We start from the raw sequence: 121,896 nt of genomic DNA, 5'->3' as shown, positions 1-121,896 counted from the left end.
TGGATCCCAGGCTTGAGGCCCTTCAGGCCTCTGGTTCACTTGCCAACAGCTGCTGTTGAACGGGTGCAGGACCTTTTCGTTCCTGGCACGCGTGTTTGGGATGAGCAGCTCGTGCGTCGATCGTTTGTGGAACCGGAGGCAGCGGAAATTTTGAAGATCAAGCCCGGTATGTCTTTGGTGTCTGATGTCAAGGCTTGGACGTTTGAGAAGCATGGGCAATTAATATTCGGTCCGCTCGGCTTACAGATTGCTCAAGGTCGAGCAAGCGGCAATGGCCATGGCCGCGACGGGTGAGACCGGAGCCTCCGGGGAACGCCAACACTGGCAAACGGTCTGGAAGCTGGACGTACCACCGAAGGTCCGTGTTTTCTGGTGGCGGGTGCTGCACAATTCGCTGCCTTCAAAGTTTTGAGCTGAAAAGAAGGCACATCGCCAAGGAGAGCTTCTGTGAGTATTGTGGTGATCCAGAAGAAACCTTGTATCATGTAGCAATTCAGTGTCCGTTGGCTAGAAGATTCTGGGCAGAAGTAAAAAAGGTTGAGGGGGTGACGATTCCAAATTATCATCCAAGTACATGGGCAACGGATGTGCTGCAGCCGGAGTTCTGTAACTCTAAGACAGCTGCGCTGGTGGTATGTGGTGCCTAGACGCTGTGGACAGGCCGAAATGCAAGAAGGCATGGGCGCGAAACTTGGGAACCTGGAGCAACGGTGCGGTTCGTCTCAACACTGCTGCAGCAGGAGCTTGCAGCGTTGAAGGTGCCAAATGAACCGAGGCTGCCCAGGAGGCCGGAGAAGTGGAGAAGCCCGGAGGAGGGGTGGATCAAGGTGAACACTGATGCAGGCTTTGACACAACGGCTTGTTCGGGAAGCTGCGGTGTGGTGATACGTGATCAGACCGGCCTGGTGAAGGCTGCAGCGGCACGATGGCTTGATGATGTGCCGGATGCACTGACGGCAGAGGCTATGGCAGCCAAGGAAGGGCTTGAGCTTGCAGCGAAAAATGGCTATGACAAAGTTATCCTTGAGGTTTATTGCAGTGGCCTCAAGACGCTGCTAGATGGTGATGATGGTATGAGATCGGTTATCGGGGGCATTTGTCTCGATATTACAGAGCTAGGTAGGAGTTTTGTCGACTTTCGTGTTGTGTGGGTGCGTAGGGAAGCCAACTCGGTGGCCCATTGCTGTGCATGTATGGTGTCAGCCACCGAGCGCTCGTTTTTCTGGCACGACTATATATCCAAGATTGGTTGTTGGGATTAGCAGCTGTTGATTGTACTCCTGTTATTGATTAATGGAAGCTCTGTAATGCTAAAAAAAAGCATGCCGATATGTAACTTTGATTTCTAGATCAAGTAGGTGGAAGATCGATCCAGTAACATGCAGCTTCTTCATGCACTTTGACACTAGTCAAAATCAATTGGACTTAGGCTATTTTAATAAAATCTTCATTATAAAAAAATGACTTTTTCTTGCTCAAGGATATAAACTATTACTCCAAAATCACTTTCCCATAACGCCACGACTACGGCAATGCATGTGTTTGCTCGGATTAAGGATGAATCGTCCTTGTGGGCTAGTGCTAGAGGGAGGGTCCTCACCCCCCCTATTTGTAGGATCCAATTTTGGGAGTAATTAGCTATTATATCCTAACCCTCCTGTAGCGGTCTGCTGCAGGAGGTGGCGCGCTTTTAGTTGTAAACTCTCTTCTTTCTTATCAATATATTGCCAGGCAACCGGAACTTTCAAAAAAAAAAAATCAAAATCACTTTCCCTGTCTCCCTTTTGAACTTGTATATATTGATGTAGTTTCTGCTGTTGGCTATAAGATTCTTACTCTACTCAATAGTTTTATCCTAAAAGTATGGCAATTAGGGCATGTTTGCTTCGCGCCCTGCCAGGCGCCAGTCATCTGATCCTAGCCTAGGCTTCCAAAATCAGATGCCTGGCAGACAGCTCCATCGAGGAGCAAAACCAAACATGCCCTCAATCTCCTAGAAGTTTAGATATCTGCCAATTTTTGCTGTAAAAAATCAAGATCATAACGAGAAGTTCTAAGGTTTCTTGATGCTACCCTTAACTATTCACAAGCATCATTCTATATATCAAGAAATGTGATACGCATATGTATTACTTTTTTTCAAATGGATAAATATAATGTTACCATTCATTTGGGAAGGAAAGCATATACAACGACAAAGGGTCAAGCCACAGAAGGACATACAAATCCCAATACATATTGTGCATGGAAACCTATAAACACTTAGCTACTTAACACTCTTCCTAACTTCATAGCTAGGTATTCCATCAGTACAAATGAGAGAACAAAAGGCAATCAATGCCAAGGCTGATAACCTGCCATTATATTCAAACCTCATGTTCTTGTTCAATCTCTCTGGAGGTCCGAGAACAAGAATATAGCAGGGCTTGGAATGAGGGAACCTTCTAGAGTTCTAGAGGACTTGATACACTTGACCCACTAACCTCTGGTCCTTTTATAGAGTTATTATACATGCCGAGCTCCCTACTTGGGAGATAGTATGACGTCTCCTCCCACCACTGAATTAGTGTGGGTTTCATTTGTAGTTGGAAGGTCATTGTTCTCTTTTATCGGAGGTAAAGGCGGCAACGGTCCCTCTAGAGGCGGCGAAATCTCATATGTGCCAATGCCGATCATTCTAGAGTCATCACCTGGATCATTGACAATCTCTGTCTTCCAGTTGAGCCCGGCGAGAACTATGTCATTGTACGGGACGTAGTTCTACATTCACACCATGGTGCAGTTAGGAGTTGTTAGTTTTGCACAAAAGGCATCTGAATGTGTTTTATCCTATTGTAAGTACCTCAAGTTTCTCAATGAGCTCTTGTGCGTTGGGAGCATGGACAACAATTTGGCGGGCGCTGTGGCTGACGAAGCCTTCCTCCATGGTCTGGTCGATGAATGCCAGCAGGGTGTTGTAATAGCCATCGACGTTCAACAAGCCAATCTTGAAGAGTTCTCATCAGTTCAACAAGCCAATCTTGAAGAGTTCTCATCAGTTGGATTTACTGAATTAGTGAATTTCTTCGGTGAATTGAAATATCTCTTTTACGAAGTATATATCAAGAGACACTGTTGCTTGCCTCAATGTACATATATATAGGAGCTTGTTGATTATTTACCGGCTTATGATGGATGCCTAACTGTGCCCATGTGATCACTTGAAACAGCTCTTCCAGTGTTCCATATCCACCTGAATCATAACAATTTAGTTGATACAATTAATTGCCAGTTTGTTGCAAAGACACGCACGTTTTACTTATACAGTGAGAACACATTAATATTGGAAAGAGCTACTTATATGACTGGTGATGATTCAATTGCCCTAGCCTAGCATGTGGCAAGTGCACGCATGGAAACACATGAATCTCAACATTGAAAGGGACTCGACAAATAGCACAAGTAGCCCGTGCCACTACTCACCTGGCAACTCTATGAAGGCATCAGATTGCCTCGCCATCTCCGCTTTCCGTTGGTGCATACCCTCGACCGGCATCACCTTTCCCACTGTCTCTCCAATTATCTGGCAACAACGCGTCGTTAAAAATTTTCGGAAGAATAATGGGGTTCTAGCGTTTTCAGTATCATACACTCATGCCCTTGTCAAGGTGACATAATGGTTTATTACACTACTACAGAAAGGATTAGTAGGGGCGGCTGGTGAGGCTTTATAGAGACGGCTCGGCCAGCCACCCCTATCATATCACCTCTACAAATCATGCATTTGTAGGTATGGTTTCCAGACCGCCCAGGGACGGCTGGTAACACCCCAGCCGCCTCTACAAAATCGATTTGCAGGGGCGGCCGTAGTACCAGCCGCCCCTATAATACCTGTTTGTAGGGGCGATTCAGTATTCAAATCTGACCAGAACATATATAATTCAAATCTAACCACAAGCACAAAAGCATTATATAAACTACCATTACAAGTCCAATTCACAAGAATATATACAATCCATCATTAAATAGATATAATTCACAAGTCTAATTTGTTCCACAAGTTCAAACCGTCCCACAAGGTAAGACCAATGTCAAATTCCATACACATTGTTATCAACGGCCTAGAGCTTGAAGGTGTTGGTACTGAGGATTTCTACCTAAGTCAGAATCTCGGTCATGGTAGGTATCTTTGACATGTACAATCCGGTTTAATATGAAGTTGCAAACGTCGACGACGAGCTCTAAGAGTTGGTCATCCTTGTATGGGTCTCTTTTCATTTCTTTCTCTTCTTTTCACTACAAGAGAACAAGTTTCGGTTTAATATTTCATATCATGTGCGAAGTTTTTATACTACGGGTGAAGAGATTCAAACTTACCCTTAAGGGGTGTCTCCTGTAGGCACCGGTGTTACTCATCATTGAACATACATAGTATCCACAATGTACACTCCTAGGTTTCTGCTTGGGACACTGTGTGTTTTGCATATGAAAAATGTTAAGTAATGCTTTTGATAGCCATGTAATAGAGTACTAAAGTAAGTTACACTTACCGCACATAGTGTTTTTATAGCTAGCCTTTCCTTTCTTACTGGATCATGTCTTCCGTGATGTTGATTGACATAGAACCTAAATGCCATGTTCGAATTATTTTAGCAAATACAACTTGTTATTATCCAAAAGTGAATGTTACAAGTATCTATACAAACATATAAGCTAATGGGGATTATCGATATGTATACGTCTTGAGAATCGATATGGAGTCTTTGTATATCACTGGGTCCCTATCTATTGAATCAAAGACCCATGCCATGCTCCTTCCGACATCGACGCCTATACAAATCCAGTGGTTGTTGCATGGATTTCATCATAGAACTAGATAAGCTCTTTTGCATCGAATAAAATATATCGAACAAAGCTTTAAGTATAGAGTTGAACTTACTCGAAGTTGTATGGTAGTCATATAGTAGACTGTTATTGGAGATTTTTAAAAGCAAGGGCAATGTATGACGAAACCTTAAGGGTCTCTTGCCTTAGTTTCTTCGCACGGATATCCTCTTTCTCCCGAAGGGTCTTTCCAGCAGCTAGCTCTTTGTCATCTAGTTTCCACTGTCCAAGGTAATTAAAATTTATTTGTGCTATAGCTTGAGGGTCTATATACCCGGCTTTTACACTTGGCATTTGTTTTACAATGTGCACTTGCATTCTACAAATCATGGCGTGGGTTAGTTACAATAAAATCAAAAGATTATATTCATATCATATCGGGAGGACAAGGACTTACAGGCACCACATGCGAATTAGATTCATTTCTATTGCTCCGAGGTGAAAGCATGTCTGCATGTCATTGAAGTCAAATATAATTTTCCCGGCTAGGCTTCCAAATATGCCGGTGGAGAAGCATGCGTGTACGAGGTCTATGCTCGTTAGGAGAACACGCAAGTATCAATCATGGAACCTTCTCATTCCAAGTGGTAGGCGTTGGATGTCCCGGTTTGGTAGAAAGGGCTTGCCTCTTTTATATGTTTTCGGGCAATCCTTTGACTATTTGATGAACACGCAAGTATCAATCATGGAACCTTCTCATTCCAAGTGGTAGGCGTTGGATGTCTCGGTTTGGTAGAAAGGGCTTGCCTCTTTTATATGTTTTCGGGCAATCCTTTGACTATTTGATGGCATCAACATTTGGATACTACTTTGCTATTTGGTGGAGTTTGCTAGTGATGGCCTCCTCAGAAGCCCGTGATGGGACTTTTTAAACTTGGTTCTCAGGCTTGAACTGGTCATGGGCATACCACTTATGCACCGATGAGATGTCTTTCTTCGGAACATAAATTGGCCTTATGGTGATTGGATGCTTCTTTCGAAGTTCTCATTCAGGCACGTCCTCATCTTCTTGTGCATCACCTCTTCAGGAGTCACTCGTTGTTCATGTATCGGCTGCGCTTATTGAGAAGACTGTGGCATCTCATCATGCATTTGCTCGGTATGAGCTGAAGAAGGTTGTGGCTTATCAGGCACATGCTCGCTAGGAGGCAGGGAAGAATGTGGCATCTCAGGAATGTGGTGGTCACAAGACGGTGAAAATATCTCCCCGTCCTCAACAACTCACTCTAAATTTGAGAGAGGGGGAGGTAGCGAAGAATCAGTCAATATAATATCCCATTTGTGCTAGAGGATAAACTGCCCCATTACGTCTCCGAGTAACACCAGCCCCATAGGAGTTGCGTAGTCTATCCTCCATTGCATGAACTCGGGCTTCACGATATGCACCTCGACCCTAGTGTAGTCCGGTAGTATCGTATTATTGTGGTGTAAGCCACTGGGAGGATGTGCCACACCTGTTGTCACCTCTATCACAATGTTCTGCTGGCCGCTGAGAAACACCAAGGTGCAACTAGTTGGTTTCTGTAAGCGATCAACGGGGGCTATGGCTGTAGTGGAACCTTGGCTGCTAGGAACTTTTGGAGGGCTGCCAACTAATGCCAGTTCTCCCAGCGGCATCATTAATGTTCGTGGCTCCATTGACAGTCCTTGCCCCTCCAGCGCCTTCGCAACTAGAGCCTTCACTTGGAGCTCAAGATTAGCCTCCCGGTCTCTACCATGTTTCTTGTACATGTGCATGTCCTCTTCGAATCCGTGCTTCTAGGTCATTCTTTTCCTTAGCCCCCCGGTGCGGCCTATGTGCTCATTGTTTCCCAAGCCACCTACCACAATTCTAGTTTATGTGGTTTCTATCCAGACAATAACTATGTCACTACACTAAGTTAGTGTGCTCTCAAAAGCTAACTAAAGAGCCACACTAACCAAACTAACAAGCTCTCAAAACTAGCTACACTAAAGAGCTTGACAACTAGTTTGTGGTAATATAGAGAGAGTGAGTAAGATGGTTATACCGTCGTGTCGAGGAGTGAACCAATCAATCACAAGGATGAATACCAATGAAGACCAATAACCTCGGAATCAAATGATGACATAATTATTTTTTACCGAGGTTCACTTGCTTGCCGGCAAGCTAGTCCTCGTTGTAGCGATTCACTCACATGGAGGTTCACGCGCTAATTGGTATCATACACCAAACCGTCAATAGGATGCTGCACCACCAACACAAGATGAGGACCACACAAGCCACGAGCAATTCACTAGAGTACCTTTTGACTCTCCGCTGGGAAAAGGTCAAGAACATCTCACAATCACCACGATCGGAGCCGGAGACAATCACCAACCTCCGCTCGACGATCCTTGTTGCTCCAAGCCATCTAGGTGGCGGCAACCACCAAGAATAACAAGCAAATTCCGTAGCGAAACACGAACACCAAGTGCCTCTAGATACAAACACTCAAGCAATGCACTTGGATTCTCTCCCAATCTCATAAAGATGTTGAATCTATGATGGAGATGAGTGGGGGGGCTTTGGCTAAGCTCACAAGGTTGCTATGTCAATGCAAAATGGTCAAGAGAGTGAGCTTGACCTGGCCATGGGGCTTAAATAGAAAGTCCCCACAAATAGAGCCACTGGGCTCCTTATTGCACTGAACACGGGGCAACCAGACGTGCCGGTCGATGTGACCAGACGCAAGACTCCAGCATCCAGTCGTCCGATGCTTGCCATGTGTCATCGGTTTCAAACGCTGATCGCCTGATCTCAACAGTCATCAGTACATTTAAGTAGTGACCGGACGCGTTGCTCAAAGTGACCAGACGCACCAACACCAGTGTCCAGTCGTTTCTAGTAAGGTACTAGAAGCGAAAAATCACGACCGGACACATCCGGTCATGCCCGACTGGACACACCCAACGTCCGGTCACTCAATGTCATCATACGTCATACTCACCGGACTCAGGCCCTAAGTGTCCAGTCATTTTTCTGCGCCAGCGTCTGGTCATGAGACCAAAACTGCATGCTCACTACTGCCACTGACTGGACGCACCGGTCCTACCGAAACCAGCGTCCGAGCACTTACAATGACCACGTTCTCCTTGGTTTAGCCACCGAACATGTCCGTTACACTCTGTGAGACCCTGTCTTTTCTATATAGGGTGCTGGTGGCACCGTCAGACTGTCCGCACTCTTTGGGAGGACACTCCGCCGGTGAAGTTTCTAACCCTTGCTCAAATGTGCCAACCACCAAGTGTACCACCTTGTGCACATGTGTTAGCATATTTTCATAAATGTTTTCAAGGGTGTTAGCACTCCACTACATCCTAAATGCATATGCAATGAGTTAGAGCATCTAGTGATACTTTGATAACTGCATTTCGATACGAGCTACACCCCTCTTAATAGTATGGCTATCGAACCTAAATGTGATCACACTCACTAAGTGTCTTGATCACTGAAACAAAATGGCTCCTACCATTTATACCTTTGCCTTGGGTCTTTTGTTTTTCTCTTTCTTCTTTTCAAGTCCAAGCGCTTGATCATCACCATGGCATCACCATCATCATGTTATGATCATCATTTGCTTCACCACTTGGAATGTGCTACTTATCTCATGATCACTTGATAAACTAGGTTAGCACTTAGGGTTTTATCAATTCACCAAAACCAAACTAGAGCTTTCAATCTCCCCATTTTTGGTAATTGATGACAACCCTTTCACAAAGATATGAATTAAAATTTAATTGAATCCATGTTGCTTGCCCAAGCATATTTACCATGCGTAAAAGGATATGAACAAGTTTCATGAACCCTAAATGGTAGCAATTGCTCCCCCTACATATGTGCTAAGAGTTTGGATTGTAGCTTGCACATATGCTTAGATAGGAAATATAGGAGACAATGTCTACCAAATAATGCTAAGGTATAAAAGATGGACCTTTGAAGCGTGATACCAATTAGAGTGCACTAATATACCATTCTTAGCACCATGGTTAGCTCGATACCACTTGGAAATAAAATCACTAGATAACATATGCATGCTAGTTTTTCATTTCATCATTCAAACCTACAACTAGCATACACCACACAAGTATGGATATTGAAATTTAAAACATGTGTCATCCAAGCAAACATATGAAATGCACATTCAAATGCACCATACAAGTTCATGAGCTTGCTCCCCCTACTTGTGTGCTCAAAATTTTAATTGATCCCTTTCCTTTGTCATATCTCTCCCCCTATGTCAAATTCTCCCCCTATCACTTATATCTTTATTTCTTTACCCCTTTGTTGTCTTTTCATTATCTTAGTACACTAATATCTTTTCTTTTCTCCCCATGTACTAATATCACTAATATCTTTGTTTTTCTCTCCCTTTGTCATCAATGACCACAAAGGTTCAAAATGTAGATGGGTTGAGATTATCAATGTCAATCAATAAGGTGAGGATCATTTTCCCAAATTTGGTTCAATCTAGAATACTTGCCAAAGACATTTAACTCGGTTTGATCAAAGGACAAGCTTCTTCACACCTCCAAATAAGGGTTATCTTGCACCATGTAGAGTTAAACACTTAGAGCTCATTTTCTAGATTAAACACTAGGTTTGCAAGCCCACAAACATATCATATTCTACCACTAGATCAAAATAAGCATAGAAGCAATAGTGGTACACACAATCATAAAAATCATTTGATTTTCATGAATGAGCCTATTTAATGTGAGAGATGACTAGATGCACTAAACATGTCCTTAGCAAGGATGTATGCCATGCCAATCAACTTTTACCTTGGATTGCTCGAAGGAGAGGCATGTCATATAAGTGAGGGGTGCATCAACACATATTTGAGAAATCCAATATGTTCAACTCATTCCTTAGCTTGCAAAACCTTTTCTCATCCAATGGTTTGGTGAATATATCGGCAAATTGATCTTCGGTGCCTACACTTTCAATGCAAATGTCCCCCTTTTGTTGGTGATCTCTTATGAAATGGTGGCGGACATCAATGTGCTGTGTTCTTGCATGTTGAACCGGATTGTTGGTCAACTTGATTGCACTCTCATTGTCACATAGCAATGGCACTTTCTTGAACTTGATTCTAAAGTCACTCAAAGTGGCCTTCATCCAAAGTATTTGTGCACAACAACTATCGGCGGATATGTATTCGGCTTCGGTGGTTGATAATACAATACTATTTTGCTTCTTTGATGACCATTAAACAAGTGATCTTCTCAACAATTGACATGTGCCTGAGGTGCTCTTTCTTTCAACCTTTCATCCCACATAATCCGAGTTGGAGTAACCAACTAGCTCAAACTTTGCTCCTTTGGGATACCACAAACCAATATTTTACGTATTCTTCAAGTACCTCAATATTCTCTTTGTAGCCTTCAAATGACTTTCTCTTGGTGAGGCTTGAAATGTTGCACACATGCATACACTAAACATGACATTCAGCCTTGATGCGGTCACATGGAGTAGGCTTTCAATCATAGACCGATATAATTTTTGATCTACCATATTGCCACTTGCATCACTATCCAAGTTGCCATTTGTTCACATTGGTGTGCTAATGGCTTTACAATCACTCATGCCAAACTTCTTGATCATGTCCTTGATATATTTGCCTTGACTCATAAAAGTACCATTCTTCAATTGCTTGATTTGAAGACCAAGGAAGTAACTTAATTCTCTAATCATGGATATCTCAAACTCATTAGCCATCATCTTTCTAAACTCTTCACAAAAGTCTTGATTAGTTGATCCAAATATGATGTCATCTACATAGATTTATAACACAAATAAATCTTTTCCAATCTTCTTGATGAAAAGAGTGGTGTCAACCTTGTCCATCGTGAACCCTTTAGAGAGTAGGAAATCCCTCAATCTCTCATACCATGCTCTAGGTGCTTGCTTCAAGCCATACAATGCCTTCTTCAACTTGTACACATGGTTGGGCTTCTCATCATCTTCAAAACCGGGAGGTTGCTCAACATATACTTCTTCATTGATATAACCATTGAGAAATGCACTCTTAACTTACATTTGATAGAGTTTGATGTTGTGGGCACAAGCATAGGCTAGCAAGATTCTAATTGTTTCTAATCTAGCAACGGGGGCATATGTTTCTCTAAAGTCAAGACCTTCAACTTGTGTATATCCTTGTGCTACCAATCTTGCTTTGTTCCTTACTACTATCCCATCTTGATCTTGCTTGTTTCTAAAGACCCATTTGGTTCCAATCACATTATGTCCCTTTGGTCTCTCTACTAATTTCCATACTTGATTTCTTGTGAAGTTATTCAATTCTTCATGCATAGCATTCACCCAATCAACATCCTTCAATGCTTCATCTATTTTCTTTGGTTCAATAGATGACACAAATGAGAAGTGCTCATAAAATGAAGGCAATCTTGATCTTGTTTGTACACCTCTAGAAATATCTCTAATTATAGTGTCCAATAAATAATCTCTTGCAATATTTGTTGGTTGGGGTATTGGAACTTGATTGCTTGCACTTGCTTGATCATTGAGTTGAGATGATGTACTAGCCACTTGATCTTGTTCATTTTCATGAAAGCCACTTGTACTAGCTTGATTTGTGTCATCTTGCAAACTTGAGTTAGAGAGCACTTGTACTTGATCATCTTCATCATCATTCACTTACCTAGGCCTTAATTCACCAACATCCATGTTCTTCATGGCATTTGAAAGTTGAATGCCTCTTACATCTTTCAAGTTATCATTCTCTTCTTGTGAACCCTTGGTTTCATCAAATTCAACATCATAAACTTCCTCAAGAGTACCACTATCCAAATTCCAAACTCTATATGTTTTGCTAGTAGTTGAGTATCCAAGTAGGAATCATTCATCATATTTCTTATCAAACTTACCCAATCTAGCGCCTTTTTCAAGATATAGCATTTGCAACCAAAGACCCAAAAATATGTAATGTTGGGCTTTCTACCATTCAAGAGCTCATATGGTGTCTTCTCTTTCAAGAGGTGACAATAGAGGCGGTTGCTACAATAGCAAGACATGTTGATAGCTTCGGCCCAAAAAGATTGACTCACATTATATTCACTAAGCATAGACCTTGCTATATCAATAAGTGTTCTATTTTTTCTCTCAACAAGGTCATTTAATTGTGGAGTGTACTTGGCCGAGAATTGATGTCTAATTCCAAATTCATCACATAACTCATCAATTCTAGTGTTCATGAACTCACTATCATTGTCACTTCTAACTCTCTTGATGGTTGTTTCAAACTCATTGTGAATGCTCTTGACAAATGATTTGAACGTTGCAAACACATCACTCTTGTCCACTAGAAAGAATACCCATGTGTATCTAGTATAATCATCCGCTATCACAAAACCATATTTGTTACCACCAATGCTAGTGTATTGAGTTGGCCCAAACAAATCTATGTGTAATAACTCAAATGCTTTACTAGTGCTCATCATGCTTTTCTTCGGATGGGTGTTTCCAACTTGTTTTCTGGCTTAACAAGAGCTACAAAACTTATCCTTTTCAAACACAACATCTTTCAAGACTCTAACCAAATCATACTTAACCAATCTATTCAATTGTTTCATTCCAATATGACCAAGCCTTCTATGTCATAACCATCCCATGCTAGACTTAGTGGACAAACATGTAGATAATCTAGCTTCACTAGCATTGAAATCAACCAAGTATAGATTCTCATATATAAGCCTTTGAAGATCAAATTAGAGCCATCTACACTTATGATCTCTACATCATCTACCATAAATATGCATTTGAATCCAAGATCACACAATTGAGCCATGGATAGCAAATTGAGGTTCAAGCTCTCTACTAGCAATACATTGGATATGCTCATGTCATTAGATATTACAATCTTACCAAGCCCTTTGACCTTGCCTTTGCCATTATCACCAAATGTGACACTATCATAACCATCATTATCATTGGTGTTGATTGAGTTGAACATTCTTGCATCACCGGTCATGTGTTGAGTGCACCCACTATCAAGAACCCAATGCCTTCCTCCGGCTTTATAATTGACCTACAAAAGAAGATCAATTTTTTTAGGTACCCAAACTTGCTTGGGTCCTTGAAAGTTAGTCACTAAGCTCTTTGGTACCCAAATGGCTTTCTTCTTTGAGCCCATCCATGGTTTACCAACAAACTTAGCCTTGACACCATTTGCACATTTGGTAAGCACATAGAAAGAATCAAGCTTAATGGAGGATACATTAGCTTGTGACTTCTTGTTCATGCACTTTTGCTCTATATGACCAACTTGCTTGCAATTAGTGCAAAACCAACCATTGTTCTTCACAAAACTAGTCTTGTAAGGAGCAAAGGCCGCCTTGCCTTTCTTGGGGGTATAGCCCAATCCCTCTTTATAGAGAGAAGCTTTTTGGCTACCCAAGCACATAAGCAAGCGGTCCTCACCACCATAGGCCTTAGCCAAGGTGGGAGTGAGCTTATTGACCACCTTCTTAAGGTTCTCATTCTCAACCATTAGTGAGGCATCACAAGTGAAACCATCACTACTAGATGAGGTGGAAGTGGAAGTACTACAAGAAGAGTTAGAGGGAGCAACAATGGTAGGCATAGATGATGATTCATTAATTATATCACAAGTTAAGCCTATATCTCAAGTCTCAACATGCTTCTTTTTATTTTGTTCATTAAGCAAAGAGGAATGAGCCTTTTCAAGCTTCTTGTGAGCCTTTCCAAGCTTCTCATGGGCTTCCTCTAGCCTCTCATGAGTTGCATTGAGCTCATCAAAGGCTTTCTTAAGGGCTTTTAGTTCCTTACACAAGCTTTTGCATTCCCTTCTCTTAATGCCAACGTGTTCTTTAGCATCTTCTAGCATGTTAAATAATTCATCTTTAGTGAGTTCATCATCATCACTATCACTATCATTTTCATTATCATGTTCTTCATCACTTCTATCATCACAAATTTGTACCTTAGTGGCCTTAGCCATGAAGCATGATGGAATGTCGAAGAGAGAAGGCTTTTCATTGATAGCAATGCTTGCAAGTGCCTTCTTCTTGGTGGTCTTGTCATCATCACTATCATCATCATCACTTGAGGAAGCATCACTATCCCAAGTGACCACATATGACCCACCCTTCTTCTTCTTGAAGGTTATCTTGTCCTTCTTCTCTTTCTTTTCTGTCTTGTCCTTCTTCTTGTTCTTGTTGCCATCATCTTTGTCACTATTGTATGAACATTGAGCAACAAGATGATCTTTGCTTCCACAATTGAAGCACCTTCTTGATTCTTCCTTGTTCTTGGATGAAGATTTCTTCCTTCTAGCACGGTAGCCATTCTTCATCATGAACTTCCCAAATCTCTTGACAAAGAGAGCCATCTTCTCATCATCCCATGAGCCATCATCTTCACCTAATGTATCTTGCTTTGCCTTGTCCTTGGATGATGTGGCCTTGAATGCCATGCTCTTCTTCTTCTCATCGTTCTTCTCCTTCTTTTCTTCCTTCTCATTATCATCTCTATATGTATCATCGTTCATTATATCTCCCAACACTTAGTTTGGTGTCATGGTGTCTAAACCACTCCTCACTAGAATAGTGACCAATGTGCCAAATCTTGAAGGCAAGCATCTCAAGAACTTGTGGGAGAAGTCCTTGTCACCTCTTCTCCAAGTGCTTTGAGATCATTGACAAGCACTTGAAGCCTATGAAACATCTTCGGCACACTCTCATCCTCCTTCATCTTGAAGCTTGCAAACTTCTCTTTGAGAATGTATGCCTTTGCACCCTTCATAGCTTGAGTGCCCTCAAATGATTCCTCTAATTTCTTCCATGCCTCATGAGCTCTCTCAATATTTTTAATTTGCTCAAATGTTCTCTTATCCAAAGTATCATGGATGGCACTAAGAGCAATGTCATTGTTTTAGAGTAGCATTTCTTCGGCGGCGGTGGGAGCCTCTTCATCATCAATCTCAATCTTTGTCTCTACCACCTTCCAAACCTTCCTATTGATTGACTTGATATAAGTTGTCATCTTAGCCTTTCAATAGGGATAATTTGAGCCATCAAATTGGGGTGGCTTCTTGGTGTTGTTGATTTGAGCCATTTTTGCACTGAAGGTTGTTAAGCCTCAAATCATGGTGACCTCGGCTCTGATACCACTTGAAAGGTCCTAATGGCTAGAGGGGGGTGAATAGCCTATTAAAAATTTCTACAACAACACTTAACAAACCGGTTAGATAATTATGAGACGAAGCTAGTGTTGCGCTAGCCTACTAAAAATATAAGCCACCTACCACAATTCTAGTTTATGTAGTTTCTATCCACATAATAACTATATCACTACACTAAGTTAGTGTGCTCTCAAAAGCTAACTAAAGAGCCACACTCACCAAACTAACAAGCTCTCAAAACTAGCTACACTAAAGAGCTTGACAACTAGTTTGCGGTAATGTAGAGAGAGTGAGCAAGATGGTTATACTGTCGTGTCGAGGAGAGAACCAATCAATCACAAGGATGAATACCAATGAAGACCAATCACATCGAAATCAAATGATGAGACAATGATTTTTTACTGAGGTTCACTTGCTTGCCGGCAAGTTAGTCCTCGTTGTGGCGATTCACTCACTTAGAGGTTCACGCGCTAATTGGCATCACACACCAAACCCTCAATAGGGTGCTGCACCACCAACACAAGATGAGAATCACACAAGCCACGAGCAATTCACTAGAGTACCTTTTGGCTCTCCACCAGGGAAAGGTCAAGAACCCCTCACAATCATCACGATCGGAGCCGGAGACAATCACCAACCTCCGCTCGATGATCCTTGCTGCTCCAAGCCATCTAGGTGGTGGCAACCACCAAGAGTAACAAGTGAATCCCGCAGCAAAACATGAACACCAAGTGCCTCTAGATACAAACACTCAAGCAATGCACTTGGATTCTCTCTCAATCTAACAAAGATGTTGATCTATAATGGAAATGAGTAGGAGGGCTTTGGCTAAGCTCACAAGGTTGCTATGTCAATGCAAAATGGCCAAGAGAGTGAGCTTGAGCTGGCCATGGGGCATAAATAGAAAGCCCCGACAAATAGAGTTGTTGGGCTCCTCACTGCACTAAACACAGGGCGACCAGACGTAGGACCCCAGCGTCTGGTTGCCCGATGCTTGCCACGTGTCATCGGTTTCAAATGCTAATCGTCCGATCTCAACGGTTATCAGTACATTTAAGTAGTGACCGGACGTGCTGCTCAAAGTGACCGGACACACCAACACCAGCGTCAGGTCATTTTCAGTAAGGTACCAGAAGCAAAAAATCACGACTAGATGCGCCCGGTCATGCCTGACCGGACACACCCAGCGTCCGGTCACTCAATGTCATCATACGTCATACTAACCAGACTCAGGCCCTTAGCGTCCAGTCATTTTTCCATGTCAGCGTCCGGTCATGAGACCAAAACTGCGTGCTCACTGCTGCCACTGACCGGACGCGCCGGTCCTATCGAGGCCAGCGTCCGGTCACTTACTGTGACCACGTTCACCTGGGTTTAGCCCCTGGACATATCCGTTACACTCTGTGAAACCCTGTCTTTTCTATACAGGGCGCTGGTGGCACTGTCGGACTGTCCGCACTCTACGGGCGGACACTCCCCCGATGAAGTTTCTAACCCTTGCTCAAATGTGCCAACCACCAAGTGTATCACCTTGTGCACATGTGTTAGCATATTTTCACAAATGTTTTCAAGGGTGTTAGCACTCCACTAGATCCTAAATGCATATGCAATGAGTTAGAGCATCTAGTGGTGAATTGAGGCCTCTCCCACGAAGAACAAGGATGTTGGTGAATTGAGGTCTCAATTTACCAACATCCATGTTCTTAATAGTATGGCTATTGAACCTAAATATGATCACACTCACTAAGTGTCTTGATCACCGAAACAAAATGGCTCCTACCATTTATACCTTTGCCTTGAGCCTTTTATTTTTCTCTTTCTTCTTTTCAAGTCCAAGCACTTGATCATCACCATGGCATCACCGTCATCATGTTATGATCATCATTTGCTTCACCACTTGGAATGTGCTACCTATCTCATGATCACTTATAAACTAGGTTAGCACTTAGGGTTTCATCAATTCACCAAAACCCAACTAGAGCTTTCAATACTCTCACCTGACCTGGAAAGCATTTTTTACCAGTTCGTGCTTACCCTTCGAAAATATAAAATTGAGCTTCAGCTGCTTATCCTATAGTTCATCCTTTTTCTTCTTTGGTTCCTCTTTCTAGTTAGGGATTGTTGGATTCAATTTATCTCTTACTAGGGCCCCGATCGCATTACGGAATCATCCTCTGAATTCCTTCGGCTCAAGGATCTTCCCTGCTGGTTTGACCTCCGTTATCACATAGCATGCCTTATCTGGATATTGGTTTGCTTTTCTATCCCCTCGTTTCCTCTTGGGCTTGGTAGTTGTGTTCGTGGTTGTGTCTTGAGGTTGTGGAGGAGAGGCCTCAATGTCCATCTCTGTGGTTGTTGCCTCTGCTCTCCTTTCCTCTACTCCGTCTTGTCCGGCGAGATGTCACGGACGTCGACGACATCTTTTCCAAGTTTTAGGAGGGACCTGTATATACGATAGATCAAAGTGTTAGCAGAGGTAACACAGCCAAAGCTTTAGCAAAATTTACAAGCTAAGGCTTTATCCCTACCTCCTCGTTCGGGTCAAAATCCTTGTCCAAATCTTATTCCATTGGCCTCCTTCTGGCTTCACGTAGGAAAGGATCCTCGGGACTTACATATCCCTCTTCTGAGTTCTCATCATCATCATCCTCTCCTTCTTCGTCTTCAGCAGCCTCTCTTGCTCTTCATTCTGCTCCCTCTTCTCCCTCGTTACACTGCTCCTGAGTAAGCATCACTTCTAAATCCTTTTCTAACTTGTTATCGAACTGCTCCTAAGTAAGCTAGTCCTCTAGTGCTTGCTCCTCATAGGTTGGCTGCTCATCATGCTCGGGGTATCGGGCTGCACTGTCTGGTGTCCGCGATATTATTTCGCGCTTTGTTCTAATAGATGCAAGGAAATGTGCTTTAGGTACGCGAGAAGGTATAAGAAATCAAAAAGGTCTATAAACCAAAGTAGTCCTATAAAACAACAATATATCAAAAAATAAGTAGTAGCAGTAGTAGATGCCTCAGAAACATGTCAATCATCATTTAATCATGAACTTAGAGCATCAATGCATCATAACAGAGAAGATAGGAGAAAGTAATGTAGGGGCGGCTGTTAATGATGCCAAGTTCCTCAAAAGTTCTTGATCATCAGCTCATATTCCATATAATATATGGACTTGGATAATTTCATCATCGGCAAAACAAAGGAGAGGAGAGGGGAGATTTGACAAAAAAGCAACAGCTACTTAGCAAACATAGAGCAGCTGATGGCAAAATTAGCCAAAAAACAACAGTGGCCCATTGGTCCTATGCCCCCAAGCTGCAGCAATGCTAAGATTATAAAAAAAAGACTATTAGATTGGATGAGATCTAATAGGAAAAAAATATCAGACAAATTCAGATCAAAGAACTACTGTTCTGAATTATCAAACCATGTTAGATTGTTAGCAAGGGTATGCCATCCGTTCTCTAAAATTTTCAGGGTATGTTATTTTTGTATTTTTTATATAAGGGAAGTGTATACTAAGTTCATATGGACGGTAGCAGTTTCAGCTGTGCTGCTAGAACTTCAGAAGGCAGCTGATGATTGCATTATCATCAAGTCAATGATTTTCATTTAAACTTACATTTTTGTGGTTTTAGGAGTTGCATTCACGAAACATTTGATCCATCTACATGCCTATCAACCACCAAATGAGACACGACACGTCCTAGAGGTACTGCATCAAACTCCTATAGATAATTAAAAATGCCATATAACATAAATTGTGTTACTATATTTTTTTTTTCATGTCAGATTGAGGCTCATTCTGGAGGTGTGAATGATATAGCATTCTCCTGACCAAATAAGCAACTTTGTGTGGTTACATGTGGAGATGATAAACTGATAAAGGTATGAGATGTGACTTGTCTGGAAAATTCATAAACTTTTTTTCATGGCTTGTCTCCTTGAACTTCATTTTCGCTCTTTAGGTATGGGATATGCATGGACAGAAATTATTCACATTTGAAGGGCACGAGACGCCTGTGTATTCTATATGTCCACATCACAAAGAGAGTATTCAGGTGCGTTGTCTGAGTAATATGTACACATCAACATTTCATTCTGGATGCGATACCAATCTTTGTTGTTGATGCCTTTTCTATACCTAGTTTTACTTTGTTGTTTGCTCTAGTTTAAATTTAGGGATTATGGCTATGGAGTTTCTACTACGATTATGGCATACAATATAGTTATATGCCTATTCAAATGGAAAAGAGAGAGGTCTGCATGTGGATGACTTTTAAGTGAACAGATGTTGATTTTAGCAGTATTTATGGTACCTCTGTTTTGTTCGCTATAGCATTTGTCCAAGAGCTGTCCGCACTGTTTATCATCAATTTTATAAAATTTCTAATTGATATTCCATTCTAATCTATTTAATTAATAGAAGAATGATCTTATATAAATTTAAAATCCTTTGGATTATTCACTTATTCAGACAACTCTATGTTTTTATGTTACAATTTCCAGTACTCAGCAGCATTGTCAAAATCAAGTTTAATACATGACTTTCTTATGTTTGATGCAGTTCATCTTCTCAACTTCCCTTGACGAAAAAATTAAGGCCTGGCTTTATGACAATATGGGATCTAGGGTGGACTATGATGCTCCTGGCAAGTGGTGTACTACTATGCTATATAGTACTGATGGGACTAGGTAAGAATAGATAGGTTGGCTCTTATTTTTACCACCAAAAGTAGTTCTAGTTTCAATTTTTACTATTGAAACAATTTGCTTCTCTTTCATGTGAAGGTTGTTCTCATGTGGAACGAGCAAAGAGGGAGACTCATATTTGGTTGAGTGGAATGAAAGTGAAGGATCTATCAAGAGGACTTATTCTGGATTCCGTAAAAAGTCAGCTGGTGTTGCTGGTGTAGTGCAGTTTGATACAGCTCAGAATCACATTTTGGCTGCTGGTGAAGATAACCAGATTAAATTTTGGGATGTTGATAATAATAATATGCTGATCTGCACAGATGTTGAAGGAGGCCTCCCAGTTAGTCTCTGCTCTCTTTCATGTTTGTCCTTATTTTTGGAGGGGTCAATCTAACCATTTTACGTTATGCCAGGCTCTTCCTCGCTTGAGGTTCAATAAAGAAGGCAATCTTCTTGCTGTTACTACTGTGGACAATGGTTTTAAGATACTTGCAAATGCTGATGGTTCTAAGCACCAGCTAATTGCAACACTACAAATGGTAAGACAATGGACTGCTATCAACCTGCACATCAATAAGACTCACATAACTCACAGTATAATGGACTGCTGCATAAGAATTTAGATTCTTATAACCAATAAAATCTGCTGGGAAAAAAATTAGGCATGCCTTTCTCAATAATGTAGGCACAGTCAGACCAAAACTTCATGCAAGCATGCCAGCAGTAACAAAACTTCATGCAAGCATGCCAGCAGAAACATCTGGGAAAAAAAGAAGCAAAGCATGGGCGACCCCTTCCAGTATTTTTGAGACCGGCTTTCGTATATCCCTAACCAAGGTAACCATAAGTAAAGAGAAAATTGTGCAGATTTTGCAACCACACCAAGGAATAATATAAAAGCACACAAAATAGCAAAGATTTAATCCATAGTTCACAGCAGTTTTCCACATCTCACAGCTAAACCAAACAGAGGAAAACAGATGACTATATTGTCCACGAGGTGCTGTAATTCCTAATATTATAACCCCAAATATATAATTGTTAGTTCAGGAGCATTTTGTAATTGTATGCACAACCCCTCAGTTTTCGCATAAATATGGGGTACTGTAACTGAAGTAGAGAGTGATGAACCACATTTGAACAGAATGGTCCTCAAGGCCTGAAACTCTCCAACTCGGAAGGCTCTCTACTCAGGCCCAGAGTGACCAACAGCTGTGCTCAGGTAACAGCCGGCATCACGCTAAAATCATACTAGATAAGGGTCCTACATTATTGCTATTACACACGGAAACATTACACGGTAGATTATGAGAAAACATGGTCCGAATAGAATGAGCAGGACACAAATGTAACGAACAGGATGAATAGTGCTTATGTAGAGCAGATATCAAAATATCCAAGGCAGTAAACTTTGAATCACCAGTTCTCATTCACAAACAGAAAGAATGGACATTACAGGTTGAAAAGGATATTCTAAGCCAATGTAATTAGGGATCCACTTTTGTAAATATCAAATAAGCTAATCATTCAATAACCTACCTGGTATCTTGTATAAAGGTTCAATTATTCACCCTAGAACCAAGTACAACAAATCCAGTGGTCTATACATCAGATGAGATTGTTTCCATGATAGCAGTTACCGTTATATGTTTCAGAACCATAAATGAATTAATTAGTAGAGGCCAAATAAGTTCACGAACTATTTACTGTTTTCCCAAATAAATTTTTGCTCTCATGAAGCAACAAACAAAGCATTAGTTCATAAGAAATTGTGTGTCTAATTTAGTGAATATTCTATAAAATCTACAATTCCTTACAATACATTTGTCCAGATCAAATTCTCAGGCTACAAGAATCTTTCGAACTATGCCTTTTGCTCATCAAACTAAATCTTTCTTATCATGGCCACTCCTATCCCAAAATCACTAAAAATCCATACATAGTAGATAATAGTTAGTGCAACCATTTGAAATAGGATTTATTAGAAGAACAATAATATAGAGCTTATTTTTATTCTAACCGGTCTATTCAACCTGTAATGACATACGGGGTCCAAAAAACAGCGACAAAATACCCAAGGCAGTAAATTTTGAATCACCAGTTCTCATTCACAAATATTATTCATCTCATGAGCAGATAGGAGAAAGAAAGAAAGATAGAGATGAGCGAGAGGGAGGGAGGAAGGGTTGGGGCATACCAAGGGGTATGATGGCAGTCAAAGCTCGAGGTCAGAGAGGGAGCACCGGAGGAGGTCAAGGTCACCGAGGGAGCACCGGGAGAGGTCAGAGCACATGGGCCGACGATGTCGTTGGAGATAGAGGTTAGTGAGGGAGCTCCGGTGGTGCAGCCAGAGCGCATGGCCAGGCCGGGGAGCACAAACCGTAGCCCCGCGAGGTCGTCAGAGCGTGTGTGCGGGGCGGTGAGGTCGGAGCTCTAGGTCGGAGAGGGATCCGCGGTGGTGGCGGGGATGGCAGCCAGAGCGCATGGCCGGGCCAAAGGAGCACAAACCCTTGCCATCGGTGAGGTCATCAGAGCGCGTGCACGGGCCGACGAGGTCAGAGGTCAAGGTCTGAGACCGAGCGACGACAGTCCGGCCGGCCGTGCGAGCTCTCGCAAACCCTAGCCATCATGGCGGCCTAGGGAAAGGCGACGTTTGGGGCACGGAGGAGGCCTGGGGGACGGAGGCGGTTATGGGAGGAAGGCGGCGATAGGCCACGGAGATGGTGGCGGCGGCGCGGGTGGCGGGGAGAATTTGTGATAGCCTGACGGCGTCTGCGAGGAAGAAGACGCCCAAGACTTGATGAGATTTTGGCCAGACGCGGGCTCTGGAATATATACCCAGAGTCATTTGTAGGGGCGGCTCTAAAGACCAGCTACCCCTACAAATGCATTTGTAGGAGCGGTTTCTTATTCAACAGCCCCTACAAATATTTTTAAATATTACTTCTACATATTTTTTATAAATGTGTAAATATATATATAAATGTATAAATGTAATAAAATAATTTGCTATATTTTCTCGTACACATAAAAAATTACTTGCTTATATATAGATAAAATGATACATTTTATTTTGTAAAATAAAAAATATAATTAAAAAAATTAAAATTTGAATTTGTGAACTTTGAATTGAATTTTAAGACAAAAATGATCTAAAATAAAAATGTTGTAAACATCAAAGTTGTAGAATTCATCAAGATGTACAACTTATATTTTGGTCATCTTTTCATTTGACACAATTTGAAAAGTTAAAATTTTGAATTTCAATAAATGGTAATTTCAAACAAGATTTTGAAACCTTAAATGATCTCAAATAAGAAAGTCATGAACATAAAAGTTGTTGAACACATCACTATCTACAACTTTTATTTTGGTCATCTTTTTATTTGACTAAATTTGAACAGTTCAAATTTTGAATTTTAATAAATAGCAATTTTAAACAAGATTTTGAAACCTTAAATGATTTCAACTAGAAAAGTCATGAATATAAAAATTGTTGAACTCATCACTATCTATAACTTTTATTTTGATCATTTCTTCATTTAACATAGTATTAGTAAACATTATTCATAAATCCACATATCACTCATTGCTTCATAAAGTGTACGAGAGACATGTTGATTTGTGAACAATGTTTACTATCACTTTATCAGATGAAGAAATGATCAAAATAAAAGTTATAGATCTTGATGATTTATATAATTTTGGTGTTTATCAGTTTTTCAGCTGAAATCATTTGGTGTTTCAAAATCTTGTTAGAACTTATCATTTTTTAAATTTCAAAATTTGAATTGCTCAAACTTTATTAAACGAAATGAATGACTAAATCAACACAGTAACTTGATAGGGCATGATTTTATAAAATTTTAGGAAAAAATCATCATATTTGGAGTTAGTATGAGGGAGAAAGACTAGTTATAAATTTTACCTAGAGATTAAAAAGAAAAATAATAACTATTCATGATGATCAATGATGAACAAGTGTAATTTCTCTTTTTAATTTATGGCTGAAACTTATAACTAGTTTTTCTCCCTCATACTAACTCCAAATATGATGGTTTTTTGTAAAATTTTCTAAAATCATGCTCTATCATTTTAGTCTGATCATCTATCTTTGTCACTAATTTTAGACAATTCAAATTTTGAATTTCAGAAAATAACAACTTCAAACCTGATTTTCAACCACTAAATGATTTTAACTGTAAAAGTGATAAATATAAAAGTTGTATAACTCGTCAAGATCTCCAACTTTTATTTTGGTCATCTTTTCATTTGACCAAATTAAACAGTTCAAATTTTGAATTTCAATAAATATCAACTTCAAATAAAATTTTGAAATTTTAAATGATTTCAACTATAAAAGTCATAAACATAAAAGTTGTTGAACTCGTCACTATCTACAACTTTTATTTTGGTCACTTCTTCATTTGACAAAGTATTAGTGAGCATTGCTCATAAATCCTCATATCACTCATAGTTTCATGAACTATATGAGAGACATGTTGATTTGTGAATAATGTTTACTATCACTTTGTTAGATGAAGAAATAACCAAAATAAAAGTTGTATATCTTGATGAGTTATACATCTTTGGTATTCATCACTTTTTCAGCTAAAATCATTTGGTGTTTCAAAATCTTGTTAGAACTTGTTATTTTTTAAATTTGAAAATTTGAATTGCTCAAACTTTGCCAAACGAAAAGAATGACCAAATCAACACAGTAACTTGATAGGGCATGATTTTAGAAAATTTTAGGAAAAAAATAATCACATTTAGAGTTAATATGAGGGAGAAAGACTAGTTACAAATTTTACATAGAGATTAAAAAGAAAAATCATAATTGTTCGTGATGATCAATGATGAATAAGTGTGATTAATCTTTTTAATCTGTGGCTAAAATTTGCAACTAGTTTTTCTCCCTCATACTAACTCCAAATGTGATGATTTTTTCCTAAAATTTTCTAAAATCATGCTCTATCATTTTAGTCTAGTCATCTATCTTTGTCACTAATTTTTGACAATTCAAATTTTGAATTTAAGAAAATAACAACTCCAAACCTAATTTTCAACCACTAAATGATTTCAGTTGCAAAAGTGATGAATATAAAAGTTGTATAACTCGTCAAGATCTCCAACTTTGTGGGGGGTACGACCCTGGATACCCATGACAGACCGCATGGGTTGCGCCCCCAGGGGCGGCCCAGCCCACAGACGAAGCCTTACGAGGCCCGACTCTGCTCGGCGCCTCCTGCAAGACACCGGGAAGATATCCTAAAGATACTACAAGATCTGTTAGGATACATATGATTCCAAGATTCCTATAATCTGTTATTACTTTCCGGTTATTTCTCAGATCTAACAGACTTGTAACCCTGCCCCCGGACTATATAAGGCGGGCAGGGACCCTCTCCAAACTCACGCAATATCATACGATGCTAATACATACCAACAGACCATAGGAGTAGGGTATTACGTCATACTGATGGCCTAAACATGTCTAACTCATGTGTCTCTGTTGCCTTCTTATTCTTAATCACACGCTTCTCTGTCGATCAGTCTAACTTCGTGGCATACCCCTCAGAGGACTGCCGACGATATTCTGTCGACAATTGGCGTGCCAGGTAGGGGTGTGCGTGTTGTTTCCTTGTCAAACAAGATGGCTTTTTTCCTCAGGCTCTTCGTCCCTCCTGTAGCCCAGCTAGATCTTCACGGTTGGGTCAATCTCGTGGATCATCAATGCTGATGGAGTCAAAGAGCTCCTCAAGCCGGTGTAGATCAATTCTGCGCCGATCACCCCCGCACCTGTGACTATAGATCCGATCTCAGAACCTCTTCCGAGGTCGCTTTCATCGACAACTCACCACCTGCTTCCTCGCTACCAGAGGAGGTAGATCAACAAAGATGATCTAATCGGTTCAATCGATCAGGTTGGTCAGAAGCTCGTCAATTGTCTCTCCATCGCTGAATCGGCTATGGACACTCTCGTTCAACGCCGACCACCCTCCGATCCAGATCTATTGGAGGCTGCTTGGAAAACTCCAGGGGTTGTAGCCCTACCCTTCGGGTTCACCAACGTCGCCGCCACCTACCAAGCTGCCCTAAGGGGCAAATTCACCAACCCGTTTGGAGATGTCCATCCTCTCGCCGACCAGTCTCCTCTGGCCATCAACATGCTGCACGTCAGCCAACGCATTGAAGCATCTCTCCAAACCATCTTAGAGGAGAATCCAAACTCTGAGTCACTGGGCTCTATGGAGACCCTCGGCGAAACCACCACCGAGCAACTTCCTCTCCTGCCCTTCCGTGGAGGCGTGATCTTCAACATCAGTGTCGATAGCCCCCCTCGGAACGGCGAAACCAAGGAGGAACACACCGCTCATGAGAACCAGAACGTCAACCGCGCTCAGCGCCGAGCAAACGAGATTGCCCTTGTGAGGGCCGAGCAGCAGCTTGACTCACAAGGAAGGCCACTCCAGCATAACCTCGATGATGAGTTTGTCCATATTGACGGCCACGACGCCTACAAGACTCCAAGCGCCAATCTGGCAGTGGCCGCCAACGAGCTCGCCTAGCTCCCGCAGACCCTAGAGGTCGCTAGGGTCACCGCAATGCTTAAAGCAACACACTGCCAGGTCAATGAGATCTGCTAGGATCAGAGACCTTCTTACTCCATAACCTCGATTCACTTATCAGTCACCACAAGATCCGATCACCGCCCAACTCGTTTCACCGACCAGCGCCACGATGATAGGCAACCCCTCTAGGGTGGAGTTAGGGGCAACCGCAACGAACATCACCGCTAACACGACTAAGAGGTCTATCAGGACATCCAAGTGCACCTCAACAATCTTCGAGATGCACGATGACGTATCAACGAACGCCACTTTGGTTGACATGAAGAAGTACGCCACCACCAGGAGTACGAGCAAGAGTACGGAAACCTAAACTCAGCTCTCGAGCCGATCAACACCGGCAACATTGTAGACGATGGCGTCGATAACCCCAAAGGGCCCCCAGCATTCATGAGGGTGCCCTAAACACTTCAGTGGCCCCATGGTTTTAAAATCACTAGGTTTGAGCCCTACGAAGGAAGGATGAACCCGACATAGTGGCTACAGGCTTACGCCACTGCTGTTCACACCACCGAAGGAGACACTAGTGTCATGGCGAACTATCTTCCTATCATGCTCACGCCAACCGTCATGAACTGGTTCACAAGTCTTGCCCCAGACTCCATCGGATCCTAAGAAGAGCTTAAAAAGTCTTCATCGACAATTACATGGCTACGTGCACTCGGTCGGGCACCAAACACGATTTGAACCGCATCAACCAGAAGCCATCCGAGCTCCTCCGTAGCTACATCCGATGCTTTTCCAAGATGAGGAATTCTATTCCCAACATCACAGAAACTAAGGTCATCACTGACTTCATCCGAGGACTCCATCACCACGAGCTTCGCTCCAAGTTCAACCACAAGCCACCTATAGGGATTGGCGAGATGATCACGATTGCCAACTAGTACGCCAATGCCGAGGAAGCTGATGTGTGCTTCAACGAGGATGCAGGCACTCATCGCCCAACATGCCGCTACGACGACTGCCTCGACGATCGATGCCACAACGACCGCTGCTACGATGACTATAGTTACCATCATGACAGTGGCCATGATCGTCCAGAAGGACCCAAGTCTGGTCAAAATCGCCACCGTCGGCCAGACCACATCGTCGCTACCGTCAATGAACCTTGCATCAAGCGTAACTACGATGAGCAGTACAAGAAGATCCTTGATGGCCCGTGTCCTCTCCACAAGAACACCAGGCACATGATGAAGGACTGCCTCAGATTGGCTAAGGAGTTTTAAGACAAAAAGCTAGACGACGACACCAACGATGGAGCCGGAGAGCGCCGACCACCTAGGGGCAATAACAACGCCTTCCAAGACCATGACAAGGTGGTCGCCACCATCTTTGGGGGCCTCGCCTCCACTAAGAGTAGAAGAGAACGGAAGCTCGCTGCCTGGCGAGAGCTCGCCGTCACCATGGAAGACGCCGCCACCAACCCCAGCTATTGCCCATGGTCCGAGGTCCCCATCACCTTCAGCAAGGCCGACCAGTGGGTGGACATCCCCCACATAGGGCATTTCCCCCTTGTCGTCGACGCAACCATCAAGAAGGTGCTTTTCAAAAAAGTGCTCGTCGACGGTAAGAGCGCTCTGAATCTCCTTTTTGCTGGAGCCCTAAAGGAGTTGGGCCTCAGGATAATAGATCTCACACCCTCAGACTCCTTCTAGGGTGTGGTACCTGGTAGGGCATCCAAACCACTTGGAGAGATCACCCTACCAGTACAGTTCAGCACGGCAAGCAACTACCGCGTTGAGCACATCAACTTCTACATCGCTGACTTCAACACCACCTACCACGCCATACTTTGTCGGCCAGCTCTGGCCAAGTTCATGGTTGTACCGCCCTATGCTTATCTGGTGCTAAAGATGCCTTCGCCCGCTGGAGTCCTGGCCCTACAGGCCAACCTCTCCATCGCCTACGCCTGCGAGACTAAGAGTCTTGCCCTCACCAAAGCCACCGACCTCTCCATCCAGATGGCTAGTGTGGTCACCGACGCCAAGATGGTGCCCGTCGATGACCTAGAGATCCCATCGCTGGAGCCTCCTCGCTCCTCCGCCCAAGTCCAAGGAAACCAAGGAGGTCGACCTCAGCCTCGATGACCCCCCCAAGACCGTGAAGATTGGGGCTCACCTCGACCCCAAATAGGAAAGCACGCTTGTCTCCTTCCTATGTGCCAATGCCGATGTGTTTGCTTGGAAACCTATAGATATGCCGGGATACCACGGGAGAAGATCGAGCACTCCTTGAATGTCTCACTGACAACCACATCGATCAAGCAAAAACTCTGTTGATTCGTGCCAGACAAGGAGGCTATTAGGGTAGAAATAAAATGACTCCTAGCTGCCGGACTCATAAAAGAAGTATATCATCCTGAGTGGTTAGCAAACCCTATTCTTGTTCAAAAAAAGAAAAAAGAATGGAGAATGTGTGTTGATTACACTGATCTTAACAAACACTGCCCTAAAGACCCCTTCGGTTTGCATCGGATAGATAAGGTTGTAGACTCCACCTCTAGGTGTGAACTACTCTCCTTCCTCGACTATTACTTTGGCTATCACTAGATCTCCCTCAAGGAAGAAGACCAGATCAAGACGTTGTTCATCACGCCCTTTGGTACATACCGCTACACCACCATGTCCTTCAGACTCAAGAACGTTGGGGCGACTTATCAAAGAGCCATCCAGATGTGCCTCGATCAACAGATCGGCCGCAACGTCAAAGCTTACATCAACGATGTGGTCATCAAGTCCAAGACCGCCAATGATCTTATCGCTAACCTCAAAGAAACCTTCGCCAACTTGAAAAGGTACCGATGGAAGCTGAACCCTTCAAAGTGCATCTTTGGAGTTCCATCTAGTATACTGCTGGGCTACATCGTCAGTGCACATGGCATCGAGCCCAACCCTGACAAGGTCTCCACAATCACTAACATGAAACGGCCAACATGCGTCAAGGATATACAAAAGCTTACAGGCTACATGGCTACTTTAAGCCGCTTTATATCACACCTCGGTGAAAAGAGCCTACCTTTCTTCAAACTCCTCAAGGCCTTCGAGCACTTTTCCTGGTCGGAGGAGGCAGACACAGCTTTTGAGTAGCTCAAGTTGTTCCTAACAAAGCCTCCGATCATGACGGCGCCATGACCAGATGAAACTCTCCCGATCTATATCGCCGCTACTTCTCGCATTGGTAGCACTACCATTGTGGTCGAAAGCGAGGAGGCCAACATTTGGTATACTTCATCAGCAAGGTTCTTAACAAGCCCAAGACTCATTAGCCTCAGGACCAAAAGCTGCTATACGCCATCCTGATTACGTCACGCAAGCTCTGCCACTACTTCAAGTATTACAAGATCACCATGGTCACCGAGTTCCCTCTAGGGGACAGTCTCTGCAACAAAGAGGCCAACGGCCGCATCATCAAGTGGGCGGTTGAGCTCAGCACTTACTCCATCAAATTCAGAAGCAGGCCTACCATCAAGTCTCATGTGCTCGCTGACTTCATCGCTGAGTGGACCGAGATCCAAGAGCCCATCACCGCCACTTGCCCCGAGCACTAGGTGATGTACTTTGACGGTGCTCTCAACATCAACGGTGCTGGTGCGGGCATTTTGTTCATTACGTCGACCAAGGATAAGCTCTGATACATTCTTTTCGGCCTCCAACAATGCTGCCGAATATGAAGCATGTGTCCATAGACTCCGTATAGCCGTTGAGCTCAGCGTTAAATGCATTATGGTATACGGGGACTCCATGCTAGTCATCAACCAACTCAACAAAGATTGGTCCTGCTCCAGTGAGAAGATGGATGCATAATGCACCGAAATCAGGAAGCTTGAAGGGAAATTCTATGTATCGAGTACCACCATGTGGTACGAGATCAAAATTAGCTCGCCGACCACCTATCCAAGTTGGGCTCCTCTCGCGCCATGATTCTACCAGGGGTCTTTGTTCAAGATCTCTTTTTGCCATCCATTAAGGAAGAGAAAGAAGTTTAGGAAAATCCCCCCACTGAGCAGTTGGTACTTATGGTACCTTCACCAGCCACCGATTGGAGGGGACATTTCATCAAATACCTCACCAGCGCTGAAGTACCCACCGACAAGACTGAAACCGAATGCCTAATCCGTCGAAGCAAGCATTACGTGCTGGTGGATGGCAACTTGATGAGGAAAAGTGCCAAGGAAGGGATACTGCAGAAATGCATCACCCAAGAAGAGGGAGTGAAGCGACTTCTCAAAATTCACCCTAGTTCCTATGGCAACCATGCGGCCTCGAGAAACCTAGTCGGCAAAACTTTCTGAGCTAGTTTTTACTAGCCCACGGCCATCTCCGATGCAGAAGGCCTCGTCCGATGTTGTGAAGGATGCCAATTTTTTGCCAAGCAAATACACGTGTCGGCACAAGAGCTGCAAACCATCTCACCTTCCTAGCCCGTCGCATGCTAGGGACTGGATATGATTAGGCCTTTCAAGCCAGTGCCAGGTGGTTCTGGTATGTGTATGTGACCATCGACAAGTTCTCCAAGTGGATTGAGAATAAACCGCTCGTCTCGGCTACTGCAAAGAAAGCAGTTGAGCTCTTCAAAGATATCATCCACAGATTTGGTCTTCTGAATAGCATCATCACCGACCTCGAAACTACATTTACTGGCCATCACTTTTGGGACTTCTACGAAGACCATTGCATCTCCATCAAATACGTCTCCGTTGCTCATCCTAGAGCCAACGGACAGGTCAAACGGGCGAACAACATGATCCTTGATGCCCTTAAAAAGAGACTATATGAGAAAGAAGAAAACCACCCTAGCAGATGGCTCAAGGAGCTACCAGCTGTAGTCTAGGGACTGCGTACTCAAGCTAGTCGCAGCACCGGTGTATCTCCATACTTCTTAGTCTATGGCTCAGAAGCCATACTACCAGCGGATATTGCCTTCTGAGCACCTAGGGTGGAAAATTATGATGAAGAGCAAGCCGCAGCTATTCAGACAGAGGATGTCAACAGGGCTAAGGAAGAACGCCTAATCACATGCGTCTGCATAGCCAAATATTTAGATGGCCTGCGGAGGTACTACAACCACAACATCAAAGGTCGTTCATTTGCTGTCGGTGACCTCGTTCTCCGTAGAAAATAAAAAACCAAAGGGATGTACAAGCTCTCCTTCCCCTAGGAAGGGCCTTACGTCGTCAAAGAGATTACCCAACCAGGGTCTTATCGCCTATGTGACTTAGATGGAATTGATGTCCCCAACTCATGGCACATCGAACACCTTATATGTTTCTTTCCTTGAAATGCTCTAGATATGTACTCTCAACTTTATGATGAATAAAGTTTTTGTCTCCATAATTTGTCTCCATTTTTTCTCTATTATGGTTTAATCTCCACTTACAATCACCGAGCTTTCAGCTACTCCATAATGAACTCCAATACAAAATCGCCATAACTGTGCCGACCACATTCCTCCAAATCTCCAACGTTTTTGCCAAACAGGTTTCTCCAAATCGCCGACCATGTTCCTCCAAATCTCCAACATTTTCACCGAACAGGTTTATCCAAATCGCTGAACACGTTTCTCCAAATCTCTAACATTTTCGCCAAACAGGTTTCTCCAATTCACCGACCATGTTTCTCCATGTCTCTAAAACATTTCGCCGAACACCGAGCAGCACACGTTCCGCTCTGTTCTCTATGGAGAAGACTCAGTCTCTGATCTCTCCCTACATGTCATATGGGCTCCGCGCTCTGTGTTATGGGTGGTCGGTTGTGATTCCTTAGTCATGCCTGTTCCTCCTACACGTGCATGGGCTCCGCGCTCAACGTTATGGACTATGGGCTATCCAAGGCCGATAGTTCAGTAAAGAACTAATTGCTCGGACACCACTTATACTTAGTGTTTTCCTAAACACTAAATGGTAAACAGTCGGTCACCTACTGTTTAGCCATTATTCGGGGAAAACATCCCATTAAACGGGCTAAACGGCCAATTAAACAGGGTAAACGGGTGATTAAACGGAAACAGCGCACCACCATGTAGCATTTACACGGTGTTTAAATGGGCTAAACGGCCGTTTAGGCAAACAGTGCTTATACTACATTTATCTCCAAGTTATTTCGCCAACCGCCGAGCAGCACACGTTCCGCTCTGCGCTCTATGGAGAAGACTCAGTCTCTGATCTCTCCCTACACGTGCTATGAGCTTCGCACTCTGCGTTATGGGTGGTCGGCTGTGGTTCCTTGGTGATGCCTATTCCTCCTACACATGCACGGGCTCTGCGCTCGATGTTATGGACTATAGGCTAGCTAAGGCCAAAGAGTTCAGTAACGAACTAACTGCTCGGACGCTAATTATACTACGTATAATTGCATTAGGGTTATTAATACAACGATTCTTCACCAAAAATACCAGCAAACTGCATAAACATGCACTTTACAACATTTATACACATACATAAATGTTTTCTACGCTCTCGCACGCTCTAACTACCCTCTCTAGATGTTATAGATAATTTTCTCCGAGTAGGTCACCGAGCCTCACCATCGCCGTCCGTCTCATCGAACAAGTCGATGTCGCTAGCCAGCTTCTTCGCCGCGTCCTCCACCTCATCCTCCAACTGCTGGTGCTCCGCCTCACCCATCCCTTCGGTGAACCCGGCCGCTATCAACTAAAGGTCAATGGCTAGATAGTGGGACCGAACCACCGCAAGGGCGTGAGTAATGGCGGTCACAATGGCGTCGCGGTTGAAGCTCTTGAAGTTCTCCCACACTGCCTTGCACTTTTTGATGACAGCGTCTGGACACGGCGGCCTGCCGTCGGGCTAAGGAGCCACCTCCAGGTCGACGTAGTCGAGCACCGGTTTAACCCCATCAACTATGGTGTCAAACTTGTCCCTCTAGGTCCAGGCATCCTACTCTAGCACATCGAACTATGCCTTTACCCTCCGACAATAATTTGTGGGCATCGCAAGAATCCAATGAGCCAAGATATTACTCCAGCTATAACTCCAACCAAGAAGTACTCACTGTTCCGCTCCTCCATCAGTTTGTCTGCTCGCTCTGACTCCTTTGCTTTCTCCTCTCAGAGTTGCTCGAAGGCTCAGTGCAGCTGGCCAAGCTCCGCATCGCACTCTACAAGCACAACAATCATCATCAACACTATGAATGTCAAGCAATACAAAAACATTTAACGATACACCATACCTGTCTTCTGCTCGGATACGCTTTTGAGCTGCTCAGACTTCTAATCTAGTTGCATGGAAGCACTCGCTAGCTGCTTGGACTTGCCCCATAGCTGCTCAGACGTAGCCACCAGCTCCTCGGACAGGACACCCTTCTGGTATTCTAGGTCTCGTGCGTTGGACTCTGCAAGGTCTCGCTCATGCTGGGCCCTCTGGATGTTTCTCTCCATAAGGTTCATCGCCTTCTTGAGTTTTTCATTCTCCTCAGCGAGGGGCTCCATCCTCTTTATCAGCTGGTGCCACTGCTCGGTAGTCCGAGTTATCCCCTGCAAAAACGTGAAGATTATGAAGAAGAACTCCGGTCTCCAACATCAAAGTGGAGCATTCTAGACGCAGTACTAACCTTGATCTACTTCATCACCCTAGCAAGGGTGGACTCTAGTATCCTGAGCTCCCTGGTGGTGTCCTCCTCCTCCTCGACAAACACTACCTCATCGCCGTGCTTTCGGAGGATTCGGATAGCTTGACGTCGAGGTTCGTCACGCTCGATCTCCTCCACCTTGTCCTCTGCCGCAGATGGAAGCACCACCCGGGGGCTCGGTGGCTGAATAGCGTGTCCAACCATGCCCTCCAATGTCTTAGGGAGCGCTGTCTATATGCCTCGCTCTGCATCAGATCAGCTCGTCAATCACCAAAAAAGCATAAGGAATGACGGCAAAGTAACTCCAAGGCAATGATACTTACGGTTTGGTCTGCCAGTACAATTTTTTGAACCGGAGCTACCTACTTGAGCCCCTAGGCGTGATCATGGGGTCAACTCCCATGCTCTAGGGTGGAGGTTCCACCTTCTCCACCGCCGGCCTCTCCTCCACCGGCCGCTCTGGGATTCCCGTCGCCTGCTGCTTGGGGACTCCCGTCGCCTGCTGCTCAGGGACTTCTTTGCCTCTCTTTGATCGTACCTCCAAGCGCGTGTTGTGTGGAGGTGCCTTTGTGCTCAGTGGAGGAGCCACTAGCACTTCATCGTCATCGGACCACTCGGACACTACGGTGGCTTCACGTCTGAGTGGTCCGGTCACCACCAAGTGAGATGACGCCCGGCTTGAGGGGAGTGGCACCCACCATTTTTCTCTTCTTCTAGGCTAGCTCATCTACCATTGCCCTCTTCCCCTAGACCTTCTTTGACAATGGGGGAGAACTCTCTATCCAACCAGCGTCCGTGCCTCTAGACTCTGACGAGGCGCTTACCGCACCTTCTTCAGGCTGAGCCGGTGGCTGGGTGTCTACTCCCCTCGGCCAATCACCCCTCGACACACTTGAGAAGTACACCGCTCTTTCTTGCAAATGGATCTTTGCATAAGTGAATGTTAACACTGGATTTTGGTCAATTCTGGAAGATGACAGGTAGACCCACATGCGGGAAGAAGGGTGTTTGGCAAACAAAACAAGCGGTCGGCTAAATGCTTGTGCGGTCGGTTACTCTAGAAGGCGGTAACTCCATTTGGGAAAACAGAAGATGCCAGGCAAGACCGATCGGAGAGATGAGAGTTGTAATAATAAAGGAATCTATAAGTTTAGGGTAAGGAATCGTAAGTTTCCAAGTTTGTTTAAAAGTTCCTTTGTAAATCGTGGTCCTCTAGGACTCACGTTTTGTCTAGGGTATAAATATTGACCCTTGACCATTGTAAAAGGGGTTCACAACCAAATCAATACAACCGGCCCCGTGCCAACTTTCGAGTCCTCTTGTCGTGTCGTTGAGTTCTTCGAGAGGAATCATCGATCCGTCGACCTCCGTAAGTTCCGACAACCTTGTTATCATGTTTAGTATCATGCGGTGGATTTAGACGTGATGCAAGTAGTCTTGTTTATTTTCAATGGTCGTGCGGCGGATCTTTGCTTGACAATCAAGAAGTCTTTGCTTATGCTTTGTGTATGAGTAGATACCGTGCGGCAGGCGTTTACTCAATATGCTTAGTGAAAGCAAGATAGTTATCGGCTCTTTTAGATATGGCAAATCTAAATAGATTCATTAAGTTATCCAGTGTTGCATGTTACGGAACATTTTATATATATATTTGTAACACACTTCTGCCCAATCTAGATTGATATTGTTCGGCCTTCTCTCTCTTATGGTTTTATTCGTGCTTCAACGATCATTGCTTTTCATAATATCTTTGCAACTAGATAGCGTGCTCATAATGGCCGAATTATTTTAATCTAGGTTGTCACATGTCGCGGGTTCATGCATGTTAATCATGTTTAAGCTTTAACAAAACCAGGTGTCGTGCGGCAGATGCAGGTTTTGGATTAGTTTAATCGTTTTTATTTGCACGTTCCTTCTTCATGGACCCCAATTCGGCTGGACTGCCGAGTTTGGTTATGCGTTAACTCATAATTAATTTCACTTGTTCAAATATGTCTTCCCATGCATGTGTATTCGGCACTCAGGTTTCCACGTGCATTCATCTTACGATTAGCCGAAACGGTTTATGAACTCATTGGCAGACAGCTCTCTATAGCTGTATGTCGTTGTAAGTGGCTTCAGGGCCGTATATGTGGAACTGTCTGGTATTACCCGATATGTTCCGGTTTGACATTTAATTGTTTTATCCCTTGTTAGTTTTTTAGGTCAAACTGACTGGCACGCTTCCGGATAACGAAACACCCGGAAACCCGATTGAAGCTACGCTTTTCGGCTTGCTGTGTGTGAGGCACAGTGCGTCACATTTTGTGTCAACACACTTTTTGGCACGCCCGGTGGGACAACCTGTTAGTTCAAGATGGCATCTGAGATCAACAATGATCATGTTCTGGATATAAGCATGGCAGAATTGCCAGATAATTACAAGGATTTAGTGCTTCAAGCATGTGAGCAATATCAACGGAAGTGTTTGATGTCTTTTTCCAAAAACAAGAGCAATAAAGTATTTCAAAAGCAATCAATGCCAAGGGTTCTTCTTCCGCATCAAACTGATTACACTGAAGAGGAGGATGCTCAGAAGATGGCAGCCCTGGTCTATAAAGCTATGGGAGAAACCATGACAAATCATCACACAGCTTTTCTGAATACCTTTCGGGCAATCATGATCAGTACTTTTGGCCCAATGGTTGATAAATACTTCGAAAAAAATGTTGGACCACTCAGTGGGCCGACGCTTTTCAATGTTCCAAAGCATCAAGAGAAGCCTGTTGGAAAAGAAGTAGCGTCGCCTTTAAATATAGGTGGATTGACTCACACTGAAAAGCAATCACATCCCACCTATGGCCAGGTGACATTTGGTACCACAGGAGAAGTGCCACCTTCAGCTTATAGAGTTTCTCCAGCATCAAACAAATTGCAGAAGAATATGTATGGAGATGGGTATCAAGAATTTACTAATTACAATGCTATCAATGCCGTGCCAAATCCAGGGTATAGAAGTGTTTCAGGATTGCCTTCTGGAGTGCAAGTACAAGGAAATCAGGATCCAGGCATTGATGTTTTGATGCACAGGATGGCTGATATGATGCAAAATCAGTTCGGCTTGAAGCCAAAGAATCAATCCTATTCAAACAAGTCCCCTTATCCAGAATGGTACAACAGAGTGGCATTGCCTCCAAGGGTGAAGCCTCCAACAGATTTGACCAAGTTTTCTGGTCAAGATGATACTAGTACCATAGAGCACGTCAGTCGGTACTTAATGCAGCTTGGAGAAGCTGCTTCAGATGAAGCTTGGAGAATTCGATATTTTCCTTTGTCTCTTACAGGACCAGCTTTCACATGGTTCATGTCTCTACCAGCTCATTCCATTGGTACGTGGGCAGAACTAGAGCAGAAGTTTCATTCATATTTCTATATGGGTACTAATGAGAAGAAGTTGGTTGATCTCATGAGTCTGAGGATGAGAACAAATGAGACACCATTGGAGTATCTTCGTAGATTTAGGGAGACCAAGAATATGTGTTATTCTCTAAATTTACCAGATGATCAACTACCTGGAATAGCTATAGCAGGAATGTTGCCGAATATCAGGGAGAAGTTGTTCGGTTTAGAGTTTGATGATCTTGGCCAACTTGCACAGCGTTTAGCAGCTATGAGTAATCAAGCCCAAGGATTTAGGAGAGATAATCGCTTTCAGAAGAACAATGCCACTAATGAGGTGTATCAAGGCTTTTTGGATGAAGCGACTGAGTATATTGATGAAGATGAGATAGCTGCAGCTGAGTTAAATTGGGCAAAGGAACCCACCCAAGTTAGTCAACGCTGGTTGAAACAACAAAAGGGAACCTATGATTTTGATGCTACTAAAGCAGACAGACTTTTTGCATTGTTGATAAAGGAAGGACGCATCAAGTTGCCAGAAGGACATCCTATGTTACGTCCTGAAGGAGTGAAAGACAAAAAGTATTATGGCTTTCATAACACTAATTCTCACTCTATCAATGATTGCCGAGTGTTCAGAATACGAATCCAGAAAGCTATCCAAGAGGGACACTTGAGGTTTGATGGCAAGATGAAAATTGATGATCAGCCTTTTCCACAAAATATGATTTCTTTCTCTGTGAATATGGTCTCTGCCAATGATCTCAAAGGTAAAGGCAAGGTGAAAGTGTTGACTTCTGATAGAGCAAAGGAGAGTGGTGCTGTTGACCCGGATCGGCAAGTCACCAGTAAAGAGCTGCAGCAACGAGTTTGGTTTCAGAATAGCCGAACCGAGAAAGGTCAAACTTCCAAACCCAGAGTTACATCACGTATTTTGCTAAACAAGTGGCAGAGGGAACAAGAGAAGGAATACTGTAAGAAACAATGGTTTATGGAAGAATGCCGGAGGTATGAGGAAGAAGTATACCGAAGGGAGCAAGAAGAATACATGACAGAACAGGAGCAGTCTCATTGGGGTTGTTCGTTCTTTAGGCATTGTTGGAATGAAGGCTTGAGGTTGCCTGCAAGAAATAATTGTCCGGAGTGTAGTGCTCAGTACTCCGAGTATAGGCAATCTCGAGTCAACCGCCGTCCCGTCTATGAAAGACTTGGAACGAAGGTTCCTGAAGATGATCGGCGCTTAAAAATAGATGACTTTGAGAATCAGCAAAGGAAAAGAGTTGCAGGTTCAGGTTGGATTCATGATAGAGTGCATGATGAAGAAGCTGACTTCTATAAATACGTATGGCAAAAAGGACAGTGGTGTCCTCCAGGCCTGAGGAAAAGTCAGAAAAGAAGAGTGCAACGGTTGAGGAATAGGGAGTTGGAACAGGAAGTTACCGAAACAAAGCAAATATGGCGTCCTAAAAAGAAGCCTGATGGATGTGGTCCTTCGGCTAATGCTTGCATGGCTTTCTTCCTTCCATCAGAGTTTATAGCTCCCGAAAGCCAAGATGTCCAAGAAGAGGTGTACTCTGATTTTGATGAAAGTGAATATCAGGATTTGATGGCTCAGCTTGTATTAACACAGCAGGCTGTTTTTGACAAACCAATCAAGAATCATCACTTGAGACCACTCTATTTAAAAGGATATGTCAATGGCAAGCCTTTGACCAAGATGTTTGTTGATGGAGGGGCTGCTATCAATATCATGCCTTATACTACCTTCAGGAAACTTGGGATGACTAATGAAGAATTGTTGAAAACTGACATGGTGCTTAGGGACTTTGCTGGCAATCCTTCCGATACCCGAGGTGCTATCCATGTCGAGCTGACCATTGGATCGAAAACTCTGATTACTACCTTTTTTGTCATTGATGGTAAGGGGGTATATAGTCTACTCTTGGGCAGAGATTGGATCCATGCTAATTGTTGCATTCCTTCAACTATGCATCAAATTCTCATTCAATGGATTGGAGATGATGTTGAAGTTGTACATGCTGATAATTCGGTGAGTGTTGCTGCCACAGAATCTACCTATTGGGAATATGAGGGCATCGATTGTTTCTCTGGAAAAGTGTGGAAAGAAGGTCCTGTAAATGTTTTCAGTGAAGGCCAACAGCCGATCCAAGCAGTCGGCTCTCATAGCAATTTTTAATGGGAAATCCCGTCGATGGCAACAAAGGAAAGTTGGGACGTGGTTTTATGTCGGCTGATAAATTGGAAGAAATTAATGTTGGTGATGGATCTAAGCCAAGGCCGATGTATATTAGTGCAAAGTTAGACCCAGAATATGAATCAAAGTTGATAGATTTGTTGAAAGAGTTTAAAGATTGTTTTGCTTGGGATTACACGGAAATGCCTGGATTGGATCGTTCCATTGTTGAGCATCGATTACCCATTAAACCTGGATTTCGTCCTTATAAACAACCTCCAAGGAAGATATACAAAGAGGAAGTATTGGCCGATGTGAAGAAGGAGGTTGAAAGGTTAATAGAAGCAAACTTCATTCGGCCATGCAAGTATGCAGAGTGGATTTCAAATATAGTACCGGTATACAAGAAAAATGGAAAAATGAGAGTTTGCATAGATTTCAGAAATCTTAATAAGGCTACTCCCATGGATGGTTACCCAATGCCAGTTGCCGATTTGCTGGTAGATGCAGCAGCAGGATATGAAGTCATTAGTTTTATGGATGGTAATGCTGGATATAATCAGATTTTTATGGCAATAGAAGATATTTCAAAAACAGCTTTCAGATGTCCTGGTCATATTGGTTTGTTTGAATGGATAGTCATGACGTTTGGGTTAAAGAATGCCGGTGCAACTTATCAAAGAGCTATGAATTATATTTTTCACGAGCTGATCGGCAAGATTGTAGAAATCTACATTGATGATGTAGTAGTCAAGTCTAGAAATCATGAAAGACATTTAGCCGATTTAAGAAAAACTCTAGAGTGCACAAGAAAGCATGGTTTGAAGATGAATCCAAACAAATGTGCCTTTGGAGTTTCGGCTGGTGAGTTTTTGGGATTTTTAGTTCATAAAGGAGGAATTGAAGTTGGGAAAAAGAGCATGGAAGCAATAGACAAAGTTGTGCCGCCAACTAATCTTACAGAATTACAATCATTGTTAGGCAAAATCAACTTTGTAAGAAGATTCATATCCAATCTATCAGAGAGAGTTTTACCCTTTTCTCCGTTATTAAAGCTCAAGAAAGATCAAAAATTTGTATGGGGCGACGTGCAACAAAAGGCTTTTGATGAGATCAAACGATATATGAAGGCACCACCTGTGCTGGTACCTCCACAACTTGACAAGCCTTTTAAGTTGTATGTGGTGGCCGATAGCCTAACGATAGGATCGGCCCTTATGCAAGAGTTTGAAGGAAAAGAAAGAGTCATAGCTTATCTTAGCCGAAAGCTGTTAGACCCGGAAACAAGGTATTCGGCTGCAGAAAAACTTTGCTTGTGTGTATATTACTCATGTACCAAATCTCGGCACTATTTGTTGAATTCCGAATGCGTGGTGGTTTCTAGTTTTGATGTAATCAAACATATGCTATCAATGCCGATTTTGAATGGAAGAATTGGCAAATGGATTTTAGCGTTGTCGGAATTTAATTTAAGATATGAATCGGCAAAGGCGGTAAAGGGTCAAATTATTGCCGATTTTATTACCCAACATCGGGATCTTTCTGTTGAGGCGATAAGCATTGTGCCTTGGGCCTTGTTCTTCGATGGATCATCTTGTAGCAAAGGTGGTGGTGCTGGTATTCTTTTGATTTCCCCATAAGGAAAAGCTTTTGAGTATGCAGTTCCTATTGAATTTCATGTTACTAACAACCAGGCAGAGTATGAAGCATTGCTTAGAGGGCTTCAGCTTCTTATAGAAGTAAAGGTCGTTGCTGTTGAAATCTTTGGGGATTCTGAGTTGGTGATTAATCAACTGAATGATCAGTATGAATGCAAGAACAATGTGTTAAGAGAATATTATGAAGAGTGCAGAGAACTTTTGAAGAATTTTCTAATGGTGACCTTGCATCATATCCCTAGAGAGTACAATGAAGAAGCAAATAAGTTAGCTCAAGCTGCTTCTGGATATTGAGAGAGTTGGGAAGTTTTTGCTATGGAGGAAGATGTTTTAAATACTGATCTAGTAGATGGTGATTGGAGATGCGAAGTTACCAATTATCTGAAAAATCCATCTCAAAAGGTTTCCCGAAAACTCAGGTACAAAGCTCTCAAATTTGTGTTTCTTGATGATCAGTTATATTACAAGTCCATCGATGGAGTATTGCTCAAATGTTTAAGTCAAGAAGAGGCCAAGAAAGTGATGTATGAGGTTCACGAAGGATTGTGTGGTGCACATCAGTCAGCTTATCGGATGAAGTGGATAATTAGGAGAACTGGTTATTTTTGGCCAACTATGTTGGAAGATTGTTTTGAATATTACAAAGGGTGTCACAATTGTCAAAAATTCGGCAATATTCAAAAAGTTCCAGCGTCTGCTATGAATCCTATAATCAAGCCTTGGCCGTTCAGAGGATGGGGTATAGATTTAATTGGTCAGATCAATCCTTCTTCTAGTAAGGGACACAAATTTGTACTCTTGGCCACGCATTATTTCACCAAGTGGGTAGAAGCTATCCCTTTGAAGAAGGTAACGTCAGAGAATATGATCAGTTTTGTCAAGGAGCATATAGTTCACAGATTCGGGATTCCTCAGACTATAACAACTGATCAAGGAACTCAGTTTACTTCTTCAGAATTCTGTGACTTTGCCGAAAGTATGGGGATTAAGTTGTATAATTCTTCTCCTTATTATGCACAAGCTAATGGTCAGGCAGAAGCATCAAATAAGATTATGATTAAAATCATCCAGAAGAAGATTGATGAAAAACCAAGGAAATGGCACTTGGTTCTTAATGAAGCGTTGTGGGCTTACCGAATGGCTTGTCATGGGTCCACTCGAACGTCTCCCTATGAACTGGTTTATGGGCATCATGCCGTACTACCATGGGAATTACGGTCAGATTCAAGGCGAGTTGTGTTACAGAAAGAATTGGCAGAAGAAGACTATAAGAATCTGATGATGGATGAATTGGAAGATTTACATTTGATTCGTCTCAAGGCATTAGAAAATATTGAGAAAAATAAAATGCGCGTTGCCAAGTATTATAACAAAAGGGTTAGGCTGAAGCAATTCGCAGAAGGAGATTTGGTTTGGAAAACTATATTGCCAGTTGGAACAAAGGATAGAGCGTTCGGCAAATGGTCTCCAAATTGGGAAGGTCCTTTCCGAATTGTAGAATGTGTACCTGGCAATGCATACATATTAAAGACTTTATTTGGAGAGGAGTTTACCAGAGCTATTAATGGAAGATTTCTTAAGAAATACTACCCCAGTGTTGAGGTTGGTTCATGAATGTAGATCAGAAAAACCGACAAAGAGAAAATCGCCTTTGGCCTAAAAATCGAATACAAGACTAAGAATAGCCGATATTGTTCATATCGCCTTTAGCCTAAAAATCAGATACAAGATTGAGAATAGCCGATATTGTTCATATCGCCTTTAGCACAAAATAGCCGATGCAGTTTGCATCGTCTCTAGCACAAGAATGTTTATTCAAAACTGGGTTGTTTTCAGCATTTTTCTGACAGTCGCAAGTGGAATTTTACCGAAAAGAATCAAAGAAGTAAATATTATCCCAAAGGACGAGATTATTTATAAAAGTCCATCCTAATACAAACTACTCCTCAAATAACTTGTTGAGGACGGACTGGGGGTTTGTGATTTCAGCAAGGGCAGCGGCATGATCATCGTAGGCCTCCAGACGTTCATCAATGTCGTCGATCTCGTCCGGGCGTCCTCCAATGAAGCTAACTGGCTGGGAGGAGTAGTCCTCGTTGGTTTGGGAGGTCATTGCCGCCAGCCCGAGAGAAGCGCCGAGGTGCACACCTTGGATGACGGCCTGATCAATGCGGCCGTCCACAGCATCAAGGCGTGCTTCGGATGTCTCCCCTGGGCATTCACCTTGTCGGCAATCTTGTTCGCCACCGCCTTCAAGCGATCATTCTCCGCAGAAAGAGCTGGGCAGAAGAGAAAAAATAGATCAGCAAGCAAGGGAAGCCAGAATGATAAAACCAAATGGGGATATCAAACCGGTGATGGCGTCGCAGAATTGCTTCCGCTGGTCCTCCCATTCGGCTTGATCGATGCCGAACTTCTTGGAGACGTCGCCCAGCTCCTCCCGAGCGTCGTCCCTCTCCTGGCGAAACTTGAGCGCCTCCTCATGAGAGTATGGATGGTGTGCATCTGCTGGTTCTGCCGGGCCCCAAGGATTGGAATGGTAAGAGCTTGAAGAGCTGGAAGATCCGGAGGAGCCGGATGATGGAGTTCCCGGTTGAGCTGCCATCGCCGGAGGAAGGAGGTGATATTGGCTGGAGCTGATGACCCTTATCCTGATGAATGAGGAAGGAAAGATCGAAACTAAGAGATGAACAAGGAAATTGCAAAGGGGGCAAAAAGCCGAATCGTACCCACGACGCCGGCAGCGCGATGCTCTGCTTCCTTCAGCCTCTCCGTCGGCAGGACGCTTGCCACGGTTGCCACTGTTCATCATTTGCTCTGATGGAGGTTAGGGTTTTCTTCTGGAATGAATCGAACGAAGGAAGTGGAGGAGACGGATGTGAGAATGCTAAAGCAAAGATAGCGATGAAGGCTAATGGAAGGGTCTATTTATAAGCCGGAGCGAAGGATCGTGGCAAATTCTACGAAATCGTGGGGCGAGAATGCCGAATGGTGGAGTAGGGTTTTTCCCTTTCAACTGGGCCATTACTGGGCTGGGCCAGGCATGGGTTAAATCGGATGTCGCTCAACTGTCTCCCTATTTTGTTGAAGCCAGCATTATTCGGCTATACCCTCACAACATTTAAGTTAGGATTCGTTCGGCTATTGGAAGAATGGAGACAATCGGCTACATTCTAATCGAGTAATTTAAAGGAAAATGGCCGATTGTTTGTTTTGAACGAATAAAAATAAGTAAACATAAAGTTGGTTAATCAAGGGAAAGAGGATATCGCACTTAAGTTTATTACAAACCCAATGTCTACTGGTTCAGAAGATGATTGATTGCCTCTATGGCCTCAGTCCTGATTCGGCTAACATTATCTAGCACTTTTTGATCTTCATCTTTAGAACTCTGGATGCTGGATAACATAGTTTTGATCTGCTGATCTTCTTTGATGGTCGAAGCTATCTTTAGTGAAGCTGCTTCTATGTTCTTCGGCAAATTAGTTATATGGGCCCTGTGAGACTGAATTTTGGCATTCAGTTCGGCTAGTTGAGCTTCTAGTCTGCTTTTTTCATCCTCCATGGCTTTCAGTTCAGGCTCCAAGGTTGCCAAGGAATTTCTCGTAGTCTGGATATGAGAGTGAAGATCTTTAATCTCTAGCTTTTTCAAAGATCTATCCTTCTGCAGAGCGGTCCTCGAAGATATATTCTTGGTTGCCCTTCTCACCATAGCAAAATGGTCATCAAGATGGGCTGCAGATTCTAGGGGAGCCTTGAGAGCAGAGGGGATATCTTGATCAATGAGTTCAAGGAGGTCTTTTATCTAGTCTGCATCCTGAACCAGACTAATGGTATCCTTATTCAGCAGAATGATCACTTCTTTTAGCCGGGCCTGATTTTCCAGCGATAAGGTTTGATGAGAAGTAATCTCTTCACCTTTCTCAATGATATAGTTCTCAATAGAGAAGGAGTAACTAGTGGTCGGTTTAGTGATGTTCTTCTAAAGAAAGGAGAAGAAAGGAGGTGTTAGCCGATTGGGTAATTTTGCTAAAATATAGTGTGAGACAAGACATTACCTGCTAAGCTGATTGATCATTAGAATGGATTATACCCTGGCTTGCTGGAGAACTTGGCTGAAGGTTCAGAAGGGACAGGTTTGGAGCTTGATCAGGAGAAGTTTCCCTTGCCAGTTCATCTAAGATTTCATCTATTTTCAATAAAGTAAATGATAATGAGCATAAGAGATAGGTGTTATTTAGGAAAAAGAGAATTGGCTGAACGGTGTTACCTATAGTCTCATCAGGTTTATGAGCTTTTAAACCTTCAGCTTCATGAGTCTCTGAAATTTCGCTATCATGAATTTCTTCATCTTCAGTAGAAACTTCAGGGGTTGGTTCTGCAGGCGCTGAGGTATTGCCCAGTGTGGGAATTTCGACTTGTGGCTGCAATGGAAGTAATGAATATAGAGGTAGTCAGGCTTACTGCTAAGTGAGATTGTTGACCTGATAAGAAAATAAAAGATTCATGCCTTAAGGGATAATCTGGCTTTCTTGGTCCTTGGTTTCTTGGGTAAGAGAAAATTGTCAGATGTTCTCCTTTTGCTTTTTCCTCTTGAAGACGCAGCGGCTGAAGCGGCAGGAGTTCTCATGAGTGCCTTTAGAGGTGCTGAATCCAAAGTTGCAGAAGTTTTCATGAATTCCTTTAAGTTTGGAGCATCAAACCCCAGAGCAGGCTTGGGACCAGCCGAATAGTACTGGATTGCTTTGGCTAGGGGAGTAAACTCAAGATCCTGTGCATGACCAGATGTTAAAATAAGAAGTGGATTCAAGAACAAGAAATGATGGGCATAATGAAATTACCTCACTGTCAGAAGCAAAATCGGGTTGCAAGTTTTTGCATAAAGAATGAACTGATATATTGAAGATATGAGCATGCCATTCTTGCCACCAAGAAACAAAGAAGGGATGAGCAACATCTATTAGCCCAAATGAAGATGGTTCGTATATTGGCAATTCCCATCCTAATTCAAAGACCTTCTTGGCTTCCATTCCTTCTGTTATTACTTCCCTTGACTTTATGATTGTTGAGAAGAGGAATTTTGGAGGCAGTTGGCCACATCCTAATTGTCTGGCCACCATGTTTGGATAATAGAATTCATAGGTGGATTGTACTAATCTCCCATGATGAAATTCGGCTGGCAAAGTGCAAGGTTTGATAAAGGAGTTGAAAATTTCCGTGGATTCTTGACCTGAACAACCAATTTCATAGCTAAACTTGCAGGGCAAGGTCAAATTTTCAGTTTTCTCTGTAAGGAAACCAGAGCACATTGTCGAATCCTTTGAAAAATAGCTTGAAGAAATGACCGATGTCTATATCAATGCTTATAGATGATGCTGCTTCCCCATAAGTCTGACAAGCCTTAACCTTTGCTTGTGCTGCCTTCAGCATAGTTAACTGAGGGAAAACTTAGATTGAAGAGGCTCACAGGGGTTATCTGATGCATATATAGCTAGGAGCCACATTTGAATTAGCCACCAGGGACCATTCACACAAGAAATTTCTCCACCTTGGCGCATCTGAAGAGTAATCTGATGCATCATATGATAAACAGACCCTAAGAGATATTTGCCTAGTGGGAGCTGAGTGCCTGCAGCTAAGTCTTCAGCCATTACCATGTGATTCAGGGTTGGTTCATTGGATTTTCCACAGAAGATGAATCTGCATAGCCACATATTCATGAAGGCTTTCAACTCTTTGTCAGAGACGGTGCCAGATGCATTCATGTAGTTCTGAATATGTTTGACCCATCCACATCTAGAGCTGACGGCTCTTTGATTACTTTTGCTCTTGTACTTATAGGGATATACTGGCAATGACACATTCAAGCCAGTCATCATAAATACGTCAGCTAGAGTGATGGTCATAATACCATGACCAAAGATAAAGGCATTGATAGTGTCAGACCAAAAATGAGAAGCTGCTATCAAAAGGGAATCATTCATGGGTGTCTCTGCTAAAGATAATTCCAGACAATGACTGATGTCCTGACTTTCCCAGTGGCTGCTGCTTTTCTCCAGCATTCTCCTGTACCAGTTACGCCATCCGGTGATTGGGGGAAATAGCCAATTCTTGAACGTGTTTGGCCATCGGTTTGACGAGGTAATCCCAGACTTGAAAGGAATTCTTTGGGTTTCCTTCTCAATAATTTCAGAAGGGTCAGGATTTCCCATTGGGCCGAGGAAATAGGAGTCGGGGTTGGTAGCATAGGGGATCAAAATCTGGCTCTTGTATTCCTTTAGAAGATGATTGAAATCAAGGGGAGTAAATCAAAAGAGGAGCGGGAGGATAAAATGAAAGTTGCCGAATATAAGTAAAGTTTACCTCTGGGATTTCATCCTGGGTCGCCATTGAAGATTTGAAGGAGGTCCGAGGTTGCGCTGAAAGCTTGAATTTTTGGGCAGCGGCTGCGGTTTTGAACGGTGATGACCTAGGAGGATGAAAGAGCTTGTGGTCAATTTCAGAATAAAACAACTTTTATCCCGAAATTGAGGGGGCATGTGTTAACACTGGATTTTGGTCGATTCTGGAAGATGACAGGTAGACCCACATGCGGGAAGAAGGGTGTTCGGCAAACAAAACAAGCGGTCGGCTAAATGCTTGTGCGGTCGGTTACTCTAGAAGGCGGTAACTCCATTCGGGAAAACAGAAGATGGCAGGCAAGACCGATCGGAGAGATGAGAGTTGTAATAATAAAGGAATCTATAAGTTTAGGGTAAGGAATCGTAAGTTTCCAAGTTTGTTTAAAAGTTCCTTTGTAAATCGTGGTTCTCTAGGACTCACGTTTTGTCTAGGGTATAAATATTGACCCTCGACCATTGTAAAAGGGGTTCACAACCAAATCAATACAACCGGCCCCGTGCCAACTTTCGAGTCCTCTTGTCGTGTCGTCGAGTTCTTCGAGAGGAATCATCGATCCGTCGACCTCCGTAAGTTCCGACAACCTTGTTATCATGTTTAGTATCATGTGGTGGATTTAGACGTGATGCAAGTAGTCTTGTTTGTTTTCAATGGTCGTGCGGCGGATCTTTGCTTGACAATCAAGAAGTCTTTGCTTATGCTTTGTGTATGAGTAGATACCGTGCGGCAGGCGTTTACTCAATATGCTTAGTGAAAGCAAGATAGTTATCGGCTCTTTTAGATATGGCAAATCTAAATAGATTCATTAAGTTATCCAGTGTTGCATGTTACGGAACATTTTATATATATATTTGTAACACACTTCTGCCCTAATCTAGATTGATATTGTTCGGCCTTCTCTCTCTTATGGTTTTATTCGTGCTTCAACGATCATTGCTTTTCATAATATCTTTGCAACTAGATAGCATGCTCATAATGGCCGAATTATTTTAATCTAGGTTGTCACATGTCGCGGGTTCATGCATGTTAATCATGTTTAAGCTTTAACAAAACCAGGTGTCGTGCGGCAGATGCAGGTTTTGGATTAGTTTAATCATTTTTATTTGCACGTTCCTTCTTCATGGACCCCAATTCGGCTGGACTGCCGAGTTTGGTTATGCGTTAACTCATAATTAATTTCACTTGTTCAAATATGTCTTCCCATGCATGTGTATTCGGCACTCAGGTTTCCACATGCATTCATCTTACGATTAGCCGAAACGGTTTATGAACTCATTGGCAGACAGCTCTCTATAGCTGTATGTCGTTGTAAGTGGCTTCAGGGCCGTATATGTGGAACTGTCTGGTATTACCCGACATGTTCCGGTTTGACATTTAATTGTTTTATCCCTTGTTAGTTTTTCAGGTCAAACTAACTGGCACGCTTCCGGATAACGAAACACCCGGGAACCCGATTGAAGCTACGCTTTTCGGCTTGCTGTGTGTGAGGCACAGTGCGTCACATTTTGTGTCAACAGTGAATCTGTTCACTGCTCGACAATGCTATAGGATTAAAAGTATCAGAAACAAACAATTGAGTTAGTCACCTAAGGAGGCAGATTCGTGCAGTTAAAGGGCCTCGTCTGCCCCAACACCCGAAATGAGGCCAATGGAGTGAACAGCTCTGTGGCTCGCTCTACAACCTCGTCTCTCGACAGCACCTCCGACCTCTCCCAGGTGCCATTGGTGTCCCCGTTAAAGTCAAAGCCCACGTAGGGTTGGATGCGGTGCATTATGAAGCTCGCCGCTACCAGTCCACCGTTGGTCTTCACGCACTTTATTAGGCCAAGGAGCTCCCTCACTTGCTCCATATCAGCACCGTTTGGCCTCTCTGACCAGCTTTTCTGGCTCTCTAGGATGTGGTCGGCATCGTAGCGGATGGCAGGATGGTTCTGCTTCATGTAGAACCACCTGGTGTTCCACCCCTTCAGCGATGAGTTCAGTGGCATAGTAAGGTGTTCGCCCGCCATTCTATCATGTAGCTATAGATACACTCTGTCGACCACCTTGGAGTCGCTACCGCCCTTCTTCTTTAGCTAGAACAGGTGTCTGAAGAGGTTGAAGTGTGGAAGAATCCCTAAATACACTTCACAGAAGTGGATAAAGATCGAGAGGTACAAGATGGTGTTTGGGTAGAGATTGCATAAACTAAGCGCCTAGAACTCCAATAGATCCCTCAAAAAAGGATGAATAGGAAATCCCAATCCTCGCTAGAAATAATCCTCAAACACCACTACTTCATCAGTGTGAAGCATTGGGAAGGGCTCACCACTGGCTGGCCACCATCCAGCGGTGACACGGTCAGGAAGAATGCCCGCCTCCACCAATCTGTCTAGCTCTGCTTCCCCCATTCATGACGGCACCCACTCTTCATCACGACTGGCTTCGGCACCTGCCTTCTTCAGGCTCGCCTTCTTTGGGTTCACAGCTCCCCTCTTTGGTGCCATTTCTCAGATCTAGATGGGGACTGGCGGCGGAAGTGCGCGTGGATGTGAATCTAGGAATGCGAGGGCTCAGGAAGAAGATGAAACTGGCAAAGTGGCAAAGGTGGGAGCGCGGGGTTTGGCGGCGTAGTTTTAAAGCACTCCCCCTACCTTGTCGCATTCGAGGGTTTTTGGAAAACTGCTCCCACGATTTGCGCCTCTCCGAATTCTCCGCAACAGCAAGATGGGCCATTACCTAGGCTTTCACGCAACTGTGGCCCGTATCTCCCATTTATCACCACAATTGGTTATTACTCGCTGAATATTCGCCGACATCTCCGTCAACCGTTATGGCTCAATAATTACTACTGTACAACCATTACTCTGGTATTTTCTCTGCGATTCTGTTTTCTCCTGGATTTCCTCTTGAGGCTCGAGGATTATGTCTGCATTACATCTCAGTTCCTCACCGCATTAGGGTTTTTTCTTTAGTTGATGTTCTAACCCTAGCACCACGTGACCACGTCACCTACTATCAGGCTCGGGGACTAAGTGGGCACACTTCACCTTGCGGTGAATGTGCTTTTTCTCATTTTAGGGCTATGCCCGAGGACTGGCTGCCAGCTTAGCTGGTCTTGTACTACTCTTCTACTCTGGACCTTGGCACCACATGACTACATCATCTACTATCAGGCTCGGCGACTAAGTGGGCACACTTCACCTTGCGGTGAATGTGATTTTTCTCATTTCTGGGCTACGCCCGGGGACTGGCTGTCTGCTCGGCTGGTCTTCTACTATTCTTCTACTATGGACCCTGGCACCACATGACTATGTCATATACTATTAGGCTCGGGGACTAAGTGGGCACACTTCACCTCGTGGTGAATGTGTTTGTTTTATTATAGAAGGCTCTGCACCTCTTCAAGCTGAAGAAGACTATCTCCTTTTCTCATGGTCGAACTCTAAGTGGGCACACTTGGTCCACTGTGAAGAAATTTTTTTATTTTGAACTTGAGCTCCTTACACCCTTATGGCAAGCCGTACTTCGGTTATACTGCTTGGCTATGGTACACGCTGCTCAGCGATAGATCGCGCTGCTCGACGATGGTTCACGCTGCTTGGCGATAGTTTACGCTGCTCGGCAGCTGCTCACAAGTGCTCGGTAACTCATCACGGTGGTCGGACCATGAGTTTGACTACTTGGCTTTGTTCGCACCTACTCGGACAAGCTCAAGACGGCGTTGCACATCGAGTACAAGGCGATCGGGGACTAGCTGTGGGGGTACGACCTCGGATACCCATGGCAGACCATGATGTAGACTAGGCCCGATCTTCCGAAAGGTATGATAGCGTCAATTGGTGGAGACTCAACGTTCACGATCTAGGCTTCCAACTAAGACTGATTCGGACCCCACAACTGTTACACCACTGCTCCATTGGTTATCAACCACGCGAACGCAATTGACCTCGTCGAGAAGGCTTTCCTGCAAGCGAATCGAGAACACAAGCAAGAACGAGATAAATGCAATCTAAAATTGCAAATAAATATGAGACTTATGATAATGAGAAAGAGTTCAAGTCTTTATTCGAAAGGACTAATCGCCACAGGTGAACAAGATCAAGAACTGGGGCCCTAGTTCATAGCAAGCGGCCTTGGCAGCGATAGTTGCAACAAAACGACATCTGTTTCATGAGGAAATCAAGAACTAAATAAAACCCCGAAACCCTAAGTAGAGCGATGGCTGATATTTATAGAGTCTTGGGCATCACCTCCTGGACGCACCCCCTAATGGGCCCAAACACAACACACGGTCCAACGAACCAAAAGACGGTGTCGCAGCACCCTGACAGATTCTGGACGCTGACTTGTTTCGACGATTCCTGTTGATTTCGAAGGGCTTTTGACGTGAAACCAATTGGGTTGGCTTCCTTATCCAATTAGCTTTCCATCCACATGTGGATCATTGAAAATGGAGTCAGGATGCGTCCTGGGTGACCAGTTTAAGGCAGACTGGTCCTAGAACCCGAGACAGACTCAAACTTGAGTTGCTTTGGGCCTCCACCTCGGGGACTCGAACCAAATTAGCATCGGACCTCCTTCTTGCTTAGGACACCCTTGCTGATCTCCTTGGTCTCCATATGGTTCTCCAAGCATGGTTATATATATAGAGGTCATGTCCTCATCATCCTTCCTTTCTTGACGAAAAGCCGTCCTCGGCGTCGATTTTGTTTGAAGTCAATCCTGCACAATGTCGCAGAACCGACCAATTTATAAGAATACAAGTATAATGGCAATCCGCAAGCGGTCGCACTGTCATACTTGAACCCATATAAACCCGGTAGTCCGTCGAGTACCACGACGGGTCTCGATAAACGATTTACAACAACCAAGATCGTATAGGATTCAACATACATGCCACATATTACATAAAGTTCACAGATACGTTTCATCATCAGAGTACGAATAAAAGTTATTACAAAACAAGTTTGATAAACAAAAGCGGAAGCAAATAAGTTTGAGATAAAGTTTTCCAACATAGTTTACTACAGTGCCAAACCAGATCACGGTCCACAAAAGCAAGGATAGGAATTACTAAGGAAGCCTGCCCAAGGCTTACTCCTCATCCACAGCGGGATAGAAGCAACTCTTGCAATAACCATGATACACAGTGCCATCTGCAACAATGGGAAAATAAACCCTGAGTACGAGAAGGTACTCAGCTAGACTTACCCGTCATGAACCAGAAATAAAATGACTCCAAGGATTATGCACGGCTGTATAAGTGGACGTATCTTGACAACATTTTGCGAAAAAGGCAATTAACCGTTGTACAGTTGTGATTCTTTTATCAAGTTAATTATAACTATCCATTTCTAGGTTAGCAACTATCCTATGCCAAACATGTGGTATATTATTTAGAATCATACAATAGTAACCATAGCAAGTATTGTAATTCCATATTCATTTGAACCATCATGTTTCATAACACAGTTACTACGATGTTGGAGCTAGCCAAGTTTCTCACTATCCGGGAGAGACGGCGATTCGAATCGATTTCAACCAGCTGGGAATTTATTCCTAACACAAACCCAGATCTATCAGCCACGATAGTCTTAGGTCACCTTTGGTACAACTCCGGTACACATTTCGCGGGTTCGTACTGCGCCGCACAATCTGGAACACCAGATGCCAGGATGCTCAGGCCAAGCCTGCCCTTGGGCTCAGTCTGATCGTTCCCCGGAAGGAGCGCACAACAGAACGATTCCCGGCCTGAGTTGAATTACTCGGCTTCGCGGTCGGAACGAGTTATCCGGCCAGCTAAGTGAGAGGCATGCGTTCAATCTTGTCAGAAGTTCCAACAACGGTACGGTCCTTGATCGACACAGACGGGGATAAGTCCACACCCAAGACCTCCATGCCTTGTTGTCTCCTTATCGACCTCCCGTCCGGTCTCAATTTACTTTTACCACATGGTTCTGTTCCACGATAGCAGATATAGCCAACCGTGCTCCGGTATCCACCTATATCTCGCAGGTGACAGGACATCACCCGACTTCTACCGGTCTAAGCATGGCTAAGCATAAATTCGATCCTGGACCTATACCAGTTAAAGGTGTAATTTCTGGACAAGGAATGTACATGCATCAAGTGGTTTCATTCAACTCTTATAACCTAATGCATCAATCATAAATACGTAAGTAAACATTTGTAAATTACTGGGAGACTTATAATGCTCCGGGGCTTGCCTCGCAGAAAGGAAGTAGGACGATGGTCAGGGCACTCCGGAAGCTCTTCAGGGTTCTGCTCCACGCCTTCGGGAGCGGGGACTTGCGGATTCTCCTGCGGGTTCCCTTCCTCGGCTTCTTCGAATTCCAGCAACGTGATCCCTTCCTCCGATCCTAGATGCATGAGTATGGTATGAGTATTACGAATGCATATATGTTAACAAGTGCATCACGTTGTTTGAGTAGGTGCATATCTCTTCTTGCTTACTACTTAACTACTTCTACAAAGCATCGACTATGCCATTAACAGTATCTACTTGTTTCACTCATAACTAGAGTTCAACAATTCCAAATCTAGTGATCTTGGACTTTCTGGAAAGCTTATCAAATTTTCTACAACTTTGTTATTAACCATTTTTACAGTCCACATCAGTTTCAACATGCAACTCATCATTTTCTAGAATCAGTCCGGAAATGACTTAACATGCAATATAAGTAAGAATACTTCTACTTTATGTAATCCTTCAAAATTTGACAACCTAGAACCTACCAACAGTGTAAGAATACCAAATACAGTTAAGATAATATAATGGTGAAGCCCAAACTATTTATTAAATTGCCTTTATTATTTTATTTAGATATCTAGGTTAAATAATAAATATATATCAGATGTGCTTAATAAATTCCCAAAATTTTACAGAGCCTTAATAATGCTATCAAAGGACTACTATAAAAATTTCAGGTCATTTTACTAAGTAAAACATTCTATACAAAAATGATAAGGAAGCAAGGCTTGAAATAGCATAAATGGAAAATCCTATTGAAAAGTGTCAAGCAACAGATTTCTTATTTTTCCTAACATCCATATGGTACTAGTATCATCTCCAATAAATCTCATGAATTTTGGACTTATAATTAATTTATAAAAATTCATGCAAGGATTAACTATTTATAAAAGAAAAATCTACAACTATAGATCTACACATGCACTGGTCCTCAAATTTTTATCCAAGCTCATGTATAGCAAGAATAGCCTACCACAAAAATTTCATAATTTTTGGAGCACAGGAACTCTAGATATAAAATAAACAAATTTGAATGCATTCAAAAGCACATTTGAAATCCCTATTTAAATCTCCAAAAATTTCTACTGTTGAAGCCAAGAACATATTTTTCCTAAATACTACACTTCCTAAGGAACACAACCATATTTATTTCAACATTTTTGGAGTTACCAATCTGCAGATACAAAAATAACAAAACCACTCAAAACTGGATTCAAAAATGGTTTAGCCTACACTACTGCTGTCGCTGACAGGTGGGACCCGCTGGTCAGGGGACCCCACACGTCATCGACACAGAGCAGAGCAGCGGCGCTGCTGGGCACTGCGCGGCTGCGGCTCGACGACGGCGAGCTTCGCCGGCGGTGAGGTCATCAGGGTAGGACCTACATGACCTGGCGAACCTATTGAGCCACTTGGCCGGCCCTATTGCTAACCCTAGAACTAGCGGCGGCGGCCATGGCGGACCGGTGACGCTGGACGACGGCGCTACTCCGGTGACGACCTCGGAGGCTCAATCAAACGCGCGGACAAGCATCTATGAGCTACTGGAAACCTAGCGCATCAACTAACGCGTGGAGTGGTAGACTAAAACGGCGTGGCCGCGACGACGAGGTTGGCGGCGGAGCTCTGGCGAGCTAGCGCACGGCGCTGGGGCTTACCGAGCGCTAACAGCGGGCACGGTAGGGCGCAGGGGGTTGTTGGGAAGACGGTGGAGGGTTGCGGTGGGGATGGACGAGCTAGGCGCGAGCTGGCGCCTCCAATGGCGATGGCGGGCTCTCGGCACCGGGGTTGCAGCGGCTGCGGCGAGGGAAAAGGCCGAGGTGAGGCGACTGGTGAGCTCGGCTGAGTGCGGGCGAGCACTGGGAGGGTAAAGGCGCGAGCTGGCCTGCCCTGGCCGCGGTGGGCAGGGTGCTGGTGACGCGCGGCCGCCGCTGGCTCCACGCGGCGCGCACGCCCTGACGGTGTCGGCCACCGAAGTCGACGTGCCGGACTTGATTCAGTTCGTTCAGACACCCGAAGCCGAGCCTGACGCCGAGTTTTCACGATGATACAACGGCTAATCCAAGGCTCCAAAGCGTAAACCATCTTAACAAAAATCCTAGCCCCATGTACCAGCTTCAACTTTTATTAAGAGAGTAAGCTCTGATTCGCAACAGAAACGTGGAAAAATCGTGCTCAAGGTGGGCTTGTCAGGCTGTCAGGGATCTAGACTTAGAAAATTTTGTTAAGTGTTGAAAACTGGATTTTGCTGGTTTTTGTGGGACCCATTCAAGCATGTTAGAAGCAAAATCAGTCCATGACATAAAAATGAAAGTTGTTCCTTATGTCCAACACTACAACTTTACTTTAGTGAACTCCTCCATGCAAGGTTCCTAACACCTAGTTCAACTTTAGTCAAACATGTCACTTTAAAATCATGATGCACATTCAAACCATGGCCAAATGACCAAACTAGCCCTAGCACTAAATACCAAAGTTGTTCATGATGATACTATAAGCATGTTAAAACAATTTGCAAGGTCATCTAAGCATTCCAAGTAGTTGCCACTCATATAGCTATTTAGTTTAACACATGAAATAACACTTAAATGCTTTGATCAAGAAATGTGGCCTTCATGAACAAGGTTCCTTTTGTTAACCTAAGTGTAGCTAAGGTGTTGTAGGGACTAGCACTACCCACTTGCATTCATTTGTACATGATCATATGCATATGTTCCAAGAAACATGAAATAACAAGCAATGTTTCATATGTTTCGATCAAATGTTTCAATTGCAAATGATGATTTATGAATGCTTGATGCTCATGCTCATGTTATGCAAGTCAAGTTATGCAAGGCTAACACCCGAGGTGTTACAGCCCCTCCCCCTTATAAAAATCTCGTCCCGAGATTTGCAAGACCTACCATTCTTGGAAAAAGGCGGGATAAACTTCTTGCAGATAATCTTCTCTTTCCCATGTAGCATCTTGTTCACTATGATTGTTCCACATCACCTTATAGAACTTAATGATCTTACTCCGTGTTACTCTCTCCATCACTTCTAATACTCGAATTGGCTTTTCTTCATAGGTCAGATCCGATTGAAGCTGCACGTTGGTGGGTGCAATAGCTTCTTCCGGTACTCGAAGACATTTCTTTAGCTGCGAAACATGGAACACATCAAAGATTGCACTCATCTCTGGTGGCAGTTGTAGCTTGTACGCAACGTTTCCTTTTCGTTCCAAGATTTTGTATGGCCCTACATATCTTGGTGAAAGCTTCTTTTTCATCCCAAATCTCTTTACACCTTTCAAGGGTGATATTCTCAAGTACACATAGTCACCTACTTCAAAAGTTAGTGGTCTTCTTCGTCTATCGGCATAACTCTTCTGTCTTGATTGAGCTGCCTTCATGTGTTGTTGGATGATACGTACTTGTTCTTCGGCTTCATTGACAAAATCAATACCAAAATATCTCCTTTCACCGGGCTCAATCCAATTCAATGGAGTTCTACATTTTCTGCCATACAAGGCTTCAAATGGAGCCATTTTGATACTCGCTTGATAACTGTTGTTATAGGAGAATTCAGCTAAAGGTAGCCATTTCTCCCATGAACCTTTTGAAGATATAACACAAGCCCTAAGCAAATCTTCTAGGATTTGGTTTACTCTCTCTGTCTGTCCTGAAGTTTGCGGATGATAAGCTGAACTTCTTATTAGCTTGGTTCCCAAAGCTTGGTGTAAGTGCTCCCAGAAACGAGCTATGAACTGCGGTCCTCTATCCGATATTATGGTCCGGGGTACTCCATGCAACTTCACGATCTGGGAAACATATAACTCAGAATATTTACCCGCGTGATATGTTGTGTGAACTGGTACAAAATGGGCTGACTTTGTGAGATGATCAACAATGACCCAGATTGAATCGTGACCTTGGGGCGTCGTTGGAAGGCCTGTGATAAAGTCCATACTGATCTCCTCCCATTTCCATCCTGGAATAGGCAATGGCTGAAGTAATCCAGCGGTTTTCATATGGACGGCTTTCACTCTGCTGCAGTTATCACATCTAGCAACATAGGCTGCGATCTCTTTCTTCATCTTAGTCCACCAAAAACGATTTCTTAGATCTTGATACATTTTACTACTACCCGGGTGGATAGACAATTTGGACGAGTGAGCTTCTTCTAAAATCTGATTCCTTAGCTCACGGTCTTTCGGCACCACTAGCCGGTCCTCAAACCATAATACACCTCTTTCGTCCAATCTAAAGTGTTTTGTTTCTTGCTCTTGCATTTTTCTCTTGATGTGACTTATTCCTACATCTGTCTGCTGTAGCTCTATGATTCGGCTCTCAAGCGAACACTGATTGTGATATTGTGGAGTACGGCAGGATGTAACAAGTTGAATCCATCTTCCAATAGTGCTTCCATAGTGTTGCAATGGGACTTCCGACTAAGTGCATCAGCTACTACATTTGCTTTACCCGGATGGTAATGCACTTCCAAATTATAGTCCTTAATCAATTCCAACCATCTACGTTGTCTCATGTTCAGTTCTGGCTGGGTAAAGATATACTTGAGGCTTTTGTGGTCAGTATAGATATGACATACATTGCCCAACAAGTAATGTCTCCATATCTTTAGTGCATGGACAACGGCTGCAAGTTCCAAATCATGTGTAGGGTAGTTGGCTTCATGTTTTCTCAGTTGCCGAGAGGCATATGCAATTACTCTCCCTTCTTGCATAAGTACACATCCCAAACCTATTCCTGATGCATCACAAAATACATCAAAAGGCTTTTCAATGTCTAGTTGTGCTAGCACTGGTGTTGTAGTCAACAAGGTTCTGAGGGTGTGAAAAGCTGTTTCACATTCTGGTGTCCACTTGTATTTCTCATCTTTCTGAAGTAGTCTGGTCATAGGCTTAGCTATCTTTGAGAAGTCTGGAATAAACCGACGATAGTATCCTGCTAACCCTAGGAAACTCCGAACTTCATGCACCGAAGTTGGGGCTTTCCAATCCATGACCTCTTGCACCTTTGATGGGTCTACTGAGATCCCATCTCTGGATAAAATGTGACCTAAGAAAGGTACTTTGCTCATCCAGAATTCACATTTACTAAACTTGGCATAAAGCTTATGTTCCCTGAGTCTGGATAGGACAATCCGCAGATGCTCTTCATGATCTGACTCAGTTTCCGAATAAATCAATATGTCATCGATAAACACGACCACGAACTTATCAAGTTCGGGCATGAATACCGAGTTCATTAGGTACATAAAGTAGGCTGGAGCATTTGTTAGTCCGAAAGACATAACCAAATACTCGTATAAGCCGTACCTAGTAGAGAAGGCAGTCTTCGGTATATCCTCCGGTCTGATCTTTATCTGATGGTAACCTGATCTTAAGTCAATTTTGGAGAATACTTTTGCCTTCGCTAGCTGATCGAACAAGATGTCGATGCGGGGTAATGGATATTTGTTCTTGATGGTCACAGCATTGAGTGGTCTGTAATCTACATACATTCTTAGTGACTTATCCTTCTTTTTCACAAACAATGCTGGACATCCCCACGGAGATGAGCTAGGCTGGATAAGACCTTTGTCCAATAGATCTTGCAATTGAACCTTGAGTTCTGCTAACTCATTGGGTGGCATTCTATAGGGCCTTCTGGATATGGGTGCGGTACCTGGCACTAATTCGATCTTAAATTCCACATCCCTATCCGGTGGTAGACCTGGTAATTCCTCTGGAAATACATCCGGAAACTCACAAACCACTGGGATATCACATATGGTGGTGACTTGGATAGCACAGGCTAAATGTTGGGGTTCGAAATCACGGGAGAGTGGAACTAGAAAAGCATTCCCTCCCGTGGGTTCTCTCAACATGATAGTACGGGTGCTAGTGTCAATAAGAGCACCATGATACTTCATCCAATTCATGCCTAAGATTACACTTATCGACAATCCCGGCAATATTATCAAATCTGTGGTGTACTCCCGCCCTTGTATCAAGATGAGTACATTTTTGACTATCTTTTTGGTAGTAACAGTTCCCCCTGCTGAACTTATGTTAAAACCCCCTTTACTTACTTCAATTATTTCTTGATCATGTCTAGATGCAAATGCTTGACTCATAAATGAATGAGAAGCTCCTGAATCAAATAAAACAACAGCGGGGTGTTTGTTGACGAGAAACATACCGGCCGTGACAACTTCTCCGGCGGGCACCTCCTCCACAGCGGTATAATGCACTTGTCCCTGACGTGCCCTGGCATTCATCTGCCTTTGATTGTTCTGATTTGGGTTGCCATTCCTCTTGGGGTGGGGGCACTCCTTGGACCAATGACCTAGTTGGTTGCAGTTGAAACAAGGTTGATTACTTTTGAATCCGGTGGAGCTGTCCTGATTACCATTCCCTTTTGGTAAGGCAATAGTGAACGCCTTACGAAACGGTTTCTGTGGCCTGTTATTCTGAGCTTTCGGTGGTGGAGGCCTGAACTTGGATGCAGGTGGACGAAATGGTGGCCTAGCTGCGATAGGCGCTTTTGACTGAAAAGATCCGGATGCACTGGCCTCATATGCCCTCTTGCGACCCTTAGCAACTGCATGCAGGTTGTTGTGGTTTTCTTGGGTCAAGGCATCACTAATAAACTCATTGTACGTGGCACATCGAGAATTTGCCATAGTCTTCATTAGTTTGGTACCCAACCCTCGCTTGAAACTCTCAATCTTTTTCTCTTCTGTGTCCACGAAACCGGGAGCATATCTTGACAAGTTGTTGAATGCGTGCATATATTCTGTGAGTGACTTGGTTCCCTGAGTGAGCCTCATAAATTCTGCTGCTTTCATGCGCATCAGGCCCGGGGGAATATGGTGTCCCCTAAAAGCCAGCTTGAATTGATCCCAGGTCACTCTCGCATTAGCAGGCAGAGACGACAGAAAGTGCGTCCACCAGATTCCTGCTGGTCCTTGCAGCTGATGAGAAGCATATTCAGCTTTGAGGTGCTCGGTGACCCTTAGCAGACGAAATTTCTGCTCGATGGTATTCAGCCACTCATCGGCCTGCAGTGGTTCCTCAGCCACTTTGAAGATCGGAGGCTTCGTGTCCAGAAACTCCTTGAATGTACTGTGCTAATTTGGCTCGGCCCCTGGTTGCTGTGGGTGGCCACGAGCAGTGTTTTGCGCGATGAGGCGCAAGGCTTCTTCCATCGTCCTCTGGCTACCCAAGAACTGGGTAAAGAACTCCTGAGCAGACGGTGGCGGTGGGGGTGGCAAATCATCCTGGTTGCCATCCTGACCGCTACTAGCTCCAACACGGGTGCGCGTCATCTGCGAAGTTGCAACAATAAGCGATTATTGGTCGATGCCAAGAGATTACAGCTGAATTAGGTAATCATGCCAAACTGAAATTACTGGAGAAAATTCTCAAAAGCACAATAAAAACAGAGGCATAATAATTCATTCTCGCAACATGACATCGCCAATTTGACCCCTTTTTGTGCTCATAACGCATGCAATTTAAAGCGTGATTACCGACAAGGAACTGGGATTGCATTGATGTTTTCCCAAACGTGCGATTAATATTACATGATAGTCTGGTTACTAATACCAACTTCAAACTACATGTCCATTACATAAATAAAAGTGATACATTAGTCTTCCCACTACACGCTAAGCGATCTAATCCTCATCATGATCACTATCGAGGTCAGACGCAGAATCATCTCCTTCCTCAGGTTCGACTTCCTCTTCAGGTGCCACTTCTTCTTCTTCCTCATACCCTTCTAGATCCATTTCTGTGGCTCCAGGTGGTACATAAGGGTGGAGCTGATTGTGCAGTAGGTGAACCTCTTCATGCAGATTATCATTGTACTCTTCCGCATTGGCCAGCTGCTGTTCCAGCTCAAACTGTCGAGCTCTCAGGACATCTTCCCGGGACCAGGCTGCATTCCGCTGATGAGTTAACCTAGTCATCTCCTCGGTAAGCCTTTCAATCTCGGCGTCGTGCTCCCTCTGAAGCTGACGTCGGTCCTCGCGGGCATGACCAAGAGCACCAGACACACGTCTGAGGCTACCTTCAACTCCATCTACCACTCTCATCATTGCAAACATGGCGCTCATTGCAGGGTTATCGCTGTTCTGCCTTTATACGGCACCAATTTCCAAGGGTCTTCCTCTTGCATGCTGCCATGAGTCAGTGGAGGGATTACCTCTTGGAAAGACTCCAACCAAAGCGGCTGCCAGTTCCTGAGGAAAACGTTCCATGATATTCCTCAAGATTCCAAAGGCTGCCCTGCCAGCTGCTTCCTCAGCAGTCCTGCCAGTCGACTCATAACACCAACCTGTCCACTCAGACTCGTCACCTCGGGGACGGACAACGGCCTCCACGGTAACTAAGAGACCTTCTCCCAACCGCTCATTCGCCCAGAAGTAGCGGGGTTCCATTCCATCAGGATAGCCTACATAGCTGAGCACTCTCCACAAGAGTGTAGGCATCCCAAACTCTCCAAGGAACGTGTGACGTTGACAGGTACGTGGAGCAAGCTGACGGCTAGGAGCTCTACCTCCGGTGGACTTGCGAGCAGTCTGCTTGGTGCGTGCCATCTGCACCATCAACATGTACCCTTTGGTGAGACAATGCCATAATGGATAAGAGTTACATAACCGAGTAAGAATCTTATAAGGGGAGGAACAAATGTAGTTATGTGAATGGTAATTTAACATGATGCATGCTCGTGCCGTACGTCCTCACAAACTTAGGAAAAATCTGTTTCTAACGGTAGACACGGTGGCATACATACGTTCTCTCATAATAGCGTAACTAGTCGAGCTACACGTTTCGTTGTTAGTGTACCTGCATAACATTTCATTTCAGCCCTAAACCCATAAAGAATATGCAGAATGTAATTGTAAATACTTCCATATATGTATCCCCATACATATACTTCCGTATCAATCTACCCAACAATAGTTTAAACCCACAATTAAATACGTACCATGTACACATGCGAGCATGTATACATAGCCGTACCAAAGCTAACTCTTCCCGACCGCACGCTCACATCTTGCGGTCATACACTCATCTTACCTTGGCGTAGAGGCAGTGATCCATACATTACCACTCAAGTGAATGGCATCCATACTATAGCACGCCGTATGGACGACGAAGTAAAAACCCCCATGTTAGTACTTAAATAGCCACCTAATAGTCCTTAATCTGGGCATAAGGAAAGTGATCATTGGCACACTTTAGATTTCAAATACCTATTATATAACTATTAGTTGCTAAAGAAGGGTTTTCGGAAACAAAAACTTTTGTTTTAAATACACTTGTGACAATTAACGTTGAATCTTGCTCTGATACCAGCTGTCGCAGAACCGACCAATTTATAAGAATACAAGTATAATGGCAATCCGCAAGCGGTCGCACTGTCATACTTGAACCCATATAAACCCGGTAGTCCGTCGAGTACCACGACGGGTCTCGATAAACGATTTACAACAACCAAGATCGTACAGGATTCAACATACATGCCACATATTACATAAAGTTCACAGATACGTTTCATCATCAGAGTACGAATAAAAGTTATTACAAAACAAGTTTGATAAACAAAAGCGGAAGCAAATAAGTTTGAGATAAAGTTTTCCAACATAGTTTACTACAGTGCCAAACCAGATCACGGTCCACAAAAGCAAGGATAGGAATTACTAAGGAAGCCTGCCCAAGGCTTACTCCTCATCCACAGCGGGATAGAAGCAACTCTTGCAATAACCATGATACACAGTGCCATCTGCAACAATGGGAAAATAAACCCTGAGTACGAGAAGGTACTCAGCTAGACTTACCCGTCATGAACCAGAAATAAAATGACTCCAAGGATTATACACGGCTGTATAAGTGGACGTATCTTGACAACATTTTGCGAAAAAGGCAATTAACCGTTGTACAGTTGTGATTCTTTTATCAAGTTAATTATAACTATCCATTTCTAGGTTAGCAACTATCCTATGCCAAACATGTGGTATATTATTTAGAATCATACAATAGTAACCATAGCAAGTATTGTAATTCCATATTCATTTGAACCATCATGTTTCATAACACAGTTACTACGATGTTGGAGCTAGCCAAGTTTCTCACTATCCGGGAGAGACGGCGATTCGAATCGATTTCAACCAGCTGGGAATTTATTCCTAACACAAACCCAGATCTATCAGCCACGATAGTCTTAGGTCACCTTTGGTACAACTCCGGTACACATTTCGCGGGTTCGTACTGCGCCGCACAATCTGGAACACCAGATGCCAGGATGCTCAGGCCAAGCCTGCCCTTGGGCTCAGTCTGATCGTTCCCCGGAAGGAGCGCACAACAGAACGATTCCCGGCCTGAGTTGAATTACTCGGCTTTGCGGTCGGAACGAGTTATCCGGCCAGCTAAGTGAGAGGCATGCGTTCAATCTTGTCAGAAGTTCCAACAACGGTACGGTCCTTGATCGACATAGACGGGGATAAGTCCACACCCAAGACCTCCATGCCTTGTTGTCTCCTTATCGACCTCCCGTCCGGTCTCAATTTACTTTTACCACATGGTTCTGTTCCACGATAGCAGATATAGCCAACCGTGCTCCGGTATCCACCTATATCTCGCAGGTGACAGGACATCACCCGACTTCTACCGGTCTAAGCATGGCTAAGCATAAATTCGATCCTGGACCTATACCAGTTAAAGGTGTAATTTCTGGACAAGGAATGTACATGCATCAAGTGGTTTCATTCAACTCTTATAACCTAATGCATCAATCATAAATACGTAAGTAAACATTTGTAAATTACTGGGAGACTTATAATGCTCCGGGGCTTGCCTCGCAGAAAGGAAGTAGGACGATGGTCAGGGCACTCCGGAAGCTCTTCAGGGTTCTGCTCCACGCCTTCGGGAGCGGGGACTTGCGGATTCTCCTGCGGGTTCCCTTCCTCGGCTTCTTCGAATTCCAGCAACGTGATCCCTTCCTCCGATCCTAGATGCATGAGTATGGTATGAGTATTACGAATGCATATATGTTAACAAGTGCATCACGTTGTTTGAGTAGGTGCATATCTCTTCTTGCTTACTACTTAACTACTTCTACAAAGCATCGACTATGCCATTAACAGTATCTACTTGTTTCACTCATAACTAGAGTTCGACAATTCCAAATCTAGTGATCTTGGACTTTCTGGAAAGCTTATCAAATTTTCTACAACTTTGTTATTAACCATTTTTACAGTCCACATCAGTTTCAACATGCAACTCATCATTTTCTAGAATCAGTCCGGAAATGACTTAACATGCAATATAAGTAAGAATACTTCTACTTTATGTAATCCTTCAAAATTTGACAACCTAGAACCTACCAACAGTGTAAGAATACCAAATACAGTTAAGATAATATAATGGTGAAGCCCAAACTATTTATTAAATTGCCTTTATTATTTTATTTAGATATCTAGGTTAAATAATAAATATATATCAGATGTGCTTAATAAATTCCCAAAATTTTACAGAGCCTTAATAATGCTATCAAAGGACTACTATAAAAATTTCAGGTCATTTTACTAAGTAAAACATTCTATACAAAAATGATAAGGAAGCAAGGCTTGAAATAGCATAAATGGAAAATCCTATTGAAAAGTGTCAAGCAATAGATTTCTTATTTTTCCTAACATCCATATGGTACTAGTATCATCTCCAATAAATCTCATGAATTTTGGACTTATAATTAATTTATAAAAATTCATGCAAGGATTAACTATTTATAAAAGAAAAATCTACAACTACAGATCTACACATGCACTGGTCCTCAAATTTTTATCCAAGCTCATGTATAGCAAGAATAGCCTACCACAAAAATTTCATAATTTTTGGAGCACAGGAACTCTAGATATAAAATAAACAAATTTGAATGCATTCAAAAGCACATTTGAAATCCCTATTTAAATCTCCAAAAATTTCTACTGTTGAAGCCAAGAACATATTTTTCCTAAATACTACACTTCCTAAGGAACACAACCATATTTATTTCAACATTTTTGGAGTTACCAATCTGCAGATACAAAAATAACAAAACCACTCAAAACTGGATTCAAAAATGGTTTAGCCTACACTACTGCTGTCGCTGACAGGTGGGACCCGCTGGTCAGGGGACCCCACACGTCATCGACACAGAGCAGAGCAGCGGCGCTGCTGGGCACTGCGCGGCTGCGGCTCGACGACGGCGAGCTTCGCCGGCGGTGAGGTCATCAGGGTAGGACCTACATGACCTGGCGAACCTATTGAGCCACTTGGCCGGCCCTATTGCTGACCCTAGAACTAGCGGCGGCAGCCATGGCAGACCGGTGACGCTAGACGACGGCGCTACTCCGGTGACGACCTCGGAGGCTCAATCAAACGCGCGGACAAGCATCTACGAGCTACTGGAAACCTAGCGCATCAACTAACGCGTGGAGTGGTAGACTAAAACGGCGTGGCCGCGACGACGAGGTTGGCGGCGGAGCTCCGGCGAGCTAGCGCACGGCGCTGGGGCTTACCGAGCGCTAACAGCGGGCACGGTAGGGCGCAGGGGGTTGCTGGGAAGACGGTGGAGGGTTGCGGTGGGGATGGACGAGCTAGGCGCGAACTGGCGCCTCCAATGGCGATGGCGGGCTCTCGGCACCGGGGTTGCAGCGGCTGCGGCGAGGGAAAAGGCCGAGGTGAGGCGACTGGTGAGCTCGGCTGAGTGCGGGCGAGCACTGGGAGGGTAAAGGCGCGAGCTGGCCTGCCCTGGCCGCGGTGGGCAGGGTGCTGGTGACGCGCGGCCGCCGCTGGCTCCACGCGGCGCGCACGCCCTGACGGTGTCGGCCACCGAAGTCGACGTGCCGGACTTGATTCAGTTCGTTCAGACACCCGAAGCCGAGCCTGACGCCGAGTTTTCACGATGATACAACGGCTAATCCAAGGCTCCAAAGCGTAAACCATCTTAACAAAAATCCTAGCCCCATGTACCAGCTTCAACTTTTATTAAGAGAGTAAGCTCTGATTCGCAACAGAAACGTGGAAAAATCGTGCTCAAGGTGGGCTTGTCAGGCTGTCAGGGATCTAGACTTAGAAAATTTTGTTAAGTGTTGAAAACTGGATTTTGCTGGTTTTTGTGGGACCCATTCAAGCATGTTAGAAGCAAAATCAGTCCATGACATAAAAATGAAAGTTGTTCCTTATGTCCAACACTACAACTTTGCTTTAGTGAACTCCTCCATGCAAGGTTCCTAACACCTAGTTCAACTTTAGTCAAACATGTCACTTTAAAATCATGATGCACATTCAAACCATGGCCAAATGACCAAACTAGCCCTAGCACTAAATACCAAAGTTGTTCATGATGATACTATAAGCATGTTAAAACAATTTGCAAGGTCATCTAAGCATTCCAAGTAGTTGCCACTCATATAGCTATTTAGTTTAACACATGAAATAACACTTAAATGCTTTGATCAAGAAATGTGGCCTTCATGAACAAGGTTCCTTTTGTTAACCTAAGTGTAGCTAAGGTGTTGTAGGGACTAGCACTACCCACTTGCATTCATTTGTACATGATCATATGCATATGTTCCAAGAAACATGAAATAACAAGCAATGTTTCATATGTTTCGATCAAATGTTTCAATTGCAAATGATGATTTATGAATGCTTGATGCTCATGCTCATGTTATGCAAGTCAAGTTATGCAAGGCTAACACCCGAGGTGTTACACACAACATGAGGACAAACGAGGTTTCTAAAATAATGGGAATGGACAATGTTGTGAGAAAGAATATGACCATATTTCCAGGTTTATAGCATGTCTTGTCCTACAGACATGTAGTCTGCTCGATTGAAATACACATGATCTTTGCCAATGCTATCCTGCAAAAGATTAGTACTAACAAGAAATATATGCTCCCTTTCTTTGGATTCTACTTGTGTTCGAAAAGCAAAACTAGAGGAATATGGCATAACAACAATGTTGATTTTAATGTCCTCTAGTTGATCATTAATTTACACAACTAAAGGAGAATTTGAATTTGTACAAATGTAAACTCGTTGTATCAAATATTTCCCTTGGTTGTTATATTTACAAAAAACATGATATGTATGTCTAGAGAACCATGGCAAATTAGCATATGCATAAAGTTTCTCCTCTAAAGAACTAAGATTACACAGAACATCAAATTCAATGTAACCCAAAGTATTTAAAGAAGACAATAATTTCAGCTCATCAACTTCACTAGCATTATGAATATCAAGTCTATTTTCAGCACAAGTGCTCATTTTCAGCACACATATAGCGTGATCATTCTTCAATGATTGCATAGGTATAACATAAATATCATCATGTAAGTCATCTTCATCACAAGAAACATCAAACAAATCATCTTGTGACAAAGGTAAATCAAACGAATGCTCCACTAAAATTTTCTCTATCATAGCATGATTGGTGGAAAAATTCAGCACATCAAGAGAACTCTCACCTTCTATGAGTTTAGCATCATGGGCATTACCTTTGCTCTCATGTTCAGCAGGGGTAATAGTTGATGGTTCTGAATTTTCACATGAGGCTGTGAGCTTCTCATTTTCTGTCACGCCATCCTCGCTCTTTTCTACATTGTCCTGCAAAAGGTTAGGCATAGCAGGAGGAATAACAACAGACTCTTCCTCTAAATGGTGCACCTCATCATATGAAGTCAAAACATGAGGTGGATTAACAAAGGTTTCTCGCATAAGAAGTTTCATATCATTCCAAGTTTGAGGCTTATTAGAAGGATCTAAAGACTCCTACCAAGATAAAGCAGAATGTCACAAAACACTAACTGCATTTTTTACCTTCCTCCTTGGACACATAAAGCGAGTAGCAAATATGTTATCGATGGTAATTTCCCACTCCATGTACCCACCAGCACCTATACCATCATAAGTCGGTGGATACGAATGACCTGTCATTGTTAGAAGACAGCAAAAGACAACACAAAAGTATTATCCCTACCAACTACTTAGGTTGTGGACAAAGAAAAACAAGGCACTCAACTCTCAAGCGTCTTACCATGGTCTTACAAGTGTTCTTACTAAAGCAACAGGCGGCGCAATCGGTCAGTGACTGTGATACCGTTGTAGCTTGAGTGTAACAGTTGCAAGGTGAACCTGTACTTAGTTGGAAGAAAGTGGAGCTTGGACAGGCACAATATAGTAGCAAGGAATAACAATAATTTAATTCATAAATTGCAAGATTAAAAAGTAGTCCTAAGCTAGTCTATGTCACCGGCCTAAACTCGTCCTGGACCTAGTTCAAGCAAGCTACAATACAACTCAGCACAAAGACTCAAAAGAATGCAAGCACTTCTAAATTTTTCTTCACTTTCTATTTTTTTCTTGTTCTTTTTTTTGGTGCGGCTTTTTTTCTCTTTTTTTTGTGCACCTTGTGCCTTTTCCTTTTTTTCTTTTGTTTCTCAGAAGGGTGCTGCAGACTACAAAATATTTCAAGGCACAACTTCACATGACTAAAAACTAGACAGAGAGCTATACACGTGCACAACAACACAGCTCAAAAGCAACCTCGGCAAATACTTTGTTGCCGGTCAGTGAAAACATAAAAAAATCATTTTCCTTCTATAACACGTGAAGGGTAGTTCTTGCTGGTCAACAGTTGTAGCTGGAAAATAACTCTGGAGCTGAGATAGATCAAATCGACCTAGTATATTGGCAACAGAAAATCTAGTGTAAGGCTCATAACGGTAAAATTAGTTCTCAGATTTTGGCAGAGACCCTATGGTCAACGACTGCACAGATGGATAAACCAAAGATTGGCACAAAATCAAGATGCAACTCAATGGGACAACACACTCTAGAACTAAACAAACTAGGGCACGAGCACGACTAGACACAACGAACACAACGACATAACAAGGGACGACCGTTCAATAAAGCAAACTGAAATTATAATATTGCAATGGCACAAAGGGGCTATAGGACAAGGAATATGTGGCAATATATATTTTTTAGCTTTTTGTGGACTCTAGGTAAAGCAAAAACAGTAACAATCTAAAGGGGAAAATAAAGTTATACCTAACGGGCAACAAGGCCTTTGATACCACTTGATGTAGAATAGGCACGATCTTTCGAAAGGTATGATAGCGTCGGTTGGTGGAGACTCGATGTTCACGATCTAGGCTTCAAACCAAGACTGATTCGGACCCCCACAACCGTTACACCACTGCTCCGTTGGTTATCAACCACGCGAACGCGATTGACCTCGCCGAGAAGGCTTTCCTGCAAGCGAATTGAGAACACAAGCAAGAACGAGATAAACGCAATCTAAAATTGTAAATAAATATGAGGCTTATGATAATGAGAAAGAGTTCAAGTCTTTATTCGAAAGGACTAATTGCCACAAGCGAACAAGATCAAGAAATGGGGCCCTGGTTCACAGCAAGCGGCCTTGGCGGCGACAGTTGCAGCAAAACGACGTCTGTTTCATGAGGAAATCAAGAACTAAACAAAACTCTCAAACCCTAAGGAGAGCGATGGCTGATATTTATAGAGTCTTGGGCATCACCCCCTCCTGGACGCGCCCCCTAATGGGCCCAAACACGATACACGGTCCAACAGACCAAAAGATGGTGTCGCAGCACCCTAACAGATTCTAGATGCTAACTTGTTTCAATGATTCCTGTTGATTCCGAAGGGCTTTTGACGTGAAACTAATTGGGTTGGCTTCCTTATCCAACTATCTTTCCATCCATATGTGGATCATCGAAAACAGAGTCAAGATGCGTCCTAGGTGACCAGTTTAAGGCAGACTGGTTCTGGAACCCGAGACAGACTCAAACTTGAGTTGCTTTGGGCCTCCACCTTAGGGACTCGAACCGAATTAGCCTCGGACCTCCTTCTTGCTTAGGACACCCTCGCTGATCTCTTTGGTCTCCATATGGTTCTCCAAGCATGGTCATATGTATAGAGGTCATGTCCTCATCAGACCACATGCGCTGCGCCCCCAAGGGTGGCCCAGCCCACAAGACGAAGCCTCATGGGGCACGACTCTGCTTGGCGCCTCCTGCAAGATACCGGGAAGATATCCTGAAGATACTACAAGATCTGTTAGGATACATATGATCCCAAGATTCCTATAATCTATTATTACTTTCTGGTTATCTCTCAGATCTAACCGACTTGTAACCCTGCCCCTGGACTATATAAGGCGGGAAGGGACCCCCTCCAAACTCACGCAATATCATACAATAGCTAATACATACCAACAGACCATAGGAGTAGGGTATTACGTCATACTGATGGTCTGAACCTGTCTAACTCGTGTGTCTCTGTTGCCTTCTTGTTCTTGATCACATGCTTCTATGTCGATCAATCTACCTACGTTGGACACCCCTCGGAGGACCGCCGATGATATTCTATCGACAAACTTTTATTTTGGTCATTTCTTCATTTCATAAAGTGTTAAGTGCTTGTTTTAAGTGTTTCAATAGTAGTCCGAACATGTTGCAGCAGTAATAAGTGCCTGTTTCAAGTGTCTACGTGTTACAGCTGTGGATGTTGCAATAGGTTCATCTGGATGTTGCAAAGGATAGTCTCACACACATGCATAAATATAGTCTCACACACATACATAAACATATATTCTCACACATATACATAAATATATAGTCTCACACACATGCATAAATAAAGTCTTACAAATACACATACTTACACAAACACTCCACGTTCAACAACTAGCTAGCCCGCTGTAATGACGTTTCCCTTCACACCTTTTTGTTCCCATGGCAATATGTCTTTGGGTAGGTTCTTTTCTACAATATTGATCTTCTTAGTAAAGTCTATGAATAGCGGCATCTCATCGTAGTTATTGTAAGCTTCAATATCATCCACGCCATCAACTCCGATAATGTGCTATTTTCTAGAGGCAACCGCATGCTTTGTCTTCTTCTTCAGGGGAGGTTACTTTGTGGGTTAGGCATATAGAAAACTTGTGCAACATGTGAAGCGAACACCCAAGGATCTTTTTGGTAGCCTAGATTCTCGAGGTCTAGGACTCTCAATCCGATCTTGTTCAGTTGGTGTTGTTTGATCCAGCGGTATTGAAACAGGGCCACCGTTATATCCCTTCCATAGTCAAGTTCCCATGTCTCTTTAATGATGCCAAAGTATTGGAGGGATTCATTCCATCGGTACTCAAGCCAAACCGTATATTTCTTGGGGCATCGCTGAATTCTTTATGCTTCTCATCAATCCTTTGCCACTAACTATAATCAGCCAGGTGTGCAATCTTATCATCATCCACCTTGCACTCATCATCCCACCATGTCATGAGTGCGGCTTCTTTAGGGTTTAGGAAGGTACGTCTCAAGCGGTCGATCACTGGCAGGTACCACATTTCCAAGGCATGAATTCTTCTCTGATTTGCATTGTTGCCTAATGGAGTGTCCTCTAGGGGTTGATATTATTGTACTACCTTTTTCGTACCCTTCTTATTCCTCTTTTTCCCTATAGAGGCTTTATCTCCACTGTAAAGGTCATTGTTCTTGTACCGACTGGCCCCACATCAGGGATATTTATCCAGTGACTTGAACATTTTGCCACAAAAAAAGGATACAGTGGTTGGGGCATGCATGGATTATTTTCAACCTCCATTGTCAATGGACTTATGACCTTATTTGCTTGGTATGTATTGGTGGGAACTGAGTTTGGTTGTGGTAGCACCCATGACAGGAGACGCAATAGATCATTGAAACTATAATCTAATCAGTTGTACTTAGCCTTCAGGATGAGTAGCTCAAGCACAAAACATGGCAATGTCCAGTGTGTCAGACAACCCTTTTCAACACCATATACAACCTCTTTTGATATTTTTTTACCCTTTTAAAATTTTCTAGACCTTTCGGGCTCTTTAGTAAAATCTTTGGTCCAAGGGCTCGAATCATGTCCTCCAAATCATCTTCATCCCCGACACGTGCTCCGCCATCATTATTGGCACCACCTTCGTCGTTACCATCCCAACAACCAGCATCACCACCTTATTCATTGCCAAACTCGAGATCTATTCATGCATCAAGCTCTACTGAATATTGGGACAGGGATTCTAGGGTTTCATCGTCGTATTCCTCCTCATCCTCGTCGTTAACAATAACCGTTTTACCATGATGAATCCACACTGTGTAGTCCTCAATAAATCCTCACATAATCAAATGTGATCTAATGATAGTCACATCTGTCCATGCCATATGGTTCTTGCAATCTTTATAGGGACAAATAATTATATCCTTATTCTCTGTCAACGTCATTGCATGCTTCTTTGCGGCTTCAATAAATTTATCCACCTCTTCACACAAACCTGCCTTGAACCTTAACGAACCATACATCCAAGAGTTCCTGCACTCTATCTTTTACTACAACAACAAAACAAACATTAAAGGACTACTTATTCAGATATATATAAAAATGAATCAAATTAATAATTACTTGAGAATAATTGTATATACTTCAGATATATATGAATATAAATCTAATATAATTACATGAAGCATACAAACACACCATGGTAGAGGAAAATTATTTAATGGTCCATTTATCCATAAATAATTAAAATACATGTTTATTGATTACAATAAACAATTTCAAAGACAACAATTAGCAACAATTATACTTTACCCAATATCTTTCATACAAACTCTAGTCCAATTTCATCAAACATAAATTTACAAAAACGAAATTAATAAAAAAACCAAACCCTAGATCTAGATACACATGCACATGAAACATCCATAAAACTAACTAATTGTTCACTAAAATCAAGAAACATAGACCAAATAAGGGTATGATCTTGTTTCCCTCCCTAATTTACCCTAGCACATTTAAAACTTGGGTCTAATTTGCTTCATAAGTAGCTCAAGTACTATAGAAGAGAGAGAAAAACAAAACTCTAATTACTCACTAACCAACCATTAAAACTTCCCACCCTTAGTAGAGCAAATTTTAGGAGGTGCCCAAGGCCTCTCTACCTTTTTTTCACGGGTTGGAGTGAATGACCTGAGGAGGAAGAAGGGGCTGCAGGTTTTTATACGTGGGGGCATTTGTAGGACGGCTGGTGATTGAGCCGTTCCTACAAATCGCAACACCGGGGACAGCTGGTGAGTGAGCCGCCCTTACAAATTGAACCATTTGTAGGGGCGGTCGAGCCGCCCCTACTATGCCATTTATAGGGGTGGCTGGTCTTGTGGGTCTCGAGCATGCCCACTGTAGGGACGGCTCCATCCCTAGCCGCCCCTAAAAAAATTAAGCCGTTGTTACAAACCTTTTTTTGTAGTAGTGTTATTTCACTCTAGAAAATTAGTATTGCATCTCACATATAACTATCAAATACCACTCTATATGTCCCAAAATATAGGGCGCACACACATTTTAATATTCAAGATTGCAATTTTAGACCAGTAATTAGCCTTAAAAATCCTCAACTAGAGGGAGGGACCTAAACCCCCACCATTTTTGTATTGTATTTAAAAGGATGAGAATTGAACACTAGTATAGGTTGAGTGACGTTCACACACCCACTGGCCAATTTATATCATGATAATTATAAGCTGTTATAAAAGGAAGATCACTTGATTGGCACTACAACCAAAGACACTTACAGAAAATAATCTCAAATGAGAAATGTTTTAACTATAAAGCTTTAGATCTTGTCGAGCACAACATACAATTTTGATATAGGGCATGTCTCCACTCCAAGGTTGTTTGAAAATTTCAAAAATTAAAATATCAAAATTTGATAACTTAAAATGTATTTGAGCTCTAAAACACTTCAAATAAAAAGCATGTAAACTACAAATTTATTGATTATATGGATCACCACAACTTTAGTATTGACCATGTCAATATCCGAGGTGGTTTTAACATTCTAAATTTTAAATTTTAAATTCTTAGAACTTAAAACACATAATTGAGACTCTAAATGACTTTACATAAAAAATGTCAACTACAAAATTGTAGATCACATCGAGAACTTTGGTCTAGACCATATCAACATCCGAGGTCATTATAAAATTCTAAATTTTGAATTTTAAAATATGAGATTTTAAAACTAAACTTTTGGCACTCTAAATAACTTCAAATAAAGACTTTGTTAACTACAAAGATGTTGATGTTGTTGAGCTCTATAATTCCGAAGTTCATCTTTATCTGACTTCATATGCAAGAGTTATGATTTTTTTTACAACTATTTATAGAGAAAGGTGCATGTCTCTATTAATTGATTTATAGAGATGGTACACTTAAGAGGCCCACCTATATTAGTGGCCATTTTCAGAGGTAGCCTTCACAAGATGCCCACATCTAAAAGTCCATTTGTAGAGGTGGTTTGTTTTTGGAATATCTACATAAATGGACCGACCGTCTCTAAAAATCATTAGGTATTTTAGAAGACACTGACACTTTTTGACGGTCTCTGTTAATAAAACAATATGTCTTCTAAAATTGTTTTTTAGACACTAAAAAAATATCATCCGACCGTCGCGTTTTTTGCTACAAACATTATATATATACTATAAGAGGAACTAATTAAAAAAGTTTAAGACTAACTTTTTAGACTGTACCAAGTCAAAAGACATATTTACATGTGACTATCAATATTTGTTCCTTCAGATATAAAAAAGTTTAAGACTAACTTTTTAGACTGTACCAAGTCAAAAAGCATGTCCAAAACTTCTTATGTATATGCAGTATATGCGACTGGAGAGAGCACTGTACTGCATACAACCTCGGGAGTGAGAGGTGTCGGAACAACCCTGCAGTACAATAATTTTTATTATTATTTTTAACACTTTTTTAAACTAATTTTAAATCTAACACTATTTTTTCCTTCTAAAACTAACACTTTAGGCCGCGCCTATTGCTATGGCGCGGCGAAACGCCTGTGCCGCGTATGTATGGTGGCGCGGTGGAAGGATAACGTGGCGAAGATCGGAGACGCTGACCAGTAAAATGGTAGGGTCTGCTGCGCCGCCGATCTTGGCGTAGCAGTGACGCGCCCTGATCGCCTGGCCCTGGCCTGCCCATGCTGGGCTCGATGCCCTGCTCCTCGGAAACTATGGCGCCCAAAGACACGCGAGAGACGTGCCTACGGCCTGCCGTCTGGCTCTGGCTCAGGCACCGCCGCTCCACTTCTCCCGTCCCTATGCCGCACAAGGAACGAGCGCCGCAGCTACGTGTCGCGCGTGCACCCGCATGAACCATGCTGCCGTGCCCGGTTGGCCCTGCTACACCTGCACGCCTCCCCCGTCGCCGTCTAGCCTCTGGGATGCCTACGTGACCGGGAAATATGGAGAAAGAGAGAATGGAAAATATGGAGTACTACTATATGTGTGCTGCGATTGGGCCGGTCCGACGCCAGGAGCAAAGCATAGGACCGTGGGAAGTTGAGCGATGGGCAGAGCAGAGCAGGCGTAGAGTGGTAGGTTGACTCCGGAGCGCACCGAATCTACCGAATTTTTTACATTTTAGCCTTTTTTGAAAGTTTCTCACAAATAGACCCCTGGTGGAAAGAATTTAGAAAATGGACCCTTAGCTCAGCGCCATTGGTGCTGGCGCCGAGCTAACACGTCTCGGCGCGCTGGCGCTGAGCTCCTGGGCACGGTAGATGACATGGCAGTGAGCTCGGCGCCAGTCACTCTGGCGCCAAGCTCGGCGCCATAGATCTTGGCGCCGAGTTCGGCGCTAGAGTGACTGGCGCCGAGCTCCCTGTCATTTAACCCCGGCCAACCTTCCTGCCCGAGCGTTCTTCCTCTTCTTTCTCCTCCCTCTCGGGTTTTTTCTCTCCCTACTTCACCCTACCTCACGAATCGGCATATTGGACATTGGAAACTTTAATTTGATCCGTAGATCTTCGAGAGCAAGGTATCCTCGCTCCCCTCATAGTTTTTTCGCATCGATTCGGTATGTATTAGTCGGATTTTTGAACGTAATAATCGTCATCACTTAGGGTTTCATTGTATCCATTAATATATGTATTATACAACTATAGGATGATGCCAAGGCGTGAAAAAGCTAGCAAACTTAGGCGCATGTAGTTATGTTATGGGTTCATTATTGTGCATCAAATGGAAAACCCTAGGTATATGGTTTAATGTTAACTGCTTTGGGTTCTTAGAACGAAATTGGTTGTATTGTAGTTATGGTTCTCATTGACATCTATTTGTGATGTTTTGATTTATGTTTGTTAAATTACATCCGTTTTGTTAGATGCAAGAAATGTTTCGGGAGGAGATTTGATGAAAATGGGGTCGTCCTCGAGAATTATACCCCAGCGCAGGGGGCGACGTGGCTGCGGGGTGCGGGCCGTCCGTGGTGGCGCGGCGCGGGCGAGGGCGAAGGTGGAGGCAAGGGCGCGGGCGGCAGCGGCGGAGCTCGCTCTGCTAGGGCAAGAGAGGGAGAGGAAGAGAGGCGCGGGGCCCATAGGTATTAAAGGCTCGATGCCAGTCACTCCGGCGCCGAGCTCGGCGCTAGAGTGACTGGCGTCGAGCTCACTGCCATGTCATCTACCGTGCTCAGGAGCTCGGCGCCAGAGACGCTGGCGCCGAGACGTGTTAGCTCGACGCCAGCACCAATGGCGATGAGCTAAGGGTTCATTCGTCGAGACGTGTTAGCTCGACGCCAGCACCAATGACGTCGAGCTAAGGGTTCACTCTTTGAATTCTTTCCGTCAGAGGTCTATTTATAAGAAACCTTTAAAAAGAGGCTAAAATATAAAAAATTTGGCCGGATCGATGCCAACTTGACAAGTCCCGTCGTCGGCTTGGCACACGAGCCTCGCCTCGCTGTTTTTTTTTCTATTTTTAACACTTTTATAAATTAATTTTAAATCTAAGACTATTTTTTTTCTAAAACTAATACTGCATGGTGCGCGCGCACCCGCATAAACCAAGCTGCCGTGCCCGGTTGGCCCTGCTGCACCTGCACGCCTCCCCCGTTGCCGTCTGGCCTCTGGAGTCGGCGCCCGCATCCACACCCACCGAACCTCCCGACGCGGTCGCGCAGGCGCACCCAAGCCATACACGTGACGAGGACGGCGGCCCCGCGCCCCTCGGATTCCGGGGGTGGTCGGGTGGGGAACGGAACAGGCGACTGCGCGGATCACGTCCGTGGCGAAACGGGCTGCAAAAACCCAATGTGCAGTTGGCGCGGTCCGCGGATGCGGAGCGGGACCGGGACGGCACGGGCTCTCTCGCCTCGGTTGCCCCGGCCCGGCCGATGGATGGATGGACGCCGGACGCCTGCCTCTTGTCACGTGTCCCGCCCAGCTGGCCTCGCCCACGTTTCCTCCCCTTTCCCCCTTGCGGCTCCGGCTCGCGGCCGCTTTCTTACCGTCGCTCGCTGCAGCGCGGGTCCACCAACTGACTGGTTGGGAACGGTACTGTACAGACGTACACGCAACATACGAATCGTTTTCTTCGCCGACAAAAAAGAGCCCACTGTACTCTCCTCTGCTGTCTGCTCAGTCTACAGCCTCCTCTCAGCTGTCCTGAGCGACGCGGCTCTGTGCCAGGCATAGCGTGCTCCGTGCTGGACACAGGAAAACTCTGCAATACGCGCTCTGTTTCTTCTTTTTTTAAAAATACTAGTAATACAGTGTAGGAGTACTGTAGAAGCGACGATACAGTGTTCGGGGCTGACTGACGCACGAGTCATGAGCGAGCGTCGCGCTGGGCCCCATCTACAGCGTAAGGGTTCGTGACTTCGTGGTACAGAACGTGTTCGACTGCCTCGTCTACCGGAGACTTGTCGTGCAACTGTGCAAGCGCCATAGCCATGGGACCCGTGCCGTGAGCCGTGGGGCATAAAAAGCGAGGAAGGAAAGGCTCTCTCGGGACTCCCCCTGGCCTGCTCCAGGGAAGGCGAGGCGAGGCTTGTGTGCCAAGCCGGCCGACGGGACTTGTCAAGTTGGCATCGATCCGGTGCGCTCCGGAGTCAACCTGCCACTCTGCGCCCTGCTCTGCTCTGCCCATCGCTCAGCTCTCCGCGGTCCTCTGCTCTGCTCCTGGCGCCGGACCGGCCCAATCGCAGCACACATATAGGTTCAGTTTAGTTCCTTTCTAAAATGCTAAATTTTTTAAAATTCTCCGTCACAATAAATCTTTAGACGCATGCATTAAGCATTAAATATAAATAAAAAATAAAACTAATTATATAGTTTAGACGAAATTCACGAGACGAATCTTTTAAGCCTAATTAAACTATGATTAGACACTAATTATCAAATAACAACAAAAAGTGCTACAATATCATTTTGTAAAAATTTTCGCCATCTAATCAGGCCCATAGTAGTAGTACTCCGTATTTTCCCTTCTCTCTTTATCGATCAGGGCACGACGCTGCCGCGTTAACATCGGTGACACGGCATCGGTTAGCGTGGTTTTTGTCACGTCATTCTTCCACCGCGTCACCATACATAACATGGCACATACGTTTCGTCGCGGCATGACATTAGACGCGACCAAAAATATTAGTTTTAGAAAAAAAAACAAACAAATAGTTTTAATTTAAAATCAGTTTACAAAAAAAATATTAAAAATAAAAAAATCCAGTACAACACAAGAAGATGAGATTTGTAAATAAAGGATGCTCAATGGTTTTAGAGACATTAGGATCAACCGATGGAAGGTGACCTTCACTGGTTCTTAGGACATGCCTGCCGCCACGGTGGACGGCATGCGAGACGAGCCCCATGAGGCCCAAGCTTTCGCCGTCATACACCAGCACCATGTTCGCTTGATCATATTAGTCATACTTATCAATTATAATATAGTATTTTTCTCTTATAATAAAATAGCATCAGCTAGTTTATAAATCACCTAAACGATCAAACTAACAGGGTGCAGATCAATGCCCTTGGACACCTGTTAGCATGCAAGCACCCAAAAAGAAAAATAAAATGTTACTACCTCCGTTTTGTTTACTTGTCATCGAATTTTTACGGTAACAATTTTGACCATGGCCATGTTTAGTTCCATCAAAATCCAAATTTTTGCACTATGCAAAAAGAAGATTCTCCGTCACATCAAACTTGCGGTACATGCATTGAGTACTAAATGTTGACGAAATCAAAAACTAATTGCACAGTTTGGTTGAACTTTGCGAGACGAATATTTTAAGCCTAATTAGTCAACGATTGGATAATTATTACCAAATACAAACGAATACTACAGTACTCTACAGTGCTGTAAATTCCGGCGGCGCCGATTCCGGAGGCAAACTAAACGCGGCCCATACGTTTTTTCTGCAAAAGATTTTTAGATACATCAAGTTTTCACATATATAATTCTTTATTGAACATACTTCATTAGTGTTATATACATTGAAGTATCTAAGATTTTTTAGAAAAAAAATAGATGGTCACATTTGCTACAGTAAAAAATTGCTAGCGAGTAAGCCCTCGTTTAGTTGGACCGATTCGGCGGCGGTAGATTCACTGTAGGTACACTGTAGCTGCAGCGACGTTTTGTTTTTATTTGGTAATAATTGTTCAATCGTTGACTAATTAGGCTCAAAACGTTCGTTTCGCAAAGTATAACCAAACTGTGCACTTAGTTTTTAATTTCGTCAACATTTAGTACTCTATACATGTACCACAAATTTAATATGATGGGAAATCTTCTTTTTTTATAGTGTTAAAGTTGGGAATTCGATGAAACGCCCTAAACCCAAACGGAGTACAAGGCCACGTTTAGTTCGGCTGAATTTGGTGCCGTCGAATTTTCTGTAGCGCACTGTAGTATTTCGTTTGTATTTGGTAATAATTGTCCAAACATTGACTAATTAGGCTCAAAACGTTCGTCTCGCAAAGTACAACCAAACTGTGCAATTAGTTTTTAATTTCGTCAATATTTAGTACTCCATGCATATACCACAAGTTTAATATGGAAAATCTTTTTTTTTGCGTAGTATCAAAGTTTAGATTTTGGGTGAACTAAACACGATGGTGCAAGTAGTACTTGTACTACTGCAACAGGAACGAAACAGTCATTATATTATATAAATATCCGCTTGCTGTTTTGCTCTGACTGCAGCCTGTAGCTAGCTAACGTGCTGCCAGCAGGTACAGCTGCATCTTTTCAGAGCTGGTCAGCTTCTAATACTAGTAGTAACTTGCTTACTGACTTAACAGTGTTTCCCTGACGTGTTCGGCTGGTCAGCTTGGGCAACCGGAGCGGTGTTTTCTCCCATCAAATTTCAGTATAAACAGTACTTTTCAGCTGCTACAGTACGGTTTAATACCAGCCCAGCAGGCCACTCTGTAAAGCCGTGTACTCCCTCCGTTCCTTTCTAATTGTCCTTCTTGGTTCTTGCTTCTTAAAAAATCAAACGCACTTAACTCTAGATCAGATATATACAAAATATTTATATTTATGGTATATAACTAGTATAGTTAGATAGACCGTTGAATCTATTATTATATTAAACTTATAATGTTGCTCAAAATCATTACATTTAAGAAAAGTTTGATCGGCATAAAAAACCAAAGCAAAGTTTAAAAAGGGACACAAAGGACGTACTAGGTCTATTGCACTGCACGCAGACACAGGGTCGTAGCTACTTTAAAGCGGTGTCGCCACGAAAACGTTGCTAGCATGTGTGTGCCAAACATACGACTCGTTCGCCGTACCGTTTCAGCCGCGATAAATCAGCATCGGCCGTTTTTTTCCGCCCAGCCTAACACTGCAATAGCGAGCAGGCAGAGGCTGCATCATGCACGTACGCAGGCCGCAGCTGCTCAGTAGACGAGACGAGTCAGTCCACACAGACGATGCTACGGACTCGATCGATCGGATCGTCAAACCTACGTAGGGCGGGCGTGTCCTAACAATGCTGCTGCATGTGATTGCCGTGTGCCGCGCGTGCTGTCCAGCTCTGCCGCAGGAGACCGCTAACCGCTACCACAGCTCGGCGGACGGTAGGCGTATCCGACAAGAGCTATAGCTAGTCTGGAACCAAACAAAAATGGAGGACTTATTATCTTGTACTCCCTCCGTATCCTAATTAGAAGTCATTTAGGACATGAGTTCGATTACCAAGGGGTGATTAATTAGGGGGTAATTTTTCTGTCTTGCCCCTATTAAATAGAGCTACGGGTGCTACTTGTACAACAATCTACCATAGCTCGGTTGGCCAAGGCTGTGCAGCCTGAGGCCGGAGCTCCACCATTCGAGTGCTGGCAGCCACGGTTTTTTTTTTGTATTTGCATGGAAAAGTGCTCGTTTGCATGGATTTGCATGGTACTGTGCTTGCGCGCGTTTTGGCCCTCCGCTTTGCCCTCTGAGCTGCTCACGCGCGCGCGTGTTTTGGCCGTCCGTGGGATTTCGCCGCGCGCGATTTTTTTTTCGATTTTTCGCACAGTGCACACTCGTTCTGTTCGGCCGGCTGTCCAGCTACCCCTTCCTATTTAACCGGCGCTTGGACTGCTAGCTCCAGTGCTCTTTCTACCTCATTTCTTTCCACTTAACCGTGCGATGAGTGATTACATCCCTGCCTTTGATCTCAACGTGCCATTAGAAGAAGATGACGACGGCAATCTGCCCTTTGATCTCAACGCGCCATTACCGGAGGACGACAACAACAATGGTAAGCAACAATGTTTTTTCAAACTTCTCTGTTTGTTGCATGTGACACGTCCGGCTGAATGGCCTGTTCTTTTTTTTTAGAAAATCAATGGCTATGTGTTTGTCTTTCCTAATATAATCCATGACATGAATATGCTTCTTTTTTTCCCGTTTAATTAGATCTTGCTGTGAGTGAACACGACGACGCCGACGACGTGTTTCAATTCGGCGAGCTAGAAGATGACGACGGCAACGACGTCCTTGATGTTGACGACGACCAAGAAGACCACGACGTCGGCAACGACTTCCTTGATGTTGACGAACAAGAAGATCACCACGGCGGTAACGTACCATGTCATTGTTTCCTTTTATACTATGAGCCTTCAATCTTCTCGTTCTAAGAACGCAGTTTTTTTTAAGGTTTCGATTTGAACTTACCACTAGATGAATTTGGTGCCGTCAGCTTCGATTATGAAGAGAACCTTGCTGGTAACTTTTTTATTCTTGCCATGAAGTAGTACTATGAACTTGCTTGTTCCATTAGCTCCAACTTGCTGTGAAGGAGTAGTATTATGAACTTGCCGTGAACAAGTGTTACTATGAACGAACCTTGCTGGTATTTTTTGTTCCCTATAAATAGAAAATGCCATGGCTAAGCTCTGCCGAGAAGAAGTATTTTTTTCATGCATTTGTAGAACTTGCCGTGAACAAGTGTTACTATGACTAAGCATTGTTTTCTTTAACAGAACATGCAGTGGACAACCCAACCGTGGAAGTACAGGTTGGACAACCCCACCGAAGACCAGAAATGCCTGAACAACTCCGTAAACGAGTTTATCAAGTTTTGTTGACTAGAAGCAACAATGGCAAACTACGCAAGGAGGACACTGCAATTGTTGCCGAGCAATTTGGGCTTCATATACGGACAGTTCAGAGGTTATGGAGGAGAGGTAAAATACAACTTGCAAACTCAGTTCCGATTGTGGTTTCTAGTCTAAAGAAGGGTAGAGTAGGCCGTAAGGTAACCCCTGTTGATTTAGAAGCTTTGTGAAACATTCCTCTAAAACAAAGAATGACTATAGAGGATGTGTGCACCGCACTAGGAATGAGCAAATGGACGATTCAAAGGTATTTGAAAAAAGGTTACCTTAGACGCCACTCTAGTAGCATCAAGCCATATCTCACTGAAGCTAACAAGAGGTCTAGGTTACAATGGTGTGTTGACATGGTTAACAGGGAGTTGCTTGATGATCCAAGGTTTAAGGAGTTGTATGACTTTGTGTTCATTGATGAGAAATGGTTCTACCTACATCAAAAAAAATGAAAGATACTATTTGTTACCCGAAGAAGATGAGCCCTATCGGACTTGTAAGAATAAGAACTACATCCCTAGGCTTATGTTCTTGTGTGTTTGCGCTCGACCAAGGTTTAGGGATGGGAATTGTATTTTTGATGGTAGGATTGGTTGTTTTCCACTTGTTCGTTATGAACCGGCTATGAGAGGTAACGAGAGAACCGGTCGTGTCCGTGGAGACTTGGTTATGAAGCCCATTACATCGATCACAAGAGAAGTGATTAGAGAGTTCATGATCAACCAAGTGTTGCCGGCCATTAGAGCCAAATGGCCGAGAGAAGATGTGGGTAGACCAATCTTCATCCAACAGGATAATGCACCCTCTCATTTGAAGTTGGATGATCCCTATTTTTGTGAGGCTGCTAAGATAGGTGGATTTGATATTCGGCTAACTTGTCAACCACCAAACTCTCCGGATTTCAACATTCTAGACTTGAGATTTTTTCGAGCTATACAAGCAATTCAATATAAGAAGAATGCAAAAACAATGGAGGATCTAGTTCCAGCCGTGCAACAGGTAATTTGATCAAATTGTTCACACATGTTTCAATGTTTTTTTAACAACAAATTTGCTCATCCATTCATTTCTTGCACAATTTTTTTGTAGGCATTTTTGGAGTACTCGCCATGGCTTGCAAACCGAATGTTTGTAACACTACAAGGTGTCTTCATAGAAGCTATGAAAGTGAAAGGTTGCAACAAATTCAAGATACCTCACATGAACAAAGAAACATTAGAAAGAGAGGATCGGTTGCCATCTTGTATCCCTTGTGATCCATCATTGCTACATGAAGCCGAGGCTACTCTTGCTGCATGAAAAAATTATAATGATGCTTGTTAGCTTTTGTGTAGTAGAGACATCATCCTTTCTTGTAATGCCGATTGTTGCATGAACTAAATTTGTAATGCTGCATGAACTAAATCATCCTTTCTAAGTTATCTTACCGATGCTTTGGCGTCGTCCTTTGTCGGCAGCAAGCCCTTGTAGTGCTCCATGAAAAGCTCGCAGTCCACGTTGATGTGGCCGAGCATGGCGTCGATGGAGTAGTCCGCGTGGACGAGACCGTAGCGAGGGCATGGGTAGAACCGTGAGTGCGCATGGTTCCACGCTTCGCGGTCCTCATGGACGAGATGGTAGCGACCGCAAACGAAAGCGCCCAGTGGCAAGTACTCCGGCACCATCTCGACAGAGTCAGGCAAGATGTTGACGGGGTCCGCAACCATCTCGACGGAGTCCGGCACCACCAGCAGTGCCTCGACGGAGTCCTGCGCGATCACGGAGTCCTGCGCGACGACGGACTCTGGTCCTTCGACGGACTGCAGCGGGTCGACGGAGTCCAGTGCCTCGAAGACGTCCTCGGTGGTGACCTCCTGCGAGTCCAGCCCGACGTCCACCGCGGCGACCTCCTCCGACTCCGGCCAGACGTCGTCCGCGGCAAGCAGCACCCGCGCGCCGCCGGGCTCCATGGCGAGCGTGCTGTGGGTGGGGGGATCAAAGAAGACGGGTCGCGCAGGCGAGGCGCCCCACGACGCCGCGACCGGGCGTGGTAGGCATAGGCGAGGTGGATTCGTGTGGTTTCGTCGGTCGGCGTCGCCACGGCTTTCGCGGGTATCTGCAAACCGAATGCTTGTTAGCTTTTGTGTAGTAGAGACATCCAGTCGTTTGGAATCGCTTGGACTCGTCCATGCGGCCGGCGCGAGTTCGTGTCGATTAATGGAGGCCAGTCCAAGAGTCCCGAGGGGGCGTGCATGCGGACCGGCGGCGCGCGTGGGAGGCGAGTCGAGGAGACGCGAGGGAGGCGCGTGCGGACGTGTGGCCGGGCGGCGCCACGTGGCCCCAGGGGCAATCGTGTCCAAAACAGGCTTCGTGGACGCGGACGACATCCTTTGCCGCGAACGCGCTCGGCTCCAGAACGACTGCTAATTAGGATACGGAGAGAGTACAGTACCATTTTATTTACAGTTGCAGTGTTATTTTTTAACCAAAGAGCTAGCAAACCGTATATGCGTTCCTATATTTTTGGTTTCCTGAAGATACGTACGTAAAATCCACCTCTTGGTCTACCTCATAGTACGTCACAGAAAACAGGGGTTCACGGCATCCGTGACCGGGAAACATCGTCCTTGACTTGGGTATTTTTGACTCCATCGCATTAAGGCAGTGTTTAGTTTGCGAATTTTGAGAATTTTGCTGCCGTAGTATTTTTGTTTTTATTTGGTAATTATTGTTCAATCATGAACTAATTAGGCTCAAAATGTTCGTATCGCAATTTTCAACCAAACTGTGTAATTAGATTTTTTTCGTCTACATTTAATGCTCTATGCATGTATCGCAAGATTCGATGTGATGGCTACTGTAGTAGTTTTTTTGAAAATGTTTTTGGAAACTAAACGAGCACTAAAACTTCTGGCATGTAACGTATCACGTCGATCCTTGTAATTATCGTGGCCTACCTCCTGACGTAAGGAACTTGCGATGCTATACCAGCACAGGTCGAGCTTCTGCTGCGGGCTATTATAGGTCTGGTTGGTTTGGGCTGGTTTGACTTAACTATTGTTAGCTGATTTGGTGTGAGAGAAAAATATTATTTGTTAGCTGATAAATCATAACTTATAAACCAAATACAACCAAGCGAACGTGCTCAAGCGAACGTGCTGATAATAATTGACATCATCACGTGCAATGCAACAGACAACTAAAATAACAGTCATCAGTATGTGCAGCGCTCGCCACACCCCGCCTACCAGACCAAGCCCTAGATCGCTCCTAAGCAATTAATAATCTAAACTTCTAAACCGGTGATCAGAAAAACATTCTAGTGTTTTTTCTTCCCTGTTTAGAAAACGAGAGACAAAGAAAGCTTCACTTATTAGTGTGCTTGAGGAAAAAAGAATCTGACACATAGGGTCTGATTGGTTGCTTGTATTAACTTGTATCTAGACTTGTATAGTGCAAATTTACTTGTATTTCGTTACTTGCGTAAGCAACTCTTATGCAGACTTATACAATGCTCTTATTAGGATCTATCACAGATACCAATGGTCAAGGTAAAAGGTCTTAATTAGTACCCTTAGAAATAGAGGTGGAGATGTATTGAAAAAAGAAAAATGTATATTGAAAGAAGAGAAATGAGTATTGAAAAATAAAAATGACAACTATTTTAGGTCAAAACTAAAATGCTAATAAGGTCCATTTTTTTGGGAGAGGGTTAAGGGAGTATATAGGATTTGGTCATCGTACTATCTCCGTCCTCAAATAAACAAACGCGTTTGGATGGATCACGGGACCCGGTGTAAGTAATTATGAAAAGAAACAGTGGACGACTATATATTAATTGTACTATTTGTTTATCATTGCTACCGATCTCGCTGTGTAAGTGTCGATGGTGACCGTGGTGATCTTTGCGGCTGTCATCGTCCCTTATTTATGCAATATAGCTTGCGAAACCAACATATGTAGCTATAGTGAACACTTAAGCCCCGTGTAGTTAACTCGAATGTACAAAGAAACATTATTAAAGTTTCGAAGAGAAACAACAGTACTTGTTTAGTTATCCTGAACTGGAAGTCGATCCATGCGTGCTTCCAGTGGAGGATCGAGCTTGGCTGAACAAACAGAGAGGCCTAATCTATGTAATTGAGCTCTAAACAGCAATAAACAGTGCTAAACACTACTAAAAAATGATTTTTAGCAACGGGGACTTTTTTTTTGTTGGAGCGCCTCCACTACCAACCGCTCCTACAATGGGTGAGCTCGGTGTTAGTTTATTTCCACCAATAGGCCCAACAGTTTATTGGGCCCTTGTTTCTGCTACCTGATCGGGAGAGCCCAACCCTAATATGGTTGGTGGGCCCCTGTCGCACAGCACATATATAAAGAGAGGTGGGGATCACGGCTCGTACTACGAGGTTCAACGGAGCAGCCACCATCCCACCCACAGTAAACCTAAACCGATCTAAAGGGTGCTGCCAGCGACGGGATGCCCCACCACCGCCGTCGCCTCTGCAGGGTCACCACCGTCGCCACTGGACTTTGCGGCATCGCCACCACGATGCCTACAATGCCGCGGTACCGGCATCCTACGCTGCTGCGGTGCTACTGTCCAAGGGCGAGTAGAGAAACCCTAAAGGAGAGGTCTATCCGGATCTATGGTTACACATAGAGGTACACTAATCTATGATCCTAACATTGGTACCGGAGCCAGGTTACTAGTGTGTAACCCTAACCCTAACCGGGTAAAAGCAAAGAGAAAGAGAGACCGAGTGGCAGACGTCACTGTCTACCGGTCACCACCGCCATCGCGTGGGGGGGAGGGGGGAAGATGCCGCACCGCCGTTCTCACCGGCGCACGGCAAGAACAGAATAGATCCAGTTCGGATCTAAGGAAAGAAGTACAGTGGTTCCCCAATCCCTAACCCTAACTAGGAGAAGAGGAAGGGCCCTCGGCTCACGAAGCCGAACCCTAACCATGGGGAAGAAGAATAGTGAACCCTAGCATCTCGATCTCGATTCAAAACAAATCGGGTTCAACTGAACCCTAACCCTAACTCGCATGGGGAAAGGGAAAAGGCAAAAGCCATTCGGATGAACTCCGAAAAGAAAAAGAAATCAAAAGAAAAGTGCAAATCTTGAAACCCTAACCCCAATCGGTTGAATCCGTAGAAAGAAGTAGATTCAAAAGAAAAGAAAGGGAAGAGGGGATAATCTCGCTGATCTCGAATCAAACCAAAAGAAAACATGAATCGGGTTCAACCGAACCCTAACCCTAGATCTCCTTTTCGGGTGAACAAGCGAAAAGAAAAGAAAGCAGAACAACTCAAATCGGAGAAGGGGAAAAGGAGACAAACCCCGCCATGCATCGGGATGGCCCTTCGCCGGCACGGGAGAAGAAGGGCCGAGCCGGGGGGGGGGCAGCTGCTCGCTGGGCTCGGCCAAGGGGGCGCCGCGGCCAGGCCGCTCGACGACGGCGTGCTCACCCGTTGGGGAGCACGCGCACCGGCGAGGGGGCCAGCGACGGCGCCATAGATCGCCCGCTCCACCGCCTTCGAGTCGCTCTTGGTTGCGCTCGCCTCGCTGCTGTGTGAGGAGAGAAGAGAGAGAGCAAAGAGAGAGAAAGGATAGAACCGAATGGCCTCTAGGGTTTGAGGACCGCGGTCGAAGAAGGCTTTTATTCGGCCGAAACACCCGCTCGGCCGTCCGATTGGATTCAACGGCACCAGATGCACGGGCCGCATCGTGGCCCAGGCGGGCGAGCGCACCAGCGCGGCTTTGCCGGCCCAGGCCCAGGTTGCGGCCTGGGTGCGACAGCGCGCGCGGAGAGTAGATGGGCTGGGCCGTTTTGCCGGCTGGGCTGAATGTACAGTACTGAATTGAAGCAGTTTCTGTTTTTTTTTTCAGTAAATGTTTATTTCCTAGAAATTGATTAATGGCTTAAAGAAAATAGAAAAAGTAATTTTTCCCAGTGGGTAAAATTCAAGAAATTGAATTATTTTTTCGCTCCTAAAGAGAAATTATTTATTCTCCAGTTAATTTGTACCAACGTGATATTTAATTGGAGAAAAAGAAAGTTATTCCACTGCTAAAGAAATTGTTGATTCTCCAATTATTTTGAACCAATGTGGTATTTAATTGGAGAAAAAGAGGTTTTTGACATGATCATGATGTTGTTATTTTCTGACCAACGTTGTTAATAACAATATCATCATTTTAATGATTTATGCATTAATTCTATTTTTGCCCAACAGTGATGTAGAATTAGTGTATAAGAACAGATATAAATTTTAATGATTTATGCATTAATTCTATTTCTGCCCAACGGTGATATAGAATTAGTGTGTAAGAATAGTTGTGAAAGTTAATGATTTATGCATTAATTCTATTTCTGCCCAACGGTGATGTAGAATTAGTGTATAAGAATAATTGTATGTTTTGATTTTGACCAACGTTGGAATCAAGACATGCAAATGGTGTTATTTTTATGTTAAGAAAATGTTTGACCTGATTTTCATCTTGGCTGAGGTGGACTGGTAGTCACCTCACCGTGTCCCACTAAGTATGTGGTACCGGTGAGGGAGACAAAAGAGAATGATGTCGATTAGGTAACTAAAGAAAGGGATTTTGAATCCCAAAAGATGTCCTATGCCTTTGAGCATAGGAAGTGGGTCACTGCCAACATGAAATGTTTGGTTGTGATAAAGAACACGATTGAGCATGTAATTGTGGACTCAATCCCAGAGTGTGACACGGTCACCAAGTACCTCGATAGAATAAAGAGTCAGTTCACTGGCTCTTTAAAGATATATGCTACCTAGCTGATAAAGCAGCTGGTGACAGAGAGTTACTCTGGAAATGATGTCATAAGAGAGCTCAAGATGCGTCGTCGAAATTATGGCACTGTCGTTCTGGCCATATTTCGAGGGGGAGAATAGAAAGACTAGTTAAGAATGATATTCTTCCTCCATTAGAGCTCTCAGATTTATAGATTTAGAACAATGTAGAGAATGCATAAAAGGAAAGTATATAAAGAAAGATGACAAACGAAGCGCACGAATTTTATAGATTATTCACACAGACATCTGTGGTCATTTTCCTGTAAAGAGTGTTGATGGTTATGATTCGTTCATAACATTCACAAATGATTACTCCCATTATGGCTATATTTATCCAATCAAAGAAAGAACAGAAGCATTGGATAAATTTAAGATATTAAAGATTAAGATAGTCAGGTCTAACCGTGGGGGAGTATTAGGGTTGACATACCCTAAAAGAATGGCATAGTAGCCCAGTATTCTACATCGGGCGAACCTCAGCAGAATAGAGTAGCTAAAAGAATCAATCATACCCTGATGGATATGGTGGGCAGTATGATAAGTTACTCCACCTTACAGTTGAGCCTGTGGATGGAGGTGATAAAAACCGCCATTCATATTCTCAATAGAGTATCAAGAAAGTCGGTACCCAAAACACCGTATGAGTTGTGGACAGAAAGAGTACCCTTACTAAACCACTTGCGTGTGTGTGGGGGAGCTCTACTGAGGCTAAAGTATTTAACCCAAACATTAGGAAGTTAGATCCCAAAACAGTAAGTTGCCATTTGTTTGGCAACCCAGAAAAGTCAAAAGGTTTTCGTTTCTACTGCCTAGAGAGACATACAAAGTTTGTGGAAACAAGACACATTATTTTCCTAGAGGATAAATTGATGAAGGGGAGCATGGTAGCTCGAGAAATTGACCTTGAAGTGAAGCGAGTGTATGCGCCCACTCCAATGATTCATGAGCCATTTTTCTCACTACCTATTGTCGCTGCACCGACAGTGCTAGATATTGTAGTGTCAGCACCTGTTGTTATCCCACCTGTGGCAACAATGAATGACGATGAGGAACCTGTTCTTCAGGATCCTATAGAACCTATTGCCACACATGAGGGGGAGTAACAGCAGCCTCAAACAGAAGATGTGCCAAATGTGAAGGCCCCTAGAAGGTCTCAAAGAGTTAGAAAATCAGCTACTCATGCTGATTATGAAGTGTACAACACTAAGGAATTTCAAATGGAGGATGATCTCACCTCGTTTGAAGAAGCCATGAGTAGTGATCATTCATCAAAGTGGCTTGAGGCCATGGAAGATGAAATAAAATCAATGAATGTCGATAAAGTTTGGGATTTGGATATAATTCCTAAAGGAGCCAAAACAGTAGGCTGTAAATGGGTCTACAAGACAAAACTTGACTCTCAAGGGAATATAGAGAGATATAAAGTGTGACTTGTGGCAAAAGGCTTTATGTAAAGAGAATGGATTGATTACAATGAGACCTTTTCTCCAGTCTCATGTAAAGATTCCTTCATAATCATAATGGCATTAGTGGCACATTATGATTTAGAATTACATCAGATGGATGTAAAGACGACATTTCTCAATGGAAACTTGGAGGAAAATGTTTATATGGCACAACCGAAAGGTTTTGTCATGGAAGGAAAAGAACGAATGTGATGCCACCTAAAGAAATCCATTTATGGATTAAAACAAGCTTCAAGACAGTGGTACTTGAAGTTTGATCAGACAATAAAGAATTTTGGGTTTTAAAAAGAATGTTGAGGACAATTGCATTTATGCAAAGTTTAAGAATGGGAGATTTATTTTCCTCGTTCTATATGTGGATGATATTCTACTTGCTAGTAGTGATGTGAGTCTGCTTCAGGAGACAAAGAAGTTTTTGTCCTCAAAGTTTGATATGAAAGATCTTGGTGAAGCTTCGTTCGTTCTAGGGACCGAGATTCACCGAGATAGAAGTAAAGGGGTATTAGGACTATCACAAAAGGCATACATAGAAAGAATCTTAAAGAAATTCAGTATGCACAAATGTAGTCCCTCACCTACTCCTATTGTCAAGGGCGATAGATATGGGGATTTTCAATATCCCAGGAACCAATATGAGCTCAATCAAATGAAAGTGGTTTCATATACTTTAGTTGTCAGAAGCTTGCAATATGCTCAAGTATGGATGCGCCCTGACTTGGCATTTGTTACCGGGTTTTACTTGGCAGATTCCAGAGCAATTCTAGAACAGAACACTAGAAATTAGTAAAGAAAGTCTTGCATTATTTGCAAGGAACGAAAGGCCTCATGATGACGTATAGAAGATCTGATTCACTCCATATAGTGGGATATTCAGATTCTGATTATGCGGGAGATGATAGAAAATCCACATCGGGATGTGTATTCACTCCCGCAAAGGGGAGCTATTTCATGGAAAAGCTCAAAGCAAACCGTCACTACATCATCCACAATGTATGACAGTTTGTAGCATGTTATAAGGCAACGAGCAGGTAAACTGGCTAAAGAAGTTCATACCCAGTTTTGAAGGTGGTTGATGACATCTATAGACCACTTAAGTTATACTGCAATTATAATCTGACAGTACAATATGCTCGCAACATAAGTCAAGTGGTGCTGCCAAACACATTGACATAGAGTATTATGTTGTGATAGATAAAGTCCGGGATCAAGTCATAAGTCTTGAGCATATAAGTACAGAAAAGATGCTCGCGGATCCACTTACAAAAGGCTTACCACCCAACATGTTCAGAGAACATGGTGTTCAGAGAACATGTAGCTAGCATGGGTTTAAGGGAAAGCCTAAAATTCTTGGACAAAAGAAGGCCCAAAGATAAGTATCTATTTCAGAACAGAGTAGTGTGTTGTAGCTGTTAAGTCTATCGGCAATGGACCGTGACGATGAGACATGCTCTATGCGCTAATCTGTAATGGAATGAACAAAAGTAAAAGAAATTGAAAGATGGTAGTGAGATCAAGGGGGAGAATGTTAGTTGATCTCCACCAATAGGCCCAACGGTCTATTGGGCCCTTGTCTCTGCTCCCTGATCGGGGGAGCCCAACCCTAATATGGTTGGTGGGCCCATGTCGCACAACACATATATAAAGAGAGGTGGGGATCACGGCTCGTACTACGAGGTTCAACGGAGCAGCCGCCATCCCACCCATAGTAAACCTAAACTGATCTAAAGCGTGCTGCTAGCGATGGGATGCCCCACCACCATCGTCGCCTCTGCAGGGTCACCATGGTCGCCACTGGACTTCGCGCATCACCACCACGACGCCTACAACATCGCGGTACCGGCGTCCTATGCTGCTGCGGTGCTACTGTCCAAGGGCGAGTAGAGAAACCCTAAAGGAGAGGTCTACCCGGATCTACGGTTACACATAGAGGTACACTAATCTACGATCCTAACACTCGGGTCCCATGATTCCAGCCGCCCCTACAAATCTAATAGTAAGGGTGTCTGGTGATACGAGCTGCGCCCTACAAATAGGTAGATTTGTAGAGGCGGCTCACTCATCAGCCGCCCCTACTGTTCGATTTGTAGGGGCGGCTCAATCACCAGCCACCCCTATAAATGGTCGCTGTATAAATGGCTGCAGCCTTCTTCTTCCTCCTCGGGTCACTCATTCCAACCCGTGAAAAAAGGTAGGAATGTCTTGGACACCTCCCAAAAATTGTTTTACTAAGGGGGAAGGTTTTGGTCTTAAGTCCTTTGGTGGAGAGATTGTAGAAGGTAAGAAAATGCTATTCTACACTTTTTTTAAAAGTTTTAATGGTTGGTTAGTGAGTAATTAGAGTTTTGCTTTTCTATCTCTTCTATGGTGCTTGAGCTACTTCTAAAGCAAATTAGACCCTAAGTTTTGAATATACTAAGGTAAATTAGGTAGGGGAACAAGATCATACCCTTATTTAGTCCATGTTTCTTGATTTTAGTGAACAATTAGTTAGTTTTATGAATGTTTCATGTGCATGTAGATCTAGATCTAGGGTTTGGTTTTTTATTAATTTTGTTTTTGTAAATTTATGTTTGATGAAATTAGACTAGGGTTTGCATGAAAGATATTGGGTAAAATATAATTGTTGCTAATTGTTGTCTTTGAAATTGTTTATTGTACTCAACAAATATGTATTTTAATTATTTATGGATAAATAGGTCATTAATTAATTTTCCTCTACCATGGTGTGTTTGTATGCTTCATGTAATTATATTTGATTTATATTCATATATATCTGAAGTATATACAATTATTCTCAAGTAATTATTAATTTGATTCATTTTTATATATATCTGAATAAGTAATCTTTTAATGTTTGTTTTGTTGTTGTTGTAAAAGATGGAGTATATGAACTCTTGGATGTTTGGTTCGTTAAGGTTCAAGGCATGTTTTCATGAAGAGGTGGATAAATTTATTGAAGCCACAGAGAAGCATGCAACGACGTTGACATAGAATAAGGATACAATTATTTGTTCCTGTAAAGATTGCAAGAACTATATGGCATGGACAGATGTGACTATCATCATATCACATTTGATTATGCGAGGATTTGTTGAGGACTACATAGTGTAGATTCATCATGGTGAAACCGTTATTGTTAACGACGAGGATGAGGAGGAATACGACGACAAAACCCTAGAATCTCTGTCCCAATATTCATCAAAGCTTGATGCACGAATGGATCCCGAATTTGGCAATGAACAAGGTGGTGATGCTAGTGATTGCGATGGTAATGACGAAGGTGGTGCCAATAATGATGGTGGAGCACATGTCGGGGATGAAGATGATTTGGAGGACATGATTCTAGCCCTTAGACCAGAGATTTTACTAAAGAGCCCAAAAGATCTAGAAAATTTGAAAAGGGTGACAAAAGCATCGAAGGAGACTGTGTATGGTGTTGAAAAGGGCTGTCCGACACATTGGACATTGCTACATTTTGTGCTTGAGCTACTCATCCTGAAGGCTAAGTACGGCTGGTCATAAGTCCATTGACAATGGGGGTTGAAAAAAAATCCATGCATGCCCCAACCACTGTATCCTTTTTCGTGGTGAAACATTCAAGTAATTGGATAAATGTCCTCGGTGTGGGGCCAGCCGGTACAAGAACAATGACCTTTACAGTGGGGACGAAGCCTCCATGGGGAAAAAGAGGAATAAGAAAGGTACAAAAAAGGTGGTACAAGAATCTCAGCCCCTAGAGGATACTCTATTAGGCAATGATACAAAGCAGAGAAGAATTTTTGCCTTGATAATGTGGTACCTGCCAGTGACCGACCGCTTGAGACGTATCATCCTAAACCCTAAAGAAGCCGCACTCATGACATGGTAGGATGATGAGCGTAAGGTGGATGATGATAAGATTGCACACCCGACTGATTGTAGTCAGTGGCAAAGGATCGATGAGAAGCACAAAGAATTCAGCGATGACCCAAGGAATGTACGGTTTGGCTTGAGCACCAATGGAATGAATCTCTTCAATGAGAGGATGAGCGACCACAGCACTTGGCCAGTGATCTTGACCATATACAACATCCCAATGTGGTTGTGTCAGAAGAGAAAGTACCTTCTCCTCACTATTCTTATTTCTAGCCCAAAACAACCAGACATTGATATAGACGTGTTCCTTGAGCCTTTGATGCAAGAAATGGAGAGGCTATGGAGGCATGGGGAGCCGATGTACGATGTGTTCTGAAAGGAGGACTTCATATGTACAACAATAATATTTGTTACTACCAATGATTACCCCACATTGTTTGCTTTGTCTGGACAGATCAAAGGGAAGATAGGATGCATGGTTTGCTTGAATGATACTACATGGGTGTTTCTGGATGCATACAAGAAGATAGTTTACCTAAGAAACCGACGCTTCTTAAAGACAAGTCACAAGTAGCGTAGCAAAATGTTCTTTAGATTTTATGACGACACCCCAGAGATTGAACCCTCTTCGGAGAGATGTCATAACGGAGAACACATGTATAGAATGGTGAAAAACATACGCGTCGTCTATGGAAAAAAGAATCCAGATGGGATGAACAGAGATAGAAGCACACCTCCTGTCGAAGGCGTACCTTTTAAGAAATTATTGATCTTCTTTCAGTATCTGCCTTGTTGGCCAGACTTGGAGGTCCCCCATGCAATTGATGCTATGCACGTGCAGAAGAATGTCTTTGAGAGTCTCATTGCTACCTTGATGAACACAGGCAAGTCAAAGGATGGTCTGAAATCATGAAAAGACATGGTGCAGCTAAACGTGATGCCACGGCTTCACCTGGTACCTGAGGATAATGTAAAATACACTCTGCCCACGGCGTGCTTCAACCTAACACCAGAAGAGAAGAAAGCTATATGCACTTTCCTTAGGGGGGTCAAAGTCCTGACTGGGTTTTTAGCGAATGTGAAGAAGCTAGTGTAGATAACGGACTTGTCAATAACACACTGCAAGGCTCACGATTGTCATGTGATGCTGACAATGTTTCTACCTATTACAATTAGGGCTATAAAGCTAGAGTTCTTGAAAATGACCATCATCCGCATGTGCTACTTCTTTTTGAAGATCTCACATAAGACGATTGTCAAGCAAGAGCTGAGTGACCTACATGAATTTATGGTGTCGACACAAAACCAACTAGAGATGTGTTTATCTCCTGCTTTTTTGATATAATGCCACATCTCATGATTCACATGGCTCGTTAGATACAGGCGCTGGGCCCTTGCCACTTGCATGAAATGTGGTCCTACGAGCGGTCCATGTCGGTTCTAAGTCGATACGTGCATAATCGAGCATGCTCAAAGGGCTCCATGATAGAGGGTTATAGTACTAAAGAAGTAATCGAGTGCTGTCAAGATTACCTAAAAGTATAGAAAGGGATTGGTAAACCCAATTCTCATCACAAGGGTAGGCTGGCTAGGAAGGGCACCAGTGGTAGAAAAGCGTTCATCGACCATGATTACAAAGAGGTGAGTCAAGCGCATTCTAGTGTCTTGCAGAGTACACAACTGATGCAAGCGTACATTGATGAACACTTGGCTATCATTATGGTGGAGAGAAATGGTCGTTCAGATAATTGGGTCATGAAACAGCATAAGCAACGACTAACTACATGGTTGAAGGACCAAAACATACCGCCTGAAAAAACCATAGACTCTATTACCATTAGTAGGTTGGCGGAGGGGCCATCAAGACAAGTGACATCTTGGAAAGCTTATGGCATCAATGGGTATACGTATTATACCCACGCAAAGGATAGTAAATATGTGAACCAAAACAACAGCGTTCGAATAGAAGCTCTCGATGGAGTGGGGCAAAAGATCCAATACTTTGGCATCATTGAAGAGATATGGGAACTTGACTATGGAAGGGATATAACGTTGGCCCTATTTTGATGCCGGTGGATCAAACAATACCAACTGAACAAGATTGGATTGATAGTCCTAGACCTCGAGAATCTAGGCTACCAAGATGACCCTTGGGTGCTCGCTTCATATGTCGCACAAGTTTTCTATATGCTTGACCCATAAAGTAACCTCCCCCCAAAGAAGAAGACAAAGCATGTGGTTGCCTCTGGGAAATAACACATTATTGGAGTTGATGGCGTGGACAATGTTGAAGCTTATAATAACTATGATGAGATGTCGCTATTCACAGACTTTCCTAAGAAGATCAGTGTTGTGGAAAAGAACCTGCCCAAAGACATATTATCATGAGAACGAAAAGGTGTCAAGAAAAAAGTTGTTACAGTGGGCTAGCTAGTTGTTGAATGTGGAGTGTTTGTGTAAATGTGTGTGTTTGTAAGACTTCATTTATGCATGTGTGTGAGACTATATATTTATGTATGTGTGTGAGACTATAGATTTATGTATGTGTGAGACTACATTTATGCATGTGTGTGAGACTACCCTTTGCAACATCCAGATGAACCTATTGTAACATCCACTCTATTACTACTAAAACAGTTGTAACACGCAGACACTTGAAACAGACACTTATTGCTACTGCAACATGTTTGGACTACTATTGAAACACTTAAAACTTGCACTTAACACTTTATGAAATGAAGAAATGGCTAAAATATAAGTTGAAGATTTTGACGAGTTATACAATTTTGGTATTCATCACCTTTACAGCGGAAATCATTTAATGGTTGAAAATTAGGTTTGAAGTTGTTATTTTCTAAAATTCAAAATTTGAATTGTCCAAAATTAGTGACAAAAATAAATGACCAGACTAAAATAATAGAACATGGTTTTAGAAAATTTTAGGAAAAAACCATCACATTTGAAGTTAGTGTGAGGGAGAAAAACTAGTTACACGCTTCAGGCACAGATTAAAAAGAGAAATCACACTTGTTCATCGTTGATCATCATGAACAGTTGTGATTTTTTGTAATCTCTGGGTAAAATTTGTAACTAGTCTTTCTCCCTCATACTAACTCCAAATGTGATGATTTTTTCCCTAAAATTTTCTAAAATCATTCCCTATCAAGTTACTATGTTGATTTGGTCATTCTTCTCATTTGACAAAGTTTGAGCAATTCAAATTTTTAAATTTTAAAAAATAACAACTTCAAACCTGATTTTCAACCATTAAATGATTTTTAGCTGAAAAAGTGATGAATACCAAAGTTGTATAACTCATCAAGATCTACAACTTTTATTTTGGTTATTTCTTCATCTGACAAAGTGATAGTAAACATTGTTCACAAATCAATATGTCTCTCGTATAGTTCATGAAAATATGAGTCATATGTGAATTTGTGAACAATATTTACTAATACTTTATCAAATGAAGAAGTGACCAAAATAAAAGTTGTAGATAGTGATGAGTTCAACAACTTTTATGTTCACAAGTTTTATAGTTAAAATCATTTAAGGTTTCAAAATCTTGTTTGAAGTTGTCATTTATTGAAATTTAAAATTTCAACTATACAAATTTGGTCAAATGAAAAGATGACAAAAATCAAAGTTGTAGATAGTGATGTGTTCAACAACTTTTATGTTCGTGACTTTCTTATTTGAAACCATTTAGGGTTTCAAAATCTTATTTGAAGTTGGCATTTATTAAAATTCAAAATTTAAATTGTTCAAATTTGGTCAAATGAAAAGATGACCAAAATATAACTCAGAGATCTTTACGAGTTATACAACTTTAGTATTCATCACCTTTATAGCTAAAATTATTTAATGGTTGAAAATCAGGTTTGAACTTGTCATTTTTTAAAATTCAAAATTTGAATTGTCCAAAATTAGTGACAAAGATAGATGACCAGCCTAAAATGATAGAGCATAATTTTAGAAAATTTTAGGAAAAAACCATCACATTTGGAGTTAGTATGAGAGAGAAAAACTAGTTACAAGCTTCAGCTATAGATTAAAAAGAGAAATCACACTTGCTCGTCATTGATCTTCATGAACAGTTGTGATTTTTCTTTTTAATCTCTGGATAAAATTTGTAACTAGTCTTTCTCCCTCATACTAAATCCAAATGTGATGATTTTTCCCTAAAATTTTCTAAAATCATGCCCTATCAAGTTACTATGTTATATTTGGTCATTCTTTTCATTTAACAAAGTTTGACAATTTAAATTTTTAAATTTTAAAAAATAACAATTTCAAACCTGATTTTCAACCATTAAATGATTTCAGCTGAAAAAGTGATGAATACCAAAGTTGTATAAGTCATCAAGATCTATAACTTTTATTTTGGTCATTTCTTCATCTGATAAAGTGATAGTAAACATTGTTCACAAATTATGTCTCTCGTATAGTTCATGAAACTATGAGTCATATATGAATTTATGAACAATGTTTACTAATACTTTGTTAAATGAAAAAAGTGACCAAAATAAAAGTTGTAGATAGTGATGAGTTCAACAACTTTTATATTCACGAGTTTTATAGTTGAAATCATTTAAGGTTTCAAAATCTTGTTTGAAGTTGTCATTTATTCAAATTCAAAACTTTAACTGTTCAAATTTGATCAAATGAAAAGATGACCAAAATAAAAGTTGTATATAGTGATGTGTTCAACAACTTTTATGTTCATGACTTTCTTATTTGAAACCATTGAAGGTTTCAAAATCTTATTTAAAGTTGACATTTATTGAAATTCAAAATTTGAACTGTTCAAATTTAGTCAAATGAGAAGATGACCGAAATATAAGTTGTACATCTTGATGGGTTCTACAATTTTGGTATTCATGAGTTTTTTAGATAAAATCATTTACTCTTTCAAAATATTGTTTCAAGTTGAAATTGTTTGAATTTCAAATTTTCAATCGTTCAAACAAAGTCACATGATAAGATGACCAAAATAAAAGTTGTACATGTTGATGAGTTATACAACTTTTAGGTTTACAACATTTTCATTTTAGGTCATTTAATGTCCTAAAATTGTAGTCAAATTTTAAATTTTAAAATTCAAAATTTTAATTTTTGATTTTTTTGTTTTCTATATTGTTTTGAATATCAGCAAATTGTTTTTATATATATTTATGCATATATAGAATAATACAAAATATTGTATTCTTTTACTTTGTGTTTTTGTGATATAAAAAATACAGAATTAATAATTTAATAAAATGAAAATTATTTGTAGGGGCGGCTTGATCAGGAACCGCCCTACAAATGCATTTGTAGAGGTGGCTAGATCAGGAACCGCCCCCTACAAATTGTCCCGGGTATATAAGTACGGGCGCTCGGGGGTCGAAATTTCCTAAGTGTTGGGCGCTCTCTTCTTCCTCCCGACGCCGTCAGGCTGCCCAATCTCCACGACCAGGCTGCCCAATCTTCATGACCCGCTAGGGTTTTAGAGCACGAGCGCCTTGCCCTGCGCCGTCAGCCCCACTGCCCTCCCCCACCTGGACTCCCTACGCGCCGCACGGAGATCGCACTCCGCGCTGCCCGGGCGCCTCCCTCAGGCCGCCGCCCTCCGTGCCACTCAGGGCGCCGCCCGGCTGCCTCTATCCCGGCCGCTCAGCCCACCCAATCACTGCCACCCGGAGCCCCATCCGGCAGCCACGAGTCCACCTCGCCGTGTGCATCTTGGACCTCCTGTACCCGATCCATGGCTCCCCCTCCCCCAACATGCTGCTACGGCCTAGCATCTGCAGTCCAAGTCCCGTCCTAGGAGCCTAGAGGAGAGGGAGGTGGTCCAAGACGCTGCTAGGGCGCTGTAAAGGAGAGGGGAGGTGCTCGCAACTGACCTCCGCTGCTCGACGCTGGACGAGTGGCCAGGAGCGACTTGACTTTTGCGAGTTGATAAGTTTTCAAGTAACCTTTCTGTGACACATACCACAAAATCACAAAATCATGTATAGCTCAATTCCACTTAACAAAACTCTGATTAGTGCTATGCCCTTTTTTTCCTTGTTGCCTGTTTTCTTGTATAGCTCAATTCTATCCAGTGTGCAATTACTAAGCTGTCGAAGTGTCTAGCTAGTCTTTTGATGGTTAGAGAATTATTATGTAAAGCCTACAATAGTTTCATCGCCTCCTGGGGTATTGATGTGTTTGACTTAGATCCTCACCAGTTAGGTCAATTGCTATCTAACCATCCATTTAATTAATTTGGAAATCTGTACCACTAAACATATAGTACTGCTGTCTGCTGGTACCAGCCAGTCAGAGAGTGTTGTGTTTATTTGTCTATCTACTACTACATGACTTGCTCAGAATCGTAGCGTGTATGTGTACAAGGAACTGAAAATGACAGTAGTACTACATTGTTCATCCGTCTCTTTGTCATGTGCTTGTTAGGGTGTTGCTGCAAGAGTATCTTTGTACTCAAAAGTTCATGGGAGTACACTGGTACATTCAATAAACTAATAGTGCTTCTAAACACTGAACTGCATGCATGGTTGTCAAAGTTTGTTGATCTGACTGAACCTTGCACTTAGCTGACAGCATAGCTTGTCAGGCCTCCTAGTGCATTGGCTGTTGCTGCTGATCCTAGTAGTAATTAACAATGACAAGGCATGGCATGTACACAAATGATCTGCATTTTGTTTTTATTAATAGCCTATAGATGGGGCCTATCTACTTAGTTTCTTGCCTGCCTGCTTAGCTTTTGGTCAACGTTCAAGTCTTGCTAGCTAGACCGGCCGGAATGAGTTGTGCAGCTGGCTGATTAGCTGATGATACTGCATGCCATTCCGGTCAGCGCCGCCAGCTACTGGCTGGATACTACTCGGATCGATCAGGATGCATGCATGTTGTTTGTTTGTGTTGTGCCAATTCATTTCATTTCCTCCAATCCAGATTAATTAGTTTATTCAATTCTTGAAATATATTGTCAAGTTGCAGGCCATGTAGCTAGGTAATATATATATATATATATATATATATATATATATATATATATATATATATATATATATATATATATATATATATATATATATATATATATAACACACACGCGTGATAGAATAAAATAGATTAGCCTAACTTCTTGTAGCTTTAATTTGGTGGTGTACATGATGACAATGGGTGGTGGACCATCGATCCTGGCACTATGTAAGACTGAGATGGTGACCAGAGGGGTGCGAATAGTCGTTTCTAAAACTTAGTCGCGTCAGCTAACCGAAATAAGTGTGGAATTAAAACTATCGGTCTAGCCAAGATTATACACATCTATCTATGTTCTCTAGCACCATGCAAAGATCCTAATTAAGCAACAAAAGTGCTAGGCTAGCTAGAGCTCACATAATCAATTTTAGAAGCAATGTCACACAAACCTAAGCCACTAGTATTTTAACCAACGGGGAGCTCCTACACATGCTAGTAAGCAAATGCACAAAGCCAACTAAGTTCACTAGCAATGCTCAATATCAAGACAATCAATGTTAAATTAGAGAGCGCAAATATTTAACTACACAAACTAAGCAAAGTGACTAACAAGGTTACACAAACCAAATTAGTCACATAAGGGAGCTACTTCTATGCTACACAAGCAAGAAGATAACTAGTGAGCTATACAAACAAACTAATTACAAGAGCAACTACACAAGCACAATGTATATGAAAGTAATTACAAGCTTGTGTAACAATGATGCAAACCAACGGGAAGAATAAAGTTGACACGGTAATTTTTCTCCCGATGTTCACGTGCTTGCCAACACGCTAGTTCCCATTGTGTCGACCGCTCACTTGGTGGATCGACGGCTAATTGGCATCACCCGCCAAGCCCGCACGTCGGGCACTGCAAGAACCTACCCCGAAAGTGAGGGTAGCTCAATGACACGCTTTACTAGAGTTGCTCTTTATGGCTCCCGCGGGGCGAGCACAATGCCCCTCACAAAGCTCTTCTCTAGAGCACTGCACAAGCTTCTTGCGGGCTTCGACGGAGACCACCACCAAGCCGTCTAGGCGGTGGCAACCTCCAAAAGTAACAAGCACCACTAGCTTGCAACTCAATCACCTAGTGCCACTCGATGCAACCTCATGATGCAATCGCACTAGAATCGCTCTATCACACAATCGCATGATCACTATCAAGCATATGTAAGATGGAGGGCTCCCAAGCACTCTCAAGCATGGACATAAAGTCCCCCGAGGTGCTCTACTCAAGCCATGGCCAAGACACCCTTCTATTTATAGCCCCACGGGTTAAAATAGTCATTACCCCTTCACTGGGCATTTTTCGGGTTGACTGGACGCTCCGGTCAGATCAATCGGACGTACCCTACCAGTGTCTGGTCAACGGATGGCTACCACGTTATCCCTAGCTTCAAATACTAAGCGCCCAATCTCAACGGTTAAGTTGCGACCGGACGCAGCACAATGTATGACCGGACACAAGACCCCAGCGTTTGATCACTTCCAGTAAGGTTCCACTTGTGACCGGACACCGTCCGATCACCCCCGACCGGACTCGCCCAACGTCCGATCACTCACTGTATCCTTGGTGTGCCGCCACACCAGCGCGACCGAACACATCCAGCCAGCGTCCGGTCACTTTCAACGCCAGCGTCCGGTCAAAGACCGACGCCTGCGCGTTCTCTGCTGCTACTGACCAGACATAGGACCCCAGCGTCCGGTCACTGCGTGACCAGCGTCCGGTGCACTTTGTGAAACCCTATCTTTTCTATACAGGACACCGGTGGCACCATCGGACTGTCCGTACTCTATGGGCAGACACTTCGCTAGTGAAGTTTTGAACCCTTCTCGCATCCGTTTCATCGCCGAGTTGATCCACATCAACTCCAACTTTATCTTTTTTGTAAATGTGCTAACACCACCAAGTGTACACCACCATGTGTATATGTGTTAGTATTTTTATAAATCATTTTCTAAAGGATTTAGCCACTCAACTTGCCACGCCACTCGGTCCTGGCGACGTTGCAAAGTTAGATCACACGAGTGGCACTAGATGACCGATATGCAAACAAGTTTGCCCCTCTTGATAGTACGGCCATCTATCCTAAACCCGGTCATAAACTTCTCTATACACCTATGATAGGTGAAATGAATGCCCTAGGTTATACCTTTGCTTTGCGCATTCTATTCCATCTCCTCCAATGTTGGTGCAACACATGCACCAACCAATCACCAAATGATATGATCCACTTCATATCATCACGTGACCGTATTGGTTCATCGATCTTGACTTTATTTGCTTTTCACTGTTGCCTTCGTCCATCGATGCCAAGTCTTGCTTAAGCTTCACCGCCATGTGATCCATCGCTCCAAAGCCTCTGACTTGCCCTTCACGCTTGCAACCGGTCTATCAAGCCAAGTCTTGTCTTGATCTTCTCCACCTTGATCACATAGTGTCATGTCTCATGTGCAATGAGCTCCTTCATCATCATATGTGTGAGCTTTGCAATGTTTCCAAGCTATTTTCACCTTTATGGCATATGTTGCTCACACACATGTACCTGTGGACTAATCACATGTGTATCTCACATAAACACAATTAGTCCACCTAGGTTGTCACTCAATCACCAAAACCACACAAGGACCTTTCACACTGGCACCCTGTTTTGATATAAAAATTGTGCTGACCAAGTTACTGGCTTACTGTTAGTACTACTACCTATCCTACTACTAGTACTACTGGTTGCTGTTTTTTCCTATGTATTAAATCCCTGGTACTATGCATTATTATGCATCCCTATGTATTAACTTGCTATTTTTTCCCTCTCTTTTGCTCTCAGATCCTTTGCGACTGTTCTTGATCATCAGTTGTTGCTCTATGTTTGCTAAGCAGCTGTTGCTTTTTTTTGCCAAATCTCCCCTCTCCTCTCCTCTCCTTTGTTTTGCCAATGATGAAATTGTCCAAGTCCATACATTATATGCAATATGAGCTGATGATCAAGAACTTGTGAGGAACTTGGCATCATTAGCAGCCGCCCATACATTACCTTCTCCTCTCTTCTCTGTTTTGATGCCTTGATGCTCCAAGTTCATGATCAAATGATGATTGACATGTTTCTGAGGCCTCTACTACTGCTACTACTCGTTTTTTTATATATTGTTGTTTTATAGGACTACTTTGGTTTATAGACTTAGAAAATTGGAAAAAAAAAACTTAGATGCATTTTGAGTGGTTAATGATTAGGATAAAAAATCACTGACAATATTTTCAGAAAAACAATAAAACTATAGTATCATTTATCAAGAGCCTGATATGTAAAGTTCTCACTAACAGAAGCAGTCGACCAATGGTAAAACAGAAGGTATATATACTACTTACTTAATAAATGACAACTGGGACAAATTAGACAAAGAGCAATTAGAGATAATAAATCAAAACTTAGTGTTCAAAAAAATTTGTTGCTAGTGTAGTCTTTCTTTACCATGGCTTTACTGCTTACATGTGTAGTACACTTGTACTGTTTGTTTTTATGTAATATCTGCTTTGTATGACAGTGACCGGTTGTATGCTTTGGGTTGGAACAGGTGAAGGTGATTAGAGTACATTAGCAGTTGCGTGTTGTGTGTTTTTTGAGTCATCGCCTAAGTGCCACCTAGGTATTGAGGCGACCCACTGGTAGGATTTGGCCACCAAAGCTGTTCTACACCTTACTTTTATCATTGCAGCATGTAAATTGTCTAGGTGGGTAGTATTTGGGGAGTTCCCTGAAGAATGTGTAGAGCGGAGGGGAAGATTTGGGTAAATGATTTTTTGTGTATCATGCCTGTTCTGTGTCCTGTAGGCAGAGTTTGGCCAAAGAATAAATGATATTGCGAAAAACAGAGCTGTGTTTGAAGCATGATAAGGGTGCTTTTGGTAACTGTCTTTGATGTAGTTGGCATGACATCCTAGTAGGCTAGAAGTAGTTTGCCTTTTTCTGGTGGATCAGTGACGTTAGGTTCTTGACTTCTTGTACTGTTACAATGTGATTTATTTCTTTGCCCACCGTCTTGGCCCAAAATAATGATTTGGTCCGTCAAGTTTGACAGGTGACTCAAATTGGCCTGATTTATATGGGTTGATAGACTTTTGATGATGGGTTGTTGACATGACATGTTACTTTGATTGGGTCGGGCCAGCAGGGGAGATCCTTGAGCCAAAGGAATTCAGAGGACGATTCTATAATGCGATCGTGGCCCTAGTAAGAGATAAATTGAACCCAGCAATCCCTAACTGGAAAGAGGTACCAGAGAAGAAAAAAGGTTGAACTATGGGATAAGTAGCTGAAGCTCAATTTCAGATTTCCAGATGGCAAGCACAAATTGGTAAAAAAATACTTTCAAGATCATGGGAGAGTCATTCCGACGTTGGAGGTCGGAGCCCAACATGAAGTATATCCAAAAGGGGTTGACTTCCTTCAACGAGTGCGGCGACATAACTCCTAGTCAATGGAAGGAGCTCGTGGCTCAGAAGACTTCATCGGAGGCATTGGAGCTCAGTGCTCGTAATACCGAGCAGGCGAAATGGAACAAACACCACCATCATCTAGGCTCCTGTGGCTACTATGCCAGGGAAGAGCAGTTTAGGAAGATGGATGAAGAGGCCACAGCTTCTAGAAATATCAATGTGAAGAATTTGAAGGTACGCTCAAGGAATTGGATATATGCGAGGAGTACAAAATCATCCAGCGGTAATCTTAAGTTTGATAAGCCAAACACCCAAGAGGTAGTATCAATGATACTGAAATATGCTAAAGACAAGAAGAAGGGCTCATTCAATCCTTCCAGAGAGAGGGACGAGCTTAGCCTTGGCTTGAGAAACAATGAGCACACAGGCCGCACCGGGGGGCCAGGACTAATCTTGAGCTCCAAGTGAAGGATCTAGTTGCGAAGGCGTTGGAGAAGCAAGGACTGTCTATGGAGCCACAAACATTAATGACACCGCCGGGAGAATTGGCATTAGTCGGTAGCTTCCGAAAGTTCCTAGCAGCCAAGGTTCCACTGCAACCACCACCCCCATCGATCGCATATGGGAACCAACTAGTTGCACCTTGGTGTTTCTCAATGGCCGACAGAACATTGTGATGGAGGTGGCAATGAGTGTGGCATATCCTCCCAGTGGCTTACATCACAATAATAAGATACCGCCGGACTACACTAGGGTTGAGGTGCATACCATGAAGCCCGATTTCATGCAGTGGAGGATAGACTACGCAACTCCCGAGGGGCTGATGTTACTCAGAGAAATAATGGGGCAGTTCATCCTTTGGCACAAACGGGATATTATATTGACTGTTTCTTCATCGCCTCCCCCTCTCTCAAATTTGGAGCGAGTTGTTGAGGATGAGGAGATATTTTCACCATCTCATGACCACCACATTCCTGAGATACCACATTCTTCCCTGCCTCCTAGCGAGCTTGTGCCTGATAAGCCACAACCTTCTCCAGCTTGTACCGAGCAAGTGCATGATGAGATGCCACAGTCTTCTCAACAAGCGCAGCCGATATATAAATAATGAGTGCCTCCTGAAGAAGGTGATGCACAAGAAGATGAGGATGTGCCTGAATAGGAACTTCAAAAGAAGCATCCAATCACCATAAGGCCAATTTATGTTCTGATGAAAGACGTCTCGTCGGTGCACAAGTGGTATGCCCATGACCAGTTCAAGCCTGAGAACCAAGTTAAAAAAGTCCCATCACGAGCTTCTGAGGAGGCTGTCACTAGCAAACTCGACCAAACAACAAAGCAGTATCCAAATGTTGATGCCATCAAATGGTCAAAGGATTGCCCAAAAACATATAAAAGAGGCAAGCCCTTCCTACCAAAATGGGACATCCAACGCCTACCACTTGGAATGAGAAGGTTCCATGATTGGTACTTGCGTGTTCTCCTAACGAGCATAGACCTTGTACAAGCATGCTTCCCCACTGGCACATTTGGAAGCCCAGCTGGGAAAATTATCTTTGACTTCAATGATATGCAGACATGCTTTCATCTCAAAGCAATGGAAATGAATCTAATTCGCACGTGGTGCTTGTAAGTCCTTGTCCTCCCGATATGATATGAATGTAATCTTTGAATTTTGTTATAACTAACCCACGCTGTGATTTGTAGAATGCAAGTGCATATTGTAAAACAAATGCCAAGTGTGAAAGCCGGGTATATAGACCCTCAAGCTATAGCACAAACAAATTTTAATTACCCTAGATGGTGAAAACTGGATGACAAAGAGCTAGCTGCTGGAAAGACCCTTCGAGAGAAAGAGGACATCCGTGCGAAGAAACTAAGGCAAGAGTCCCTTAAGGTTTCGACATACATTGCCCTGACTTTTACAAATCTCCAACAGCACTCTACTATATAGCTACCATACAACTTCGAGTAAGTTCAACTCTATACTTAAAGCTTTGTTCGATATATTTTATTCGATGCAAAAGAGCTTATCTAGTTCTATGATTAAATTCATGCAGCAACCACTGGATTTGTATAGATGTCAATGTCGGGAGAAACATGGCATGGGTCTTTGATTCAATAGATAGGGACCCAGTGACATACAAAAATTTCATATCGATTCTCAAGACGTATACATATCGATAATCCTCATTAGCTTATATGTTTGTATACATACTTGTAACATTCACTTTTAGATACTAACAAGTAGTATTTGCTAAAATAATTCAAACAAGGCATTTAGGTTCTTTGTCAATAAACATCACGAAAGGCATGATCTAGTAAGGAAGGAAAGGCTGGCTATAAAAACACTATGTACGGTAAGTGTAACTTACTTCAGTACTCCATTATATGGCTGTCAAAAGCATTACTTAACATTTCCATTTGTAAAACACACAGTGCCCCAAGCAGAAGCCTGGAAGTGTACATTATGAATAGTTTGTATATTCTATGATGAGTAACACCAGTGCCTACAGGAGACACCCCTTAAGGGTAAGTTTAAACCTCTTCACCCGTAGTATAAAAACTTCGCACATGGTATTAAATACTAAATCGAAACTTGTTCTCTTATAGTGGAAAGAAGAGAAAGAAATAAAAAGAGACCATACAAGAATGACCAACTCTTAGAGCTCGTCGGCGACCTTTGCAACTTCATATTGGACCAGATTATACACGTCAAATGCACCTACCATGACCGAGATTCTGACTTATGTAGAAATCCTCAGTACCAACACCTTCATAAGACTCAAAGGCTAGCTCTAGGCCGTTGATAACAATGTGTATGTAATTTGATATTGGTCTTACCTTGTGGGACGGTTTGGACTTGTGGAACGAATTAGACTTGTGAATTATGCCTATTTAATGATGGATTGTATATATTCTTGTGAATCGGACTTATAATTGTAGTTTATATAATACTCTTGTACTTGTGGTCAGATTTGAATTATATATGTTCTGGTCAGATTTGAATTATATATGTATGTGTGTGTTCTGGTCGAATTTGAATTGTAATTTTAAAATTTTTTGGCGGAAAAATATACTATAGGGGTGGTTCTAGACTGAACCATCCCTACAAACATGTATTATAGTGGCGGCTGATACTACAGCTGTCCCTACAAATCGATTTTGTAGGAGCGGCTGGTGTTTCTAACCGCCCCTATAAATAAATTTGTAGGGCGGTCTGAGAACCATACATGATTTGTAGCCACGCTTTAATAGGAGCGGCTGACAAACCGCCCCTACAAATCACCTTGAGCCGTCCTACAAAAAGTTTATATAGTAGTGAAAATTACTATTTACTTAATGGAGATTAAGATGAGCAAGGAAGGCTATGGTCCACTTTGGCGTCAAGCCGTCAAGTAAGCTTCGATCTACCGCACACGTATGATGAGCGCCCAGTTTAGATCCGAAAATTTTTGAAAATAACACTGTAGCGCTTTTCGTTGTTATTTGACAATTAGTGTCCAATCATAGTCTAATTAGGCTTAAAAGATTCGTCTCGTAGATTTCGTCTAAACTGTGTAATTAGTTTTATTTTTTATTTATATTTAATACTTCATGTATGCGTTCAAAGATTCGATGTGATAGGGAATCTTGAAAAACTTGGCAAAATGAAGTGGAACTAAACAGGGCCGAGGTAGAAAGAGAGAGAAAGAAGCTAGCTAGTAGGTGGCACCCACACGTATCGACGCGTACATGTATATTATACAGTAGTATATATGTCATGTATACTAACTGTACGTAAATAAACGAATAGAAGACCAGGGTACGAATATAAACAAAGAAACCATCCAATAGCCAGCTATAAATGAATGAATGAACACGATCGATATACTCTCAGCCTGTTTGTTGGTTGGTTTTTGGACTGATAAGTCCAGCTGGCGTTGATTTGTTATGAAAGAAAAACACTGTTAGCTAGTTGATAAGCTCTGGCTGAAACCAACAAGCGAACAGACACTCTTTGTATACTCTTCCTGTCCAAAAAAAAGTTATTCTCGCTTCAAAAAAAAGTCAATAACTTTTAACTTTAACCAAATATATTTAACAAAATATTAATATTTATGGTACATAATTAGCATCATTAGGTAGATCGTTGAATATACTTTCATAATAAACTTATTTAGAGATATAAATGCTACACGTATTTTCTACAAACCTAGTTAAAGTTGAGATAGTTTGACCAGTACGATTTTCATAATGACTCTTTTTCTTTGGGGCGGAGGGAGTATATATAAAGCTCGTCGTACATAGGTTGCGTTCGGCTGGTATAAAAACCAGTCGGATTTCACTGTTTTCAGATGAAAAACACTGTTCACGCTCTCATAAATTCCTCCAGATTTCTCCAAATTTCTCCAAGCGAACAGGCCCATATATACGAACTCCAGGTCAACGGTGGCATCATGGTAGCTCGTCTTCTTGCCCTGACTGCTGCCGTAGAACAAGTAGATCCTCTTGAACCTACTGGTGGACCGCATCACCTCTCTCCAGGTCGTCCCAGTCGCGGTCGTAGGCTCTGTTCACTTGAACTTATCAGTCGTACTGTTTCAACAAAATAATAATATTTTTCTCTCACAACATATCAACATCAGCATCGACCGTTTTCCCAGCCAACCGAACAAAAGTGGTTTCTCTGCTCTCTCCGCACCACGCCATCCACCACCACCAGTGCCTTATGGGCGTGATTGGTTGCTTCTTGATCTGCCAGCCGGGATGAAGGGCCTGTGCAGGCTCGAACTATCCCAGATGAGACCATGCACCTTGGTGAAAGGTCCTTGTTTGGTTTTGGTAATTGAGTGACAACTTAGGTGGACTAATTGTGTTTATGTGAGATATATAGGTGATTAGTCCATAGGTACATGTGTGTGAGCAACATATGCCATGAAGGTAAAAATGGCTTGGAGATGTTGCAAGGTTCACACATGTGATGATGAAGGAGCTTAAATGCACATGAGACATGACATTGAGTCATGTGATCAAGGTGGAGAAGATCAAGACAAGACTTGGCTTGATAGACCGATTGTAAGCGTGAAGGGCAAGTCGAAGGCTTTGGAGTGATGGACCGCGTGGCAGTGAAGCTTGAGCAAGACTTGGCGCTGATGGATGATGGCAACAGTGAAGAGCAAGTAAAGTCAAGATCGATGAACCAATATGATCACGTGATGATATGAAGTGGATCATATCATTGTTGATCGTGTTGGTGCATATGTTGCATCGACATTGGAAGGAATGGAATGCGCAAGGCAAAGGTATAACCTAGTGAAAGCTCTAGTTTGGTTTTGGTGAATTGATGAAACCCTAAGTGCTAACCTAGTTCATCAAGTGATCATGAGATAGGTAGCACACTTCAAGTAGAGAAGCAAATGAAGATCATAACATGACAATGGTGATAGCATGGAGATGATCAAGGGCTTAAACTTGAAGAGAAGAAAGAGAAAAACAAAAAGCTCAAGGCAAAGGTATAAACCATAGGAGCTATTTTGTTTTGGTGATCAAGACACTTAGAGAGTGTGATCACATTTAGGTTTGATAGCCGTACTATTAAGAGGGGTGAAACTCATATCGGAATGCGGTTATCAAAGTGTCACTAGATGCTCTAACTCATTGCATATGCATTTAGGATCTAGTGGAGTGCTAACACCCTTGAAAATATTTGTGAAAATATGCTAACACATGTGCACAAGGTGTTTGTAGGGTTGAGATGGGTTTGGGTCCCTCTCTCCCTCCCGCCGAGCTTGCGAGGCGAGATTCGGCGCTTTTGGAAAAATGAAATGTCTATTTTCTATTGCGCTGGATGCAAAATTCTTGGTGGTTGGCACATTGGAGCAAGGGTGAAGAAGTTAGAGTTGAAATGGAGTTGGTCGAAATGATGCTGGCGTCGGTCTACTGACCGGACGCTGGGTCACTCAGCGACCGGACGCTAAAAGGCTGCGTCCGGTCGAGCTGTCAGACGGCACAGTAGGCTAGGGTTGAGCACCGGATGCTGGCTGCGTCCGGTCAAGGTGGACCGGACGCGTCCGGTCGAAAAAACATGCCTCGGGGAGCTTACTGGAAACGACCGGACGCTGGGGCTTCAGCATCCGGTCAGTTTTGACCGGAGCGTCCGGTCAGCTTCGTAGCCGTTGGAATCTGACGAACAGCGTTTGAAGGCGATGACACGTGGCGTCCATCGGGCGATCGGACGCTGAGGGCCAGCGTCCAGTCAGTATGACCAGAGCGTCCGGTCAGAGCGCGTTTTGCCCAGTGAAGGGGTATAACGGCTCTATTTGATTGGGGCTCTATTTATAGCCCCATGGCCGGCTGTGGCTCACATCTTTGGCCATTTTCATTGACATAGCAACCTTGTGAGCTAAGCCAAAGCCCTCCCACTCATCTACATCATTGATTCATCATCATAGTGAGATTGGGAGTGATCCAAGTGCATTGCTTGAGTGATTGCATCTAGAGGCACTTAGTGATCGTGTTTTGCTGCGGATTTCGCTTGTTACTCTTGGTGGTTGCCGCCACCTAGACGGCTTGGAGCAGCGAGGATCGTCGAGCGGAGGTGGTGATTGTCTCCGGCTCCGATCGTGGTGATTGTGAGGGGTTCTTGACCTTTCCCCGGCGGAGCGCCAAAAGGTACTCTAGTGAATTGCTCGTGGCTTGTGTGATCCTCATCTTGTGTTGGTTGTGCGGCACCCTATTGAGGGTTTGGCGTGTGAAGCCAATTAGCGCGTGAACCTCCAAGTGAGTGAATCGCCACAACGAGGACTAGCTTGCCGACAAGCAAGTGAACCTCGGTAAAAAATCATTGTCTTCATCATTGATTCTGAGGTGATTGGTCTTCATTGTTATTCATCTTTGTGATTGATTGGTTCTTCATCTACACGGCGGTATAACTATCCTAACCATTCTCTTTACTTTACCGCAAACTAGTTGACAAGCTCTTTAGTGTAGCTAGTTGTGAGAGCTTGCTTGCTTGGTTGGTGTGGCTCTTTAGTTAGTCTTTGAGAGCACACTAACATAGGATAGTGTCTTTGCTATTGTGTGAATAGACACTATCTAAACTAGAATTGTGGTAGGTGGCTTGCATTTTAAGTAGGCTAGTGCAACACTCGTTTCGCCTCATAATTGTCTAACCATTTGGTTAAGTATTGTTGTAGAAATTTTTATTAGGCTATTCACCCCCCCTCTAGCCATTAGGACCTTTCACCTAGGGCATTTCATTTCACTGGTCATAGGTGTGTAGAGAAGTTTATGACCGGGTTTAGGATAGATGACCGTACTATCAAGAGGAGCAAACTTGTTTGCATATCGGTCATCTAGTGCCACTCGAGTGATCTAACTTTACATCGTCGCTAGGATCGAGTGGCGTGGCAAGTTGAGTGGCTAACATCCTTTGGGAAATGATTGTGAAAAGCTAACACACATACACATGGTGGTGTACACTTGGTGGTGTTGGCATATTTACAAAGGAGATGGAGTTGGAGTTGATGTGGATCAACTTGGTGAAGAAGCTCCACCGGCACAGTGTCCGCCCGTAGAGTGTGGACAATCCGACGGTGCCATCGGCGCCCTACACAGAAAAGACCGGGTCTCACTGAGTGGACCAGACGCTGGACACGTGGTGACCGAACGCTGGTTGGGTACGTCTGGTCAAGCTGACGTGGAGTGTTGTAGTAGCTGGAGAGTGACCGGACGCTGGTGATGCGTCCGATCACGTTCGACCGGACGCATCCAGTCATGCTCGGGAGCTTACTGGAAATGATCGGACGCTGAGGGTCCAGCGTCCGGTCAGTTGAAGCTGCTGCATTCGGTCAAAAGATGACCGTTGAGATTGGAAGAATGCCGTTGAACATAGGTGACACGTGGCTGTCATCGGGCGGGCGGACGCTGAGGTCCAGCGTCCGGTCAACACGACCGGAGCGTCCGGTCGACACGACACTTGCCCAGTGAAGGGGTAACGGCTAGTTTAGCCCTTAGGGCTATAAATAGAAGTGGCCTTTGGCCATGGCTGGTGCTGAGCACCTTGGGGGACTTTGTGTCCATGCTTGAGAGTGCTTAGGAGCCCTCCATCTCACACATACCTGATAGTGATCATCCGATTGTGTGAGTGAGCGATTCTAGTGCGATTGCATTGTGAGGTTGCATCAAGTGGCACTAGGTGATTGAGTTGCAAGCCGATGGTTCTTGTTACTCTTGGAGGTTGCCACCTCCTAGACGGCTTGGTAGTGGTCTTTGTCGAAGCCCGCAAGAAGCTTGTGCGGTGCTCCGGAGAAGTGCTTTGTGAGGGGTATTGTGCTTGCCCCGCGGGAGCCGCAAAGAGCAACTTTAGTAAAGCGTGTCATTGAGCTACCCTCACTTCTGGGGTAGGTTCTTGTGGTGCCCGACGTGCGGGCTTGGTAGGTGATGTCAATTAGCCACCGAACCACCAAGTGAGCGGTCGACACAACGGGGACTAGCGTGTTGGCAAACACGTGAACCTCAGGAGAAAAATCATCGTGTCAACCTTGTTCTTCCCATTGGTTTGCATCCCCGTTACATAAGCTTGCAATTACTTTCATATACATTGAGCTTGTGTTGTTGCTTTTGTAATTAGTTAGCTTGTGTAGCTTGCTAGTTATCTTCTTGCTTGTGTAGCATAGAAGTAGCTCCCTTGTGTGGCTAATTTGGTTTGTGTAACCTTGTTAGTCACATTACTTAGTTTGTGTAGCTAAGTAATTGCGCTCTCTAATTTGGCATTGGTTGCCTTGTTATTGAGCATTGCTAGTGAGCTTAGTTGGCTTTATGCTTTTGCTTACTAGCATGTGTAGGAGCTCCTTTGTAGCTTAAAGTACTAGTGGTATAGGTTTGTGTGACCTTGCTTCTAGAATTGGTTAGGAGAGCTCTAGCCAGCCCGGCACCTTTGTTGCTTGATTAGTATCTTTGTAAGGTGCTAGTGAACATAGATAGAGGGGTGTAGTCTTGGCTAGACCGATAGTTTTAATTCTGCACTTGTTTCGGTTAGCCAACGTGATTAAGTTTTAAAAAGGACTATTCACCCCTCTCTAGTCGCCATCTCGACCCTTCAAGTGGTATTAGAGCCCGATCTCTCATTTGTGGTCTTCACCGACCCGAGAGGATGGCGTCTAATGGGCTAGATGTTTGTGAGGCTCACATTTTTTATGGCACAAACTTTGCAGTTTGGAAAAATCACATGCTTGATTATTTTCGTGCAAAGGGACCTAAATTTTGGTGGGTTGTCACTAGTGGTCCCACCCATGTCTTGGATCATAGAACTCTAACCAAAGCTCAAAGAGTCATCTATGAATTCGATGCAGATGCTTGTTGTTTTCTATTGGATGCTTTACATTTTGATTTGATGAAGAAAGTAAACTACAAGGGGACCGCTCATGAGATATGGGAGTCCATCAAGGAAACCTTCGGTGATTCCTCCACATGGGATGATGGCAAATTCAAGAAGGAGGATGAGCCCAAAAAGGAGGTGCATGAGTGTGTTGAGCATAACCACAATTTGGTGATTGTGGAAGATTGCTCCACCTCATGGTCAAGTGATGATGATGATGATCGATCTACTACAAGTTCACTTGACAAGGTTGATGATGATGCCACAAGTGTTGCAAGTGATGATGCTACCCCATGCACACTTGATGGTGATGATGGTTCATGCTCAAGCCATGGTGAAGATGCTACTACAAGCTCTCCAACTACATCACCACATTGCTTCATGTCACAAGGTGACACTAAGGTATCAAATGATAATGTGGTTGATCATGTTGATTCATATGATGAGCTTGTTAGTAGACTTGCTAGCATGACCATGTCTTTAGAAAATGAGAAAGCTAAAACATTGAAATTAGAAAATGAAAACTCATTTCTAAAGAACTCTTATGAAGAACATAAAAAATTACATAACGCTTATAAATCTTCACTTGATGAGCTTAAATTGAATCATGAGACACTACTTGCATCTCATAACGAATTATTAGAACAACATGCCTCTCTCATTAAAGTGTTTACAAAGAAACTTAAAAATAATGAGAGCTCATCACATGGATCAAATGATAAATTGCAAAATGTTGCTAACCCTTGTGATGTAGGCAAGAAGCATGTATCCACCTCTTGTGATGATTTATTAGATATGCCATGCTCTTCACAATTAGATGCTTGTTCTACTTGTATATCTTGTGAGACTAACCTTTTGAAGAAGAACAATGAGCTCAAAAATGAAGTGAAGGAATTGAGCAACAAGTTAGAGAGGTGCTACAACTCAAAAGTCACCTTTGAGCACATATTGAAGACTCAAAGAAACTATGGTGACAAGTGTGGCCTTGGCTTCGAGAAGAAGATGACAAAGGGCGAAAGAAAGAGAGAAAGGAAGATAAAGAAGCTACAACAAAGAAAGCTCTCTCATACCATGTGCTACCGGTGTCATGAAGCGGGACACCTTGCAAATGGTTGCCCTAACATTAAGAAGCTCAAGAATATAAAAGAAGAAGAGAGGCTAAAGCATGTCAAGTGCTTCAAGTGCCGCACTTGGGGTCATCTTACCTCAATGTGTCCAACCAAGCAATTGGTAAAGCAACAAGTGAAGCCTCAACCAAAGCCACAAGTTGAGCAAGAGAAGACACCCCAAGTTCAAATCAAGATCAACCATGAAGATGGTGGTGATTTGATGATAAAGAAGAAGAAAACAAGAAGGGGTGGAAAGGCAAGGCATCCAATGCAAACTCAAGATGACAAGATGATGAGCAAGAATGAAGATGAGAAGAAAGATTATGCTCACATCAAATGCTTCAAGTGTGGAAGTACGGGACACTTTGCCTCTAAGTGTCCCACCAAGCTTGAGAAGAAGGCTCAAGCAATCCATGAGAGACAAGACAATGAGAAGCACCACATGAGCAAAGAAGAGAAGGCTCAAGCAAAGAGAAAGTGCTACTCATGCCGGGAAAGGGGACACATGGCACATTCATGTCCCCTAGGTAAAATTTCTAAGCCTATTTCAATTGATGATCATGATATGTTTAGAAAGGATGGTGATGGTACCTCTATGGTTGCTATTGCAAAACATCCCGCTACTCATACTAAGGCATCGCCTAAGTATGTTGCTCTTAACTTGAGAGGACCCAAACTTGTTTGGGTACCATCAAAAAGTGGATGATTGATTGTAGGTACCATCAGCATTGGAGACTTGATTCAATTGATCTCACATTGTTCATCATATGTTGAATCAAGTTATGAAGCTTAGTGCACATCATTATCCCAATGCCATGACAAATTGAGTGAAGTCCAAGTGCTATCAACATACAAGTGCTCTACTTCAAGTTGTTGGTGATTCATTGGATATATTTGATGACTTGCAAATAATTAAGTTGAAGCTTGCTAGTTGGATGATCATGAGCTAATCTAGGTATATCTCTTGTTGATCATTTTATTTGGATGCATATGAGTTGATTGAATTGGATAAATATACAATGTTGCTTGCTATAAGATGATTGAATGGATAATTGCTTAGTAATCAAGTTTGGATTGATTTGTGTTGGATAAGTTCATAAGATGACATTTAGTAAGTGGTTTGAATGGATATATGTCTTATGGAAGTATTCAAACAAGTTCGTATCAAGTTTGATTCACATTTGATGAAGTATAGCTCAATTATTGAAATCTGTCCTATATTGCAAAATCTGAGCTAGCTGAAATCTTAGCCATGTTTAAGTGATCAAAACTTATTGGATTGGCATAAAAATTGGTGTACATGCTCTAGACTTATGGTATAAGATGCTGTACAATTTTCATGAGAATTGTATAAGAAATGCTTCGGTTTTGGAGTAGATCTTGTCAGCTATAGTGCAGCTGTTTTTAGCATGTAGCAGTGGTGGAAGAATTGATATATGGCAGCAATCTAGAAGTCAAATGAAGCTCAAATTTTTACATCTGCTAGATACTTAGTAAAGAATATCTCCACCAAATTTAGTGGTATTTGGATTTGTACTTTGGGAGATATGCCCATTTCTTTGAGGGGTACAAAATCTGTCAGAAAAGTAACAAATGTTGGATTGATCTAGAGTTACTTTGATTGAAAGGTCCTCAAGTTGGAAACATGTTTACAAGTGTTTGAGGTACTTAAGTTTGGTTTTGAGATGATCTAGAAGCATGACAAGATATGAGTACAAGGCCATTTGATTGTGGAGTGTACTTTGCATATATTTGGTACTCAAATTGGAAGATCAAGATCAAACTCAAGATGAAGTTGAAGTTTAAGTTCTAGTGACTATTGGATATCATTTGGTAGAAAGAAAAGGACTTAAACAAGAAGAAAGAAAAGGACTTAAAGAAGGAATCAAGGTTACTCATCAAGTTATTTCAAGTGAGTGTTAAGGATGGTTCTTGGAGAGAGGTCACTTCTCCCTAGTGTAGGGGCTTGCCGCCTATGTGTAGGTGAACCAAGTGTGGTACTTGGAAGGCTAACATGGAAGTGGTGATCCGAGGAACATTTGAGATGCTTAGTTGAAGCAATCAAAAGGATTGATCAAGAAAAGCAAGCAACACCCAAAAGAGAACTAGTCATGATATTTCTAGTGGTATTCTCAAATTGGTGCTCTCATGCAAGCAAAGATCAAAAGATAAAGCAAGTCAACCACAACAAGAAAGTGCACTTGATCATAAGTGGTATTCATCTCATATGGGTGAAGAATAAAATTCAACATGGTATCTATTGGTCTTCACCAAGCTTATAATTGGACTTCACATTGCTATTGGAGTAATGAATTGGAATCTATGTGACTATCCTCTACTCCAACATAGCAAAGGTATCATTGTAATATGCATGATCATTTCATCCCTTACTAGTATGCGGTTAGTGCACATAGTACATGCCTCATAGGATCATGCATAACAAATGAAATGTTTAAATAGCCTACCACTATTGTTTGAATGATTACTTGATCTAGTGGTTAGTACTTGAATTTGTGCATGAGCTAGTGAACCCAAGTACTTGACTTAATTTGGATTGCTAACAAGTGACAAGTACAACATTGGCAAGATAACCCTTGCAAGAGGTGTGAAGAAGCTTGTCATTGGTTCAAACCGAACTTGGAAGCTTAGGCAAATCATTTTAGTTCAAGTCAATCATAGAAGCTCATGATAGTGATAAGAGTACAAGCACAAGACAACAATGCAAATGGATATCTAGTTTGTTTGTTTCAAATGGTATCTAGACTCAAGTATTTCATCAAGAATTCACAAGTGATGTTTAGATAAACCCACAAGTGATATCCTATAAGTGGTACTCATAAAGATAGCAAATGTTCAAGAAATGATCAAAATTGACAAATCCAACAAGTTGTTCCATACTAGAAGATTCTTTCAAATGGTATTCACTTCCTACAAGTGGTATCTATACATAATGTCCATCAAAAATATAAGACTCAAGCCTCAACCATCTACCCCAAAAATGCATACCCTTGCATCAATGAGAAGCTTGCCTTTTATGGAAATTGATGACAAAGGAGGAGAGATTGTACAAAGATATGAAAGCTTGATTGAATGGTGGAGAGATTGTACAATGGGAGAGATGAGATATAAAAGAAATAGAGGTTGGACATGAACATGGACAAAGAGGGAGCAACATTGGAGAAAAGAGATGGATCAAAATTCTTGGACAAAAGAAGCACACAAGTAGGGGGAGCAAGCTCATGAACTTTGATTGATTGCATTTGATATGTGCATATTCATATGCTTGCTTGCATTGCATAAGCTTTCAAATTCAATATGCATGCTTATGTGGTGTATGCTAGTTGTAGAACTTGAATGATGATTTGATAACTAGCATGCATAGGATGATAGCTAGACACTTGGTATGCTTTTCAAGTAATGCTAGTACCTTGCTTTTAATGTTGATCTCACAAGGTATCTAGTGTTTTTATTGCCAAGTGATATCTAGCTAACCATGGTGCTAAGGATGAACTTCAAGGTGCAACTCCGATTGATACACGCTTCAAAGGTTTATTCTATACACCTTAGCATCATTCGGTAGTAATTACTCTCCTACATTTTAAATATATGCATATATGCAAACTTAAAGTCAAACACTCTAGCACATATGTAGGGGGAGCTAATACTACCATTTCGGGTTTGTGGTACTTGTCCAAAATCATTTTCACATGGTAAAATTGCTTGGGCAAGCAACATGAATCCAAAAGAGCTTAATTTCCATATCTTTATAGAGTTGTCATCAATTACCAAAAAGGGGGAGATTGAAAGGTCCTTGTTTGGTTTTGGTAATTGAGTGACAACTTAGGTGGACTAATTGTGTTTATGTGAGATATATAGGTGATTAGTCCATAGGTACATGTGTGTGAGCAACATATGCCATGAAGCTGAAAATGGCTTGGAGATGTTGCAAAGCTCACACATGTGATGATGAACGAGCTTAAATGCACATGAGACATGACATTGAGTCATGTGATCAAGGTGGAGAAGATCAAGATAAGACTTGGCTTGATAGACCGGTTGTAAGCGTGAAGGGCAAGTCGAAGGCTTTGGAGTGATGGACCGCGTGGCAGTGAAGCTTGAGCAAGACTTGGCGCTGATGGATGATGGCAACGGTGAAGAGCAAGTAAAGTCAAGATCGATGAACCAATATGATCACGTGATGATATGAAGTGGATCATATCATTGTTGATCGTGTTGGTGCATGTGTTGCATCGACATTGGAAGGAATGGAATGCGCAAGGCAAAGGTATAACCTAGGGCATTTCATTTCACCGGTCATAGGTGTGTAGAGAAGTTTATGACCGGGTTTAGGATAGATGGCCGTACTATCAAGAGGAGCAAACTTGTTTGCATATCGGTCATCTAGTGCCACTTGAGTGATCTAACTTTGCATCGTCACTAGGATCGAGTGGCGTGGCAAGTTGAGTGGCTAACATCCTTTGGGAAATGATTGTGAAAAGCTAACACACATACACATGGTGGTGTACACTTGGT

At 42.9% G+C, this 121,896-nt stretch overlaps 1 protein-coding gene and 1 long non-coding RNA gene across 2 annotated transcripts; one reads left to right on the top strand and one right to left on the bottom strand.

Annotated features, from left to right (window-relative positions):
- Positions 1-2,523: 2,523 nt before the first annotated feature.
- On the bottom strand, positions 2,524-79,608 carry LOC136499922 (probable cytokinin riboside 5'-monophosphate phosphoribohydrolase LOGL3). The gene is made up of 6 exons (XM_066495409.1): positions 79,498-79,608; positions 73,882-73,899; positions 3,463-3,562; positions 3,162-3,232; positions 2,843-2,986; positions 2,524-2,760 (listed from the first exon to the last, which is right to left on the bottom strand). Exons 1-6 carry the CDS (start codon positions 79,606-79,608, stop codon positions 2,524-2,526), a joined length of 681 nt encoding a protein of 226 aa, XP_066351506.1.
- On the top strand, positions 18,656-19,644 carry LOC136501825 (uncharacterized). The gene is made up of 4 exons (XR_010770380.1): positions 18,656-18,730; positions 18,811-18,906; positions 18,987-19,079; positions 19,586-19,644. It is a non-coding gene; the product is annotated as an uncharacterized lncRNA (long non-coding RNA).
- Positions 79,609-121,896: the final 42,288 nt, after the last annotated feature.

This window comes from Miscanthus floridulus, chromosome 13 (genome assembly GCF_019320115.1).
Source record: "Miscanthus floridulus cultivar M001 chromosome 13, ASM1932011v1, whole genome shotgun sequence".
Lineage (NCBI taxonomy): Eukaryota > Viridiplantae > Streptophyta > Magnoliopsida > Poales > Poaceae > Miscanthus > Miscanthus floridulus.
The sequence above is the reverse complement of the archived record's forward strand: the minus strand, read 5'-3'. Positions and strand labels throughout refer to the sequence as shown.

Excerpts from the sequence above, each read along its gene's own strand:
- LOC136499922 (XM_066495409.1), bottom strand. The coding sequence starts at position 79,608 with ATGGTGCTGGTGTATGACGGCGAAAGCTTGGGCCTCATGGGGCTCGTC. Across the intron at positions 3,233-3,462 it reads TGCCTTCATAGAGTTGCCAG|GTGGATATGGAACACTGGAA; the intron begins GTGAGTAGTGGC and ends GTTATGATTCAG. Across the intron at positions 2,987-3,161 it reads TAGGCATCCATCATAAGCCG|ATTGGCTTGTTGAACGTCGA; the intron begins GTAAATAATCAA and ends GAACTCTTCAAG.